Below are 144179 nucleotides of genomic sequence, written 5' to 3' on the forward strand. Positions count from 1 at the left end.
TCCTGAAGAAGACCATGTGGTGATCAATCTGAACAGACACACGACTCACATATCTCAAGCAGGTAACCACACTCTTTCTGAACCAACACACTATTCAGTAATAATTGTAATATATTGTGTTTTCTTCATTGGAGAGCATTACTTTCAACCCTCCAACCAACCCTCATACTTGAATGCTAATTTAGTTCCTTCTGATTTTTAAGAGTCAAAATCAGGTCAAGTTGTCACATTCTTCAACACAGACATCTTATCATTTTCATTTATAAAAGTCTTCTACTAAAGTTGTCTTGAAAAATAATTCTTTCACAAAGCAGCATAAAGCCACAACGTTGAGAAAGAGCATTGATTTTGGAGGGGCTGAGCAAGAGATAGTCTGAGTGCAAGTTTGTGTGTGAATGATGCTATTTTTGCTGCTCTTTTCCTCCGGGTTGGACACCTGCCTGAGGCCTATGTGCTGCGTTCAACAGCACAATATATGTATGTCACGAGCTATAACTGCTGTGTGTGGGCACGCCAACCCGAAGTAGATAGGTTTATATAAAAAAAGCCGGTTTTATGATACGTATAGTATCCGTTACCCACATTTTTGCTGCTTTCACTTGTGTTGTTATTTACTTTCCCATGGATGCGAGGAAGAGAAACAGATGTGGGCATCTTCACAGAAGTAGACGACAGCCTCCTCCCACTGCACGCTCCAGGCCTGTTTTTCTGCCTGGCCAGATGCTCAACTTACACACACACAAACACACACACACACACACACACACACATATATACACACACACATCTGAACACTAGACGTGCTCCTCTGCTCCCTTGAAACAAACCACTGGAGGTCATGGTCAACTGTTGCTCAGAGAAAAAAACAAAACAAAGAAAGAATACAAACAAACAAAAAAACAACACACACATTAACATAAGCACTAACACTCCCCCATATTTCACCACGTAATTATAATGTCCATCTATCCAACCATCTATCCCAGATTTGGAGCAGACAGCAGGTGGTTTAAAAATCCTAAGCCAGAAAACAGTCACGCGTCACACTTCCGGGAAGGCTCAAGCACGCCATGCTGATGTCCACAATGACAACTGTGGCTTACTGAATGGGTGAGAAGTAATGCTACAATTGAGGTTAAACACAGATGGAGGAAAGAAAAGAGTTACACAGAGAAGGACAGCAGAAGAAGAAAGAACAGAGTGAGATCGGGTGGATGACGACATATCAGAAGGAGAGATGAAAGAGAAACCGGTAAAGGATTGAGACTGTAAAAACGCAAAGTGACCTAATGACCTTAGTTTGGTACTGCTGGCAACATGATTAGATGTGTGTGTGTGTGTGTGTGTGTGTGTGTGTGTGTAACAGAGACAGACAGGAGAGGAGTAGAATGATCTAGACAGTATTTCAATAAAGCTTTTCGCATGGCTTGACATGTGGACATCCTGTATAGTGACGTGCTGATGATGCCAAAGTGGAGTTGTGGCCAGTTGACGTGGCCTTAATCTCATCTCTTCCCAGCCCCCCCACACACACACACACACCCCACCCCCAGGGTCTATTTATCATTTCAGTGCGTTAGCTGTAATGTAAACCACAGCCTCAGAGCACACACAAGAATACAACCACTTGGCAAAATGTGCTTGTTGATAATATTTGCAGAAGACTTCCAGCTCTGTGTATTCAGTGCTGATGGAAGTTCAATCTGGTGCAAAGTAATCCATTAGCGCTGTTTAATAAGTTTACGGTACAGATCAGTCCCCCTCCATTAAAAAAAAAAGTATGTCAGAAGTGACATGGTAATAATAATTGTGCATGGCGTCTTAAAAAATAGCTTTGAGCAGGTAGTCATATTCTCAGACCAGGAGCTTATCCATCCTGAGAGGAGGAATGAGTGCGGGGCCATGCATTTTCTGGCACAGGTGGGAACACAAAATACATGGTAAGGATAATAACACGCTGTTAGAATCTCACATTTTAAACCCCTAGAAATAATCTTAATGAGTTTACAGGCTTGTTCTACTTCCTGAAGTTAAGGTACAGTTCAGCATGAAGGTTTTATTTATGGCAAGTAAGTGGCAGCATACATTAACCCCGCTGTGAGATTTAGGAGTATAAAGAAAGCATTGACATCATATTTGGGAGCAAATGGTGGGATTTCAGCAAAGACATCTGTCAGTCTGTCAGGGTTTAGTTTGAGAAGTACGTCTCCTCACAGCAAGCTGTTTCTGGGATCAAGTCTTTTCTTTTTAAAGAAAAACAGCTCCGGTTCCCTCCCACAGAAGTCAGACTAGAATATTACAAAGTTGTCAATCACTTTAAACATTGATGAAGGGAAAAGGCTTGACTAAAAGCATAAAAAAAACATGCAAATAAGATTTAATGCCAACCATCTGCCGCGCATGATAACTTTTGCACCACTGGGGCATCATGGTATTTCAGTTCTTTGTCCATTTGGACTACAGTTCAAAGAGGCAGTGTGTGTGTGTGTGTGTGTGTGAATACAAATACACAACCTTCCAGTTACAGCATGAGCCAACCTCCATAACCTTCAAGCTACTGCCTCCCCATATGACTTTTAACTGCCGTATCTTAATCTCACTCTCCCCTGGGAGTGCTAATGAGCGCTACACCTGCTAACATCTGGAGCCTGACACTTCTCAATGCTTATCACTGCTAAGTCCCTATATTCCATTCTTCAGGACCAGAGCATTAATACAGCATATACTATATCCTCCACCTCTCAATTACCGCCACCGCACAAAGCCCATTCGCTGCACAGTCCCCGTCTCCTCGTTAAAAGGAAGAAAAGCCCGTAAAAAACCTGCCTCCCTGAAGGGCAGTGGAGGTGAGCAGCCTGCTGTTACAGGTTTTCTGTTCTCAGGCAGAGCCGTTAAGACCAAGCTGGGGTTCCAGTAATACAGTACCACATCAGTAAAGAATGGGAAATGATATTCATGGATCTGTTGTTGAATATCATATCAATTCATTTCTCTCATGTCATCCGCGTCCTTGTCTACATTACGTTGCAATTTTCAAGAAAGTGAAAACGCAGCACCATATCATTCATGATAGGCAAACTGGAACTTCAGGACATTAACATATTAATGGGCTGGAAAGGCCTTGAGGCCACAGTCTTTGTCACCATTGCTGTCGTCTACCAGCCTAACAATGCTTGTGTTTATGGACGTGTAGAATATACAGTACAAGAGAGAAATCATTGCTCTTGTTTCCATTTATGAAGTATCTTTGTAACATCTCAAGGGATAGTTCAGTATCCTTCAGCAATGATGGGAAACACATTGCTTATGAATAAAGGCTATAATAAAATCATATAAAAAAATAAAATAAACTTCCCATAAATAAAAGTGTGGTACTTCCATGCGTAAAGGTTCCATTTAGTTGACAGATATGATGGTACTTGCTCAATACTGCAATGGGCTGGAAGTCTTTCAAAGGCCACGTTTCTATATCGTACTCTATCCAACTGATATGGCAACAAATGGGGCATGTGGTCAATATTATGTTGAGCTCAGGCTGTGGCAATGGATGTATTCATGATCATCTCAAGCTCTCAGTGGCCACGCATGAACATTTGTAAACCATGAAAACAAGAAAATGCAGGAATAAGTTGGGTATAAGTTCATTAAACATGACTATCAGAGAGTGTCATGTTAGAAGAGGGCAAGCCCAAAATGTCTCTGGTCTCAAAACTGCCCATTTGCATGTGCTTGAAGGAGGAGTGTGTGAATATGTGGCAAAGGAAATATGTGCTTTTTATTGCTCTATTTTTGGCACCGAACATTTATTTCACAAATTGCAAGTAATAGTGTGAAATTCTGTCAGAACGTCATGTGTCGGCCAGTAGTAAATTTGAAATGCCTATATTTCAATACAATGACTTACACGACTTGATTCTCTGCACAAGAAAGCATACTTTTTTTTCTTTAGACAAATCTTACCACAATAAACAAATCCAGCACAAATCACAGCCAGAACTAAGCTTTCCTCTGTAATAGTAATAGGTCTTCATAGGGCGATGACAAATAAACTGTCTATGAGGAGTCTCAGTTTGGTATTTTGCTTTAATTGAGGTCTGCCTCTTTAATTAGCACACAAGATAATATGGTTTGCTGGAAAACGAAAATGCAAGCGCAGGGTGAGAAGAGGGTAAGAGATGTGTGGGAGAAAATTAAAGAGCAGAATGTGTCTGGAGGGATAAACTATAATTGGGCAAGTAAACACAAACAAAACAACTGTTAAATGTTAGCATCATGCGTGAATCATCACATTGCTGTTGTGTGTAGTTTACCTGTGTGCCGGGCTTGGCCAAAGGGTGTGTGTGTTATGTCATTAATGAGGGGCGCTTGTGCCGGGTTTGAATGTCAATGCTTCATGTCCCCCAGAGGAGAGGATGTGTTGCGAGTGCGATGTAATAAAAACTTTTGGTGAGAATTTCATGCTTTATTGCAGAGAATAGAAGCAGAGAGAGAAAATGACGTGCAAAACAGCGGTTCACAACTAGAGCAGTGGTCGGAAAACTGGGTCAGGACCGTCACAAACTGTTGGCCTGAACTTGGTAAACTGTGGAAATGACACGTTCACACCAGGCCTGTTTGCAGCAGTACATTCAAACTGAGAAGCAGTTTGTTTGCCAAGATGAGAACAAGTGAAAAGATTAAATAATGCACATGCAGGTGTGCAATCAGTGTGTCTATTATCGTTGCATATCCTCAGTCACAAAACTAAAAGAGACAAATTAGTTCAGGCAGGCCATAATGAGTGTTTCATGACATGACAACCTAACATTAGAGTGATTAGAGCTTTTTCTCTTAGAATAATCTTTTACATTAAATAGGTTCAATATTTGTACCCCGGATCCTTTCAATTGGCTCGGTGAGCTGTCATTGTTGAGGGGGAAAAAAAGGAAAAAGCCCGCTCATCTGCTCATGACCAGCACATAACTTATCTTCCCCCCCCCCCCCCCCCAACGATCCCTATCAAAATGAGCAGCTTATATCTGTCTGAGGTTCACTCTATTAATCTTGTCAAATGGATTCAGAGAGCAAAAGATACTGCAGACAGACACGAGGCGGAGCACAGAGGACCAGATGGCCTCGCAGTTTGGAGGGGAAAATACAGAGCAGTGAGTCGATATGAAGAGAAGAAAGACGGGGGCAAGAATGCATCGCAGCGAGTAAAGAATGGGGAATGAGAAAGGGAGAAGTATTTTCAAGAGTGAGATGTCACGAAGAGAGAGACTCACAGAAGGGGAGGCAGCCAGTGAAAATGACAGGATAAGGCTTCAGCTGTCACTGGCTCTCAGATGTTAAGTTGTAGTGCTTTCCTCGAAATCTTGCTGCCATTACATGCTGCAAAAACTCAGGTCCCTGTTGAATTATGTATGTTGGTTAGATAAGGCGGGCGCCAAGACAACAGCAGCAACACATGTGGGGGAAAAACAAAAACACAGAAAGAACTGTGGTTACCCACCACTGTCATTTTGGATGAAGTGCATCTAAAGCAGTTTTCAGTACAGTTCTGAGGTTATCGTTCAGGTCAATGCATACAGTATGAGAACACACTCCGAGCTTGAATTTTGAATGTGGAATTAGAACTTCTGTCTTCCACGACTGCACTGCTCAATAGTGCTAAAAATATCAGGAAGAGCGGTCATATTGTGTGAATATCCATAAATGTCAGCGCCTGTGGCAGATAAGGCCGAGCTTATAAATAAATTACTCGAGTGGAAAAAAATGACCTTCACACAAGAACTTCATCAGGGCCCTTGAAATTATTTCCACACAAAATGAGGCAAAGAATAACAATGTGCTTATGTAATTTGCAGGATTTGATGATGCACCAGGAAAGCACAGGCATGAAAACAGTAATATACTCGACAACATGCAGTTCAATGATTCATCTCTATTCTCCATAAGATTCAATTATATTTGCATTAATGAAAAATGGTGATATACACAGTACAGTTTTCGTATAATAGGTCTTGGCATCCTATTGGAAATTTGATCAGGCCTTCTCTCAATTAGCTTTCTGCTACAGTAAATTGTAAAATATACTTTCTCTCTTCAAATATTATCTGAAATGAGATCACGAAAATAAAGCATCTGTCTCTGTCACATTAATTAGGTTACATCATACTGGATATTGAAGACCAGCTATTGGTCGTGAGGTTATTAAAATAGAACCCACATGTTAATAATAGGCACATTAACCCAGATATTAATTTTGTCTGAGAAACACTTTCAACCAAGTCAGACATTTCTAATAACGGGAAAGACGGAGGAGCAGAATTCAATTTTCTCTGTTCATCGCAGAAAATAGTCCTTTGCGCTGTTAAATTCCTATTTCTGTTCCAATCCCTTCATAGACAAAGCCATAGATGGATGTGTGTGTGTGTGTGTGTGTGTGTGTGTGTGTGTGTGTGTGTGTGTGTGTGCGAGATGTACAGTAGACACTCTAGCGGTTTTATGGGTTAACACTTGCTCACACAGACATTCAGCTGTGCCCGGTGAAAGACGGGGTAATCAGGGATAGTCACCAAACAGTATTCACTCCAGTTGTCCACAATTTAAAAAAAGATAGAGAGACGCTTCTAATGTTGGAAATATGCAAAGTGACAACAGAGTGACAGGCTTAAGGTATTACTGTATGTGCTTTTCAGTATTTATATCATCATAGTTTATGTTTGATCACATGGCATGCAGGAAAGGAGGGGAGAGACAGAGAGGAGTCAAGGCATGCCACACATGCTGCATTATTTTTAATATGTTCATTAATCAGTCCAGTTAGAAATCTAACCATAATGCTATTTATCAAACACAATTTACAACTTCTTAATTGCTTCGTGCAGAAGAGGGTGTGTACGTAAGACTGATACAGTGCATTGATCTTTCTGATTAAAAATACATGAATATGTTTTTTTTTTAAACTGAAAAAGCTTGATGAAGGGATCATTTGGCTTCAAAAGCCAGAAAAGATTCAAAGCACTTCTTCAGACAGTTTTCTTTTCAACCATCAGTCCGGACTTATTGATTTTGAAGGAGTAAATCCAAGTGAAACGCCCTCAAACTCTATGATGAGTAAAGAGTAGTTAGAGGGGAACTTAGAACTATATTTCAGTTAATTATGTTGCTTCTGTTTACTTGAATGATGTTTAGCTATGGAAAAAAAGTGGCATATCTATTAGTGAGATAAGGTCAGTAATGGTTGTAGTGGGCTCTATAAAGAGAGACTTTAGAGGGGTGTCACCTGTAAGACAGGAGATGTGAAGAAATTAAAAAAATATTTGCTTACTGTATGCAAAAATTCAATACAATTCAATATTATTTATCAGCTCAATCCATTGGTGTTATTGAGTGTTATCAATGAGTTGCAAATACAATGCCGTCAGGCAGTCAAGCCACTGTTACTTGAGGTACTTACAATGTCTCTGGAATATTTTTGGCATTGCACACAAAATCAATTTGCATCCCATGTCTTGACTCAAATACCACAATTGAAAAAAACGGCATTTTGGGACTGGCCCACCCAATAAAACAGATGTGGTTTAAGTAAATGGTAATGAATGGAAAATGAACTTGTAGTGTAACGCCTTTCTAGTCTTCCGAGCACTCAAAGCGCTTTAACACGACATGTCATTCACCCATTCACATCCACTAATACTGATGGGCAGGGGCCATGCAAGGTGCCACCTGCCCATCAGGACTAAATAAGCATTCATACCCACTCACACACCGATGGCACAGCCTTGGGGTTAACATGGTAGACATGGACTAGAGGAGCCGGGGGATCGAACCACCGATGAGTAGCGATGACATTTTGACACAAAGAGCTGTAACACTACAGTTTACGACAGAGGGACAGAAATGAAAAGGCAGGCGCTTTAAAAGCTTTGGGACGGATTTGGATCCAATAAGCCATGTGAGGATTAAACCATGTTAATGCAATGCCTAAACAAACTGGACACAGTGCACACACACAAACACACAGGGAGAGGGTGGCATGTGCGCAGAATGACAGGAATAAGTGTAGTATGGTAATGTGGTAACACAACACTGTTGTTGCAGCATTTACACAATACCATGTCAGCTTATTTGTAGGTACTTTAAGTCCTGCATTCAGTCTGGAATTGAGTCAGATCAGTCACAGTAAAAGTATCAGTGTCCTTCAAAGGGGATGGTACCTTTGACCCCAACGTTACAAACTGAACTGATACACCTGTTTGTAAAAGCACCAGTCATACATTAGGTTTACTTTCCCCAGTGGAGGTCTCACAAATGAAGCAAGAGAACAAGCCATACAAAAGCCTCCCATCTAATCGAATGACTCACTGTCCCAGGATACGGCCCAATAATCATGAGAACTAACGAAGCATTTTACATCTAATACACATGTCTTGCAGTAGTATCAGCACTTTTGTTCTTTTGGCCACAGTAGATTTAGCATTCTAGAAACACGTTTTAAAAAGCTCCTTGCATGAGGAGCTGCGCTCCAACTTCATTAAAGCCAATCCAATGCTTTAATGCTAATGAACGGAACAAAGTGTTCTCATGAGAGAGTACACTCCCCTGCAGAACTGTAGCCTCGGTGCTGGCCTGCGGTGCACAGCTGTAAGACAAGAGGAGTAATCTATTAGAAAAGCTTACAGTAAGTTGAAGTATTCCTGGCCATACAGTAGAGGGTAAAGACTATTTGGTGTTGAACCCTGTACTGGATAAACAAACAATCAATGTTATCAGTATGTGCGTGATTTCTTTTGTAACTGTATGTAAGAAGTGATAGTAGTCACTTGACGGATTTAAAGCCTGCAATTCGGCATTTTGTCCGATGCTATCTTTTTTTTTTGCAACCAGAGGTGACACGAGAGAAGACATTTTCAGGCGACCAAAACGTTTTAATTAAATTTCATGAACTGAAAACACATTGTGAAGGGGTTAAAGTTAGAGAGGGAAACACGGACAACTCCCAGACAGGCAATGCCTTGTGAGTGACCTGTCAATCACAATGAAGCTACGCCCTAAAGCATACCCTGCTTTATTGTCTGTTTTAGTTGCCGTCTGGTCAGTGTACATAATGCTACATGAAAAACATCTATTATTTGTCCCTGTGTTAGCGGTTCCTATGGAGGCTTATTTAAATAATATAATAGTGCTGGAATGATCAATTAATGTATCAGCGTTAGTTGGAAGGACATCAAGGTTATCAAGAATCATTTTTATATTTGATTAATCATTGAACAGTCATTTATCAACCATTTTATATTATTGAGTGTCTTGATATATAAAAGAAAACCTTAATAACATCAACACTTCATCGTGGATAAAATGCAACACTGTGCATTTTGGGAGCGATCAGACCAGGTCAACATGTCTCTCTAAAATGTAGTGATTAATACTTTTCAAGCTTTTCAGAAATGATCCTGCTATAATGCCATATTTTCAGAACCATAAATGCTCCCTGTAGCCAGTACTACCATGTGAAGCTATTTCTCTAAAGGAGAAAAGGAAAAAGATAAATATGCAAGCTGACAGCAAACTCACCTCGGTTTAAAAGCACAAATATTTGATGCACTTGTATAGAAGCTTCGTTACAAACACAAACACTCATTCGTCTCTGCCCCGTCGGTCTTACATACTGATGATGCTTTACATAAACAAGGCTCGATAAATACATGCACTTTGTCTAAGACAGACAGAAACTGCATAACTGTACGACAATAATCATTTGAATTTCAAATGATATGTTTTATGCATGTGCGCTGCTACACTTCACATTAAACACTGAATTCAAATGTCGTCATTGGAACTCAAGCTCGTTGTTCACTTTCACCATCTAAACTCAGAAAATACACTTTGTTTATAATATCTCATTAACACTAAATGGAGTGTGATGAATGGTGGCGCTTCTTTGCGTGTACAAAAAAATGCATTTACATACAAACAATATTAACAGCAGTTAATAATGCTGTCTGGAACATCTGGGTGATCAGCTAAGTGAAATGCTGGTTCAAATCCTTTGAGAGTATTAAAGGGTTTGCTCTGAGTGTCCTTATGTGTCAATGAAAGATGGTTGTGTTATGTAAATTACTGCAGCAAAATGCATTTGGAAACTAAGTAGAAGCAGCTTTGACTGAAGTGGAATATAACAGACGTGTCTTGGTTCTGATAATGCATATTGTTTGTGTTGTTTTTCCATTATGAAGAGACGACTGATAACGCTTTGGATTAGGCTTAAAATGTGTGAAGGGATCATTTTACAGTTATTTCAAAAAGCTGCGATTGGTTGGAATTTCTACTTATGCTCACTGTTACAACATGAGTACCCATTAACCCTTGCTACCCAGTAAATGGATGTATGCTCTCAGATTCTTGTCCATGTGCAATTCCTCCCTACAGTGTCGTTTCATTTGGTAATATTGATCCAATCAATATTTGCAGGGGTCAGCATTTATTCAAAAGAAATCTTAAAGGGTGTTTTTCGTTTTGTATCCATGATGGTAAAAAAAAAGTGAAGGTTTTAAACTTTTCACCTTTTGATGTTTTCAGTGTGCCCTGATGAATGGGTCTCTGTTTTGTACGAACGCCGAGCAGCTCAGTGGAGCAAAAATCACTAATGCAACAGCTGCAGAAAGGATATCGATTTGTTTCTTTGAGTACGAAAATGAAGGAGGTGCTATCAATGTCACAGGAAATTTAACAACAAGGTACACAGCGGCAGCTCCTCCCAGCACTCGCGCTTGTTCTCTTCATACGCCTTCTCAAAAAATACACTCATATTTAATTTGACTGTTGCCTTAATAAACTTCACTTTGAAGTGCAACAACCATCATAGTCTCTAAAGTACAATGAAAGAAGATAAAGCATCCTATGGTTAACTGTATATTAGTAAGCCGCTGTTCCTTTGCAATGCTCCCCCGCTCCTCAAGGTTTGCTCTTACAGACAGTATCGCAGAAGAGATTTGTGCTTGGAATGGAATTAATCCAGTGTGAAATCAAGAGTCCAGTTGTACCTCAGGGAAGCCCAGGGAGGACACTCATGATGCTGAGGCTATGTTCCATCAGTGCTCACTGCTCTGCAGGCAACACCGTGCATGCGTCTGCATGAGAAAACATGCCCTTTTTTTTTTTATCCATGCAACAACACAACATTGGTAAAGTTACTGTACTCCTGTTACATTCAAACTATTTAACATCAGACACACTGACATTTCTATTCAGATCAGTTTTTAGCCTCAGCAAACAAAAGCCCCCAGAGTTTCATTAGTCTGCACAAAGGACAAGTTCTTCCTCCCACCGCTTTATTTTTTTTCTTTCTGTTTGACAGCATTCAGTCAAAATGCCCCGAGGATTAATCGTGGTTCAATCTAGACAAGGTCAAGGCGTGTTGTTTTTCTGCAGCCTATTAATTAATTCTCCTGGCGGTTCAGCCATTTCAATATATTCAGCAACAACATCAAGCGTGGCCCCTGTTTCATTAGCACTGGCTCTCTAGTCCCAGTCACAACCGGGCTGAAGACGCTAACGTGGGCATTAAATGAAGACAGAATGTCTATCGCTGTCCTGAGGGTTGGAGAAAAAAAAAAAAAACAGGTACAAATGTACTGTACCTTGTTGGAGGGGCTGAAGAGTCTCGTGTTGAGGTCAGAGCAGAGCCGGCTCAGAGAAGAAGAAATCCTGTAACACAAAGACAGTTCATCAGCTTCAATAATATCACTTAATGTGTCTCACAGTGTAAATATAAAGGCTGCAAAAGCTGTATCGGTGGATTTTGACTGGCCAGCATAGTTTTGATTTGTGAATATGTACTTATTATAGTGCTTCGTTAAAGTCTTTCATTGGCCTCAAAACTGCTTACTCTTTTGTCTTGACAACTTTTTCATTTATTTGGAAAATCAATTAGCTTTTGGAGATAGGCAAACTAGCACATCTTGAGAGATAAAGCATTTCAATTAAAAACCACCGATTAGATTAGGAAAATGCCTCCTAAGGCAGTAAAACTCCAGGAACCCATATCATGAATCAGCAGGAACATTTTCCACTTACAGAATATTATTTTGGGATATTGCTCACTAACAGTATAAAGGCACAGCTTTACAACACACAGTAAAAACAGGTAGCCCTCTGAGCTTTTGCTTCGTCTTAATAAATGTTTCATACCCAGAGGTGATATTCAGCGATTAGAGTGCAGCACAAACAAACCTTCACTAAGAGAAGCTAATCCCTCCGACAACAAATGCTTAAACAAATTCAATGTGGTGAAGAGTTGTTGTTTTTCTGTGACAACCATACAGTGATTTATGAGAGCATTTTAGGGGCAAACATACCACAGACAGCACGTATCCGACCCTTGTTTTAGGACGCCGTCGCAGTCTGTCATTAAATATTATTATGCTACATCCATTGCAGTCTGGTGTGACGCAAAACAGCAGACTATTTCTAGTGACTGCGTCTGTGCGACACACGCAGAAATATCAAACGTATTATTTCCTGAGGAGGACTGCTGTGGTTCAGTGGTAAAGGACTTCCATTTATTAGCTATTTCTATTTCTAGTCTCTTTTCTGATCTGATCACATTTGGATGCATTTGGTGATCAGTCTGATTCACAGCTGCTGAAAACCGAAGGAGAAGAGGACTAGAGAAAAAGTGATGCTTTATCAATATTGCAGAACTAAGTTACAATGTAAGGGGACTAATCGTGATGTTCAGATGTGAGCATTTGCATCACAATGGAATACAAACAAGTTAAACTGAACTTAAGTTGCACTGTATATCTTGACACAACACGGTGGTTCAAGTTAAACTTAACTTTGAGTTAAAGTAATGAACAACTTATAATTAACAACGTTAAAGTAAGTCAGAGAGTAGAAGAACCATAAATATCAAGGCAGTCAGGTAACTTACTTTTCTCTATCTATGCAGGATGAGTCTTTAATATTGATTAGCGTTATCCAGGAAATGATGAATACCTGCCATTACCTTCCATTAAAATACCTACAAAACCACGTTTTCTGTCATTGTTGGGCCCAACACTGGCGTATAGGTGACAACCAGCGCAATACATTTGTGATAAAACAACATAAACATCTATTTTGATTTCATGGGTACTTTAAATAAGAAAATAATAAAGGAAGAAATATTGCAGCACTGTGAAGGCTTTTTTTATGTAAGTGACAGAAAGGTTTAAATAAGTGGTTGTGGCCCAGTCGCCTGTTGTTTTTCTTTTATTCTTCAACATGGTGAGCATTCGTGTTGATATCTGGATGGTTATTGGATGTGTGCCACAGAACCGAGACCGATCAGTGACCCTAAATGGCCTCAACCCGACCTCTGCTTGATTAGAGAAGCTGGGGCTCCCAAGGGTTTTCAAAGCTCTGATGCAGGCTACATGTCTGATCTCATACACTCGGAGCATCGTTCTGGGCTTTGCCCCTGGGTTCATCTTTCATTAGCCAGAGGTCAGCTGTGTGGTCAGCTGTGTGGTCCATGTGTACACGCTGCAGTAAGTCCACTAATTGCATACAGGTGAATGGGCTCACGTACTCACATTATAACTGCATGTCTTTGTGAAGATCTGCACAGTGTGTGCGCGTGTGTGCAATTCAGATATCAGTGCTATTACAACGCCCTCCTTTTATATGAGAAGGGCTCCTTGGAATGAAATGAAACGACCTATGCTGCGACACAGTGACGCCTGAAGCATAATTGGCAGCCTGCAGCCATAATTGAATTCATCTGTGGTATTCATGAGAGTGAAGCAGTAATGAGGCCTATTTTCCCAGAGTGTTGTTACAAACAGCAAAAACAAGACCAAGATGAACATCTTCGGGGGTAAAGACTTTTTCAGCACCAGTTTCTAACACAATCCACAGCAGAGACTTGCATTGAAAAGTACTGTGTGCCGTTTTGGACCACTAGAGGCGCTGTGGAACAACGTTGCTGAGCAGATCACCGTAATGTTTGTATCTTGTTCTACCAGCATGCACACGAAGATGACATGATAACTATTTCAACTGACTGCAAAGGGCGGTAACAGCTAGTGGCTGCGATGCACCTCAATGCAACAAAGTTACAAATAAAAGTGAGGAACAGGACAGCAAGGCAAGAATGGGTCGCTCCAACTATTTGTAAATCCATTACTGATTTTGTGTCTAAAGTCCTTTCTAAGTTATTTGTAACTATTAGCTTGTTTCAGACAAGTTATTTACCAAATTATATTTCACCCTGAGGGAATGAGTTAGCAGTGATATGCAAATCGGTTGCCAGAAAACATCCGGTACAGAGGTAATATAGTCGCAAGCTAACGCTAGCTTTGTCATTTATCAATTGACAGTTACTCTGTGTAAATATTAGGTAAGAACTTATTTCTCCATTTTCTCCACTTCGTAAACAGTTATGGTACAAATAGTTCAAGTTTGAACTTAATAAGATTTAAGACATTGTATATGTTTTAAAAGAGAGGAAAGGCTTTCAACGTGTTTGTTAGGCCTTGAGGATATCTTTTAATGGGAAACTGAATTTAGTTGTTTGTTTGCTCCACATGGCACCTTTAACTCTGCAGCAATTTGTTGCAATATGATTCTGTGTAAGTAGCACTGCGTACACTCGATAACTATGTCAATACCGTATCGATCCTCGACAGTGCACATAGCTTTGGTAGTTTTCTGAATTTTGGTTCCTTGCCAACCTCTCGTGCTGTTAGGGTCATCTGAGCAGACCTTTTTTTTTTTCTTCTACTGACTGAGCAGCAATTAGTGACTAGCGTAGATCCTCACAGCAGAGTTTGACCGCGGGCCTGTTTTGCCCATGTGCGAGCTAAACCTTTCATTGTGGCTCATGCTGTTACGGCTTCTCAGGGCATGACTTGCTCAAACAGTAACAGTAGTGCTGACCGGGAGGCCTGAATGCAGCAGGGGCTCTGTGAACCAACTTTAGCCTGGTGCATTAGCCTATAGCTCTCCTGTGACACACTTTCTGCTGTGAGGCAGCCACTCTGAGCCGGATCTAACCGTTTCACTGCAGGCCCCACAGCCTCACCGCTGCTTATCAGCCGCTCGTCTCTGTCATCTCCCATTCATCTCTCCTTTCTCTATTGGTTAACCTGCCGACGTCTTTGTTTTGCAACTCTGCCTAATTGCTTTCTCATAAACCCTGTACACCCATCTCTTTTCATCTGTCTGATTTTCATCCTTTTTGCCAACATTCACATTAAATCACTCACAAACAGGCATCAAACGCTGACTTACCAAGCTGCTTTGTAAATCAACAAAAAACACTCTTCTCTCCTTAATCCTGTTTTTTTTCTTTTTCACACTCTTATAACAAAAGGCATAAAGCAAACTGTGACTACTCCGCTGAGAAATCGATGAGAAGAAGTCTATTTTCAGATAAACAAACATGACATCATATTCCTCTTTCTCCCTCTCTCCTCCTCTCTTACAGTATTAGCATCTCATACACAAGCGTGCACACTTCTGTATCAAATACCTGCAAGTTGTCATCCTTTTCTATTTCCCAGCAGGGCCCTTTAGATACAGATTCAGGCAGTGCATCAAGGGAGTACTGCCTCCATAATCCACCTTGGATTTGGAGGATTCAGCCACTGTCCCTCCCCTGTCAGTGGCAGGAGTATGGCCTCAGCGGGGGTGCTCAAAGGTAACCAATCGCCAAGAGCCAGCATGGTGGTTCATGGCGAGGTGAAGCCTCCGATAAAACCACGCGGGCATCAGATGTGATACACGAGGACAGTCACCTTCCAAAGTGTTTTGGAGAGCACTGTGGGTGAAGCTCGAGGGTGAACTCTTTGTGTCAGAGTGTGATTAAATTAGAGGATGGTTGAGAGGGCAGCGCCAAGGACTTGGTCGATATTTCATATCGCCCCATGGATATTTGATCAGCTTCTCTACTTACAGAAGTAGTGACAGCTACTGAGCAACCTCAAATTATGTTCACACGCGCACACATGCGAGACACTTTAAAATAATTGCAGTAATACAGGATCCTGTACATTCGCACTGGATGATTAAAACAACAACAAAACAACAACACTCAGTTTGCTCTGGAGGACACAAACTACAGGTCAGAGGTCAGTCAGTGTTTCCTCATCCTTTAAGAGCCCATAGTCATCCCCATTGTGCTCAGATATCTCACTAGTCATTGTTACAGTGTAACTGGAGCTGACTCCAGGGGGAATACTAGACTCACTTAAGTTTAGCTTTGCTCTGTGAGAACTACTTTCTTGCTCTACTTCATGCTCCATTTCTTGTCCCCTATAAGTTATCTCTGGCACACTTTACTTCTTTAACTTGTCCAGCATGGATGACAAATGTTCACGAAGACAGTAATGTGCAAAAAGTTATGCTAAGTCATCTGCGCGAGTCATCCAAACTGATCAGATCACATGGACACAAAACCCGCTACAGGAACAGTATCCACCACTAAGAATAAACATTATAACATTTAACATAGACTTATTATTTGTGCCTCTCTTTTGCATTCCATACACTGTAAAAACTGCTTCACTTCCTTAAAACACACATAGACCCTTCTGCCACTTTTTTAGTTTTTCCAAAAGTGAGATATAATGTATTCAGGGAGGGCAGTTAGTGACAGTGTGGGCTCCATTGTAGCTCTGACACCTTATTAGAGTAGCAGCAGGGGGCGGGGCTTAGCAAATGGTCAGTTGCACCAGTACATCTCTAACTCTCTCTCTCTCTCTCTGATTGCCCCCCAGAGAATCTCCTTGCTTTGGTTACGACCCCGACTGACTACCATTGTGGCAACAGCTGTAGTCGTAGCAACAGTTGGCACGTGCAGCTCTTTCACACTGAGACAAAAGGACGAGTGGCTGAAGAGGAAGAGAGGGCAAGAGACTCTCTGTCATCAGCAGTCACGCATCTGTGTCTGCCGAACCTCCTCTCAATCCATCCATCTTTTTATCCATCCATTTTTTATTGTCCATCCGTCTCTTGCCCACTTTCCCTCCTGTATTCTCATCAGTCCCTGTGTGCAATTGCCTCGTTTTCAATAGATAATTAACTGCTTAATGTTCTCCTCAAGTGAATGGATTTTCAGAATCATCAATGCACAGATCGTTACCTGACAATTATTTCCCTCTTTCTCTTCTCTCCAGTTCATCATGCATACTGATACGGCGACATTAACAATCCTGGAAAATCCAGCGGCCATCCATCCAAAAATAAAGCAGAAGAATTATGTTTTCACCAACTCCCGCCTTCTAACAACCCATTTTTCACTCACCCATCCTGGTGCTCCCCCCTCTATTCATTATTTCATAATGCACACTATCATTACCTCCTCATATCCATTCACCCCTCTCAGTGTTTCTACATCTCCATCCCTCACACTATCTCTCTCTCTCTCTCCCATATCATACCCAGTCTGTCTCACCTATCAGTCTCCATCTCTAACCTTCTCCCCCCCTCTTCTGTCTCTCCATCAGCACCTCCCCCATGGGCTCTGAACGGCCCGTGTATCCCCAAGAGCGAGAGTGCTGAGAGAGTGTGAAATATTGATGGCCCCAGGCGAAGGCCACCTCCAGCACACTCTGCGGGGGGTACAGGCAAGGGCCGCGGTCAGAGCGAGTGAACTTCAGCAATGATACAGGTATACTCCAGCAGATGGAGGCGAGGTGAAGTAAGGCAAATGAGGAGAAATGATGGAGTGTGTGTGTGTGTGTAAAAACCCTGTTAACCCAGCTGCCAGCTGGCTTCTTCACATGCATTCAGTGATTTGCTTCCAGTTGATCTGTGTGTGGATGGAGGGAGTGGACCCCTGGACTGGACTCTTTCCATACAGCGTTCACTCAAACATGTTTCCCCAAGATGAGCCTCAACACGAGCAAGAGGTTTGCTTTGAGCTCCTTGTTCATGCACCCCTCCCCCCCTTTTTCCTGCTTCTTTCTGCATCTGTTGTTTTTCACCATCTTCGTCCACCTCTCTTGACATCGCTCTCCCCTAAAGCCAAACCCTTCATGTTCTGCGTATTAGTCACCCTCCTTCTCTTTGACTTAAATGTATCTTCTCAATTTCCTATTTTCCTTTTTCTCATTCCTCCCTGGGGGACTATATCCCTATCTGGTGAAGGTGACCTTGCCAAAAAGACCCATAGCAATTGCCATGGAGACAGCATCCAGCAAGGTGAGGCTTATGTGGAGTGAGGGGAAAGGGGGGGTAAAACGAAAGAGAGTAAAGGGAAAGCAATGGTGAGAAAAGGCTTCACTATAGAGCTTATTTTCTGCAGCCCATGATTCACGGTCCCATCACTCTGGTTTAGATTACTATAATACTGCCTCCCTTTATATTTCTCCCTCTCTTTCTCTCCCTCTCGGTCTCTTCCTTAAACCGAGAGCAAACATGAATAGCTGCCCTGTTAAATAAATAATTAAATTAAATCAGATGTGAAGCAATGTGTCACGCCTTTCTTTTTCCCAACCGCTTTCTGTTTCAGAAGATCTGTGAGTCTAATTTGCGACGCGAAATACGCCTCCTCTTATTCTATGGGAAGTGCTGACTAGGTCAAAGTAGAAATCTGATCTCCGTACAATGTGAAATTAGGCTTTTCTCGAACACAGGCAGCATATAAATAATGTCTAAACACATCTGCAGTGTCATAAAGTGCCTTCATGTAGCTGAATGTGCTAAAAACAAAGATTAAACTGGAAACAAGTTAATACATCCTCTTTCATCTTTATGTGGTTAAGTCAGAACCTCCCTTTGAACCTGTTTTATAGGGAAGAAAAAGGTGGATTTTAACCTCCGTAAGCACAGGGAGACGCTGTTGCAGACTCAAAAAATTATGAAGTGAGAAAAGCTGAAAGGGCAGATGCTGCTGCAGCTCAGATGTGTCCAGTTTATTTTGAGAGATAACTTTTGCTACTCGCACATCTACAGTCAGTTAGTTCAATATTCTTTTGATTACATTTGCCATTATTTCAAAATGGTTATCGGTTCTCCATTTGAGGAATGGCACACTATATGGCAAATACACCCGGTTACTGCATGGTTTCATTGAGGCAGCCAAGAAACTTGGTAGAAGTTATAGAAAGAGCTTTATCATGTTTACACTTTCAAACCAGAACCATGTCACGTAGCGGTTTACATCCATGTCTGTCCAAAATGCCATCACGTCATCATTTTAACCTATTAGACATTTGTGTGAGATTGTCATAATTAGCATGTCAATTCTTGAGTTAAATGTGTTTTGTGTGACCTCTGACCATCAAATTCTTATCAGCTCATCCTTGAATCCAGGTAGACGTTTGGCCGAATTTGATGAAATTCCCTGCAGGCGTCCCTGATATATCGCATTAACAAGAATGGGCTGGACGGTACGAATGGATGGACAACATGAAAATATAATGCTGCCTGTCCTCCAGGGTTGAAGGCTAAGTCCTTAACTGCCCATTTATCAGCCTATCGACATTAATTTCTTTCTACTCTCTGCATTGGCACTGAATGTTGACACCGGATGTAAATTGTGTAATTCACGTCATCATATTGTCATTATTCCAGCAGAACGCTGGGCTGGTGATTCATTGCCTTCTTGTCTTCATCTGCAAATGAAACATCCAGTAATTGGAAGCTATGTGGATTAGCAGAAAAAGAAAACATGGTTTCTTCACTAGCAAATTTGTTGTCTCTCAGTTGTTGTGTAGAGGAGATGCAATCAGGCCTGCAATGCGTCACTCAGACAGCCGTAGGCAGAGACATTCACAGCTGCCTGTCAAAATTAGGGCATTGATTCTAAAAGTGTGTAACATTTCAGCATAACAACTTCAGTTGTTATTCGTCACATTTTTCTTCTGAATTCAAGAGGACCGCATCGGGTGGTTTGATCTGAGTCAAGGCTCTCAGTGCAGTGAGCCTCAGCGTTTGTGTCGGCTTTATCGCATACTGACGCGCATACATCTGGCTCTTGTGCGAACCACTGCAGTGTATAATTTACCATGGATGGGACCCCACTAACTGTCCAACACAAGATTGGATGTGAAACCTAAGCACCAACTTTCTGCATTTTAGTGGTTGTTGGGAAGCATAAACAACTTCAACTCTCTGCGGTAACACTAGCCTGCACACATCATGTCGAAACATTCAGGCTGGTAATAGTAAAAAATAGATGAAGAAAAAAAACAAAAAACTAGAACAGATGTAAAAGCACCCCCACCCTCCAAAAATTGGATAAATAAATAAAAGCCCTGTTGGATTAATGTTGAATACATTATTAAAGTCATCCTGTGGCTGCCTCTTTCATTCATTCCCTCAGGTACAGAAAAACTTCACGTATACAAACCGCTGTGTTTCAGTTCAAAACTTGCGACCGAGAAAAGAGTGTTTGCTTTAGATTCATGGTGGATTACAGATTTTCAAACAAACCAAAATCACACCATGCACATTTTCCTCTTTCTACCAGCTGTTTGACAGAGGTGTTTATCTTTTATACATCAAATTGTATTTACAGTTATTACTACTGTTCTATGTTTTTTTGGCCACTGTAGGGTGAGAAGAACAAGCTGTAAATACATCACTGACATGTTATGACCTTGTAAAGTTCATATGGCAAATGTATTAGCAAACAGTTAGACATTCAGCAGAAACGAAGCAACATTAGCATTTTCTTTGGAATTGTGTTTGTGTCCACCTGACGAATGCAACATTTAACATCCAACCTTCTCTACCCTTGTAGTTCAATTTTAGTCTCCACCAAGTCCTGAGGGAAAAGTCTGTCTCTTTAGCAGCTAACGCAGAGTTTCCACTACGCGATTGATTTTCCACTCGTCAACACTTTTCGGAGATCAGCGAGAAACGCTTCAGATCAGAGGCAAATTGGCGCCAACTTCTGTGAGCGACGAACCCTATTTTTGAATTTTCAAAGAAGGAGCATGAGAGACGCAGCGATGCGGCACAGAGGCCTCAGACAGTTTAAATATTTGGAACTGTCTGAAAATAGTTTTGACCGGCAATGACAGCAGCCGCCAACGACCTAAAGACAATTAAGAGTGCGAGATATATCTTGAAATATCAGGGGGAGGAGTCATTATTTCTTATCTACCTCCAGCTCTCTCTGCAAAACAGACAATCCTTGCTTCCCGCATCTCCCTGACTCTCTGCTCCTTATTCTTTTATTTGTCTTCCTGTTGTTTTTCTTGCTGCAATTCAGCCAACGAACAACTTGGGATAGCTCGCTTCTTGTGGACATCCATTTTTGGAAAGATCTCCCGTCTTACGTCTTTTCCCATATCACTTCTCTTAACGAGTGAAAGTCGTTTAATGTGTAGGTGCCCATCGATGCTCCACTATGTTTACCAGCTGGTCGCTAACTATGCCTGTAATTCAGTGCTGTGAAAGCCGAGTACGGTGGGTTTATCAGGTTGTTTACTGAAAACAGCCGCCTACTGCGACTGGAGGCAAGACTGAACCAAAACAGTAAAGTTTCAGGCCGTATGACCAAAGCAGCCTCTTCACATTCACACACAGTAATTGGAGTCAAAGTCAATCTAAACATATTGGTTAGTGCAGCTTTAAATGATAAAACCTGTAATTGAGAATATCAATATGTGCATAGAGGATTACAGAGACAATGATTCCACAATAATTAATTTGCACTGCAAAATAAAACTTGTCTTTTCATCTTTGGCAGCTTGACAGACAGCGGGTGGCTTTGTATGCCACGAATAACCTATTGAGGCGAGTTTGTGTGCATGCACGTGTGTGCACACTGAAAGTGTGTGAGGGCTTACTTGTCTCTGTGTGAGACACATGTACATGCTCAAAAATGTCTTTGCCTGTGCCAATACTGAATGAGAGAGTGGCTGAGACAGATAGTGCTCTCTAGCAGCTAACTGTGGAGGACTAGATGGATGGGAGCAACTCTGTATCTCTGACCCATCTTTGATGAAGAGCATTAGAGGGCACTCGACAGAGGGGGGCGCAGAGAGAGGAAACAGCGGTAAAGAAGAGGTAAGAGGGGAAAAGGGAGCAATATAAGTGGAGATAGTTTGCGAGGTAGAAAGACACAGAGTAGTAAAGTTTGGACAAAATAGACGTGGCAGTTTGAAGCAGTTGTTGCCTCTTGGCCAGAAGAAGTGTCCTCTTCACTGAATTCGAAGTGAGCTAAAATCAATCACAATACCAGACGGATGAGATTTATATGCTAACAATGTAGCACAGATAATCGATACGTACAGCTGCATTCACACTCGCACACACAAGAGCCCTTGAGAGCACGGTAAGCTATGAAATCTCCCCACGATCCAGTTATTAGAGTAAAATCTTATAACTTAGAACAGCAAGGAGTGATTATTGGGATTGTGCTGTGTTGTTGACCCCCTGAACACTGTGTGTGCTGTAAGGATTTGTTCACAGTGAAGGTGGTTTGAACAGCACAAAATATGGCTAAAAACAAATACTCATCAGTAGAGATAAGTAAGACTCATTCAAACAAATGTAATTAGAGACATAATGACTTGCATACACATGAAGCAGCCCAAAAACTACTGTGTTTGAAAAAACTGCCGATAGCAAGCTGCTCTTTTTGTATGTACAACTGAAGCATACTGTAAATGCATATCAGACTACGACACAGTATTGTTGGACGTACATAACATACAGACCATTCATAATAGAAATAGTGATGAAAATGAAAACTAACAAAAAAAACACATACAGTATTTGTGTTGTACACACAGATTCATGCACATACACAGATGCCGAACCTCGATTTGAGTTGTTTTGACGTAAGGCTCATGGCTATTTTGCCAGGTTTGTTGTGGAGGTGTTAGCTATGCAAACACAGAACAAACTAAATTTGTACAAAAAGCACAAAGCTGGGCCTGGGGCGGACACAACTATAATTACATGGACTTAGCTCCACGGACTCTTACTGTTATGGGATACTGAACTCTCTGTTTACCTGCAAAATGCTTTCAGCGCACAAATATACCTCGGCCTCCTGTCACTTTGTAATTTTTCAGTGACATCCACTTATGCCACTGATGTCACTGCCTCATTTCTCAGCCACCTTCAACAATTATCCATAAACACACATCATACGTCACCAAATCCAGTCAGAACTGAATGACCGACATGAAGTTGACCCACACAGGCTAACGTGGCAGCCCTGCTGCAGCAGTAGCAGAGTGTTTTCATGAGCTGAATAAGCCTCAGTGTGACCGCTCACTGACTGACCTCTGTGCTCAGATAGGTTTCTGGTCAGCTTGAATACCGTTTTGGCGAGCAACTGCCACAGCTGGTGTGCTGCATTAGCACACTTGTGAGAAGACAAAGGAGGATGAATAAGGTCAGGCTTATCAGACAAATGGATTTTTGGAATTTCCGGAGTATGCTTTAAAGCATCCAAAACAAAACTACCGTTGCTATTTTTAGCAGCTTCAGCATTTGCATGTGTTTGACATTTCATATGTTCCAGACATCATAGAAGCAGCTACACAATAGAGTGATGTTTATCCAGCAAATGATAGAGCCCCCTCAGACTACAATAACAGTGCAACAATCTCACGTTTATCTGCCACACTCAGACCTGCAGCAAAGCACTTTGCACATTCATGGTTACTGTGGCTGAGGTGCTTTTATCACTGACACAAACCGTCAACACTCGAAAAGCCTCTGGCCTTGGAAAGGCCAGAGCATGAAAAGATCTGATATTCTGGGATTGCTGCACATGCATCGGGGTATACCATGTGAATAAAACAGCTTCTTTCTTTTAAAATAAAAAATAAAAAAATCTGGTAAGAAATGACGCCCTCACTCACCATTATCTAATTTATGCAAATGCTAAAACAATGTTTATTTGTCATCAAGAAGTGTGTGTGCGTAAACTAATGTAGCCATTATCCTGTTAAGTCTTTACAGAATATCAGTACCTGGTCGTGAACCTTTCTGAAACACATCTCCAGTACAGGTTTCTACATCAAGTCCGTATCACTGCTGCAACTGAAGTGAGCTATTATCTCCCAGCATGGGCAACCCCTGAAGGATTAACCGCCAATCCTTCTTAAATCTGCCCTCGTCGTAAAAACTGTAACACAAACTCTTGCAGGGATACTGTTGGTGCAGCGCAAACATTTATAATAACACCAAGAGGCACTGTCAGGACCGTCACCACCAACTATCAACGGCCTATCTGCACCAGCTAACTCTACCCTTGGGTTCAAATGTCAGACTGTCACAGCAATTTGCTAATCCCGTTGCAGATGTCCCGCTGAGAACCTGAGTGCTTCCTCTTCTGTTGTTATGTGGAGTTTGCTTAAAGTCTGTTTACTTTTCTCCTGAAGAAATAATTTTTCCTTTAATCATTTTTAAATTAGAACAAACTGATCCGCAGTAATAGATCAACTAGACAAGACAAAAAGGGACTAAAATGTATGTACGTCTGAGTCCAAAATCTGGCAGTGCTCTTCCTTTTTTGTTGTTGCATATTCAGCATGAATGTCCCCAGGTATGGCAGTGCATGCCAGTTAAGATTGTTAATGTGAATATGGTCTATAGAAAGTGTTGATTCATAATTCTCACGATACCTACGTTTCCTGAAGGCAACATGGAAGGTTCTCTCAGCCTTTTTTTTATGCTGTCACTCATGATTACACGCCCCTCTCAATTGATGCCACGACCCCCACGCCAGATCGAGGCCATAAGTCTGAAACTGAAAAAAAAAAGATTTGAAACCGAAATTTGTTTTTTGGAAACTGTAAAAAAAAAAAAGAGATCTCAATCTGAAAATATCAAATCTGCAACTGACAACTATAAGACCTCGAATATCAAAATATATACGGAAGTGAAAAATGAAAATAAATATTTTACTCAAAACAATTCCAGAAATGAATCAAAGTTATTTTTTTTTGCATATTTAGCATGAATGTCCCCAGGTATGGCAGTGTATGCCAGTTAAGATTGTTCATGCAAGCTATAGTGCATGATTATCCTGCAGAAGAAACACTGAGTCACATCAGCGTTATCAGTTTATTTATTCTCTTAAGCAACGTCATTGCCGCGATAATCCTCCTATTGCCATTTTCAAATGTTAGAGCAGCAGAGCTGAAATAACTCGAAGAAGAATAATTTTTATACTCTGTTTGGAGTCAGTTTTTGGAAGGAGAATTGACACGAATCAAGCCTGTGTAAGAATCAGCAGTGTGTTCTTAAAACACATCAGTGTGCTTTGGTCTTGCTGTGAGTCGACACAATGACAGAATCCAGTCTTGTTAAACCATACAACTCCCACATGTTCAACGCATTGCCGACGGCAGAGTAGAGCTAGTGTAGAAACGAAATCTGATGGTTCATTGTGTCGTCAGGACATGGTCCAGGTCATTATATAGGTCAAAAACAAGGACAGTGGCAGCTGCAGGAGGGGAGGGAGAAAGAGGGGTGAGGGGGCAGAGAAAGGGAGAGGATAGGGAGAAAAGGGAGAAAAGCAGAGGGAGAGTGCAGAGAGAGCAAAGGAGGAATGAAGCAAATAGCATTAAAAGAGACAGAAGCTGACCTCGGAGTACCCTGGCAATAGCTTGTTCAGAAAAGAGCATGGATTTGATCAAATCAAAGCTTTCCACTTCAAAATAATCCACATTTGATAGCTTCCTATCAGCCAAATTGGGACTGGCAGGTCAAAAGCTTAACAGGCAGACACATAAACTCCATGCATCCAGGCAAGGACATACGTAAACATGCAAGTGTGCATCTCTTGCTCTGTCCTCTCCCTCTCAGCCAGAAACACACACACACACACACACACACACTAGACTGTAGACTCTGCCTGTCCATCATCAGAAGGGTACCAGCTCACCCTTATGTTCTCACATTTCCTTCCATTTTCGCTCTGTCAGGGCTGCAAATTAACCGGAGTACAGTTTCCTCCTCAAGTCAATTTTACAGAGATAGCGTCGAAATAGCCCGGCTATATTTGGCCTCTGAGTGTGTGCACATATGTGTGAATGCAGCGACCATGTGTGACAATTTCCACAGTCAAGACAACAGAGACAGCCATCCACTACACACCACAGCTCTGTTTGGACAAAACGGGACATGGCAGTTTGAAGCAGTTGTTGCCTCTTGGCCAGAAGAAGTGTCCTCTTCGAAGTGAGCTAAAATCAATCAGAATACCAGACGGATGAGATTTATATGCTAACAATGTAGCACAGATAATTGATACATACAGCTGCACACACAAGAGCCCTTGAGAGCACGGTAAGCTATGAAATCTCCCCACGATCCAGTTATCAGAGTAAAATCTTTACAACTTGCAATTCAATTTCTAATGAGTCTAATTAAAACTTAGAACAGCAAGGAGAGAATATTGGGATTGTGCTGTGTTGTTGACCCCCTGAACACTGTGTGTGCTGTAAGGAGTTGTTCACAGTGAAGGTGGTTTGAACGGCACAAAATAAGGGTAAAAACAAATACTCATCAGTAGAGATAAGTAAGACTCATTCAAACAAATGTAATACACATGAAACAATGAATAATATAGTCAAAAAACGACTGTGTTTGAAAAAACTGCCGATAGCAAGCTGCTGTAAATGCATAGCAGACTACGACACAGTATTGTTGGACGTACATAACATACAGACCATTCACAATAGAAATAGTGATGAAAAGCTCTGTCTCTATTCTCTTCTGTGGAGGACTTCATTACTTCTCCTCATCCATTATTGTCTTCTTCCTCTTTAAGCATTATTTATATTTCCACCTCTCCTCATCGGAGCACCAGTCCTATTTCCACTGACAGCAGTACGAGCAATTGGGTCATCAGCTGGCCTATTTAAAGCATGAGGAACTCAAGGCCTAGATTTGCTCTGTCACTTAAAAGGAAAATGTATATATTTTCAACCTTATCTCGACATATCCGAGTTATGTATATAGTGTGAAAAAGACCTGCAGTTGGTACCGATGTTTTCTGCGTCTCTGGGGCGCAGCTGTAAAATCTGTGGGAAAGAAATACAGAGTTCTGCTCTCAGCTTTTGTAGGTGTGGGCCGCAATGTCGCTCGAAATATTCATGTAATCATTGCTTGTCTTACATTTCCAACAGCAAAAATGACATGATGGATGAGGATTTCTTTTACAGTGTAGATTTTTCAGTGTTTGGCTGATTCTGATAGAGAGGCCGCTGGAAGGCTGCAGCGGGGAAGATATGGCCGACAGGTACGGAGCCAAATCCAGGCCGATAGCTTCAATCATTTGAAAAAAAACCTGAAAGGTCAAGTTTTGGTCTTGAACTGTGAAAAATACAAGTGTCAGAAAAGTCTTTTGGGGTTAAATATAACTTTGATTCAGTTCTGGAATTGTTTTGAATCCAATTTTATTTTTCCACTTTCATATATATTTTAATATTTCGTGGCATCAACTGAGAGGGGTGTGGCATCAATCATGTGAGAGCATAACAAAGAAGGCTGAGGACCTTCCTTAATCACCTTTCTTGGTCAATATAGCGCACACATGGGAATTTATTTCTTCCGTGGACTACATTTACCATCAGCACTAATTGGAAACCCTTATAAAAGCTGGCGAATTTTCCCTTTTTACAACATTGGAGACTGCCACAAATCGCACAAAGGCGACATGTATGAAAAGCTGTAGACACAAAAGCATCAACATAAACCTCATTTGAGGAGGTGTGTCAGAAGGCGTACTTTCTGTTGTGCTTCTGAAGAGGTCGAGTGAGGTTTTGCATCAAATATGCATGGTCTCATGTGGCCGGCTAACAGTCCCGGACGTGCAGAGTGTCCTGCCTTTGTGGAGGTCAACCATCTCTTACAGTATCTGTGTATTTGACACACACACAGTGGGTGTCCAGATGGCTCGGCAGTCTAAGTCGCATGTATTTACTTGCGATGTCAGGAAGTGTGAATGCTGCTTATGACCTTGGTCACATGACGTGACCTGCGAGATGTTAAATAAATCAGTGAATTGACTAAGGCGCTAAGCCTAGCAGACTAGGAGAGCTGATTATCGTTCGTGTCATTGCTCTAAAAACAACTGGAGTGACCTAATGTTTCTACACATTATCATTTCAAGCTTCTGCATGAGGATGCATTGATTCTCTTAAACCAGCTTAACAGATCCCGACAGTCTTTACTGAGTTACTAATTAAAACACCTTCCAGTATACTTTATTAAGTTGTCATATGGCCATCCATCAGGCTAATGATACCATTAAAATTAGGTTAAAAGTCCACTGCACCACATTGTCACTCCATGGCTCAGTTAATTGAAACACTCACTTTGGGTATTCAGTGATGAACTTATTGGTCATTACCCTGCTGTTGGGCACTTTACCATAATGCCCCACTTGTTGCAGTGAAGTAATATTCTGTTCCTACAACATACAATTAAATTATTTACAATATTACAACCTTTTATACTGCAACCGATATCTTAGGGTATTGCAGCTTCTGTAGATAAAGACTGCAGGTAAGGACTATGAGAATCAGTGCAGGGCAATTCACTTCAGGATAAGTACTTGTCACCAAATGAGGAGGAAGACATATGTCTGTCAGTATAAAACAGCCTTAAGGCAACAATGACCATCCTATTATAGGCAGTACTCTCTTGTTATCTCTTGGCATTCATAAAGATTACAATCCTGAAAGCCATTTGTCTGTTTTTATTTCATTGTATAAACAAATGCTCATGTTCACGATTTCATTATAAGCTCCCCTGTAATGGCATTAACTGACATGGGTCAGATTGAAGCTGGCTGTATGCAGCTGGTATGCCTGCAAAGCCCACACATGCAGTGAGCAGAGATATAATCAGGCCATGGGCACTTCATATAGACGTTACTTGATTCATGTGAGACAGTAACAAAGAATACACTGACGTGACATTAATATTATTGCAAATGTCTCGCAGTCATATGCAGAAAGAATGAATACATTTTCATCAACGTGATTCATTAAATGGGCCTCAGCGATCAATGGAGCGAGTTTAAAATTAGTTATCAGGGTGCATTGTCACAAAAGATAAAGCACGCATCATGCAGCACTTAAAAGGTTAATGCTATGCTCAGTCATGATACTTACTCCTCCCACATATAAAAATGAACTGAATGTAGTTTTAATGCAGCATAAATTCTACCTTCATGAAGGTGATAACGTTAAGTTATTGTTAAGCTTTTAAGCTTAGCATTCTAGAGAAGTGTTTTGGAGGATGTAGTTTGTGTTGTTGTTGAATTGTGTTGCATTATACAGAGAAAGGTGTTACTATTATTTTGTCCACCTCATTTACACCAATGAGGGAAGGATACACTATTTAGAATTCAGGTACTGTGATATATTCAAATAACACTTTCTATGCACAACAGCGTCAGTTGTCAATATAAACTCTACTAAAGTTGTCCTTAATCTAAAGGGAGCCGACCAGGTAAAGGGCATGACTTTTTAAACCTTCGTCAGTTCGACTTGTAAGAGTTGAGGTCAAGTGCTCGTTGCTGTGGAGATGCTACATGAATAATTCCCTCTCCCGACAGAGTGCAGAATGCAGCAGGCCAGTTTTCAACCAGCACATAGCTCTAACTCTGGCATCAGTTCACTAGCTATACATTTTTAGAATTCACAGTAAGGTTTGGCTGGTCTGTCTCTGTGACGACATTTATCCTCCAGTTATATGTCTGGCCTCTTACACTGTCACTGCTGAGAGCCTCAGTCCAACTCTGGTCATGGTCTGCTGCCTGCTTCCACATATAAATAGCATTATCTCATTAACATCAGTTTCTGCAAGTTGTGTTTTAATGCAGTGTATAAATGAATGTGTCATTTTCCACTCTGCGTTGTGTTTACAGTATTTAATACATTATTACAGTTTGCTTCTACAGCCTCCACAGAACAAACCACATTTGAGCAGTTTCATTTTTCTAATATAACAATCAACAGTCTATATATTGTGTTATTATCACAACAAAAAAAGACAAAGATGGTTTGTGTCAAATAAATGGTTGATCGTTTCGACACAGAAATCTGACCACATTGTACTGTAATATCCATCCTTCTTGCTCACATGTCATTGGTGCTGTAAAAAGCTGGTGTAATGTGATAAGTGCTCTAGCGCCAAGAGGGCTTATTCTACCCTTCGCAACTTCTCAAATGCACTGACAAGTCGTCAATGACTCAGCCTGACGAGAATGAGCGAGGGAGGTTAGCATGAATTAGCTCTCCAGTGCTAAGCTACTGTGACGCTGCATTAAAAAGGATATAATTAGCAGCACTCTCCTCAGATTAGCCAAGGACGCTTCAAGCCATTCAATCAAGACTCACTCATGGTTTGACTGGCATAGATAACCTTTTTAATCTTCTGTGACTGGATAAATACTGAGTGATGCAAGGCTATGATTACAAACTAAGAGTTTATGTTAAGGTTACTAAGAAGGTACTTTCACGGCTGTAGTATTTTCTAGATCTCTTTTTACTAAAACAAGTGTTGGTATTTCCTTATACTCCGATTTTATGTTTGAAGACATTTTAAGGCCACATCAGAAAGCTTAAAGTGAAAGTGTGTCCTTTAAAAACAGAGATGAATGATGTGTTGAAGGCTGGTTAGTTGGAAGAGAATACATCATTCGTTCATCATAGCGTTGTCTGTGTATATGTTGGCCAATAAGTAACAAGATTTCAGTATTGATTTTAGTATTTCAGGTTATCATTTACAAGTTTTGTCTATATAACAAGATTACGAGTCTGCAGGGACACTAGCAGCTCTGTGAGGCTGTACTCCAGTGCAGTGCTTTGAGATAAATGTTTATGTCAGCATAGCATGCTCACAATGATAACATTCGATATATCAAGCAGGTACCGTATAATGTAAAATGTGTTTTGTGAGGTCATAGTGCCCTTTGAACACCACTAATCAGTTCATTCTTCAGTCCGAGTGGACGGTTGTGCAGAATTTGAAGATATTCCCTCCGAATTTTCCTGAGATATCGCGTTCACGAGAATGGACGTAAGTACGTACGTACGAAAGGACGGACAACCCAGCGCGGGGGCATAATGATGTATTTTGGTTATGTCATTTTTCATCCTGCACATCGGCATACACAACGAGATATGGACAGTAAGTACACATACACTCAATGTATGTATATGTATACAGTATGTAAACACTGCTACACAGTTGAAGCTTATGATGAGCCTTGTTTCCCTAACTGTCGGGCATCTGGCGGATTAAATTGGCATCAGATTTTAATCTCATGTAATGGTACTTTGGTGGGTGAGTATATAAAAGTCACTTCAAAGAGAAGAAAAGCCAGCAAAGCCTTGATTGACCGTGACAGAGAACAATACGTGAGAGTATGAGAACTTGACATCAGTTGTGGGGGGAGAGACAAGCTTTCTTTGTAGTTACAGATCAAAGGAATATCTATCGATTCATTAATACACCACATTGAGTATGTTTGTGTCTCCTGAGCTTTAGGACTCATCATTGCTTATTTGTGTGTCTGGAGCTGGGATCTGAACCTGGCATTTCCCTCTGTCTGTCTATTTATCTCCACAATCCTCACTTTCCTCCAATACAGTTTTTCCGTCTCACTCTGTGATATCCTTTATGAGTCACCTACAGGTCTGCACTGCGGAGGACTCCAGTAATTACTCCACAACAACTCATATCGAAAGCCATGGCAGGGTTATTTATATTTCAAACGCAGGCCATAGCAACGTGCTTCACAAATCCAAGGAAGAATTCAAAAATCACAACAGACTTAGAGAACATAGATGGATAAATTAGAATCAAAATAATACATAAAGAATAAAATAATAAAGTCGTGAACATAAAAGCTGTAAGACTGGGTTTAAAAGTAATTATAGACTGGGAAAGTTTCCCTTTTGGTCCAAATATATCGTTTAAACTAAGTGTAGCAATCATAGAAACCACACTATAGCAGCATCATATATGCAGTGTGCACAAAGTCTCACATACAAATAGATAAACACTAAACAAATCATTATTAAACTGACCATCTCCACATGCACTTCGGTTCCAATCAGAGATAAGACAATTAAACACTCTCAAGTGCTGCACAGACTAATCAAGGCCCGAATGAAGACCCAGGTCTGAACAAAACTAACACAGGCATGTGTCTGTCTATTAGTTGGGTCTTGAAACAGCAAACAGCAGAGTGCAATCAAGATCAGCATCATATCGAGCAATTAGTGAGGGAAACCAAGCTCTCTCTGTCTTTGTTTGCAGCTTGGTTCCTTCAGTCTTTCCAGTGTCATTAATTTGAGCCCCACTGTGTTATTTATCCTGTGGTGCATGCCGTATCAGTTAATATACATTTTGTGAGAGAAAATCATCCCACTGTAACAATGCAATTATGCATCATGGCCTACACCGGCACGCACTGTAAAGTAATCATTTGTGACATTTTTTATATACACTTCTCTTTTGTGATGCTGAAAATGTTACACACAATAGCTAATGAAATATCTTTGCAGTTGTTGGGCAGTGAAAGCCACCTTTGATGCCGACAACTCAAACTTCATCAACAAATAGAAACAGATGTGTCCAGTGGAAGAGAGAAATCTGTCATCTATTACCTTGAACAAATGACTGGACTCAGACAGGATAAAGTAGCTGGCAGGTTCTGCTTTTGCCTAAGAGCCGCTGTGTCTTATTATTATATTGGACCAGTGCTTAATTAAGTTGCAGCTTCTCACGTGCACTGAAACATTTGGTCTGGACTGTGGTTCTTAGTCATGCAGTCTAATTTGGAGTGAGTATATGTTTGTGGCTTGTAGCAGTCATAAATATGTATGCATATATTTAACACACAATATCATTATTTCTGGCGACACATTTCCACACATGGCGAGCGTGTGTGTGTGTTTAAAATGTCAAAAGACACATTATGAGAATGCTTAAAATATTAAATGCTTACTGTGTTTGTAAGATAAGATAAGATAATCCTTTATTAGTCCCGCAGTGGAGAAATTCACAGGATCACAGCAGCAAAGTGGACAGTGCACACAAGATAGAGAGTAAAAATAAAAAATGATTGTGTAAGAATGTGAGGGAAATTATACTCTTACATGTGCACTATGATGAATTTTACTAATTGTATTAACAGCACAGATCAACGTTATGCTGTGCTTTCCATTACATGTCATTTCTTTAACTTCCTGAGAAATCTTTATTGGTGACTTAAACTGTATTTTGCACCTGAAAAGAGACTACAGGTACCATTTGTTCCGAGGGATTCTCTTAATATACAGATAGAAATATTAAAATTGACAAACCTTGGCAACAGGCCACTAATGGGTTACTGTGAGTGTGAGGAGAATGAGAACGGTAACCATAAAAATGTACCCACTCTACGGTTACCACCGTTTCTCTATCAAAGAAGAGATCCAGTTCAACCTGAGTCATTGATCTGAGTAGCCTGTATGTTAAACTGTTGTTACATTAGGATTTTGGAGCTAACTATTGTCATAAACTGTAAACAAGTGAAACAAAATGTCAAAAGCTGACTATGTGAATTTTATCAGACAAGTTCTCCACCTGCACTGCTCAGGCAAGGCAGATGCCATTATTATGCAGTATAAACAGACAGTATAGAATCTATTCATCTCAATACTGTGAGTGAGAGAGAGAGAGAGAGAGAGAGAGAGAGAGAGAGAGAGAGAGAGAGAGAGAGAGAGAGATGTGATTACTGAGGCATTGTGAGTAGATTTAACAAGTAAATTGAACACATAGGTGGGCCTCCTCTCTGCTTGTTCTTGTGTCCTCTGATATCATTTTTTCCACTCGGCTCTCTAGTGGGGGGGGGGGGGGCCTTGCATCTAAATGAAGCCCTGTCCAGCTGGGAAGTGGTCTCCCTACTAATGAACAATTCCCTCGCACTGTTTGGAAACTGATAGGAGAGGAGGGGGGGGGGGGGGGGGGGGGGGCAGCGGTGGCAAGCGTTATCAGGGAAGAGTGTGTGATACGTGTACACTGCGTTCCAAATCGCATACTTTTCTCTTTTCTTACTCCGTACGTACTGTTGCATCATGCAGTATGCATTCAGTTTGGACATACTACTTTGTCCTAACACTGCACCTTAAACTTTGACCCTCTTGCTCATATAGCCACTGCTCAGAGGATTGTTGGCCAGAAAGGCCAGAAAAGCATGCATTTTGGGAAATACACTTATTTGCTTTATTGTCAAAAGTAAGATGTGAAGACCCATACCTATATCTGTGTACTAAATATGAAGCTACAGCCAGGAGATGAATGAAGACTGGAAGCACTGGAGTATGAAAGCATATAGAGGGTTATGTGCTGGACTGTTTCTTGGCCCTGGAGTCTCTTGCTATCTCGTTACTTATGCTGTAAGAAACATTAAGAGATGGCAGTAGTACATAAACACAAACAGAGCTTCTGGCAGCTGAAGTAAATGGGCCCAGATGAACAAACGTCTTGCACATTCTGTGCAGACTCACACATCTGATCTGAAACCAGAAACCGACCCGGATTCACTCACTCCAAAGAAAACCAGTAAGACTGTCAGATTTTTTGAAAAACTGCAATCAACCACGGCACCTAACGGTCATCAAGAAAGACTGACCATACAAACGGACATCATAATCTGAATTACAGATGTTAAACTTAAAACTGTGGCTTGTATCTACATCCAACTCTCCATATTCTCTGCTGTGGGCCTGACAGGGACCTTTTCTCTCTGCCGGGTTCCCAGGTCGACGCTCCCGCCGTTATGATTGAGCGGCTGACAGCTTGACCTCCTCACCAAGACGCATCTTTTGACTGCGGCCATTTTCTCACCATTGTGTTTAGCAATGGGCCTGTGCCTGCTAGAAATGGGGGGGGGGGGGGAGAGCTAGTTGCTGAGGCTATCATTCATAGGAGGGAAGAGGAAAGGATTAAGGAAAAAAGAAAGAGGAAAAAGAAAAGAAAAAAGAAGAAAGGATTAAGGCCACTGAGAAAGAGCAGGAGAGAGAGAGGGGTCTGCATCTTAATGCAGGCCTGAGTGTGGAACAGCCTTGTTATGAGGTGGCTCAGCGGAGAGGGAGGGAGATGCAGCGGCTGGGTGGGTTGGTGGGTGGCTGCTGGTAGGAGGAGGGGGGCAGGATTAGTGGGAGGAAAAAAAAGGCAGATGCAGAAAAAAATTTGGATAAGAAGGGTAGAAGAAAGGAAAAAAGAATGCATGCACAGTACAAACAAAGAACATCATGTACAGTATAAAAAAAGAGCATCTCTTTTTAATACTACCAGTGCGGTACACACTACATTGATGCTATTTTAATACAATAATTGCCACATTTAACTGACCTTGGCATCAAGAAAGAATTATTTTGTGATAACATTTAATAATCTCATGCCATCTCTTCTCACTCTATAGTTTAAAAGAATGCCTTTACTGTCACTAGATTTCAAACGCATACTGCAGGTTTCTCCATGTTGATTTGCATGAACAAACTTCCTTCTGTGTTGTTTTTATGCCTGACATCCTTCAAAACATATATTCAAAGCTCAAGAGTTGAATCAAATGATTCACGCTACGTTTAAACAACATAAAGCTGCGGAAGTGTCAGACTTTCGCCAACCTCCCGGCCGATGGAGGCGAAGGCAGTACAAACTAAAAAAGTGATCAATATGCCTGAAAAGAGTCTCTGTGGCTGATGGAACTAGGAAATAATTTCACTCTGACAGAGAAAAACATTTCTTACACTTCCTGACGATCACTTTACCGACAAAGGCAAAATAATTGCAGCTGCACACAGGAATTTATTCCAATGCGCTGACGTAACAAAAACATGTTGCATTCTTCTGGGTATTTGTTGATCGCTGTGAGCTGTCTGATGGATGGCATTTGTTAACACAGATAGAGTAATCACCTGACACACACATCTTAATCCTTCTTCTATTTGCTGAGTCTGGATGTGTGGTTCCACTGAGTCATTACAGTGCCAAGAAGAGGGAGGTTAGCACATGACCATGCAACATTTCCTTAAGCAATTCAAACTATAAATTAGTCCATCAAACATGCACACACGCACGCACACACACACAGACGCACACACACACGCGCTTTCAATTGTAGCTGGCATTGAAATGAAAACCGGAGAATCATTTTAATTTCTCCCAGGTATACATTTGTTGACCTTAGGTGGGTGTTTTGCATAATGTTATATGGTCATTAACAGATTTTTTTAAAAAGTGCATAATTATCCTTGGGGGTTTTACAGTTTAAGCCTTGCAGAATAAAAACATGTGGAGAGCCACAGTGTGAAGAATCTCCTTCGCGGACGCTTATTTGAATGCAAGACGTGCGTTTCAAATATGCAGCAGATAAATATTTGACAAATCAGTATGCAAACTTGGCACAAATCATCTTTTACCATGTCTGACCAAGATCCTCACATGGTTTTCAACTGACATGTTCATGAAATGATTAGCATTACATTTAGAACCAAACATTAGCTTTCCTTAATCTTTAAGTTAAAGATTCCTTTAACTTTAAGTGTTGGAAAAACAATGCCAATGAATTAACAATAAAATTAATAATCCTTCTGTTTGACAAGTGGGTTGTATTTCCTCCCTAAATCCTTGACTTGTAGGTGCACAAAACTGATTATTTTTGAAGCGTTAACAATCATCACAACATAGTAGCACGTCATGCTGTGTGCAGAAATACAAAAGCTCCCTCTTTGCCAGTCTGAACCTGTGCCAACCCTTAGTATCCCGGAGCAGCACAGCTAGCACGGCTATTAGCTGCGAGGTGGGTGAAAAGAGGGTTTGGCACCTATTTGGACGCCTGCCACCTCGGGGGAAGTGAGACGTAAGGCTTAATTAGAATTAATGGTCTTGGGTTTTTTGACTCGTAGACTAGGATTTAATTGATGTCAAAAGTGTCTTACTTCATGTCAGCTATAGCCACACTCCACTGCTTGTATTTGAAGCTGGAAAGGTGGAGGTTGGAGGGGTGCACCACCTCTTGCCAAGTCTTTACTTTGAAGTAAAGATAGAATCAGCCGGTTTGTGCTTATGACATCTGAAATGTGACTGTCTGACAGGTAAGAGCAAGGGAGAGAAAAATAAGTAAAACGAGGAGAAAGAACTGCAGCAGTGACACTGACTTGCTCATTTTTCAAAAATTACACACTGTTTTGTGACTGTTAGTGTTACATTGAGTAATCAGCAGATGGGCGCAAATTGTGCAACGACTTAATTTGAATGACAAACATTTCTTTCATTCAGTTCTATTATCTTTGATGACAATCACTGCAGTTTCCTAAACAAATTACTGAAAGGGACTTTTCTTTTTAGCATAATCCGGTTCAGGTATAACATTCTTGATGATTTTCTTGCATCTCAATAGCTTACAATAAGGAAAATTTGCTTGTTGTCAAATATCCCACAGGATAGGATTTCTTTTTTACAAACGGCAAATAATCCTTTGCCAACAAGGAGCAAAAAAGGAGGTTTATTTTACACTTTCACTGCGTGAATTATTCAGTTTTGCCATTGCTAGAGAAACCTAACAACTGTTATCGAAGGTAAATGGACAAATGTGATGTCTATATTTTGCTCTCATATCCAATAGTTTATAAAGCAGTAACTTGCTCACTGACTATAACCCGATCAGGCCTCTCAGGTCAGCAGGCAGAGGTCTGCTGGTTGTACCTAGAGTTGGATCCAGATCCAGTGAGGGTTCGTCCAGTTACTGTGGTCTGGACTTGAGGTTTATCACAACTACGTCCACATTCAAAAGCAGACTCAAAACTGTCCTATTCTCCCATGCTTACGGTTAATTAATCTGTGTGTGAGTGTGTGTGTGTGTGTGTATGTGTGTGTGTGTGTGTGTGTGCACTCGTATGGTCGCACTTGTTTCTTATGCAGTTGGTTACATGCAGCTATATGATGTGCAGCGGTTTCCATTTACCTATGTTGTTATGTTTATGACTACATTTCAATATTTTCTCTTTAAATGTAAAACACTTTGTATATGAATATATGAATAAAATTGCCATTGTCATCAAAAACAGCAGCAGGCTCTTCCTCTAAAACAACCTATAACAATATTGTAAATAGATGCAAAGCTGTGATCTATTTCTAAAAAGCAGTAGAAAAAAGTAGAAAAAGGACAGAGAGATATGAAAGATTTGGTTTCTTCTGCAGACACAGTTTCCAACTGTGGAGAATGACAACATCTTCTCTTTCTAGTTAGGTCGTTTAAATATAGATTTCTGCTACTTTATCCGTTTCTGCGGCTTCAGTCTGCTGATACATGATCACAGACTTCCTTTTATGTTTTCACCCTTGAACTTCAGCACCTGTGACATCAACTTCTTTTCTTTAACCTTTTTCTATAAGACGCCAACATTATAACTCACAGTTGCTGCAGCAGCATTAAAGCATCCAATTAAATATTAATTATGACTGAGCCCACACACTCCAAAAACTCCCAACACCATGGCACACTCTCTGCAGAAACACAAGAGGGAGAAGATTTGTTTCCCGTTTCCCCATATTGCCTTCATCCCTTCATTGATGCAATATGGTGTAATCTAGCCCCCCTGACTGAGCAGTGGAATACACACCTCCGACTCTGCAGATATTTAATACAGGACTGCTCTATACATTATGAATGTCCCTCTGCAATATACCATCCTTCTAAAACAAAGCCACCGCACAGAGAAAACAGAGATGGCCTGCCATTGGAAAATCGCCGGGGTTTGGACATTATGTTCTGAGCCTTTTTCCTTTGGTCCTTAATATATGTCACTTAAAACGCATGCGTATTCATAACATACATCAAGGCGGGTCCATCATTTTTTTTGTTTTTTTTAGGTTTTTATATAATTCTGGAGCTTCCCAGCAGTGTTCCAATTCTGAACATTTAAATCGTTTTCCAGTTCCCTGTCAAAAATGGCTGTTTAATGGCAAACTAAAGCAGTAAAAATACAGTAAATATAGCGTACACTTGAACTGATAGTGATGTTTTTCAGGTCGGGCCTTTTTTAGTTTTTTTAAAATACGTTATTCTGCTGCTCCCGTCCACAGCCACTTTAGCTTGCCGTCATACGGCGCTTTCCGACGGGGAACTGAAACCACTATATTTCTCTCTTCAAAGCCTCAAGACTCCATTGACAACAGTAACAGTACCTTGCAGAACAGAAGGCTACATACACAATTAAAATAAACACAAACAATCACAGTGTGAAACAAGATGATGCAGATGAGAGATCAGTGCAAAGATCACAGATTCTATCAAATAATATCCAACATGGCTGTGGGCTGGTGCGCTTCTTTTTTGTGTGCGCACATGTGCGTGTGTGACAGAGGCAGGCAGAGAGGGCAGAGTGCCGCTGTGAGTGACGAGATGCGATGAGACACAGTTTGAGTGAGTGCATACCAGCAGGACGGAGAGAGAGGTAGAGTGTGTGAAAGTGGATGAGAGAGTGAGAGAGCCAAAGAGGGAAGATAGACCTGAATGGCTATGAGTTAGCATTGCCTGCTAGTTGTTGTTTTTTGCAGCCGAAGCAAATTGAGGTCACGAACGCAGCAGTATCAGGTCACACAAAAAGCTGTGCAAAAAGGGTAGCTAGACCTAAATCCATTGTTAATTTGACGGAATGAAAGACACTGCAACCTACTTAAGGATCCAGACATGTTGTAGTACATCAAGTGATTACAACTTGTCTCATGTCATCTAGCCACACTGGATTTAATTTCATTAAACTGTTGGGAAAAATACTATTGATTTATCTTCATTAGTATCCCGGGCTGAGCACAGCTGGATCTGGATCAGCTAATGGTAATGCGTCATTTAAAATGCCAAACAGAGACAGACGGATTCTTCTTATTATTCATACTAGTCCATTTATGTTCATCACAGCCTCTTGTTTATGGGAACCTCTTCTCTATCCTCAATATGTTTGAGCTGGCCCTGCTCATACATGCTGTGGGTGACGTGAGTGACTGCTGAGTGGACAGAGCTGGTTGGGTGATTCATTTGAGTTTGTGGATTAACTGACCTTGTAAGTACGGGACTGGTAGTCTGAGCTAAATCATCATCTCTGCAAATGGCCTGAATGTAAGGGTGCTCCAGTGTCCACATGGCAGATATTTCTCTCTTTTTTTTGTCACTTGCAAGACACACAAATAAATCATTATTTGCAGAAAACTAATCTTCCACTTAATACAATGCTTTTCATCCCCCTTCCATAAAACACATGGCGGTTCTGTTTGTCACGATTCTCAGTGCAACAAAAAAAGGTAAAGGAAAACCTACTTGATTCATTCCTCTCAAGAGTGTCTGTGCTGGAGTGTTTTCAACCGGCAGAATGATGCCTCTTGATGTTCAACAGTGAACAGAGGAGACATAACAAGTCCTTTGGGCCACTTGCCATTGTGGTGGAGAGCGAGCTCTGATTCCTCAAATCTTGGGAGGACAGGATGTCTTTTATTTGATCAACAAATACTACTTATGAGAATACACTAATGAGCTCAAGGCACCATATCGCTTCTGTTTACCTGTTATTTTGACACAGAAGCTCTCAAACTCATATTTGACTACTTTCTCCTCCTAAATGCTGTCTTTCATTTACACACAGGGGCAGGGACCCAACCCCGTAGTGTGTGGTAAACATCGTATTATTAACCCAATCTGACAAGTCACAATGTAATTTGGCCAATAACACCCAAGACTCCAAAACCGCCATTACGCATGCATTTACCTGTCACGAATAATATTGCTGATAAACTGTGGAGGAGGAGCTGCATCATTTCAGACACACATCACAACATCACACAGACAGATCGCCCACTGTTGCTATGTTTAACCACATACACACCGGCAAAACCCGACGTCCTGTCACAGTGCCTGTGACATTTTTTTAAATGAAATAGCCCCACAGCCTGCGTGTCTTTTAACCCCGCAAAGGCGCAGCGTAAATACTGACTCCAAAACAGCTTTTGAAATCAGCATGAGTCACCTTCCCACCCACTTTGAACGAAATCTTCACTCATACTTAACACACATATACGCACAGTGGGCGATACGTTGCCTGCTAGACGCAAACATCCACCAGCAATTCCACAGTTTTGCTCTCCGTGGAGCCGATTTACCTTCGAGTGAGAGCGCCTCTTGACAATTGGAGAAGACGACTTGGTGGATTTATCCGTGATTCGTCCGTAACTTCCCGAGCAGGACATCTGTTTCCGAAGAAGCGCAGATAGCAAAGAAGAGGAGGAGGAGGAAGAAGAAACACTAGCAAGCGTCACTGTGATGAACAGCCACGGTGCCGTTTTCCCGTTGATACCCGGTATTTTCACTTGAAGGCTTATTTGCCCGGTTAGTTTGTGTGTCACCGGCGGGAAGAAGAGCTGCGGTCCACGGCTGTCTCCATTACCAAGCTTTATATTCACCTGAACGTGTAGAGACGACAGACAGCTCAAAAGCCAGACTGAGATAGAGAGAGAGGGAGAGAGGAGGACTGCTTCCGAGCGAGCCGATAGATACTGAGACACTGCTGCATCCAACCAACAAACTCCAGAGAGAGAGAGAGAGAGAGAGACCGAGAGAGAGAGAGAGAGAGAGAGACCGAGAGAGAGAGAGAGAGAGAGAGAGATGACAAATCACAAGTGAAAGGCGTCAGTGTATTTAGGTTACCAATCATTCATTTGTAGTTATTTGTATCAACTTGTATGAAGACGATTTCAATTAAATTACTTCACCAATGTTATTTTTTGCGTTTTTATTTGTACTGAACCATTTTGCAAACCACATTTTGTTTTAGAAATGTGTATCAGGCAGTTTGATATAAAAACCTATTGGCAAACTCTTGAAACTTGCTCGAGTTGTGTAGACCATGACTGTGAGCATCAAGTCCACATTAACAGGGTTACTCGATTGCACTTCAATAAAATTGGGGGATTCATAAGAGACAGATAGAACAATTAAAAATTGATGCAGCAGAGGCCAAACTCCTAAAAAAAACTAAATTCAGCATTTCCCATAATGCAACTCAATAGCAGTATCTCGTCGGACCCTCCCTGCTGGGTCAATTACCTTTCAGACCCCACACTCTTTTTTTCCCCTTCCAAGCTCAAGCTGTGAAAACCCTGGTGACATCATCAGGGTTATTTTCTCAAACATGTTAACACTCATCCAGAGCCACAGAGGACATTTTACATATTTTCCCGCAAGCTGAGTAGTACTCCTAATGACAAATAAACTGACCTTTATGTGTAAAATCAGTGGAACGCCCCTTTAATTGTGGTCCAAGTTGCATTATCATTATGAATGTCAACATAGAATGCATTGGTAATGATCACTTGTGCAGCCTTGACAGCTTCTTTGTGATAGATTACACATCAGCAGCGTGTTTCAAGAGTCTGCTAAGTATCGGGCAGAATGCTTAGGAGTGTAGGGGAAAGTCATGAAGATATGTAAAACTGCACAACATGCATTCAAAAATGTTCAGGAAAAATGCTACATGTTTCATAGCTGAGCGGGTAAAACATAACAATCTTAAACTAAATGATCATCTCTAAAAGAGAGAAGAGTATCCAGTACATTTCAGCTCACTTTTAACACCATGGGTGCATTGCTTCAGTAGCCTTAAGCTGGTTTCCTGTAAAGCCAATAAGGCATATATGGAGTGAAGTGAACTGACAGAGGGGGGAAACAGATGCATTTGGTCCAATTTTCTTTTTCTACAAGATCTGTTGATTTTTGTCTCACATTAAAGGAAACAGGCAACCATACTGAATACAAAACAGCACATCTGCCCATCTGTTCTTATCAGACTGATCTTTCTTTGCAGGGAATGTAATTCATTTGGTCACCCTCTGCTTTAGCGCTGTATGGAGTCTTTTTTTCATGCCAATAAAGCCCAGACTGAGGTGAACTGAAAGCGAGTAAAAGACGGGGAGATAAGGAATGGATTCAGGACCATGGACAGCTCACTGGGTGTCCTAACTAGGCCAAACACGATGCTCTTGTTCTTGCTGCCACCTCTTTTATCATGTCAATCTAAATTCAGTTTGGAACAGGCTAAAGATGAACTGAACACTATTACATCCACAAACTCCTGGGACAGAACACACAGGAAACACTGTCTACTGACTGAAAAAGACAGGAAGGCATATGAAGTGTGGTGAGACATCAAACAAGGCTCAGTCTAGCTAATGCAGCAGGAGGACTACAGGTTTATTGCTTTATTATAGGTCTTCTTCCGCCTGTCACAGTTGATCGCTCTCGTCCCTGTGAGGTGAAGGCCAGGGAGAAAATACAAGTATTTCTTAAAAGGTCGACATTTACCTTGATGTTCTACAAAGCTGGGCGCACACAGAAGCTCTTTCTCTCCATGCACAATCCCTGGAAGTGAGAATAACCCCGTTTATAATTCTCATTAGCAATTGCCAAAAACATTTTTGTGACAGTTTTTGTATCTTTTGGCCGGTTCTAAGTCAGATGTAATAACCCTAACTTAGCTCAGCAGTGAAATAATCATTATAGTGGGTCGAAAGGCTGCTAGTGCAAGTAATGCAATGTGGATATATTCCAGCGCTTCCTCTCTCTCTTTCTCTCTCAATCAATTTCTGCAAACTACATTAATCCCTTTTCTCCAAAGCAGGGCGAGTGCATGTTTATTGATCCCTCTTCCATCAGATTTCCCTTCAAGTACTTTGAGGCTTTTCAAACTGGTCTGGTGACGAAGTGACTCCGCTCAGCTACTGTTCACTGTTCTGCACGCTGAGAGTAAAGTGCAAGAAATGACCAGCTTTGTGACACAGCATTCACATTCGTTTTTTTTTTTGGCTTCTCTGCTGTCTTACACAAATGCAGAGGAGCAGCTGAAAGGCACTAAAGAAGATAGTCTCATGGTAAAAAAAAAAAAGCCCTCAAGATCCAGACTTGAACCCACAAAGTATGGCGGGAACCTCGGCATGCATTCTGATCATGTCTGCCGCGACATGAACCCTGCAGATAAGCCCAGCTCATGTGCATTTGAATCAAAGCAGCTCTCTCCTGCTCTCCCCCTCTCTACGCATGTCTTTCAGCAGCATCTGTGCGGTGTGAGGAGGGAATATGAGGGGAGGATTACTTGCTTAATTAGTAGGGGAGCTGAGTTTTGTGAGGGTGTTATGTGCACAACACACACGAGAGACAGGCAATGTAATCACATGTAATCAAACACCTTAATAGGCATCTATTTGAGCTTTCACACAGCATTTGCTTTACAAGATAGTGGCGTCTATTACACCACATAACCCAATATATTAAAAAAAACACTCATTTACATTTCCGCTCATTTAGCTTAATTGCCACAGCAGCCCGGAATGTATTTATATTCCACGTTGGTGCGAGAAGTAAATATGTGTTAGTTTGCGATTCATGAATGTATTGAAATCAAGGGCGAAGAATGACTGTGGCAGAGCAGTAAGTCATGTGATGGTTCAGCTGATAAACAGATGGTCTCGCTCTCTCTCTCTCTCTCACACACACACACACACACACACACACACACACACACACACACACACACACTCACATAATCAAAGCCGTTTAATGCCCTTGCCTCCTCTTTGGAGAAGAACATAAAGTTTCACACAATCAGGAAACAATCAGGAGATTGCCGGTTAAACCTGCATGTCAGAATTAGTAGTGACATTTCGCAGAAAGGAAAGGACCTTTCACTCTGTTCCATGAACACTGGTATGGCCTGGACTAATTACGGAAATAGTCCTGTTTATGTGTGATGTCTGCACCTGCTCATCAACATCCCTGACAACATTGATTAATTGCATGCTGTGTAAAATAAGGCTTGGCAGCTCATTAACCAAAGAAACAAAAGTTGAAGGGCCATGTTACAGCTCCAAACTGAATTTCTTATTAGTTATTTTGTCTATTTCTGTGTGGTGTGTATCAGCAATGTCTAAAATCACGTAATGTTTCTTTTCTTGAATAGAGCAAATCACAGGCACCAGCTATCAACTATGGCAAATGGCACCTAAAATGGTTCTTAAAAATAATAAACTGACAAAACTAGATATGAATAAATAAATCCCTTCAACACAACACATGTAACACTTTCTTCAAATTTGTCATTTTGTCTTTCTGTTAGCTGAAGACAGACAACACAAATTCAACATACCTTTAGACCTTTGAGCTACACCTGATTTGAATTCACTGCTGCAGCCAGTTAATAATACATTGTTTTCTCTGGAATACAATCACTTTGACGAAACAAAAGCTTGCATATCGAGCAGCTCTCAATGGGAATGCTGGGAACACAAACAACGGCACAAGCCTCCATTTCTAATTTTGCCCTATACCTGCCAGCACTCTGATAATGTTATGACCAACCGCTTTCCATCCCTGCCAAACACCTGTCCTCCTGTCAGATCGCTCATTTAATGCAGACACTGCTGAATGCCTAATATAAGTCAACAGAAAGAGAGCAGAGCCAATTTACAATTCAAACACACACACACACAATGATGCACCTGTCTCTACCTGTCTCTGCTAAATGTTACCATCTGAATCGTCTGTCAGCTGGTGTCAGTTGCAAGGCTTTTCTGCTCAGTGGGTAATTGGATTTAAAATGTAGGAGCTTCCATGCAACGTGGAGAGGACATGGCCAGGTAATCGACACGCTCAGGCCAACTTAGCTGGTGAGAATGAAACCACCTTTGATTTGTTTGTAATATGAAGGAAGACGACAATGGTAATTCAATAAAGGTTATGGAATGCAACATATTTATTATACGTGCAAGTACAATTCCCTCATCATCTCACAAACAAAAGTCTTTAAGAAAAATACTCCTGTTAGAGTATTTCTCAATGGATATGATAAGCACTCACTGCCTATAATGAGCACATTACACAATTTCACAGCATGTGTAAGGTACAAATCACACTGCGAGATTTCAACCAAGTGGGATTTCAGTGCTATATATTGCCCTGCCAACACCTCTCAATCGTGATACAAACGCGTTCTAAAAATGTAATTTACTAATTATCCCCTCGAGTGCTGCACTTGTAAAATATAGTAAACAAGTCTGTATTGGTTGAAGGATCCACATTCAATAGTGAGAGGCAGGAAATACCCAGGATTGTGTGCTGTGTGTTCTCCTCGTGTGAGTGTCGTATCACTCAATAAAGACTAAAACGACCAAGTCTAATGTTGGAATAAGTAAGTCATTTTGTTGCTCCTGTTGCATGTTTACGTCACCTAAAATAACCTCCACTACTTATATAGCAAACTGTCTATTTAGAACTAATTGCCTCAGTATCTTCTGACTCCCATATAAAAGCTCTATAGATGAAAAACAGAAATATGTCATTAGTTTTGCACTTATTGGTCACAAACCAAGTTATTTGACGAACTAGCATTGTCCTGATGATGGCGCTAGAAGAAATGTAAAGGGATCACCAAAGAGATTACAGTTCATCCTGAGCGGGACATGAATGTCTGCACCAAATTTCATGGCACTCTATCAACCAAAGTGTTGGACCAACTGAACCACCGACACACACAACGGCCGTAAGACGGATATAGCCGTCCACGGAACCACGCTTCTAGCGTGGCTAAAACACATCCTTCTAATCTAGTAACACAAGTCTGTTCTTGGCACACTGAAAAAAGAGACTGCTGCATGCAGTGTTCCTGCACACAAAACAAGGATAAGTGAAACCAGCATGGTGAGCATTGAAAATAAATCTCTTTGCCAACATTCGGTTGATGAGTGCTGTGGCTTTGAAGCTATTTAACCTTCAGTGCCAACAATTACAGTTCAACCTGCACTGTTTAAATCTACTGTTCAGATTCAGCCAGTCACATGTTGGACAACTTTAACAGCAAACACATGAAATACAGTCATTTATTAAACATTAGTTATAGACTTGCCGTTTTCCAAAGCCCAATGGCTGAGCTTTGGATGCTCAGGAAGTCAGAGCATGTGTGTACCTTGATTCTGGTCTTAGCCAGGCTTCCTTCCATGACCCTGGTCCTTTTGGTGAATGCCGACTAAATGAGACTTGAAGCCAGTGACGGGGACACAGGGGAGTTTATGAGACACTGAGAAGTCGACGGCTGATGATACCTAGTGGAGGTTACTGCCTCAGACAAAACCATGCCGTGGCTTTTAGCAATCAGAACCGCATTATAGTGCAGGAATTTTATCTTGGTGCAATCAGGCTAAAGTGCTCCGGGAATCATTACCCTCTTTAAAATAACCTTTGCAGGATTTACTCTAAACATAAAGGTGATGATACAGTATATCATTATTATGAATTGTGATTTGTATTCTTTATCCAATACCAATTTAGAATTAAATGAATTACTCTCTCTGCCTCTATAGAGCATCACATTCCCTTTTTGGATCAAGACAAATGGAAACAGACAGCAGATCAGTTGATAAATATTTTTTTATAACACCAAGCACCGAACCACTTTCATTTCAGCCGACATATAAATGAAAATTCCACACCATCTTTAATGTAGACCATTTTACCTGTGCTGAGATGTCTCTTCTAACTCCCTGTTCTATTTGTTTTACAGCAACGTATTGCACAATTCATCTTCCGGCAGTATCTCTACATCAGTAACTCACCTGCCACCACAATCGGCACATTTCCTATTCCAATTAAAATGAAACCAAAGAGGCGGCGCTCTTACAGAGACCATGCTGTAATCCAATTCTGAAACCCCAAAATATTTCTCATATTGTAACCCTTTTTTACTGTCACCTACTGCTCAGACACACCAACTAGCCTATACATACACCATCAAGTGGGTTGTACCCAATCTGCTGCCTTTCTGACCTTTGCTTCAGTCAGGCTGTAACAAGACGGCTCCGACACAAAAACACAGATAATTGATCTGTGTTAGACTCCTAGAGGTCACACCAATTATTTCCTCCGAGCAAAGGGAGACCAACTCCATGAGACAAGGAGGAGTGAACCTGCTGCATTGTTTTGTTTTAACATTTCTTTCTCCCAGTATTCTCTGTTCTCTCATTCAGACTGGAAATGTCACCGGAATAAATGTCAGAAAAATGCGCCGCCTCTCACTCAGCCCAAACCAAAGCGCTTTATTTCTCTTTACAGTTCTCAAGCTTGTGTCTCTCTTTCAATTCTCATCAGCGGACGAACCACGTCAAAATCTGTCTGGTCACATGATCTGTGACTCAAGTCCAAACAGACACTGAAACACACGCACACGCACATGCAATGGCATAAATGTATAGTCTATACACACATTACAGGCGAACAAAGGTTCAGAAACTCACAGTGCCACATGTATACACATGCACATGCTCACAGTGTGGGAAAGAAAGGGCTGGATAGAGGTTAACCAGCACATGTAAAGCTCATATTTTGATGGAGAAAAGCTGCCGAGTTATGTTATTTTATGTTGTTATTGAGTTTTGACCTTAATTTCCTACTCTTTTCTTTCTGTCCTCGACTTCTTCCTCTCCCACATTCATCCCTCATACTGTACATCCTCAACTCCTTCACACACACACACACACACACACACACACAAATAATAACACTCACACCACTCAGTTCTCGGTTTATAAAAGCTTTTAGATGTGCCGTTATATGCATTAGTGAGTATCCTTCTATCCTTCTATCCTGAGGAAAATCCTCTACTGGAAATGAAACAACAGGAGGGGGCTGCGTTTGTGAAGGTGTGTGGTTTATGGTACCGGTGAGACAATGAAATACAATCCATTAAGTCCAGTCGCGCTGACAGATTAATGTGTTTAAAGGCTCATAAAACATCAAAACACCACAAAACAGTTTAGAATACTCCGAGACAGGATTTTACAATTCTGGAAAGCTATCATGGCAGCAAGTATTATCAATTCCAAGGTAAACTGTAAAAATACCACAATCACGTCACAATACGGTCCACCAGGAATATGCACTAGCATGCCCTGGCGCCCTGCTTGATTGGCCCTAGCGCCCTGCCACTAGAAGTAGCCCTGTGGCAGAAGTTGAACCTCTGGAAGGCCACTCTCTACAAGTGGATTTTGGCCTACAGTGGCCACGAGAACTGTAAGTAGTCAGCATGGCCTTCTTGTTACGTCTCCGACAAGTTTCTGATGCTGCTATATCACAAAGTAATAGAACGTAAAAAATGATACTGGGGGGTATACAATCAAAGCTCGATATGGACTGAGCTGTTTTTTTCTGCTGACAGTAAGAAATATCGGTGTTGATGTATGCATTGAAAGGTCATGGCCGTAACAGAGGTGTAGGTGGTCAGGATAAGAGTCCGGAGTGAACGATTTGTTACTCACTTTGCATCACATGCTCTTGGCGGACTATCCACGACACCGTCTCCTGTTTTTAGTGTGTATCCATTTGAAAATCGGAATCCTCTAATACACTCGACAACATTCATGCTTTTAAACACATGCACCAAATCCTGGCCATGCTCCATCCTGGGCTAACCCTTCCATTACGTCTATTTAAAAACCAGAGCCTTGAGCCAGTGGCCAATGAAACGCAGCCACAGATGGTTCCTTAATGCTAGCGTGGACATTTAGAGATGGGGGGAAAAGAATGAAATCAGCCAAATGGGAGCAGAAGCAGCTTTGCGGAAAAAGGTAGAGGCTGGGGGATTAACATGACTGCTAAAGTGCAATGCTAACTGTTCAGCCAGAATGCTTTTTTTGACCGTTATAAAGAACAGAGACAAGAAATGTTTCTCCTTTCACACTGTAGGATTAGCTGTGGTCTAAGGGAAGATCACTGAAAGGATCCTTGATCAGATGTGAAGAATCCTATCCAGCATGGAGGCCATTAAATAATTGTTGCAATGGCACATGTCAAATTAAGATCATATGTGAAGAGCATTAGTATCTATTGTCAAAGTGGGTTTTAAGTCATGTGTTTATGCTTTCTTTGATAAATATTCTGGTCAAATAGGGACAGACCTTTTCCTGAAGATCTGGCAAAAAAATGGAAATGCTTTTCCGTAGATTAAAAAAACTATCAAACTTTCAGGAAACCAAACTATTAAGAAAGCCTTCAATCTAAATTGGTATTAACCATGCAAAAATAATAGAGAATATATAATACTATTCTGTCCAAAATGCAGAAAATCCACTAAAATGTGGTTTTCCAGTCATGATGCCAGTTTATTCTTTGAATAGGCTATTTTGTATTATAAATTCACAAGCTACTATGAATCCCTTCTGCACTAGTGCATTAATACATTATTCACACCCACAAAGCCTTGGAAACACTCTGTGCAGTCATGCAAAGTGTTTCTATACCTTTGTAGAAATACTACATTAAACACTAGAGAAGCTGTTGAATGTTAAGTGTACAGGGAAGCTACAGAACGTGTAGGTGAAGATGACATGAATTATCTATTTCTCTTCACAGCCTCTTTGCACTCTTTGTGTGTATGTATACCACATCTACATTTCAGCTCTGAACCACTCCCATTAAATATACCACACAATACATATTTATTGTACTAGGCCTTTGCAGTCAATAATGTCAACACTCATAATTTGATTGTTAACGATATAGTTAAACTGCATAAATGACAAATTGAAGGATCGAATGAATGAGGACAGCAGGACATCATAACCGGTGTTGAATTTCGACATGACATGTTGATTATCACGTCACTGACATGACCTTGTCTGTGTGTTAATAAGCTTGGACATATGTTCAGCGATGCGTAATGACCCACACACATAATCTTGGACTGTAGAACTTTGAAGGATATTGACTTCCAGTCTATCCCTGCCGGCTGTAGCTCAGGTGGCCGTTAACTGTATATTTGGTGGCTCAATCCCAATCTCCTCCTGTACACATGTTGAAGTAGCCTTGAGCAAGACGCTGAAAACTGTGTAAAAGTTTAAAAAAATGTAAGTTGCATTCAAAAACAGCCTCTGCCAAATGCTGTAAATGTAACGCAATTATCTTCTAAACCATCACTGGGACATCCCTAACCTTAAACCTAAGTACATGTTTAACCTTTTAAAGAGTTGTGTCATATAGAGGGTTGTTTTTGTTGAGAAAGAATAGCAAATTTAACGTAACATATGGGAGAACTACAGTTCCTGTGCTATGCATGTGACTCAAAATGAAAATAAAAAATAAAAAAACAAGAACTTTATCTTTACCAAACTTCATAATCTCCAGAAGTATCATGTAATTGCAATAATAATTGCAGTACATGAGGTGGTATCATTAGTGATATTGTGTTGTTTATTACAGCCTGTGTCTCCTGACTGAAGTTTTGAACATACTGGAAATAAAACATGTTGGATTTGCTTCAGAGATGTTTGCTTTTTATGTCTGTGCCAAGGGAGTCCGTTAATGTTAATGCTGAGCAGAATCTGAGAGACTGTGATAAGTGTGTGTGTGTATTCTGTATGTGTGTGCATGAGCATTTATGTATGCTTGTGTAGCTGCCTGTGTCTTTATCTTTCCATCTCTCCCCAGGCATCCTTTCCCCTGTTCTTAAAAGATGTTGAAAACGGCTGTATCCCTAAGGGATTCCCAACTGTGCATCGAATGCAAATGAGCCAAATCCACTTAAAGTGAGATAACAGCATTAACAGTAAAAATCAAAACTCTAAAGACGAAATTGCTTCTGTTGCTTTATGCTCGAACAGCTGTTACATCTAAAAGTCTCAAACTTATATATAAAAAAAAAAATGTGCATACTGCCTTGCAATGTTATCAGTTGTATCGTCTCCGGTTGTGCTACAACCTGAAAACAATGCGCATTTTACTGTTATGATATTTTAAAATATGATAATATTTTTTATTTCTCCTGCGCACAAATTCAATTTGAGTCTCTTTTTCCTCACCTCAGACATACTGTAGAGTGTATCCCATTTCATGAACCGCTGTTTTACATGACAAATGTAAATGTGTTATTGTGAAAGAAATATTATAACGTAACATTATACCTGCAAACTCACAAGAGGTGACAAAGGTGACAAGCCCGAAACCCTGTCGGGTGTCAATCAATATTATTATTATTATCAGTATCAGTTTTTTACCTGACCTCTGATAGAAACACACAGCTCACACCCGAGACATTAACGACAACCCGCTCTCCGTCTTCTCTGTGGCCTTCACTGCCATGTTAACCCTAAGTGACATATATGGACAGTCTGCTCAGTACAGAGTGATAACTCATGACTCTTACTCGATATGAGGTGCATAATGAGGGTTTTACCCTGTCACCTAGAATCGACAAGAGGACAGGAGATTTACTGGCGTCTGAGAGTATCTTGAAACACTCGTCTGTGTTTGATTAATTGTATGTCTGTGTGTGTGTGTGTGTGTGTGTGTGTGTGTGTGTGTGTGTGTGTGAGACTTTCTTCTTCTTCTAATGCCAGTTTGGCGAGTGTCGCTGTCCGTGAACATCATTTCACAAAATTATATTGCGATCATCTCTGGTGAGGCTGATTAAGTGGCCCAGATATTGATAAATTTAGCCCCTCGCTAACCAGGGACTCAATTATTCATGTCATTCTCTCCGTCTTCTCTTGTCATTAGGTCATCCTCAGTTCTTCATTTTAAAATGACAAATGGTAATTGTACATCCAAATGAAAGTGAAATTACAAACCCCATCATATATCTGTGATCTTGTGATTTTGATCAGAGAAACATTACACTCATCTTTTCTTACAAAATATTTTTTTTGCCTAGTTTAAAAATACCCAAATGACACTAATCATGTCACTTTCTGTGCTTGTGTTATAAATGGCTTTGCTACAGCAGCAGTAGCTACTTGAGCCTGCTCAAAAATGTCACAATTTTGTCTTTACATTCTTTCATTTGAAGGAATTTTACTGGCCTGAACAGGTAAACCAAAAACAGGAAATAGAAAAAATGATTTAATGTGTTTGTGCGGTATATACTGTATGTGCATGTGTATGTCTGCATGTTCCTGTATTTTAATTATCTTCTGAGCATGTTGCTGCATGCGTTTTAATGTCAAGAACGTTGAGTTTACTTGTAAGGAAACGTGCCATATTCATACTATTGCCTTGCCTTGCCTTTCACCTGCCCTGTCTTTTTTTGTCTGCTTCTCTGACTTCTGGAAGAAAGATTGTCTGGAGAAAGATTAAATAAAAGATGAAAAAGGGAGCAGACATCTCAGGGCATCGTTCATCCCTCCACACAGCCTCACAGCTGGCAGTCTCTGTAGGTAGATGAGATCATTCAATGCTTTGCTGTCTCTGCTGCGGAGGAATACTGATCAAACACACACACACACACACACACACACACACACACACACACACACACACACACACACACACACACACACACACACACTCACACACAGATGTGGCAAACAGTACATTAACACATTCACTCGTTGGATTCCTCATAAAACTTGTGCATGTGTAAATGTCATGGACAGCAGTTAACACTGCATCTGCTGAGAAGGATTCCTAAAAAGTTACATCCAGGCTGCCACATATGAAACTTGGCAGTTATGTTGTGATCTTTGGTGGGCGTCGACTGTGCTGCTTCTCTGCGATACAGAGCAACTACAGAACCGTGCTCTGCTCATGCAACGACATCTTCTTTTAGATGAGTGCAAATGCGAATCAAGTACATTCAAATTTTATTCAGACACACAGCAAGACGAGCTGAATACCCCCACCTCGAGCCCACACACACACACACACACACACTAGCAGTCACATTTCTCTGTTGAACAACTTTCGGAGCTCTACAGGAACACGCCCACGCTTCTACAGTATCTGCAGACTTCACAATCAAATTGATGTCTGAACACCCCCATACCCTCTCTCCTTCGCTTTTCCCTCTCTCACTTACTCACTCACACAATCTTCAACAACCTCCCCATCACAGGTGTTTCCACCCACCCAGACCTTGTGATCCACTAGAGGCTGCTATTGCTCATGTATTGAGCTTCTTTGCAGTGTCCCACATTCCACAGGAATATATAGAATCACCCTCCTGGTGATTTACTCAGCACCTGCTTTTTCTCTTAGCCTGTGCAGTTTTAATGGCCTTCCTTTGCAATTACATGACTTTGATAGTCCCTGGAAAAAAAAAACATTCAACTTTTCAGCACTTTCTTAAAAAAGCAACGCAGCAGATCAGAAGGGACAAAAATAAAACTGGCTTCCATTTGAAACTTCCTGTTATTGTTTGGATAACAGTTGTGAAGTGGTACAAATATAGACCTCCAGGGTTGCATCAGAGCGTGTGTGGGAAGACAGAGTCTTGTTGTGTAAGAGTGTGAATGTGTGTGTTCGTATTTGTTCGCATGTTAGAAGCTTAGGATCAACTGTTTAAATAATCACTGAGAGTACTTATGTGCAGGTGAGTATTGAAGTCTGTTCAGTTCATAGCAAAAGGCAAATCAGCTTTTGAATTTTGAATATCATGTCCGAATGTAATATCAGCAAGAACAGTTCGTCTTGGAATATAAAATTAGATACGATATTTATTGATTTGATCCTAAAATGATGAACTAAGATCATCCCCAGCGCACTGGCTGCTGCATAGGGCAGCAAGCTTGGAGAGTGATCAATAATGAATTACTTAACACATGAGCAACACTTGTTAATGAGGGTTTGTCATTTTTTTTCTCATGATAGTTAAGTTTAGATACATTTCAGTGGATGGCTCTTTTGTGTAGGTTTTCCTTTTCCAAGTTGAGATTCCAAGGTTTAAGGGTGTCGTACGTTGTGCAGATAATAAGGCCCCTTGAATCTGTGATATGTGATTTTGGAGTAAAATGGACTTAACTTGACTTAAAGAGATGCTCCATGACTGGATGCACTGTTTTTGCATGAGTAAGCCATTTTGGAGCATTTAGCTGAGCATATAGTTGTGTTGCTCTAGGGAGAGACTCTGTGATATTTACATTTAGACCTTCATGAACTCTGATTATCTGAAATGTCCGAAGCAGAAATTAACAAATGAATTGTTTGTGGAAGTGCTTCACTATACTCAACGATTAATCCAATGCTCTCTTCATACAAATATGTCTGCTTCTGAAATTAATTACTGGTAAATTGTTGACAGCGTCAGCAAGCATGCTATTACTGATAAGTTTGTTTTCATCTGAAATGGTGTGCGTGTTCAGCATCTGAAGAGCTGACTGTACTGATTGATGACTCAGCTCTCCATACGCACCAGATATTATCCTCAACAGGGGCACAATGCACAGCAGGACTGCCTCCATTGATTGGGCCCGTGGCGAGGCTTTTAAAACCATCTAAGACGGAGGTAAAGTGGAACTCCATGCAAACACAAATAGCTCTCATGAGACGCATGCTCAAAGGTTAAGCTGATGGTTTGCAGACACGTTTCAACATCCTGAGACTAGTTTTTTTAAGCCATGAACAACAATGTATCGCTATAATGCAGGGAATTGTAACGTAATAGAAAACCTAATATAATCAGTATGTTTCTACTGTACTGAACGATAATTCTTAATTCGGTTTCCTCTGTAAGGTAAGGCCCGGGATTCATTTTTCATTCATACAACACATAAAAGCATTTCTGCCTCAAACAACATGCCTGTTCGATTGTATGCCCCCGTGTTGACAGGAGGAAATGAGTCATGTTTGCCAAAAATACACATCTTTGAAGCCAGAGTTAACCTAAGGACAAGTAGTGTTCCTGTGAAAGAGTGTAGACCTGCCATGACAAATTCCTTGTATGTTACATACATTGGCAATAAACGGTTCTGATTCTGATTCTGATTCTGAGACTTGTGTGGTACTGAGCGCACACCGCATATCCCATCAATTTGATCTCAAAGGCAACACAAATAAATGCTGAATATTTAGCTTTGGTCTCGGACATGCAGCTCCTTCGGCAGATCAAAACCAAACTCATTAGGTTTTCTGTTTGCAAGCAAGTGCTTTCATCAGTAGTTATGCTGGAATTATCTGAACGCCTGGAGCGAGCTCTTCCATATCTGGGAGCAAAAGGTAACAAATGTAAATTTATCTGTGAAAACAGGCAACTGCTTGCCACTTTACGCTGTAAACCTAATCATCAAACCGGAAGAAAACCAATTGTTGATGAACACATAATAGCTAACTAATATATGTATCTGTGTATGGGGAGCTTTTTGCTATTATAATGATAATTCTCACTCCCATTACAACATCAAGTATTTTGCTATGACAAACAATACAAATATAAATATCGTGTCAAAAGTTGCCTCACTATCACAAGCAAGCAAGCTCTAATTATCTCATTCTGATGACACTATGCCATCTAGTTGTAACTAGAAGACATCCTGTTGCAGTATTACAAGACTTTTTTTTCTCACTGTGGCAGCTCTGTGTTTCTGTACTCATCCACTAAAAACACATCAGGTCTGCGGATTGTCTGTGAACCACTGTCAATAATCAAAGAGTTAAAGAGTGAAGGATTAGATCAGACTTAAACTGGCTCACATCTCTGCATGAACAACACAGCAGGGAGCTGGTGATAACATCTTCTCTATAGGAGGAGGCGTAGTCATGCTGAGACATGGAAGTGCATGCAGTTCACTGTGTGGGCAGTATAGTGTACGCAGTAGTCTATAGCTTAACACATGAAGCAGCAGTCAGTTCGTCCGCAATTTATCTTTGTCATCTACCTACCTACCTACCTACCTACCCATCCATCCATCCACCTACCTACCTATATCTACTTGTGCATATATGCAAGCAAATAAATAAAGAGGGAAAAGGAAAGAAAGCAAACATGTTAGATTAGATCAGAAGGTAAAGTCATGTTATGTGTCGTCATGTATCAAATGATTAATCAGAACTCCGTATTTGACGAGTATTTGGCCCTTTCAAGCTTTGAAACGGATAATATTTGATTTATTTAAGTTAAAGAAGGACATTGTAGTGATGTGAAGGATAACATGTCTGGGTTTTCTCTAGTCGAACCAATTCTTCCGAAGTCTTTGGGGAAACAAAATACTGCTATGAATGGACAAGTCTTAATATAGCAGTGTTATCAGCACTGTACAAAAATGAGATGAACGATGCATGTGGAGACAAAGAACATCACATCTTTGTTTTAATAAATACACTAAAATATAACCCGTTACTTTGCTGTGACGTTTCAGGAACGTGGTTATTAAAGCACGTGAGCGTATAGGGGTAAAAAGTAAGCTTGCGATTATGATTAATGTCGCAGAACACATACTATAATCTACGCGATGATGCTGCAAGCCTGAACAACTCCTGGGGCCGCTTGACCCAAATTCAGAGCTCCATTTTGTGTGACGGGTGGAAGGCAGGCACACTGGGCGCAGCGAGAACAGTGTCGGGCTTTGCATGAGATAGTACACAGCTATATTTATTCAGAAGAGGTTACCTCCAGCAACCTCTGTCATCAGCTGATCTCTTATGAAGGCCAGTGTGTTCTCTGTGGAGTCTCCAACAAGGGCACCGTTACTTTGTTCAGTGTTAAAGGTTTATATGTGAATCTTTTTCTTTATCTTATCATTCCAGAGGAAAGGAGACTTTTTATAGTCTGAATGATAATGTTTTCAATTGTGGATTAAAACTAGTTTTTGGGAGCTTAAACTTCCCTCTCGTGTATTCAATCAACAAACTCGACAAACAGAACAAAAGCCCATCAAATGGATTTTGAAAACTTGCTGAAGCATGACTGCAGGTTCTCGCCAAAGCAGGCCTGTGTGTAGCCTCCGCCCCCAAAAAACTCCAGCCCTCCTCCTTTCTTTTCCTCCACCCTTCCTCCAAGGCTACACCTGTTGTGATATGGTATGTTGTCACAGCTTGCCCTCCACTGTTAGGCCCTAAAGATGAGCTGATTTCAAACAGTCCAGAGATGATCCTCCTTTGGTGTTTGGATTGGACATAAAAAGGTATGCTAACTCTTTCATTTATCCATTTTGTTTCTTTTTTTTTTGATATTGTGTGACTCAAATATTATAATGAAGCTCTAAGGATGTTGCTTGAGTAGTTTCCTCAATAGTTAAGATCCGAGAAGTATATTTTGGCCTCCAGGTGTGTAGGGGAACAATGCGGGAGATTATGAAACACTCTGCCTCCGGGCTTGTCTGTGCAGATAAAGCTTACGCTTTCTGTGCTTTTGGTTTGGAGGGGAGTGTTAATATTTGATACACATCTCCGTAGTGAGGTGTTGTTAAAGGCACAATAAATCTTCATGAATCAGTTTGCAATCAGGAAACATTTCCCATGAGCATGAACCCTTTATGGCAATTCAAATTTCAATTTAATGCAACTTAATACTTCTACACTATAATATATACAGTGTCTATTGTCTATACATGTTGTACTTGTACTTATTGCTGTTAACCAAATATTCTCAACTGGTTTGAACATCAAAATATCATGATTTAGTAATCTTGTCGTTTTGACTCTTATTGGAGTTTAAGTTTGTCGTTAGTGGCAGTGAGGGTTGGCTAATTGGGACACGACTTCTAATTGAAAAGCTGTTGCCAAACTGCCACTAAAACAATGCAGCATCGTTTTGCAGTGGGGAGGCCAATTACAGCAAGATTTCTGGCTCTCGTTGAAGCATGTTCTGTGATAGAAATGTATTTAATGCTCTTTCCAAGGCTTTGCTTTGAAGCTTGTCTCAGCTCAGTTGTCTGTGTGCGGGTTTCAGATATTTTCGTATCCTGTGGGGGAATCTCAGCAAGCAAGTTTTCTTTTTTCATTTCTTTTTTTTCTGCAAGTGCAGAACAAGTTCCATATCCTCAAAGAAAAGAAAAACAGTCAATTTATTAAACATGTTATTTAAAGCTTCAAAACATTTGCCAGAAACGTTGGGGTAGAAAGACGATACAGGTTATTGTTCTAGAGGCGTAGCAGTGAGATAGGATGTTTAGACAAAAGGCAGCTGGACAAAGTAGGTTGGTGTATTTTTCAAGGTGGTAACAGCCATTCATTTGATCCTGGAGGTCACATTTCCTACCTGTGTGCCTGTCAACCTACACAAAGACGGTAGTTTCACTGACTTTCCTGTTCGGGAATCTGTCTTCCATCAAGGAGTCCCACCTGTTGGCCACAGACATTGATGTGTGTGAGTGTGTGTGTGTGTTTTTTTTCTGGACTTGGTGGGATATACTGAGTCATGGAGACTGAAGGTCACAACCTCTTAACAGTGTCCATGTGGCCTGTCTCGGGTTCAGCTGCCTCAGTCGCACATAAAGATGCCTGGGTCTTAATTTGAGTGCTTTGGTAATGAGCTGAGCTGTCATAGGCTATTACAACTTGAGCAACATGACCCATCTATTGGGTATTCATAAACTGTTAACCGGGTTGCTTCTGTAATTAAGCTTTCACTCCTTTGTGCTCCTTAATTATTATGTTTTCGAACTGAACAAAGATACTTACTTTTCTTTTTTATCTCTGTGCACAGAAGTGAAATTGCCCCGGCTCTAGACTTTTGAATCAGCATCAGACAAGAAGCGAAATGCTTTTGAAACCAAACTCCTTTCAACAAAGTAATCCAGATATATTCATATCAAATTCAAATTTTAACCGCAATACAACAAAAATCATAAAAATAAAAATCTTTTTTTCTGGGTCTGGGTTGAATACAACCCACTGCATTGTGCATTTTGCTTATTTTTGAGGCAGTGGCTATATTAATCCTGGCTTTTCTATTATTAGTTTTTTTTTTCAACTGATGCACCGTGACATTTCCCACATAAAAGCTTTTACTGTTTCCTCGAACAGAAAGCATTACAATCCCGGGCAAACACAGGAACAGACAGACATCTGTGGGTCAATAAACCCATCAAAAAACGAGAACACACACGCACACACACCCATAGTTGTTTGAAACTTGTGTGTTTATGTTTCAGACTTGTAGAAATCCAAAAAGATGTATGAAAATTGTTAAATAACAGTGTGTGACACAACATCAGTGACATAACATGCTTGGTTAATTAAAATAAGTGATCTTCTTGGTTGCTGCTCTTCTTGACATTTTGAGAATCAATCTTTCAATCTTTATGTGAAGAGGTTAGATCTAAGCAGCATAATGTGATTGATGACTGCAGAATCTTCACGCTACTTAGCATGAGTAGCGTGCATCTTGTGTGACCTGTTAAGAGCACATCCTGTGTGTGTTTGTGTGCACGTAGGTAAACATGTCTTCAAAGACTAGGCTGTTTGCTAATGTCCCTTTCAGGCCGATTGCTTGAACAGCTGCACACTTGAGTATACACACACACACACACACACACACACACTCAAACTTACATTGTAGCTTTTTGTGCACAATGCTTCAGAAAGACCTTATGTTGGACAACTTGTACTTCTCTTTGCAACAAACCAGAAGTGTCTTTACACGGATAAACAATATGACACACTGAGTTCCACTTTTGTCCATCACATGACCTCCACAGAAGTTGGGAGCAAATACAGATTTAAAGCCAGACACCATCTTATAAAACCAGGGGAATAAGCTGTGAAAAGTATGCTTGTGTGTGTGTGTGTGTGTGTGTGTGTGTGTGTGTGTGTGTGTGTGTGTGTGAACCCTGCATCCCACAGCTCTGCGAGCCAGATGTTTCCTTGTCTTGGGATAATAATACCTTAGAAGGAGGCAGGTGAGGAGAGGGTCATAATGCTCGTATGTCCACATGCCATCTGGATAAATTTATCCTGCCAGTGGAAATGACTGCCTTCACCTGGCATTAGGGAGGAAACACATATCATGAGTGCTTGCTTGGTCCACGCTTGTTTCAGTGGATCATCTTGTCCTTTTTAGGAAAGGCTGCTCCTGCACTTGAACTGTGTGTTTAAGTCTTTCTCATTTCAGATGCTTTTCGAAGTCAAGAGATGATATGTAGATGCCAAACAGAGCGCTGAGAGAAGCCTTTGGTCTCTCTGTGGTCTTGTTGAGAGGCAGATACTTCTCAAATTACAGTCACAACACAATTGTGACAGTTGATGAAACATGACACCTAGTGGTCTAACATTTACACTGCAAGTTAACCGAAGGAAGTCCATACAAGGCTTCGCTGATGTGTTTATGTGAATTGTACTGTATATGCCCAGTATGTTGGTGTGTATTTTTACTATATTCTATATTGAAAAAACTATTAATTTAATCAATGTAACTATTAATGTCACAATCAGCTATACTGCAAAGGAAGGATGAAATGAAATATACATTTAGAAAGATAAAATACTAAAACGTCATCCTGTTCTCCTAAAAAGGTCTACTACCCTACCTTCAGCCTAAAGAAACATGTGAAGTCCATTCCCATTGGCTTTCAGTCCCTGATTTGTATCAGAGAAACAGTAAATCTTGCTTCTGCTGTGCATTGGGTTGGTCTTGTGTCTCTCGACCCACCGCTGTATGGTGTGTTTATGGTTAGCCAAAACATCTGCTGCAACCACAACCACAACCCAAAGTAAGAGGAGAAGCAAGCAGGCACAGCTGGGACTTAGAGAAACCAAAAACAGCTGCAGTCAATGGAGTCAAGTGGACACGCCTCAACGAAATAGGAATAGTATCAAATAAGACAAGGGGAGGGAAAAACCAAAAGAATGTGATTGTCTAACCCAGGGAAATAAATGATTTGGGGTGGTTTTGTAGTAAAAAAATAAAGCAGAAATGACAAGAAAGAGACGTAAAGACAGGGGAACAAGGTGCACAAGGTGCACAAATGCACAAGAGTTTTTCATGCTCAGTGTCTCAGTTGAGGATTATCCACCTTGTCCAGTTCAAGGTCCAGTTTCCAAGTAATAAATCTGACTGATAAGCTCCACTCAGAAGCAGCCACCTCCCAACAGCTACGTCTGCAAGGCGTACTGTAAAAAATGCAAGGGGGAGGAGAAGAGGGTGAGAAGAGCAGGGACAAAATACCTAAAAGGAGTGAGTCCAGCTGGGATAAGAATTAAGCAGAGTTAGAGAAAAATAAGGGGTGAGTGGCAGGAGGAATTAATGCAAGAAGACAAGACATGTTAAGGGGAAAACAGAGACGGAAAGGAAATAGCTGACACAAAAGAGTGCTGAGAGATCCGCGTCAGGGAAGGTAAAGCAGTTAGAGGCAGTCAGAGAGTAATAATCCCAGGAGACACTAAGGAGACAGATGATGAGACAGATACTGGGAAACAGAGGGTGTAGAGAGAACCAAACATTACAACCAGTACTTTATGTTCGCTCTTGACTGGTCCTGTGTGAGAAGGATAGGAGAAGCATGAAGAGATATCCTCCAAGCTGCTCTTTTGTCTCTTTCTCTTTCTCTCTCACACACACACACGCACACGCACACACACACACACACCTGTTGTCCTCCGTTTCACCTGAAACAACATTGTCTGTGTGTGCAGCAGTCCATCTCTGACTCAGCGGCGTGTTTGAGGCTCCCTGTTTCCCATGGCCCGGCAGCAGGAGTTGTTTTCATATACCACTATCCCAAAACACCATTGTGTCGACAGCTTTGCTTACACAAGCAAGTAGAGTTGAGAGTTAGCCGCTAAATACTGTCTTGATGTGTCCTAATGACTACTTCAGTCCAGCGATGACTTCCTTAAAAAGCTTTACTCCACCAGTGAGTCTTTACGTTTTTTAAAATAATATTTAGCCATGCCAGCACAATTGTAAATAGCAGGGTTACGGAGTCTGTTGGACACATAGGTTCCGCATGAAATATATCGAATGGATTGCCAGGAATTTGGTGCATACATCCATGTTGTCTTATGAATCTCAATGAGTGATACTCTGACTTCGTCTAGTGCCACCAATATTTTAAAATGTCCCCTCATCTATGAACCCATGACAATGTCTCTAAAAATACCTCAGCCTCGGTTGTCCTTTTAGATTAATGCTAACCTAAACTGTAGCATGTTACCCAAACATGGTAACAGTTATAACTTGCTAACATGCTAACTGTATGCAAAAAAAGGCCAATTTTAGCATGTTTAAAAATTATATTTATATATTTACTGTGCCATGCTAACTCGGCCATAGCAACATGCTGTTAACATGTAGGCTAAACATACTAATGAAAGGCATATTAGCATGATATTTAAGCATTTAGCTCGTTGACAAACCACTTCACATCCATAACAGAAGTAGTAGATAATTCAGTCCCTTTAAATGATGACAAAGCTAACTTGGTAACCATCTTGCAAATATTCCCAACCACAGGAGGTTTTCCAGTTCTTTCCATTCTGCCTGTATTGTGCGAATGCAGCAATAGACAAAGATGAATTTTAGTATATATGATAATTAAGAGCTGGGCATGACAAGATGAGTCTCAAATGTCCTAAAACGGCATTTCATGGCTTTCCTTTTGCTCAGCTGAAGTTGAACATTTTTATAGCTCAGTCAATTTTTCACCCATCTACTGAAGGGTTAGGGTTCTTGTGTGTAATGTGCATTACATCCTCACGGGGTCGCTAGCGTGGCTCCAGACTGTCGGTCTTGTTTTATGTTGAGTAACTTGTTAGGAGCCAAAGTCTCAAGCTTCACACATTCTTGTGCCTCAGCTTGCAGCCGTTTCTTTTTTCTCCGACTTGTCTGCTGTTGTGAATTTAGCACCTGCTTTCTACACTGGACCAGCACCCATCAGTCTCCAGCTGAGCTTAGAGCCTCTCAGTGGAAAACACATCAGGACAGAAAGGGACCAACCTAAACATGTGGAACTGCTCAGTGGGTGTACCATAAGAGTTTCACGTATGATAATAATCAAAACAGCATTTAAATCCTTTCCCTTTTGTTAAGCAAAAGCTTGATAGATAGAAATGTCTTTGATTTTTACAAAACTGTCTGTAGAAACAATTACATTGAAAAAAAGTCATTTTACAGTCCTGTTGTACTATATTGTAAACTGACGTGACATCACTAAAACACAAACACTTCACATACAATTACCCACTTGAATGTCCACTCAAAGCCTACAGAAAGAATATGGAACAAATATGCTTTGTTCTTTCCAGCTATGGCAAAGATGTTTCTAGTTTGGGAAGTCTTTAATGTATCATTCCTCTCTTACAGAGCATGCACGGTCCTTTATTCCCAGCATTTGATGTGCTATAAGCTCTCACACAGAGATAGATTCAGGCTTTATCCTAGATTGCAGCTGAGTGGGATTCATTTGCAAAGAGCATTGTTTTCCCAAAAGGGATTGAAGTTCATATTGAGGATTTGCTACAAACAGGATTCTGTGGTAAACATCAGGACAGTGATCAAGAGAGGATTATAATGCATCTCTCTATACTAAACATACATATTGAAGCATGTTTGCAAGATGGTTTGCTCACATTGTGCCATAATTTTGTATATTACATTATACTTTTCTACAATTAATGAGAAAAAAGATTTTCTGAGTTGTATCAACATTTAAGTCTTTTGTCTTTTTGTATGTTTAAGAAAGATATCTTTGAAAAATGAGACTAGCTACACTGACAAAAGAATGTATTTCCATCCCAGAGAGACCTGTCTCTTTATAAAATCTCAGTAGGAACAAAGCAGTTAAAGTGGGACAGATGGAAAGCAATTTAAAGTGTTGCAAGCACCTCCGTCCTGTCATTCATTAGCACTAAATATAGAGCGTGATATGCAGAGCTCGATGGATTAACAATTACAAGGGAAATGAACATTTGGGAACATTTAATGTCACGATGCATCACTCGTCGGCACCTGAATGAACAATGAAAGACGAGCACACGCACATGCACACACATGTACAGAGCCCCACTCTGGAATGTCCTTGAATGCACATCTTTCCTCCACAAGACCCTTATTTTCTCTTTAGCACGACACAGAAGTGACATGCTACTCAAAACACGCCTTAAATCCTTAAAGACCCAGAAATACCTCACACAAAAAAGCATCTGTGCTGTAGACAGATATTGACTCAGAGGAAGTCGGACTTCTATCCCTTCTGTCTGTTGAAAGAACAACCAAATGTCTAAATCACAAGCCCAGGCCCCTAATCTTGATAGACCGGGGATGGGCAGGAAATGATGTCACAGTCACAGAGGAAGATCTCCAGACGCTGATAAGGTCGCTGTCCCTGGGAACGAGAAACAAGAGAGAGACGGCCCCCTTTGTCTTCTCTTTCTTCCTTTCATCTTGTCCCATTAGGACATGAGTGATTACAGCCGAAAGCTATTCAGGCATTCGTCACTGAGGCAGTGCACTTCATAATAATGTCACTCAGACATGCTGGAAGTGTTTGGGACTGATCCAAGAGCAGGATATGAATTGTCAAAGCTGAGATTGCTCTTCTCCCCTTTGCGTTAAATCAAAACAACCTGTGCCACATAAAGCTAATGAATATAGACCTGGAGAGCAAATGGAGTCAGGTAATTGATCCAAGAAGTGATGCGGGGGTAGACTGCCAAGGGGAGAGTTTGTGTTTTCCCATTCCTTAATGGCGATATTAGTGTGTACGTACACTCACTATGAGTCATGCTTTATAAACCGTTAAGACCGTGGGCTGCTGTGTCTAAGCCTACATGGGAGGTTATGTGGGCGAGTGCTGGTTTGAAGTAAATCACTGAAGGGGTCCTGCTCACTCGCCTCAGGGGTCTCCCACCCACTAGAAAGGAATTAGACTTGGAGGGAGGAAGGGAGGACAGAGGGCTCAGGGTCTCATCCTGCTGCGTTTGCGTGCGTGTGCGTGTGTGTGTGTGTGTGTGTATGTGTGAGTGTGTGAATTCCTGTGTTTATGCCTGTACTTAAGAAATTGCAGTACATGTGCACGTTTATACGGTTGCTTAATGAACCCGTGCGGGTGTGTGCTCCAAACTTCCGGACTTGAGCGGTATCTCCGGAGCTCTCTATCTCTGTGTACATTTCTGCGTCTAGTTTTGTCTGGTTCTCTCTGTGCGTACCTCTGTGTGTTTATGTCTGCCTTTTTAAGAGCGTCCTATCAAAACTCCCCATCCACTGACTCACAGAGAACACAGCAGCCCCTCCGCTGTCTTTTCTGCCGGCTTAGATGGACAGCCCATCTGGTTTTCATGAGGCAGGGATCAAAAGTGAGCGTCAGCCCGCTTTCATCCTCTCCGCCCTTAGCTTCACCGTCACGTTTCTGCTGGGGAGACAGTCTGGACAAGTCTGGACCTTGACAATGAGTGAAACCAAAACAAAAGCAGATTTTTTTTTTTTACAAATCAACTGGAGTCAGAGGTAGAGCCCTGCCGATACATAGGCAGACCCTTTTCAAAGATATCTTGTATTGCTGAATTTGTGGGTGAATAAGTAACAATACATTTGCCAAAGATATGCTTGATGTCGCATCACAATGACATCAAGTCCACTTCAAATGTAAGGGATCCTTATCAATATATTATGTGTCTTTAAGCTCATTGTTTCAGTCAACATTCTTTCGAGACGAAGCTAGCACGCAGTTTTTGCAAAAAAACAAACAGATAAACTAACTCTACGCTACTTGCCCATGCAGCACCAAACAGCAAACAGACAAAGTTTGGAGCTCACAGCTAAACCGTCTAGCATTTAATAACTATAGAACCTGATATTTGTCTTGAGAGTTGGTGGAGACCAAATACAGAGCTGAAGGAGAGTAAATGTTGCACTTATATTCAGCAGGTGGCCAGAGAAACAGCTGTAAAACAGTGGGATGTCAATAAGCAACTTTTAATAATATCTCAACGTTGAGTTTACAATTTGTTTCCGTGGTAAAAATCTGAATAAAAAAAAGTAATTACTATATTGGCATCGGACCAAAAAATCTTGTATCGGTCTAGTCACAAAAATCACTTTTAAGTGGAGTGATCATTGTTGAATTAGTATAAGCAAGCAAATTTGGGAATCATCCTACAAGTACCCTCTGTTGCTTGACTCCTTTTTTTATACAGGTATAATAAAATCAATGGAAAGACCCAAGTTGTCGAGAAAGCACGAACGAGGGCAAGAAGGGATGATTGAGATGGAGAGAATGAAACAAAGAGGAGAAACAGGGAAAGGTGTACCACATTTTCAAAAAACGTCACCTCCATATTTCTGTGGAATAGGGTGAGAGAGAGAAATTAGCATGGGCTTTCTTTCTGTGAAAGAAAAACATGTGAGGATTGCTCCAGAGACGGCAGCTTCTGCAACTTCACCTGCTGAATAATAAGGAACATTTGATTAAAATAAATACTTTCTGCCTTTTCTCCTCGTGATGAAAACATGCATGGACTCTCGTGTAATTTCTGGAATTTGAACGAATAAACAGAGGTTGAGGCCAACAATGAGCTGCTTGTCTAAACCATCTCACTCACACTCATTCTCAGACAGAAATAAACGATCGCCTGTCAATCTTTTTTTCCTCAAGGAATGTCTCAGTGATGAACCTCGCTTCTTGCAACAGGTCTTTGGTTTCATACCCAATACATCTTCCACATCCAGATGTAAAATGCAGACCAGAGGGTGTAACCCCTACATTCCTCAGAACGAATGTGGAAGTGTAGCAGCGCTCTTCACATGCCTGCTGTTTAGCTCGGACCTCTGCAGGGAAGCACCCTCCGCCGTCTCTCCCTTTGATACGAGTCAAAGTCTGGGCAGTCTGCCGGAAGACAATTGCTGAGGAGAGGAAATGAGAAAGCCTGGAGCTGACGGTGGAAGTCTGGGAGGGACAGGAGAGAGGAGAAAGACTGACTTAGCCTTTTAAAAGCCTCACAGTGATTCAAATAGAAAGAAAGGGGGCCACAAACAAGGGGCTGGATTTCAGCAGCTCTGATCTCTGATGCCGGGGCAAAGGAGTGTGTGTGTGTGCGGCCGTGTGTTTGCATTCATGACACAGTAGGATGAGGGAATGTTTACATTCCTTACATTACATACAGTATCACACACACTCAGTGAGTGTCTATATGGCAACTGGCATGCTTTTGTGGATCCATTTGTGGCATATTGTGACTGTGGGTGTGCTAGAGTATGTGATAAAGCCTGGGGTGAGAGAGAGAGCGAAGAAACTCTGAAAAGCCTCGAGGGGGATTTCCTCTGAAAGGGAAAGCTTTTCTCCTCCCCCTCTCAGAAAATCTCTTACTCCCTCCTTCTCTCTCTCTCTCTCTCCCCCTCTCTTTCTCTCTCTCACCTCTAAACTCTCAAAGTAGCCAGAGAAGCGAAGCAAGAGGATCAACAGGCAGCCTGACAATTTGCTGCTCTCTGTGCTACACACTCAGGCTTGTGGAGAGTCTATGAAGAATGGAAATTACTTTGGTTACTTTTCGATCAAGACAACTCACTGTCATGTGGATGTACTTCAGTCGACTTCTCTTGTTGATGCTCTAAACATGCACAGGTCTCACAGCACAGAGCCCAGGGAGGCTGTCTCGAGAGGATTATAAGGACCAAAAATGAAAACAACTTTTTTCCTTATAGAGGAGAAACGTCTGCAAAGATGGTAAAGTAACATCACAACAACACAAGATTTAGTCCTGGTCGTACTTCTTGTCGGTTGTTACTTTCTGCTTTAAAAGTTAAAGTGCTCCACTGACCCAGTAACAGAGCGTGAGCCTCTGGTTTGGACAAGGGACTTTGTTTCTTTCTCTTGCCAGTCATGTGTGTCTGAAACTTTGGAAGCCTGATGTGTTATAACTAATATATTATATATGCCTTAAGCAGTTGTTTTTTTTGCACAGTATTGATGCACATTCTTTGTTCTCTTTTTATGAAACCGTATCTTTGTGACACAAAAGCTAATGTAACTGCACTCTTCAAACCTTTTTGTTATCCTGAGCACAGTTGGTGGGACTGTTTCACTTCAACAGCCCACGGCATCTCAAGCTCTCTAAGAGTGTGCACACTGGCAAAGAGAGAGTGACAGAGAGAGAAGCACATTGTCTCTTGTTTTGCATCTTTCAGTCCTTTGATTCGGACTTAATTGATTCGGATGGGACACATTCTTCAGTGAGTGGGGAGTGTTTTGGAGTATAAAATATTTGACTGCTTTGCATGGGCCCATAATGCATTTCTCCAATTCAGCGTTGGGCACTTTAATAAATTCAAACCACAGGGCTGTTTACGGTCACAACAGAAACTAATTAATGACAAAGAGTGAGCCACAAGACGGAAACATGTTTGATGATGGGTTTGTTGGATAAATGCAGATAAAGATTTAGGGTTCGATAAAGATCACAATGTTGCATATTTTGCTTCTCCTATCAGCTTTCTATTCATTCAGTGTAATTTCTATCTTTATATGGAAAGCAGTCAGACCCCTAACATCTGTCGAAGTATGCCAGATAAATGATAGCTTTCAAGACTTGGCTGCTCATTGTGGCCACCACTGTACTTTGTCCCCCCTTCACATGCACTGCGGCACTTGTTTGACCAGCTTTTACAGCCCCCTCTGTTTGTTTTACTTATTGCATGACTGATGTTGTCTTCCGTGACCACCCTCCAATTTACAGTCATGAGCTTAGCGGAGTCTAAATTATTAGATTACCGCACCCGTGCGTGACCAGGAGCTTCAATCTTGGGTAAACACTCAGCAGTGATACATAACCCAGAGCCCTGGCTTGTTGGTGTGAGTTGTATTTACCTTTACAGGAGTGACTGTGTGACAAGGATAGCCAAGAGTCATTCATTCACCAGCAAGGTCAAGCACTTTCTTCTTAAGGCCTTACCGCAGCATGCGTTTCATTCATTGTACAGTAAACATGTATTTGCAGTAAAAGTGTCAGTTGCAGAATTCAAAGTATATTCAAAGTTAATGCAAATCATGAAAGCCTGTAGTTGCTCCTGGGTTTTGGATGTTCTCTCGTCGCACCAAAACATGTTTAGTTTGAGCTCAGCTGGGTTTTTATGTGATTCACTCAAAATGGTATATCTCTCATTAGCAAAGGTTAATTAAGAACAAGTCAACGATGCCGGATTTAGCCTTCACAAGACAAAACACGTATATTAGATTGTTTTTCTGAATTCATAACAAGGAGATGATCTTTTTAAACCTGCATTAATTGGTTTTGCCTACACATCCAGCAGACGCAGAGTAATATTAGCATTCATCTGGTGCTTGTGTCCATCTGATGAATATAAGTCCCGTATTCACTGTTCTTGTTCTTCACTAACCCCTTGGATAAAGAATATTTAAAGTCTCCACTGTGTTCACAAGCTTGTTGATAACTTTGCCTGTCTGCAGTTTGGTATTTGGTTGAGCTTTTTGCTAATAAACTACATGCTAGCTGCATCTAGTAATGCTAATGTCATTTTGTGAGCGTGAAACCAAAACAACGAGCTGCAAGATGCAAAAACGCTCAGTAGAGTCGAGGAAAACGGCAGTCGGGGGATAATTCTCTGAGTTTGTGATAACAAACAACCATCTTTCACACACATGTATTCATTTGACCCATTGTTTACAGAACGATATTTCTTACAGCAGCTTTAAGTCTCTTGATTACCGACATGGAACAGTCTCAGACTCTCACAGATCAACACATGCCTGCTTCACATCATTAGTCAGATATACTCATCCGCATTTTTTCAACCCCTTAGCTTAGAGTATACATGCATATACCTTGATTAACTGTTAGAAACACTGTGGACATGCTGTGGTATGGTATCCAGATTTTCATACGTACTGGCCTAGCTTTAAAGGATCACAGATGCTCTCTGTCTCTCGCAACAGCCATCGGTAGCTCCATCCCCTGCCTGTAACAAGTATCTTTACAATACTATCTTCTGTGCCCTCTGCTTCACTCATTGTGATTTTGCCAAATTTCAACAGAGGCAGACAGGGAAATTCAAAAAAATAAACCGATGTGATTTATAGAGAAAATATGTATAATTGCAGACATCTGTCCCGTGGAGCTGTTTGAGCCGAACTATTTAAATCTTGCTTCAATCAACGTGTCGAGTTTCTGAGAGTTGTAACGGAGCTCTGAACCATATTTTTCAGTGTGTTTATTATCTCTGTATCACAAAAGTGGGTCAATCTCAAGAGAGGCTGTGCAGTCTGTTTTCAAAACGGAGCTGCTGGCGAGTGTTTGGGGAAAAATGTCGGTGCAGCTATCGGCTGGCTATGAGTCAATTTTCAGCATGCATTGTCTCTAGAAACAGTCACTGCTGCGATGTTATTTCCTCCCCAGACTGTGTTTGAAAGTCACTGTTGTTGTTGCTCCTCTGGTTGCACTTTTAGGAAGATGGAAGATAGAAGATAACAGTTGTGTTGTAGCTGGTTCAGTGATCATGATACATCAGTCTCAAGTTTTTGCTTGCTTAAATTCAAAACCGGCTCAACGACTTCAAACTGGCAAATCTGAGGTGACTCGCTGTACGACGAGGCAACATTTACTGAAGGATAAGACCTTGAGTTTGTTTCCCATGTAGACTGCTGTGCTCGGTTGTTTGCAAAGCTCAAGGACGAAGAGCAACAGATGTCAGTGTTTAGTACACTCCTTATAAAGACACTCACATGCTGACCAACTAACAAATCCCTTGTGTTAGGGTTTAATGGATTTTACAAGGCCGTCCTTTACTTGTATTATTAACCCTTTCTAATTTCTTGGCTATTTTAACATTTTGAGATGAACAATGTGAACTATTACGGTGTGTTGCAGTCTCTGGATTGTATTTTTGCCAGAATGCAAGCGTTGGGAAATATGTTTTGTTATGCTTTATGGGAGCGGTTCATTATGAATCAGTCATGGACATTCCAGAAAAAAAAAAGAAAAAAAGTGCAACATGTGAAATTTTCAGGTACATGTAAGTTTTTGTTTTTAAATGTACATGGGGAACTTTTTATCTTTTGGGGAAGACTTCCAAGGTTTTACACACACAGCTGCACTTCTTTGCCAATCACTTCATCAGACATTGGGCAACATTTTTTCAAACCATACACCTGTCTGATCCTGTGGTAGTTTTTAAAAGTATGCTGACCTGGCATGACAGAAAGGATTTAATCTCTCTTTTTGTTGTTAAGTGTGCCCAAAACAGATGCAGACATTGTTTCAGAGCACTGATCTTTAAATGTGGCTGTGAGTCAGTTCTCGATTCCAAAAGAGATGACAGCAGTGATTTATATCGGATTAAGACACACTTGGTTATCAGCAGTGTAGGTCTGACAGTGTTTGAGCATCATTTACAGTGTCAGGGTGGATTAATGAGTCACTTGTGAAATCAAATCTCAGCTCATCCGGTTGATGTCATGTGATGAGAAAAAACAGGTCAAACCAGAAACCAGACACACTATCATGCGGCCTCTTCACTTTACAAAGTTCTTCAAAACTACGAAATAAATAAATAATAGGAACTATGCCATATTAAAGGTCTGCTAGGGAACACACACAGACACCATGTTTACTCCTGGCAGCTCTAAGAAATGATGTAGAGGTTTTGTCTTGAACAGGCTTTTTTTTTTTTACTGGTTCCAAGGATTTAAGATGGCTTAGCTGAATGGATTTCCCCTCTGCTGAGTTTAACAAGAGTGGATCACACACAAAGACAGCACTGTCTCACCGCTAAATAGGAGATACCAAATGTTTAAGGAGGAGAAAGATAGGGAATCACTGAGAGATACTGGTTATATGTTTTGATTAGCATATGAGTGATTGCTCCAAGACTCAGCATCTTCCCACTTTTAGGTTTTTGAGCATGAAACTAGCTGCTAACCCATCGGCCCTTTGTGCCCACGCTGTGATTGGCTGAGTTTATGGCTGGCATTATGGCTGAGTTGGTGGTGTGTCATCCGAGACTCTTGGACATATCTGCATGTCCGTTCATGCAGAATTCTGCTTATGTTTTGGGTTTAGCCCCGAGGTTCAGAGACAGTCAATTTCGTATGAGGATTTAAACACAACTGTGATGACCAGTCAAGACAGAGCTTGTTTCATCAGGAGCCGAGTCCATTTAGTTGAAGGTAATCTTCTTTAAAATCACATTCTGGTCATCTTACCTACTCTAATCTGTTGAGCCTTTGTGGCAGATGACACAGATACACATTGTGCATTACACACATTGACAGCTTGTTTACACTGTGGCTCAAACCTCGGTCCTGACTTTCTTTGGCCAAAGCCCAAGGCAATATGGAGGAAACCTGTAATTATGTGCTTAATACTCAACACTGCAAAAACTCCCAGGGGGCCCAAAGGGTGGATAAGACAAAGAGAGAAGCCTGTTGTCCAGACTAGCACGCCAATTTAGGTCAAACAATGATCTTTGTTGGAGACTGAAGCTCTTAAGAGTTAAATCAAAGGCTGCTCTGGACAATAATGGGCAGAGAGGGAATCCCCTTGTGCTGAATGTGTAGAGGAGGCGGCGGTGGAATGTGGTCGTCAGCTGGACATCGATCAAACCCCACTGTCTCTGCAGGCCAAGATAAAAGTTCGGGATTTAAGTTTGATTGAACGTTGCTCGCTGGCTGATTGTGGGAGTAAAAATACTTCGCAAAATGAAGTAGCAACTCTGTTTCTGTCAGCATAAGGAAACCAGAGCTAGACACTGTGCACTGATATACAGTGAAGAATTGTGTTATCATAAGGATGTAGGGAACTGTTTGTGTCTGGGTGCTCACTCAGGACTGAACAAATCGCTGTTAACCAGGGTTTTTTTGTAATGGGAGGAGCTGTTAAAAACACAAAAGGAATGGTTGGGGTGCAGATAACACAGCAGAGATTATACATTACTATGGGTGCGTTCAGCCAAAATGAGACTGCATGGAAAGACCAGGAAACTGCAGCATACATCTCAGAACCTCAGGTGTATGCCTGGCATTTGTAGAGGGTACACCTTGACATCACTCTTTCTTGTGGCACGACTACTTGGGAGGTCACAAACACACATCTTGAGAAAGGAAAGGTCACGTGAGTCAATAATGATCCGTACAACACAAAGAATGAGAGAAAACTACATCATGAGGACTAGAGAAGATAAAGTAACTGAGTTTTCAATGTGTATTTTTAACGTAATAGCAGCAGATGTCACGGTGTCACACGTATTCTGTATCGCCCAGAGAGGTTGTGAATAAAAAGTTGATAAAGTTCCTGATATGTTCTTTTTCTGATCCGAAATTGCTTGCTCACTGAATTGTGCAAGTATGTGGCCAACTGTTTTAACCAGTTTAGTTTTCCACTATTATATATTATATTATGCATTAATCAATTAATGCATTCAAATACCAAAAGGACAGCTCCTACTTTGCTTTGTCTCAGAAGAATTCCTGCTGAATCTTTCACAGTTCGGGCCTGTTTGGCATGTTGTCTGTTTGGCAAATGTAATGAGATACAGAAGAACTCACAACACCGGCAGCTTACCCTCCCTACCCCCTCGGTTCATTTGACTGGCTTGCTAGCCGGATTGAACTGGGTCCAAGCTGAGCAATGCTTTGTAAGAACTCAAGAGGATCTCACTCATATATATCGCTAGCCAAACCACCCACAGAGAGAGAGAGAGCCTCTTTTTGTTTTAAGAAGATGTTTATCCAGGCATAAGTGTTTGTCATTTCAGAGTGTTAACAAAAAGAGGTTTCATCTCAAATGATTTTGAAATAATGTTGTGATAATAAGTCACTCGTATTTTCGTTTAGGGTTGGATTTCAGTGACGGATGGATTAAAGGCCCGGCTACAGAAGTGTGAACACGCTCTCATAATTTTTTGGAATGCTCGATGAAATGTTAAAAGTCTATATCAGCCAAACTCCATTTATTCAAATAAAACGTACACAAAGGGAAATTAAACGTCCGAGCCCTGTCGTCCTGTCGGTTGGTCCCGGTTGACGTTCCCAGAGCCGTGTTGTATGAGATATGACCTCTGGTTTATCTTTAGCTTTGAGAAAAATAGTAGAACCCAAAGTTGAATGGCTGCAGTCAGACTAAAACAGCTGTGATGCATTACCCTTCAAGAGCCAGCCTCGAAGGTATTCTGTTCTCCATTTCCTAATCTATTGTGACAGATGTGCACGATCAGAAAAAAAAGGAAGCATTCTTCTCCACTGAGGACATGAAATGTCTCCAAGAGATACAAGGACTTAGCATACTGTAAGTGGTCAAATATTGACATTGATTTACACCGAACAGCCCACATTTAATGCTGTACACTTCATTTGAAGGAACACCACCTCGTATCTAAACGCACAATACCAAGGATTTAGCGAACAGGGAACGCAACACTAAGTTGAGTCACACAAAGTTGAATGATTTACTGAATTATTCGGTGAAACATGAAACAACTTTATGAGCTCTGTTCTCTGATGTGTCAAGACTGTCTAAGGTGCTCACATAAGCATCCACTAGCCAAGCAGTCAGCACAGTCCCAGTGCTAACCAGTGTGAGGTCTTTGAAGCTGCTGCACTTGTGTTTACCCTGGGCTGGTCTCTGGTCTCGGTCCGGCCATCAAGCTAAATGAGGAGGGGGGCTGAAAACGGAGTCCTTTGTGGGGCTGGGAGATTGACACAGCAGGGTACTGAGAACTGATTGTATGAATAGCACGCCTGCTGTGGTTAGCGGCTTAGATCTGTCCTGATCCAGAGTGAGCGTCAAGTCCTTATTTTCAACTCTTTTCATTACATTCAAAAGTACAGTATTCACAGTGCTCAGCATTGCATTAAATGCTTGGCTGTTTTACTAATCTATGTTGACAGCCCTCACGTCTCAAAACATCACCACATCAAATTCATGCGGCCGGGTCGGTTAGATGGCTTCTTTTCATCTGAAAGGTTTCTGTGTGTCCAATGCAGACATTTGTACATGCAGTGAACACAAACACCAAGTGTGCTTCTTGGTGCCATAAATTCACGCTGTTGCTTCTTTATGTGCATTTTTGACAGGACTGTGCATTTCTTAGGCCTGCTGGTCTTCTGCAAACACACCAGTTTAAATGAAGCAAATCCTGGCCAGCCATGAAACAAGTTGCATAGACTCATGCAGCACAGACTTAATCATCTCCAGATAAGTTGAGAACCTTTTATTAGGCTCAACCAAAATACCCCTCTGTGAGGGTGATGATAATTTACCGTCATAACATTTTTTCTTTTTTTTTTTTCTTCCTAACTTTGAAGCCCAAAACTCCTTGAGGGATTCCAAACAACCACACCCAGGGTTAAAAGGCCAAGAAAAAATATTTGTCCTGTCATTTAGCATTTGCAGAGCATTCGGTCTTGGCATGTCTTTGCCACGTCGACCTTCTTCAATTATAGCAGTGTTAGAATAGACATCTACTTTTGAAATTCTCAGTCCATATTTCACACCAAGGGTATTAATTTTCATACGCATTTGACCCAAACTGGCAGAGTACATGACATGAAAAAGGCTATTGTATTAAGATTGAAACAACATTTAATAGTATTTAATAACTGCAATGCCAGGAGTTCTGTTTGAGGGCAACTTTTTTTTAATCATTATGAGACGAGACAGTCTGTAACGGGTGATTTATTGGGCCCGAATTAAATGTTTTATGATTCATGTGCTTTGGTTGACAGGTCAATACAATTCTCATTTGAGAAGAATGTGCAGATAACACCACTCCTTTATTCATGCACTGGCATTGACATCCTGCTAATCCTTCATTATATGCCTTCATTATATGCACTGCATATTGTTGTTTAATGTTTTTTATTCATTTATATATTTTTTAATCTCTGCAATCCTAGTTTTAGAGTTTGCAGTTGCTGTGGCTTTTAGATGCAAAATAATAACACAAATTAAAATGATTTCTTCCTCAGAAAGGAACACTTTGTAAAACTGTATCATCAACTAATGTCCTTTTCTTTGATGTATAGTCTTTTTTAGTGTTTTGTTGAGGCTAGTATTTTTTTCCACAGTTTTTATACAGAATAATGTTATTACACAGACCTCACGTCACTGACCGGCACCTCTTCTTGTCCTCCAGAACCCAGCATCTCTCGACTCGTCCATCCAGGGTGCGCTCTCGGCCCTCTTCCCACCTTTCGATGCCACAGCACCCGTCGTACTCAGCCAGCTGTTTCGCACCATTGAGGAACGTTACCACGGCGATGCGTTACACTGTCTGCTGGACTTCCTCATCCCCTCCAAACACTTACTGGAGAGTGTCCAACAGGCAGCATGTGTGAGTATTACACATGAACTCGTGGATACATCTGAACTCGCGCTGTTTTTCCTCTTCGCTAATATGTTGCAATAATAAAACACACAGACATTAATCATGATATATGTAGATTAGGTGTGATTTACTCTTTCGACAGATCACTCTTTTATGTCCATCGCAAATAAACGTGCATGTTCGCTTGCAAATCCCAGTAAGAAAACGCTACAGAACTTCCATTACAATCATCGCGCTTTTAAGTTTTCTTCAGCATCAAAGTAATCCAGTGATAATTGTCTGTACATCTAAGGGTGACTACGCTTATAGATTATTCGGCATACCTTTAATGGTGACAATTTGCCAAATGTAATCAATTATAGGCTAAAAAAAACAGAAAGGGGGCTCAAGCAGTAGCTCACAGCGCATCTCACTAACTCCGTGCTGACGCCATAACTTCCTGTTTACTTTTCACACGATCCAAAATTGTGTCGTTCCAAAACAAGCATTATTATCCCCCAAATAGGACTTAGACAAAGAATAGTGAGAGTGACTTGCAATACATTAACGTTAACTTTTTTTCATATCAATATATATTTTTTTGAATTGCTAAATTTGACATTGTTCTTATACTGAAGCAGTGACACTCGCCTCTATCCATTCATATACAGTTTGGGGTGGTGGGTTAGCTGTGTGCATTCCATACATAATGTTTATATGAAACCATGGTACTTTTATAAGATATACAGTTTAGCTTGTGTAGATTGTTTGTGCAGTATAATGCAAGTGAGATAACTCAGCTCTTCATGTGCTGTTTTAAATGTCCCTGAAATCATACATGTTTCAAATTATACTGGTAATAAATCTAATTTAACAGTATCTTCAGATAAACGTTTACAGATTACTGAGAATTAGAAACAAATGCATCAATGAAACATTGAGAAAGTAGAGCAAATGTAACCAAAATGACACTGAAAACTTTCTTTTTTTTCTAGGCTGGATACTCTGATGTGGTTTTCCGCTGTGAGGGCTGGCCTCTGTGTCTCCATGACAAAACCGTCATCCAGTTAGCACCCGTGAACCCTTTGCTGCTGCGTCCCGGAGACTTCTATCTACAGGTGGAGCCTTTCGGGGACCAAGCGGCTCGCGTTGTCCTCAAAAGTCTTCTGGAGGAGGGTTGTCGAGAAGTGGAGGAGACACCCGTCCCTGAGACTTCCTACCCTTGCATCTTCACTGAGGAATGGCTGCAGGACATCAATGAAGGGCGCCAAGGGACACCTCTGTCACGCTGCTTGCTTTGCACAGATCAAGGAGTAATCAAGTTGCCCTGGGCTAAAATTGCCATCCCAGAGTTTTTAAACAAGCCCAAGATCATGCCTACTTATCGGGAAGCTCCTCCCGAGCCAAAACAGATCTCAGTCCCCTCCCGTTTTAACTCCTCCACCCTGCCGATGGAAGCCATTTTAGGTCCTGCAAAAGACAGGATGCCAGCATCTTTGAGATCTGTGGACTACTCCTCTAAACTTGTCAAAATGGATCATGAAAGACGAACCTCCAAATCATGCTCCAGACCTTTAATGAAACCTGTTGGTTGGGTTTCTCCTAATACCTGGGACAGTCGTAACTATCGGGAGATTGAGGGTGATTATGTAGAGCTGGTGGATATTGCCGCAGGCAAGGAGTTTGTGGATAAACAGAGAAGCAGCCATCTGCATCCACCTAATTCAGTTTTGTTCAAACCTGTCAGACCACCGCCACCGGTACCACTTGGGAATAGTGTTCCCTGTGGACGCACCCTTCAGTTTGCAGAGGAGCCTTGTACACCATGCAGCCAGATGGTGCATGATTCCGCTGATCAAGACTTGAAGTGTAGGTACAGAGACTCGTACGTGGCAGCACTGAGAAACCCAGTCCCTTTTGAGAGGGGCAGTGTAGACCACCTGACTGCCCTGGAGGAGGTCGCCCTTTGTGAGGACGGAGAGTCAAGAGCCAAGGGTGCATTTGAAGCTCAAAAAGACAAACTTGGAAACTTTTGTAACCACTGTAATAAACCTGTGATAAGAAACGAGCTCTGCCAATACAGACACTGCTGTGAACCGACACCGGAAAGCTTCGTATCTCACCTCAAAGACCTTCCTACGAGTTCTGAGTCAGAAAATCTCATGAAGGAATCACCGATGATTTTGAAATCAACGCCTGGTTTGAGCCAGAGTCACAAGGTTCAGATGAAACTTATTTCCCACCAATCAGGACAAAATGCTGGTGTGCATCCAGGATCAGATGGCGACATTAAACCACCACAGAAGGTGGAGGTTGTGGAACCATCAGGGAAACACAAAGTCAAAGTTAGGTCTCTGTCCACTGTGTCAGAGACTTCTAAAGGGAGTCCACTTCTCTATAAAGTCAACAACAGGAGCCACAGTGATATCTGCCCTGAAACAATCACCAGCATAATGCAGTGTAAGAAAGCTGATCTGTTGGATCAGGTGACTTTAAAGCTGGAAAGACTGAAGTCCCTTAAAAAAGGTAAGCGAGTAAGGCTGAACGTTCAGACTACTTTCATTCTCTTTTCTCTCCTCTTTTTTATTTTAATCTCCACGCACAAAGTTTGTACTTTGTTATTACTGCACATAAAGCCGTCTGTTATGATCTGTTGCTCAGTGCTTGAAGGGCCACTGAACATTCACACCAAACAGACTGATTGAAACTCGACCGTGACCTCGCGTGCTTGAGGGAATGCGCTCCACCGAGATCATAAAGGCTCTTCACAAAGAAGGTTCACAGGGTCAAAGATCGGGCTAGAGTACGGTCTTCTCCCACTGCTGTCTGGGTGCTTCGGCTACATTCACGTTATTCCCCATTACAGAGGGAGTGAACGGAAATAGCATGCTGCACCCCAATGAAAGGGAGAGCCTGAACCCAAAAAGAAAGAGCAGAGCATTCCTCTAATGCAGAGAGACAGCATGACATGCAAGAAGGAGGTTTCTGTGTCCCCTGCACCCGCTGGCATGCACCCTCATGCCATCACAGGGGCATGTTGAGATCTTGACTGGAGACATGCTTGTCATAGACTATTAAATCAGCAAAGAGAGAGAACACAGGCGAGGCTTTGTTGGCCCTAAGGAGAAGCCAATTAGGATGTCTGAAATCAAAGCCAGACTTAGTAGCCAGGCCACTGCAGTGTTTTGTTACTGAGACCATGTCCAATGTTTAAAGGCGGTCTGTACACAGCTGTGCAGCTGGGTCCATGCTGAAGGAGGACTGTTTAGATTTATGAATGAAGCACAGAATAATTACTGTTAGTATAAAAGGGAAAAGGTTGCTGGACAGAATAGAAAGTTGACAAAAGTTGATAGTTTATACACTAAGAAATATTATCTGAGTGTGATGGATTAAATAAAATAAAAAATAAAAATTATGAGAAACAAAATACACACACTTGTTCTTGCAATATACTTTGTACTTTTGTATAATTTTATTTCTTTTTCTATGCTTTCTTTGTGTGAATATAATTATGTTTTTGTGTACTGTCATGCAGACTCCCAGTCAACTAGGAGTGAAACTCCCTCCACCGCAGATGGAGCAGACTCTAAACTCCATAACTCAAAGATAGAAAAGCCATATCCTGCACAAGTTCAACTTCTATCTGCAAGTTCTGACGCTCCACAGCCTCCACAAACCGAGGAATCAGGTTACAGAGGCATTGGTGGGATGCTTGAACTGGGCATTATTTGTTTGCCAGGTAATAACGTCGTCTGTATGATTTCTGTGTCTCAAAAAGTCACTCTCAAAATCATGTTCTTCTCTACTCTCACAGCATTTGCCATTCAAATATTTACTTACAGTCACTCTTTGCACCTTTTTGAAAAAACAAATGATACATCCCTAACCTTTTGTTCTGCCCTACCCTTAGGCAGCAGGGACAGGACAGGCAGGGCAGTCGTTGAGGTCCATGGTGGCAGAAAGGAGTGGACATCCTCTCTCGTGTCAGTCCAGAGTGTCTGTGAACTACTGCTCTACTTACACTCCATACCAAGGTACTGAAAACAATGACTATTAGATATCTCTGTCCCAAAAAAGACTGATCATTTGTAATTGAGAGGGCCAGTATTGGTTGGTCAGCTCCTCAGTTGCTCAGCAGAGAAAATCTGTAGTTGTTAGCTTATTGGGAATCTCCAATGTATGATGGCGTGTAACAAAAGGTCTGACCACAAGAGGGCAACAGATACCATATGAATATCTCAAGTGTCCATTGCAGGCTTTGAATAATATGATGCATGCTCTTACATCCAGACTCTCCCTTATGGGTCAACCCTTTGTATAGCGGCTGTTTTACCACGAAGAAAACACTATATTTTAGGCAGTATCTCTGAATATTTCTGAGTTATATGTAGTACTGTAAGATTAGCTGGCATGTAACATTGACCTGTGCTGACCCTCTGCCAAAGCAGTGTCAATACTCCCACTGAAAGGTTTACTAGTGATCACTTTAAAGGTGCTTTTTGTTTACACCGGGTTCAACGGAGTCTTTGCAGTTCAAAAAGCCATTCTACTAGATAGCTTGGCCTTCCTCTGTCCCCACTAGAGAGACACACCACATCAGTCTCTGGCCAGGCTGGCTGCCAACTGTCTGGTATGCAGCGGCTTGCTAGAATTAGCAGCCATGTCTTCTGTTGGCTCACACAGCTGTAACCCAAGAAGAGGCCATTAAGATGGGTGGGTTGAGGTGTCAACGTGTGGAATAGTATGCGTGAAGAAGAGTGTGTGTGTGTGTGTGTGTGTGTGAGTGTGTGTCAGAGAGAGATAAAAAGATAAATAGAGATTTGAGAAGTGGAATAAGTAAATAAGCCTAAAAGCCTCTTATCAAATAGAGACCACCGTGATGAGGTCATAATGTTTGAATGTGCCCTAACATGATCCAATGTTTTTGTAGGAAAGAAGTTCGAGAGCTGGGAATGACTTTGGTCATCAATGCCAGGAAGAAGTCTCCTTCACTTCACCTATACAAAGCTCTGCTGATGGCCCAGGTTAAAACAACAAACCTGCATGCTCAAGATCTCACTCACCCACTAAACCCCTCACACATCTAGTCATCAGATGCTGGCAGATCTCAAATTCCTTGATTCGCTGATTAGGAAACTGATGGATTTGTCATTGTGTGTTTGAATATACATTCCACAAATACTGAGTAACACAAGTTAATTTCAAGTTTGTGCAAGTTTCTGATTTGTTAGCAGTAAAGAAATGCACCGGGAGGCCCAATCTCTGTTTTTATCAAAGACGCAGTAACACAAACTGTAGGCCTATTGCACAAATTCTTGTCAATTGTGAAAGGTCAGTGATAGAGTGCAGTTGTTTTTTTACTGTGATGATCAGCCATCTCATATCTAAATGATCAGAGGAACTATTGCATCTTATTTATTAAAGTGCAGGACATTTTTAACGTACTGACTATCTGCTACAGGAGCAAGCTCTCCATGCTGTCCACAGTATCGTGACGCTGGTGGATAAAGACACTTGTCCTCGACCTGAAAAACAGCCGGGGTTACAGGTCAGGAATGAAATCAGTTTCCATGTTTTTCTTTGCTCCCTTGATTTGCGCTCGAGATGAGTGGTACTTGTCCTTCCTGCCTAACCTTGTCTTTGTGTTTGTCCATAAGATGGACATGGTGACTTCTATGAAAGCCCTAAACAAGACAGTTGAAGCTTCCCAGCTGACCTCTGACCTGGGAGGCACCTTTACTTACAGTCACACCGACTGGCTGCAGTTCCATCAGGTACCGAATATTCACTCACGTCCCACAGTGACTTTGATAAACAGTGGAGTTTCCCGTAGATTCAGAGGAGACTGCTGCTCAACCACTGTACACCCACTGGGGATGTCTCATTATCCACACACCCACACCAAACATTGTTTATCTCTGTTGTTGTTTAATGCCACATTTAACTTTGAGTGGAGGGAGGAGGAGGTCACGCATACAAAGTGCAGATCCGTATCTAAATGATACATTTGATTATTCATTATGACCGTTAAGAAGATATGTTATGCTGGTCATGCAACACTGATCAGTAAAGTTTATTATATGACAATAACGGTCATACGAAATATACAGCAGAATGTAATAGGAATATGTAGGCATCATTTGACTGCAAATGATATGAGGATGTCAAATCGAATCAAAACTTTATTACAGACTCGGAGTCTGTATGTATTTTCTCTAACTTTTTTGCACATTAGGGCATTAAACTGCAGGTCAGAGGGAAGCAGCAGTTTGTTATGTACAGCAGCTGTTCCAGTCTCAGCATGCTGAGTGGTGCTCTCTGTAGGCAGCAGATGGCAGAAATGTAGTGTTTCTTCAACTGAAAGCTCTTGGGTTCATCACGATGTATCATTGTTGAACTCCCACTAAGTCTTTAACTTTAATTCATTTCAGAGACTGGTTTCCTTCTTGGTTGAGCTGCGAGGGGCAGACAGCTTGTTGCAGAAGGCCATCAAGAAAGTGGATGGCAGCAAGAAGACAGACTCCGCCGAGGTAGAATATACATGTTCACGGTGTGACGTTATATGATTGGTGCGCCGCACATTCTGAAGCAGGGCAGACGTGTTGACTTTGCTTTTGCCGTGGCTGCTGCAGGATGTGCAGCAATGCATTCAGGAACAGAAGGCCGCAATGAAAGAGGTGCTGGAAGACACTCGACTGGTTACTCTGCAAAGAGAAGGAGGGGCCATTCTGGCCAGAATGAGGAGAGAGGAGTTCAGATTTCCACAGTCTGAGGACTACAGGTATCAGATAATATCTAAATCTACCTATGTTCTCCTTCTTGTCCCAATCCAATACATCACAGCAACATTGCTCAGCGTTTAAATACCATTTCACCTGCATTTTCTTGCATCTACACTGATTAATTGTATTATCTTAAACTAAACACTTATTTAGTAGTATTTAACTTTCCTAACCACCACCTCTAATTAGGTGTTAGTTGGGTGGATTTATGCTGGGTATTACGTGCTGTCACATGACTATGTAATATGTACTAACTAAGAGTATTAGCCTAAGGTATTCAACTCTAACAAGTACAACCGACAGATGGGAAAGGGAGCTGTCCATCAAATGCAGTTTGTACACGCCTACACTGTTGGCATCATAAGTGAAAACACCTGTGTGAGTGGACTATGGGTGTGCAGTACAGGGGCTTTACGAGTTTTCAAACATAATTTATGCTCATTATTATTGAATAAACTACCAAACTGTTTAAAAAGTAGTTTGAATTTGGTCTACTTGACCAGCTTCAACATTTAATAGAAATTGACTCTTTAATACTAATAGTATAATAAACACTGCCTGAGGCCAATCTGCATAGCGAGCATTTTTTTCCATTGAAAAAATAGTTTTAATATTGATTTATTAATCTATGTTTTTATGCCTAAATATTTACAGATTATTATAATATACACACACTATTTATATTGGTCTTTTTTGTAATTAGCAGTATTGCACCACAATGTATCCAAACAACAAGCAAGTGGACATGTGTAGGTATGTGTACTAAAATCATAATGTCACGTATCGCCGACTTAACAATGGTGCATTTACACCCATAAGGAAGTTCTAATGCTACCTTACAATGCAATTCATGTGGTTTATGATTTGCCTGGGTGACTTTGTTATCTCGTCCTTGCAGAGATGCTCTGGAGTCAGTGACAAGTCTGTACAACCAGGTGGAGGAGAAGCTCCACATTCTGGTGATGAGATCAAATGAGTCACTGCAGCACCTCGAGTTCCTCTTCAGGCTCAGAGAGATGGAGGGCAAAGTTAGCACGGTAATTTTCAACAGGAAGATAGAAGTCTGTCTGCTTTCGAACACTTTTATTATTTTGTCTGTATCTCAAAAGTAAGACCCTTGTATGACACTCGGTTCTAAATTACGCTTTGCAGGCTGGGATGTGGTTTAATGCAGAAGGCGAACAGAGACTGAAGGACTCTTACACAACAGACGATACCCTTGTGTGCACTGAAAAGGCCTTGCAGCACTTTGATGTGTTTCTCGCTCAGACTAAGGTATAACAATGAAGTCATATAACAAAATAAGACAAGCTACCTTATTTGGCTGTATGTGTGTCTCTTTAGTTTTCTTTGATTGTGAGTTGAAACATATTTAAGATTACTACACTGTTAACAGTGAATAGTAGATTAGAGACTTGCGTAGGAGGGGGAAGGAAATAATAAGTTCCACATGACATCTTATCATTTGTTCCAGGACAAACAACAGTGCGCCTTGAACCTAGTGATGGAGGCAAAGGCAGTTGTTGGCACAAGCGATCCCAGTCCTGCAACAGATGTTTTTCGTACTCTGGTCAGCACCTTCAAATCCAATATGGATGACTTTATGTTGCGGGCAGAACAAAGGCACAAAGAACTGGACACACTGATGTATGTGCACCTCTTCTGTGAACAGGTTTGTGTTTTGTCAATGCTCCGGAAATTTCACCAATCTGACATTTCTAATTTAACTCTGTCTCTTTCTTTACTTGCCCTTTGTCAACTGATTTCTAACTGATTTGTGTTGACCTTTAAATTTAAAATTCCTTTCTCTTTCTTTCTCTCTAGGCATCTGCCCTGGCCAAGGAATGCAGTCATTTTTTGGAGCAGGTAGAGCAGGGGTGTTACCCAGCTCAGACCCTGAGAACACTGCAGATGTATGAAGAAAGATTAGGTGGCGAATTCTCCACCCCACACTTCCAGGCTCTGAAAGCTAAGGCCTGTGCCGTGGGATCAGGGGCCTCGGGGGTGATGAGAGTGTGGAATGCAGCCTGGGTCCAGTGCCAAGAAGTTGGGCAGCGTCTGAAGGAGATGCAAAAGAAAGAGAAAGGAGTAGATAAGATCCAGCAGATCACAGCTGCAAACCCTCAAGGGGAAGATGGAGGAATGGAGGAGGAGGAGAAAAGGAGTGAGGTGGGGGAGGATGCATGCTCCCTGACCCAGCAGCCGACCTCTCAGAAAGAGACAGTCAACATCTCAGAAAGTGAGGGAGAAAGCACCACTGCGGAATGCTTTAACCATTATTTAAAACCTGACTTGAAAGGAGAATCTCAAGTGCAGGAATTATCTGAAGCAGCAGTTAAAACTGAAAAAATTGCAAATTGTTTTCCACAAAACATTGACTGTTTTCCAGAAACTAAGCAGAGGCCAAGAGATCACCACAGTGAGGCAGATCTGAGGAGCACACACTCAGTTGAAGGGGGCGCCGATTTTCCATTGCACCAACCTTTGGGTCGGTCCCTGAGCGAGGGCTCTTGTGTATGCTCTCGTTTGACTATCATCTCTGGCTTTTCACCTTTGAATGTAAGACACAAACACTGTCAGAGCAAAACACAGCCACTGGAACAAAATCTGCAGCCCGTCCAAAATCTGCCCATTTCCCATAACGAGAGTTTACGGTCAGGAAACCTGAGCTGCGAGTCAAAAAGAGGCAGCAATGAAGAGGAGGGTGGAGGATGCACAGTCTCCACCCAGGGCCCTAACGATTTAAGGACCCCCGAGACATTACTCACACCAACAGAAAACAATGGCAGCAATGTTCTGTAAGTAATACCTCTCTTCTTTAGCTGTAATCTAAAGCTCAGTGAGATGGTGTCCAGGACATTACAGGAAATGACATAGGTTATTTTCATGAATGGCATAATTGTTCTCCAGTTAAACAACACTGTCATACCTTCTACTAACTAATGTAAAACTGAGTATGATCCCAAACTCATCTAGGTTAAGGTATGTGCTTTAAATAAATTTCACATTTTCATTTCCTATGTGTGGAACAGGAAACTGCGGATGATCATGGAGGAGCTGCTGTCCACAGAGAGGGAGTACGTGAAGGCTCTGGGGTACGTTCGAGAGCACTACTTCTCTGAGCTGGAGAGGCCCGACGTTCCTCAGGACCTGAGGGGCCAGAGGGGGAGCGTCTTTGGCAACTTAGAAAAACTCCATGACTTCCACCATCATCATTTCCTGAATGAGTTGGAGAGCTGCGTGAATGAACCTGTCAGAGCGGGACGCTGTTTCCTACGACATGTGGGTGCCACGAGTATTAATGACACAAAAGTATTAACTTTGACGGTCTGTAGGGTGCACCTGTAGGGTAATTGTTGTTTCCAGGTTTGGGCAGATGTGAGTCTGCATAATGTCAAGGAGTAGTTTCCTGTTTTGAACCAAAATATTTAGTTTAGTTTAGTTTTTATTTGTTCGAGAGGGACAATGTACATTGATGAACACTTTAAATTAAAATGTAAATGCACCCAATTACAGCCACAAGGCTGATTTCCATTGTCTGTCCCCCTACCAGAATGTACAGGCTGAGTGTCCTAAAGGAAAAGGTCATGCCAAAATGCAATAGTAATAAACTAAAATCAATTACAGTCTGTAGCTGACAATACACAATAGTTCGATAATAAAAAGTTAACAATGGATAAAAAAGGAATCGCATATGTATATAAAAGAAACTAGAAAAAATATCACAGTGTAAGGAAGACATTTCATATTCATCGTATTGCACCCAGATATATTGCACATAAGGGCATTAATTAATTTGCACATTTAAGGTTTCATTCATTCATATATGGATGATTAAGCAACATACGCCCTTCCAGATGAGTCCCAGCAGTAGACTAAAGTGTGTTTAGCTTCCATGGAATCAACTGCTTTCGTGTGGTGATACCATTGAACACAATCATTGAAAATAAGGAGTACATAGCTCACACAGCTGTGAACTGCTATGGTACACTGCTTAGTCTGCATTTTAGTGACTAATGGTCTTTATTTCTTCCTTTTATTTCAGAGAGAGAGCTTTGCTTTGTATGCCCTTTACAGCAAGAACAAACCGCAGTCTGATAGTCTTCTCATCAATCATGGACAGGCTTTCTTCAAGGTGAGAACCGCTGCCAGTGTCCTGTTGCTCTTCCTTCTCTTATTTTCTCGTCTCAAAGCCACATAATATATTTTCTGAAACAAGAGGGAGAATGGTGTATTTTAGCAAGATCACAGTGTCTGCGAGCAACTTGGCTGTATGTAGGAAGAGCAGTGCTTTCAACTAACCCTAACATTAGCATGCTAACATGCTCACAGTGACACCCTAGGGCCTAGTACGGCTAATAAAAAGAAAAGACTGAATATAAATGTGCAGCACATCTCTAAACATTATTTTAGTCTTGATGGATGTCTTCCCATCCACTTAATGTTAGCGTGTTCTCCAACTCAAGCTTTGACGTTATCCTGAAAGCTTTAGCCGTCTTCTCCTCACACTCCAGCAAAAGCAGCTGAAGCTGGGCGATAAGATGGACCTGTGGTCGTACCTGCTGAAGCCCGTGCAGCGGATCAGTAAGTACAGTCTGCTGCTGCAGGACATGATGAGGGAGTGTGGCCCCGGACAAACCAGAGAGATGGCCGAGGTTAAGGCTGCCCTGGAGGTCATCCACTTCCAGCTCCACCACGGCAACAACCTGCTGGCCATGGACGCCATCCACCACTGTGACGTAAGACAGTTTGTTTCTTGGTAATGTCAAGCAAGATTATTACAACGTTGGATTTCCATGTCTTATATACAGTACATGCATATACAGGTATACTGTGCAGACGTAGTGTGTACTATACTGTGATAAGAATGACTTATCACTCTCTCATTCGGCGTTGAGCAACACCATTGGAAACTCTACTGTAATGTGGAAAAGCACAGTAGAGAAACAGGTACAGGCAGGACTACAGCCATTAAGAATGATGCAAGAGGAGGAGTGATGAAACCATTCATCATTGTGATTTTGATTTGTGCAATGCCGTAGGTCAATCATGAGTAATCTGGGACGGAAGGAATGAGATGGATGATAAGAGTGCAGGGAAAGGATAAAAGTTTTATCGTCCTTTCCATGGAATTTAAAGGGAGGCGTTGTGTGGGGGATGATGGTCTGGAGCTCTGTTAGTTGGGGAGCAGAGAGAGGGAATGGAGTTGGATTCATTCATTTTTGTTGGTTAACTTATGAACTTTATGATCTCTGTCAGAAATAATAGGAAAGTTCATACCGTTTTGTATTGATGGTTCACTGTAATTATGTGAGTCAATTATTCTAAATCTGCCATTATACTCAGTTTGTTTGACTAAATCTTCATGAGCAGAATTTAGAAGCTAAGGCTGCTTGAATATTATATCGCTAAACCGAACAGTTACAATAAGTACTTTCTTTTTTTCTGGTTCATTATTGCTGACGACAGTACATGACCCCCAGAATCTCTTTCTGCAGGTAAATCTGAAGGAGCAGGGGCAGCTGATACGCCAGGATGAGTTCTTGGTTACATTCAGGAAGAAAAAATGTTTACGCCACATATTCCTCTTCCAAGAGCTCATTCTCTTTAGCAAAACCAGGAAGACGGACGTAGGAAATGAGACATATATCTACAAACAGTCATTCAAGGTACACATATGGCTTCACACTCAAATTCACATGTAAAATGTGTTCAAGAAATACCAGTAAAATAAGCAATAATTATGCAATAACAGAACAAGAAGGCGTCAGTGTCGCTCCCACTTCCTCTTTCACACGAATCTTACACGAATCGTATACGTACACATGCTGAAAATGATGACTACTTTCATCAATCACTCATTAAGTGACTTATCGTTTACACATACAATTTGGTTTCCATTATCAGTCACAATTTGGGAAGAATTTCCAAATCTTTCAGCCACATTCAGCCACTTTAATATAATTACATTAATTGTAATTACATGTAATTACATTAAAGTAGCACTGTTGCTTTGGCCCCATTTGTGAAAATTCTCTGTACTCCAGATGGTGGGTCTGCTTAAGAGATCCATTCTTTGCCCATCACTTACACAACATTCATTTTATTGTGTCCTTTCCTTTCCCTTCTAAAACACTGCACAACACGCCAAAAGTCCAATTACAATAGTATTGAAGTCTTGCCAAACTGATTACCGTATTTTAAACAACTGTCTTAGATAATCGGTTTGTCTTTCTTTAAATTTAGACGTCAGATGTGGGCATGACCCAAAACAGCGGTGACAGCGGGCTGTGTTTTGAGATCTGGTTCAGGAAGAGGAAAACCCAGGACACGTACACACTTCAAGCAGTCAGCCGGGAGGTGAAGGATGCCTGGACCAAGGACCTGGAGCGGATCCTGTGGGAGCAGGCAATACACAACAGAGGTACCAACAAATGCACAAAAATGCATAACCACAATGGCATGTGTCAAGTTAAATAGTGGCAAATTAATACAGCAGAGCCTGGTTTGTTCATGATATAATAACATTGGTACTGCCAATGTGTAAAGATATTAATATATTTGGCTCAATATTGGTAATAATGGGATGAACAGCAACAGTCCTCACTTTTGGATTACTGTCTGTAATGAAAAAGAAAAAAACAGCAGACATGATGCAGTATAGAGACAACAATCTTTTGTATGAAAATGTCATTTCTTAAATATGAAATGTTTTTCAACTATGATTTCACATGTTTTTTAAGAGGTCCGTATGCAGGAGAGAGTGTTCATGGGTATTGGAAACAAGCCCTTCATGGACATCAAGCCCAGTGATGCAGCTATCAATGACAGAGCCGTCAACTATGTACTGATGGGAAGAGGTGAGCAAACACTGCCAGTAAAACGTGTTTAGTTGATTATTACATTAACTTTTGTCAGAAAACATTGTGACATCTTTCTAGCTTGTCATGCTCCCTCTCAAAAACATGATTTTCTCCTGGTCTGTGCAGAAAACAGGGTGCTGTCCTCTATAGGACAAAGTGATTCACAGGAAAGGCTTCCCGGGGATCGTCCAAAATCTGTTGGTTCAGGATGCAGTTCGTCTTCCTCCTCTTCCTCTGGAAGAGGTTCCCTGTCCCCTGTGGGATACATGTGTAGGCCAAAGCGGAGGGGGGTTGGTGGGGGCCTTGGAGGATACGTATCAACTCCTGGAGCTCTGGAAGAGGACGACCTGGACCACGAGAGTGGGAGTCACAACTTATTGTGTGAGTTGAGTGTGTAAAACTATCATATATCACCTAAATGTGGCTCAAGATTTATTGCAAATGGACTCGGAGATTAGATGCAATGGTACACCCAGGAACCTCCCATTGCTCTGACAGTGCGTTATTAATGGCCCCTGAACAGCTTCACTGAGGCTGCTGGGTATTTTTTTTTCGAGTCTTTTTTTCAGTTTTATTCCACTCCAACAGGGTCAGAGGTCAGAGGTCTGGGTCAGTTATTTTTAAATGCGTCCAAGGACATGTCAGAAAGGACTTTGATTGCTAACACAGTGTTTGAACCGTGGCTTTCCATTTAATACATTTTAGCTTGGAATCACCCATCCATTCATTCTTCCATTGATCATGTGTATAATCAAGTCCTCCTTTTGTTCCAGTGGACAGCTCAGAGTCGTCCGGAGAGAGCGTGAGTGGCTTCAGCAGTTCCAGTCACAGCTACCGCTCTGCTATTGGAGGAGAGGTGGAGGACACCTCCTTGGTCTCTGCCTCCATGATCACTGTTAAGGAGGCAGCGGTTGCTCCCGGGACTGAAGCCTCTGCAGTCTTCCACAAACCAAATGCTCTGGCAGGATCCCCAGAAAAACAACAACCACCAGTTGCCCCCAAGCCAAAGACCACACCACAACACCAGGCCAAGGATCTGCTCTGTGACAAGGTGCAGTACAAAGCTCATAACCAGGGATTTGTTAATTGTTCATGTGGTTAAAAACATTAAATGCAAAATAACTAATTCAACCTCAAAGTAAATCACTCACTCAAAAAACTATCTCTGCCCTCCTTAAAACTCCTTACACTGAAAATTCTATTTCTTTCTGCATGCTCGGTCAGTTTTATTATGCCATTGATTAATCTGTTGTTATTAATATTAAATTAATAATGTTTTTATGAATGTCACAGGTCCAGAACACTAGTGTTGGAAAATCCACTGAGGTTTGAGCTGTGATACGCTACAAGGTGACTGTAGCGCAATTATACAGTACCCATCTTTCTTAAACTTGGATATAATACGACTATACTTTTTGAAAACTTAAGTGTTACATGTATATTAATTATAAACTGTTCTGCTGTGGAAAGGAAAAGTTATGTTTCTCTTTTTTTCTACAGATTTGGAGGCAACCCAAGAAAAGCCGTCTGTTGGTGTCAGCGTTGAAGATGAAACTATTCAAACAGACATCCTTTTACACCAGCTGTTACTGTAATCCATTACCACTCTGTAAATACATGTTGTTGTTTTATAATCTCACCGCTAAAACAATAGGTCAGAAAAATGTCTGTGGCTTTGCATAGTGCACTGTAAATCAGTCTAGTTTCATAGCTCATGCAAAGGTTCATAGAGTTGCTGCGGTCTTTGAGTCGATGCTTACATGCTATTTATAACATAAATAAACTAAACGTTACAGTAGTCAATGAATCTGGCTAAATAATCCTGGTGAAATGCTCAGACTTTTATAAGCAGGCACCATCCTGATCCCAGAGCAATTTGATAAAATATTGTGGAGATCTGTAAAGAATTGTGTCACAAAGGCATTAAATGCCATAATGCCATCTTGTATGTCCCACAGTTACATAATCACAACATATGTATGTGTCTTACTTATTTCCTTGAAAATAAAACGCATTCACTCTGTCCTTTCTTTTGAATAACAATTTTGTATAAAGTAATATTTTACTGGAATCGAGATATGTAACACTTGTATTGCTTTTTATTCGAAATACAGAACATTTGCAGTGATGATGAATGTTTTGGCCCTTTATCTGTGTTTTTATTCGCACCACAACTATTTATTTTTGCAATAACACATTTCTAATGTCAAATATTAATTTACATTTGCTATATAGCTCCATTACTAGCACAATTGTCAGATGAGGCATTGATATACCTGAGCATGTAATATATAATATGGATGTAATATATGCTGGAATACGTAATTCTAATGGAATTCCTTGATTAAATGAAAGTAAATGAGCCATCAGAACATCATATCATCCACGTTTTCCGAGAGTATTTCACATATATAATAACAAAAACACAAATTGTCTCCATAAAATGTAGGAAATCACAATAGTAACTTTTAAAAAAATGCAATGAAGAAAATTAAATACTATAGCCACAAAGCCACAATTGTCTGCATCACAGACATTACCAAGCTACTCACAATAGTATTTAAAAAGGAAATCATAAAATCACAAAATTGCTCTTAAAAGGTACCTTCCTTTACATCCAAGTCCATCATTTCTGCAATATGGAAAAAGTCACGCTTCCATTTAACCATTTTTATGGAACGTTCTTTGAAAGTACAGGTTTCAAAGAGCCCGCCAGTCTGGAAGTGAGTCCAGGTGATAAATGCCACAGTCTCTTGGAAGTAGCCAAGCCTGCCTTGGCGAGGGCATTCAGCCATTTCCACTCTGTGGGTTTGGACAGAGTTCAGGCTTTGGTTTCACTTCTGTTAATCCCTGAATTCCCTTTCCTGATGTAATGCCCAACTCCAGAGCCAGGACTCATGTTTGCGGTTAATACCAGTCTGCCCAGAACGCTTCAAACCACAGGGACGGTTTGACATTGTTACAATTATAATTCATTATTCACTTTACTTTTGATGCATAATTGTTACTTAAAATATTATAGTGGAAAAAGGGAAGTTGATATTGAGCAGGACAAGTGCTGTCGTTTTTTCTTCTTTCTTCATGTGCACAAGAAGGCACAACACAACTTTAGCAGTGACTTTAGAAGCTGTTTATACAGTGTCCTTTTGTGCACTTGGGTCTGTATATATACCTCCCTCGCCCCCTCATCATGTAGCCTATACCAGTGCACATTTTCTTTGTGGTGCATCAACTGGGATTGACAGCTGAAAAGACCTCCAGTACCTGTAACCGCTTCTTAAAAGTAAATGCTGGTATAATTCTATATTTCATTTCATTGTCAAAAAATATAACAGCAGGGGGCTGTAGTTTACAGCAACAGGAGCAAATAGTTTAAAGATATTTACCACAATGGACTAATAAGTGCTCGTGAATATTCATGACCGCATTTATGACTGTGTGGGTTTTAATAAGCTTCCATGTTCATGTGATGGAACATGTCAACCGCTCATTTATGCGTTTTGATTATAGTTTTTGGACAACATTGGATGTCTGTGGCGCTCATGAATAAACTATCCAGACTTTGGATACACAGATGCTCATTAGTAGGATCAATAAGCCTACTTTATCTTTTCATGTGTTTGGTTGATGACAAAAATATAGTATATAAAAATACAGAATATCGCCAGACTCACCTTTTAATTATTGGACAATCCAGTGAAACTATAACATAACAGTGGACGACTGGTTCAAATTAACCAATATGACCTAGTTAGCTCCATGCATCCTCTCATCATTAAAAATCATTACAGAAATGACAGTGAACTTTGTGCCTTTGCACTATTATTCTGTGTCAAAAAGTTCAGAGAAAGTACTATTTCTTTGCTAACCATGCAATTGCACAACATCTCCGTACTGCAGTAACGTAACCGTCTGCAATGAATCAGCGGAGGATTGACGGAGGCTGCAACGACTCGCGTGCGTGTGAGTAGACACGCACGAAGGGGTGCGTTCTGTGTTGCGAAGCGTCGCGTCACGCCCACTATCAGACCTACAAATAAGACCCACAAATAAAACCGAGATAACGGCGAGAAGTGGCACACTATTCCCCTCCGAGATTCACTGACAGCACAGAACACAGCAGCAGTCATGGCTCAAGGTAAGGTGGATCCTGACTACTTGTATCTTTAGCAGACAAACTTACGGTCACATTTGGCAAAAGTATTTGCCATCTTAAAATAAGTTGGGTGGTAGTTTATTACTAGATAGTTAAAAATACATGGGCTACATGTTGATTCGTTTTGACATAATCCACATTTATCCCAAAAGTCAGTACCCCAAGGACTTTGCTATTTCCTAATATGGGAATAGTTTGTTTGAATGCAACTTCAAGTCTCTTGCAGTGTATTTTGATGCTCAGTGTTCAGTTTTTAGTAATACTGAGGCGTTAATGACAAGGAAGGGCACATTTTCACTAAGTCTTGTCTGTGAGCATGCTGTAGACATGATGTCTGAGAATAACAAATGGGAAACATGTAAAGTTATCACAGCCTGCACATATTATCAACCTGTGTAAGCTGGTTTCAAAGCTGCAGGATAACTCTGATAAGCAGCCGTTTATCAGAGATCTAAAAGCCAATGCATCTGAAAAATGTTTCACTCTCCTGTTTGAGCAGATGATTGTTGTTGCCCTGCTGGGACCCTTATAATAGCGCCTCAAAGCAGCTGCAGCCGCAGCCAGTCAACTGCTGCTCTCTTTACAGGCACACACACACACACCACCCGACAAATACTTTACCGTTAAAAGCTTGTAAAGACATTCAAAGGTCCCCAAACAAGAAAGTAGTCAAACCTCCAGGTGGCTCAGAATCACCTCCAAAGATTGTAAATATGTCTTTGACCTGTGTGTGTGTAGGCAAAATGTGTAGCATGCCAAAAATATCTGAGGAGGTCTGTTGAACATTACATGGCAGAAAAGGCATGCAATTTTCACTTTGAGGGTGCGTATTTAACAGAAAAAAACCCACTGAACTGGAACAGGCTAGTCTGAAGTCATAAAAGAAATGCTTTTGCCATTTGCAATATTTGATCTTCATGGTCGCAGGATGTGAAGAAGATGTCTGTTGGAGCGTCGATGTGCTACACACAAAAAAAAAATATGAGCAAAACACCGTTGCAGAATTTGGTTGTAGAATAAACAGCATAGTGATAAATCACCTGTTGTCACCTGTTTTCCATCTGTTGGAAGTTTACAAAGCATTTAGTGGAAATGTATTAATAAAGCATTTAGTTGAAATTTAAAGTGTCTGTGATGGAGCTCTGAATTCAGCATGGGTGTTACCTACAAGACTGAGACATCCATTCATTTCTGATGGGAGCATGTTTATTTTTACAAAATTCAAATAGTGTTTACTGTACCAGTGACTAGTTGACACCAGCTAGATGTTGGTTTAATTTCCTTAAAAGGCTCATGCTGGCCTCAGTGCTGCTTACTGAGACAGTCCCTCTGTGTGTGGGTCATAGTTGGTAAAGTGGGACCGAGGCGTGGGCGTGTACAACACTGAGGAATCTTTTGCCCATGCTTTAGAGCATTGTGCTGCTACAAGTTGTGTAACCCAACAGAATAAACTGCAAGCTGCAATAAAATGCATTCAGTTTGGCGGTACATCACGCATGTACACCATCTGCTACCACAACTGCTTTACCTTGAATGCCACATGCTGTTGCAATGTGGTTTGGGAACAAATCAAAAGTAAGTTTCTTTTACACCAATTACGAAGCCGCAAAAAGCCTCCAAAATCACTACAGAAAGCATGACCTCAGTTTACTTATTGCACCATTAGTGAGTTGTTTCTCAAGGTTTTGTGTCTCAGACTTTCATGTGTTATTATTCTTTGTAATAGATTTCACATTCTGTAAGCTGAGGATCTGTTTTATTGGACTCTCTTGCCATGAGGTGCAAGAACAATAAAACTCTTCTCTCTTCAAAAGGAAAAAGTGACGACGAATTTATTTGACCCAAGAGAGATACAGTATTTATTTCCTCAGATGGTTCCTCAATCTGATCATCTGTGTTCAAATACAATGCTGATATTTCTTTGAATTGTGTGCAGATCAAATGTAAGCTAAAGGACTTGAGAATATACAGCCGCAAAGCCCTCATGATCCACTGACTACAATCTCCAGCTGTACTAGAATACATGCAGCGTTGGCATTTGCCCCAATTAGTTATACTAACACGTCTTCAATTATGACCTGAACCAAGGTGGAGATCAGTAAAACATCAGAGCCATGAGAAATACGGAGGAATGATGGATTTCCTGATGTAAAACAGCAGGAAGTCTTTGTTTACCCAAGTCTAGTCTAGCTTTGACACTAGAACCTGTTTTCAGGGCTTTTCTTAACACCAAGGAATAATATATGGGGAGAGGTTAACCTCCTGACATGTCATGGAGCAGGAGGTAGACCCGTACTTTTCCTACCAACAGGAAATCAAAGGGTGGCCTTATATTAGTCACAAGGCGCCCTGGAGAGAAGGAGTGGCTGTGTGTTTGCACATTTCACAAGGAGTGGCTCTCTGTTTGTGTTTACCTCTTGTTAAAACCATACAGAAAGCCCAATTATCTTACCTTAAATGGCTGCGAGTGTCCTGCCCTTTCCGCCTAATTTGCAATGACTTTGAGGAAATAATTGTAAACCTTTACAAACATTAAATCAACCGAGAAGATAAAATGATTTAAAAACATCAGTTTGTAGCTTGGAAAGCAGTATAATATATAAAAGCACGTACCTGGCCACGTGACGAAATCCATCCACCATTTTCTGGTTAATTCACCCCAAGTCTGCTATAAAAGAGTTATTTGTAATTGTTGGGCCTTGTGAATTCTATTAAATATCCCTCATCCTACACACAGCTATGTTTTACAATTTGCACTTCATCAAGACTATGTTGTGGCATTTAAATTGCTCCATAAACATATACACTATCCTACTATTAAATCAAATCCAAGAATAGTGCTTAAAGAGTGCTAAAAATAAATGTATATGCACTTTTCTATTGAATATAAAGAGACACCCTTTAGATGCTATGTAGGATTTCATACATGTTGTAAAAAACTAAAATAATTCTTTAACAAAATCAAAGACCGTTTTGTCTAGAAGTTTTGTAAGTGTTTGTTATGTGTTGGTAAAAGGATAGTAAGTTATTAATACTCAGTAATGATTGTTCTACGTCTATGTTGTACATTTCAGAGATGTGTAATAAACACCTCGTTAATAGGGCTGTGTGTTCAGTTCTTAATGTGCCTTTTCAATGGTCTCTCTTCTTTCAAGCTCTGGACATTGAACGCTGGAACCTGGAGTGTGAGTTCAACAACATGGACCACAGCACTGATCTCAACGGTGCGGATCGTCTGATCGTGAGGAGAGGCCAACTGTTCACAATCAGCCTGTACCTTCGCTCCGGAACCTACCAACCGGGAGTCAGCTCTCTTGACTGCATTGCGGAGACAGGTAGAGCCATATATTTTAGAACTAATTTTCTTAGTTATTTTGGATGTTATGTAGGTTTCTGTTAATGTATCTTGTCAGTCATTTGCACTGCATCAGGACATTTGGAAATGTGCAGTAAATGACCAAAGCTTTCCTCCTATTTAGGAGGTTACATTTGAACCCACTGTGTGTTTCTGCTGACATTATTTCCTTTGCTACCTATTGTGAGTTCAGAGATTAGAGGGGAAGGGAGCGGTAATGTTGGTGGAAAGGAAAAGGAAGTTATTTCCTCTTGTTAGGTTTTCACTGGTGTAGATCAGGAGCACATTTTCAGTAGCTGTAAGATGTTTTTCTGGTTTTCCCATTGTTATCCTCACCTCCTCCCTTATTATTCTGCGGGTGTTAGTGAATTTCGCTGTTATTGTTGGGAGCCCCAGATACTGTATGATCGTGAATTTGCTGTCAACCCTATAAACACTGAAAACCATCTGCCTCTTCTCCTCAGTTCATATTTGGATAATCTTCCCATGCAGAGTATGATAAGACAGCTGTTACTTGCCATGAAATCCAAAACAGGAAGTTCTGCTTGCCAACAGGAATGCACGTGTATAATCATAGATAACATTATCAGCCTTTGAAAGACAAATATGTTTTAATAGTTGGAAGTCGGACCCTTAATCCCACCCAATGAGAAGGAAGCAGCCTTCTTTTGGTGTAGTTGGCTGTACCGGGTGGAAGATGTGAAGGAATTGACTATTTGGATTTTAAGGAACACAGATGATTTTAAGTTTACGTAATTTACCAGAGTTCAATTCTGAATTGAGGTCACACAGAAAGACTTGAGTCCCAAACAACTGTGGTCTTAATTAAATGCCATTACACAGTTATGCTGCCCATGCATGAGACCAGATTCCAGAGATGTTTGAACTGAATTGAAGCAGGGTTAGGAAAACAGTATAAATGTACCCTGCAAGTTTCCATTCCCCAGACACAAATGTTTCACCAAGACCCCTAGGCTTTTTCCCACATCTAATCTCAGGACTTTTACCATATTCTCTTTTACATGTAGGTCCTCAACCCTCTGAGCAGTATGGCACCAGGGCCTCTTTTGGTCTGTCTGCCAGCATTGACACTTCCTGCTGGAGCGCCGCTGTCATTAGTCCCCCCGGGGACATGGTGGCCTTGTCCGTCTGCTCTCCCCCTGATGCACCTATCGGCCGCTACACACTGACCCTGGGGGGATCAGGGCGGATCGAGTTTATCCTGCTCTTTAACCCTTGGTGCACAGGTGGGTAAACAGACCATGAGTCAAGCTGTCATGTAGTGGATCTAGTGTAGTGAGTGAACATAGGCTACAGAGTGCTTTGATGATCATGTTTCATTCCAGAGTGGGCTTTTGACAGCAGCTATTTAGGAACAGTGCTGCAGAGATTAGCCTATATACATGAATGGTAGTAGTTTAATGGAATAATAATAAAAGAAAATAAGAGAGCGATACTGATCTTCTCATATAACTCTTGGCACGATAGCGAATAAGTGTATTTTCCAAAATGACAAACTATTCTTTTAAGTTAAGTGGAAGTTTAAAATTCTATGAAAACAAACTCCATCAACTGCAGGGTGAGAAGAAAATATGTGTTTATTTTTTTTCCCAAGAAATGAAAGCTGATACTTTACCAGTCATGTTCTACTTAGGAGGAGAGGTATTAGGACATTGATTTTATCGCAATTTCTCTTGGCAACAGGAGATGCAGTATATATGGACAATGAGCGGAGTTTGGCAGAGTATGTCTTGTCTCAGGATGGAATCATCTATCGAGGCAGCTACAAACATCCCATACCAACTCCCTGGAACTTTGGCCAGGTACCAACACCAACACTGTCAGCCTCACTTCATCTCACACCCACAGTGTGGTGAAGGAGTATGAAACACTCTTATTCTGATAACAGCAAAAAGATCCACTTATCAAGTGAATCATGACGAGCTGTTATCATTTCCAGCCTGTTCTTTGACATCTGATATACAGTTTGATTAGTTTGGCATTAGCAGTGCAACTACTATTGAGCTTTACAGCATGGCAGAGTTACACATCTAATTCACCGTGTGTTTGCACCTGTCTTTCTTGTTTAGAAGAGGACATGTCTAACCTTGAATCTCTCTTTTGATTATGTTCCACCTCTATACTTGTATCAGTGACAAAACCTAATCAGCAGTATTTGTGTACAGTTTGAAAGTGGAATTCTGGACATCTGTCTGAGGATTTTGGATATGAATCCTAAATGTCTGAAGAATCCTGGCAAGGACTGCTCAGGGAGGAGAAATCCCATTTATGTTTCCAGAGTGCTTAGTGCCATGGCAAGTTATATTCATTTTCTCTTTACTGTTTTTATTTGCATGAATAGGTTCATGTGTGTGCAATACCGATGATGTAATTTCAAACTAATAAAAGCTTGGATTTCAAATGAAAAATAAACCGTTTACACTCCTTTCCTTTGCCTGGTAGGTGAATTGTAATGATGACAAAGGGGTGTTGCTGGGAAAATGGACAGATGGCTACGAAGGAGGTGTCAGCCCCATGTTCTGGAGGGGCAGTATGGAGATTCTGCGTAATTGGGACACACAAGCCTGTCAGCCTGTTCGCTACGGACAGTGCTGGGTGTTTGCTGCAGTGGCCTGTTCAAGTAAGATAGGAAGCAGTGGAGCTTGGTGGCCTATCACTGGAAAACAGACACAACATAACACCATATATGTAAACACAGTTATGACATTTTGCTCATCCTCTTTGTATCGCAAAACTCATGTAAGTTGTTTTTATACCGTTAGTTTTCAGAGCCCTTGGCATCCCCTGCCGAGTCGTCACCAACTACCTGTCAGCCCACGACAACAACAGCGACCTGGTGATTGAACAATACATCAACGAAAATGGAGAACTCACTCAGTCCAAAGAAATGATCTGGTAGGAACACTTTTTATGTACAGTGTCTAATACCACAGTAGGAGACAGGGCTGTGTACTATCAATGTACTTTAAAATAGTTTTAACAATATATACTCTGAAGATAAAAGGTGTGTTAAGATACATTAAGAGGACAGATATGTGTGTACAATTAGGAGATTGTCAGGACTACTGGGAATTATTTGACAGTGAGAGTAAGAAATTTGAGAGTTTATTATCTTGCCCTACCTCAAATATGGCAATGTGATCACATATTAAATGAAATATTTCTCATGAAATAAATAGAACAGTATTCAATCAGATGTACTTCCCAATACTGTAGTTTGGAAGATCCACTGATTTAAATATTGACCTGATAGTAGAAATTTACACAGTAGAGAAAAATCAGTTTTGGTAATGACTTCAGAACAAGTCCAGTGATGAGATGTCTTTATTGAAAAAACAGAAAGTGCATCAAGTGTATGAATCCAACTGATGGTGTGTATCTGTAGGAACTATCACTGCTGGGTGGAGAGCTGGATGACCCGGCCTGACTTCAAATCTGATTTTAATGGCTGGCAGGCCAGTGACCCTACACCTCAGGAAAAAAGCGAAGGTAACAAACATGCTCCATCAATGAACCCATGAGGCGTTTGTCTGATCAAGGCATATCCTCACAGAGGTTTTTTTCCGCCATTTTCCCTTAGGAGTGTACTGCTGCGGCCCTATCCCTGTCAGGGCCATCAAGCAGGGCGAGCTCACGTCTAAGTATGACGCCGCGTTTGTCTTTGCTGAGGTCAACGCTGATGTCATCACCATCATGAAGAAAAAAGACGGCAGCACATCGAAAGTTACTAACACTACAATGGTGGGCCAGAAGATCAGCACAAAGAGTGTCGGCAGTGACGCCAGAGAGGACATCACTCATTTGTACAAGCACCCCGAAGGTAGAGAGCACTGCTGGATACCCGGCACATGTAGATAATCCTAACTAAACATCACAAGAGCTGGTCCTATCAATATTAAATATTATTAATAAAACTATATGCAAACCTCCTCCTCTACCATCAGGTCACATCAATGTCACTTGCTGTGCAAATTCTTACACTCCCTGTCAGTATTTGTGTTAACCTAATGCAGTTTTTTAAGGAGGTCAGGTTTAAGCTCCTTTACTTATACAGGCAATTTGTCATGTTAAATATAGAGAAATTACATATTTTGGATGGCAAATTCTTTAGAAGCTACAGTTATTTACTGTGGGGATTTTGTTGCTTCTGTATTTCCAGGCTCTGATGAAGAGCGGGAGGCTTTCAAGAAGGCTAACCACCAAAACAAGCTGCTCCAGCAGCAGCAAAATCAAGGCCTACACCTCACTATCAAGGTGACATCAGACATGAGGAAGGGCTGCGACTTTGATGTATTCGCTGTGGTTACGAACAACACTCAAAGCGAGAAGAAGTGCCGCCTGGTGTTTGGATCCTGCGCCGTGTCCTACAATGGCTTTCTGGGAGACAATTGTGGTTTTAAAGATCTGCTCAATGTTGAACTCTCACCAGGAGCAGGTGAGCCAAGTCGCAGTGTGGCGTTTACATGTGAATGCTTTATGCAGAGAGTATTTAATATGTTGTATGTGTTCTTCTAGAGAGGCGAGTTCCACTCAGGCTGAACTACTCTAAGTATGGTGGCCCACTCACTGAGGACAACTTAATCCGTCTGGCAGCTCTGTTGATAGACTACTCCACTAGAGATGCAACACTGGCAGTGAGAAACATTGTCCTGGATGATCCTGAAATCAAAGTCAGAGTGAGTACTATGAAGTAAAACCTAGGGCATTTGTATATTTAACTAATGATGCCAAAACATTTACATAATGTTCAATTAAATGCAATTTCAAAGTCAAAACAAGCCCTGAAAATGCAAAGAAAAGTGAAAAACGGCCAGCTACTCACTAATACCATGATAAGGGTCAAGACTGAGGTTGATCTTAAAAGCTTAGTATCAGCCATACCAGGGTTACGTTGGTACACGATTACAGTATTGAAACACCAACACCTATTCCCACAGTACATATGAACAAAGCTTGACCCAAGCAAAACTGTAACATACTTACTGTGATACCTTCAAATTAACTAACACCTGGATGTGACGGCGCTCTGCAGATCCTGGGTGAACCGAAGGAGAATCGAAAGCTGGCTGCAGAGATCACCCTCAAAAACCCTCTGCCGGAGCCGCTGGAGAACTGCTGCTTCAGCATCGAGGGGGCCAACCTCACTGCAGGAGACGTCATCTCTGAGAGGTTGTATAAATACTAGAGACAACTCACACAGATCACCAACTGACCGACCATAAATCAAAAAAAACACTGTTACACAATTTAGCAAATCATTTGAACAGTTTCTCTCCAAGACAAGGAAGCAGGAAACATTCAAAATATAAGTGAAAGGATTTAGAGCAACAAGTTAGCTCACCAAACAAACTTCATTCTGCCTTTTTACCCAATGACAACACATGGGCCTATCTCGGTCTTCTAAAAATCACCACATTTGTGTAATGGAAGTGTTTGACTTCCACAGATATGTGTTATTGTGTTTGAAGATTAGTAGCTCCGGTCTTAGTGCAGCATCCATATGTTTGGCTGGATGTGCCCCTGTAGTCAGGACAGGAGGCCTCTGGGAAAGAAAAAAATACAGTACAGAGGTTTACTGAATACATTGAAATACCAGTGAGATGGCTTGTTGTTGCTCAACAATAATCTCTCTATAATTTAATTTGTATACTGTGATCATATTCAGTGACCAAAGTAAGGAGAAGCCAATCAATTACTTTAATCCTGACTACATTTATTTTGCATGATGTGTCTGCACGATGTGTTTTCATGGTCAATGCTATTGTTCAGCCAATGTGTGTAAAAAAAGAAAAGAAAATAGTGAAACTGTTATTAAAGAAGACTTATTTTTTATAACCTTCAATCCTCTGCTGAGTTTAAACACTGAAGTATCGTCTCTATAAATAGGCAAAAACTGTCCCGAGTCCTATGTCAGTGCTAATTGATAATGTAAATATTTATGCAATCAGAAGACTGTAATAAATCCCTCCGAGCGTGTGACACAAACTTAATATTTAAATATTTACCTTACAGGCTTGGCTTCTCGGTGGGACCTGGGGAAGATGCCAAAGTGAAGATTTACTTCACCCCCACCCACTCTGGGATGAGAAAGCTGGTGGTCGACTTCGACAGCAACAAGTTGTGTCACGTCAAGGGCTACAGAAATGTCATCGTTGGAAAGTAAAGCCTTTCAACCGTTACAGTCAAATAGACGGCAGTGCTGTTACTCTTAAGTCAGAGTTGTTAACCGTTTAGCCATCTAAAGAGAAGCGAAGGCTTTTGTTTAATACATAAAATGCTTTTCTATTCAAATACTTTAGAATCTCACTGTATATCCTGATTGCTTCATGTATATCTATATTTACTCAGAACCATAGATATGTTAATGTTAACGCTTTGTACTTATTAAGGCTAATCAAATCTGTGCATGCACAACTTTTAACAGAATGTGTGCTGTGATCTGAAGTGATGGTTAGCATTTTAGGTACTAGTACTATTTTTCTACTTTTCAAGTGCCACGATTAAAAGAGTTGTTACACATGTTTTGTGATAATGTTTCAACCAGTCAGACTTTTCACACAATCTTCGACCTTGTTGGACAAAATGTGTTCGACTGAGAGCACAAATGCAACGTGTACATCTTTTATTTGCTATTAATGCAACAATCTACCTTTTGCACATTCTGCCAACAGCAGAGGCGATGAGGCATCCGGCGTGGTGTTTGTCAAGTTGTTTCAATCATCAATATATTATTTACTGAAGAGATCAATTTAGACAGCTGTAGCCAAACAACTATGATCAAAAGAGCTGGTCTTAGTTTACATGTGGGTGACATACTGCATTAAATTCAAACTGTTAACTTCTCTCCTTGTACCTGGGACACACATCATTTGAAAAGCCTGTGGATGTCTTTAGGTAATGAGTCTTGATCGTGGCAAACTGGAGCGCTACTCTGTACAGTTGGTACTGCTGGTTCTTGTGGCCTAAAACAAATCAACTTTTTGTAAAATATATATTTCTACCATCAATACGGGTGCGTCTGCATGCACGTGTGGGATTCATCTTCCTAAAGTTAGAGGAAGTGCTGCTCTCTTCTGGCCACAAACAGTAGTTGCAAGTATTAAAAACGAGGCTGGAGAGCTTCTGTATCAGGCAAACCCATTAGTTTGTGCCGCCAGTAGTAATAAAATACAACACTGAATACCAGAATAACGAAAAAAGACCGGAGTCATTTCAAATGGATGTATTGAACAGAACAGATACCAAACAGCAGCACTTAGAACAAACACATTTAAGAGGAGAATGTGAGTCAGGTGACAAAAAGATATACTGTGGTTGAGAAAATGATGACAAAAGTTTGGAGTGATTAACGTACTAGTTGTGTTTCTTGAGTCATTTGGTTAAGATGCACAGAGTAAACTTGATAACAGCAAAAGTCTACAGTGCCAAACATGAATTCACAGAAGATTTTATATTATCTTGATGTGATGAAGGCATACATTTTTATTGTGACAAACATTGTAGTGTTATAGTGTTAAAACACATATTACATAAATAAAATGCAATTTGAAAAGTTCTCAGGTGAATGAAAAAAACTTAATTTATTCTTAATTCCTTAGAAAGCATTAAAATACTGCAGCTTTTTGCACATGTTTTGGTAAAAGACAGTAAAACTGGCACATTGCAAAGGAAATGGTTTATTTAGTATTCATGATTTCAGTGATAATTCTGACTCTCCACTGCCTGTACTTTAACTTTGTGAGGAGAAGTTTTGGCCATTGAAAGAGTCCTGCTCAGACAAAAAAATAACAAAACAAAAGTTATCTGTGAATACAGCCTAACTGTCACATTAACATCAACCTAATACAAGAAGAAGAAAGCACAGAGACAACAAAACAAAGCAAAACAAAAAGAAAACAATCATATGTGCCCTTCATTGGCATTCAACAGCATTGGCATCCAAACAGCAATATTAGAGATAGACAAACACACCGTGAAACACAAAGCCTTCCAGTTACGTCCTACACCTCGACTCTGTGGCGACGTGTATGTTGATGACAGTCCCTCTTTAGAGATAAGTCATGGACATGCAGACAGACGGGCACGACTGCCGACTCTAAAGCACGCAGCTCTCATTACAGTCAGTGGTGCTGCTAGCTGATCTCCTCTTCAGTTCCCTGCCCTCTGTCTGGTGGCGGGCGTGAGGGTGGCTCCCCTGTGACCGCTGCCCTGGCTCCTGCAGCTTGAAGTCATCCGGCCCCTGACTCCTCTCGGGCTCCACCTGGAGGTAGGCGCGAACGCGGTGTTGCTGCGCCACGGCGCCGCTGAAGTCAATGACGCGACACTCGTACGTGCCCTCGTCTGACGGCTTGACGCTGGAGAGACGGAGCTTGTGGGAGATGTTGCTACCGGCTACTTTTACCACCTGATGGGGACAAAACATTATGTATTCTTCTTATTTGAAGCCGTATGGTAAACATACAGTAACATGTCTATATCATTCTAAACTCCTTAATTATGGATATGGGTAAAATGGATAACAGAAATATATCTAGCAAAAGCTTGGATGTCTTTCATCTTCATTATAATGAAAGAAAATAGTTTTCTTTGATATCGTCTTCCTCGTTTGTGCTCGTTGACAGTTGGCGCAGAATCAAACTCACACTAATTTTGGTGGCGTCTTTGGAAGTTTCCTCCAGGGCTGCAACCTGCACAGAAACATGGATGATGCATTTGCAACAGATGCACTTTTCTAAAAGCATCTCACAAAAGCAAAAGATTGCAGCGGACAAACATGTCTGATGTTTTCAGCGTGTTTTTTCCTCCTTGTAGTTACCATTTTCTCTCTGGTGGTTGAGCTTGATGTATGTGGGTACGCATGCTCATATGTGCATGTTTAAATGTGTGTGTGTGTGTGTATGAGCACACACTCTACAACCCTAAGCACGTAAGCCTCTGAGCAGGAGAGTGTGTGTGAAATGCGTATGCAGAGGCACAGAGGTATTCTTTTGGGCATAGGTATGAATTATGCATGGAGCAGACAGATATTTTGAAAATCTATTTCTTTCTCAGTGCCAATTATAGTGTCTAGAGGCACAACAGGGGAGCCTGAGTTCCCCCATGATGGGAGAGAGTCAACCTGTTCCCCCAGTGCTGGCAAATGCTAATCAGCAATTATCCCTTCGCTTCCGTGCCAGAGGGTTTCTGCCGTGGCTAACGTTGCATTTCCCCCTGCCTGATATATAGCGAGCTTTAGGTTCAGTCCGAGCAGTTCTGTCCAAATAAATTGAATTGCAAAAACTGAAATAGTGATAATGGACTTTGTGACTCTACTGAACAGATATAAAAAGAAATGTTTAACCTTGGGTCGCTGAGTAAAATAAAAGCCCTCATGTATGAGAAAATAGCTGTCATGTTTTCTGCTTTCAAGCACTAACCATATGCATCTCAAAGATAAAGGGACATGTTGTTTTGTAAGATAAGAACTGAAGTTGATTCTTTCAAACCATAGGCAACACACAAATAAATGGTTGACTATTCGCATACGAAACATTCGACAATTACTTGCAGAAGGCCCGGGAGATGGGAGACGAGGAAGCTGTTTTTTAGGATAATTGTTGGGCTTGTTGAATTTCTTGCTCTTCTTCCTCTACTTAGTGTATATGTATATCTACACACTACCTGAAATGATATACAGACAATGTTATTGATGTTTTTCTTGTGATTTGTACGTGTATCACTGGATGTCTTGCCATCTTTATGATGTATAATATACAGTACAGTGGTGTCTTGTAAGCACCTTATGCACTCAGTCATCTTACCGTAGTCTACGCTAATACATTTAGTGCCAACCTGTTTTCTGTCTGTTGTAGGCCCACAGCCCTATCTGGTTAGCCTATGTACCCCTTCATCAGCATCATCCATAATATGTTCTTCTCACGAATGGATCATAAATGGCATGTTATTTATCATAATTCACGATCTAAAATATTGTTACCTCTTTTTTTTCATACAATTGAATCGTCCGCATTCAGGGGGCTCAAATTTGCTAAAGATCCCATCACACCAGTTTGCAATCCTATTTGGATGTTTATCACAAATATATGGATTTGCTTTTAAAATAGAAACTCTTTTTACCGACAGCGGCACACGTATTCTCCCGAGAATCACTGCACACATCAAACAAAAACGCTTTCTTTGGCGTCTTACATTATCAGCGATCTGAGCAGGCTTCTTATGCCAGTCTCTGATGTACCACCACTGGATCTCCAGCGAGTAGGCGGGAGAGCCCGCCCCACGGAAGGAACACGCCATCTCTACATCCTCACCGCTCTGCGTCGTGATGTCATGTGGCACCTCTGTAAAGAGAGCTGCAAGAGTATAAAAAAAAAGGACAAAAGTTGAGGGGAAATGATGGGCTTAAGACATCCCTGAAATGACAGAAGGACAAATCCTCAAGATTTCTATTTCTCAGGGAGCTCAGTGACAACATTTCACTGGCGAAGGTACTGCATCACACTTCAGGGAAGAAACTGTGACACACGGGTACAAGGTGTTGGTAGCCAAGTAAATATAGCAACGAGAAATTCAGAGAGAAGGTATCGACTCAACAAACCAGTGCCAACTGTGAGATGAAAGCGTTGCTTAATCTACAGCGTAAGTATCTACAGTGTTCTGCATGTTTCACTCTCTTAGTCTTTCGGCAGAAACTGTAGTTGCAAGCTCAAGTGTCAAGACTGTGATGATGTGCTATTAATACATCTTAATAATGTAATCCTTCTTTCCATGGTTCAGCAGCCCGAGCTGAGCTGAGCATTGTACCGATGTAGTCATTTGGATGTGTCATAACACTTCAATTCCACGCACACATAGTGTAATACCACCTACACAGAGAACATCATTCTCTCTTTGGCTTCCTGTAATAGTCAATAATTAAAAGTACCGGTAAGTCTACATTTTCCATCATATATCATCTGACTCAGAATGCAGTATGTGTGTGGGAGGACACTTTGTGATCCTTCTTGTCTATGGATGAAGAAGCAAAATGGAGACTGACCTAAATGCAACTCTTTAAAGACATTAAGCTTTATTAAAACACATTCATAGTTAACCCCACTAACGCGAAAACAAAGAGAAAGAATGAATCAAAGCATGAACCAGCAGGTTAATGGATGAAACTACAACTAAATTAAAAGGGACGGCTGGGAGGGATCTTCTTTCGAAACCTTTTATACCCCACATAAGTTCCACATCACCACACATGTTCTGTGTTTGACATGTTCAACATTTAATTGACCACAAGAGCAGGATTTTAGGTGCTCAGATCAAATTGATATGAGTGAAAACTATACATTTACATTCGTAATACCATATATAAGGCTGGCATAGAAACATAAAACCCAAAGATATTGAAAACAGAAATTAAGTCTGAAGTTCTACACACAAATTCAATACAAACGCCACGCTAAGGTTATATAAAATGAAATATAAACTCAGCATAGTGGGTTAAATGAAGTACAGGCAATATTCATACAGTATCGACCCTTCTAATTATAATATAGTTAATATACTGCATAGTGAAAGTATGATGTGCACACACCATCCGAGGAGCTGTGCATTGATTTAACATGAATTTACAGTATCACACCCACCTCATTTACACTCCCTACTCATGTGTCGCTGACATCCTCTCTCTCAGTCTCACTGATTGCATTGATTTTAAATGAGACTATTTAAGAAATATTACAGGAATAAATCATTTTTATAAAGAAGACAGGAGTAGCTATTATGTAGCTAGTGTATTCTTTTTTGTTTTTCTGTCTTTATTGGTCTATTTTGTAAGTAGCTATTGTTACTTTAGTTTTCTTTCCTCATCTTTTAAATACATTTTTTTTGTGTTTTAAGGCATTTTTAAGAAATGCACAATGTTACATCTGCATCAGGTGTGCTTGGATAGTATTATCATTATCTACTCACTCTGGAGATTTTAAATGTGTCACTTAACTCTTTAGTGAAACAGTGAAAAGTTTCATGCATGAAGTGTGACGGGACAATAATCTCTCCTCTGTTCGGATTCACCCTCTGAGCTACAGAACAGTGCTGTTTCAGGGAGACACACGGACCGAGCATGTCTAGACCAGGTTAGCGAAGAGAGAAGTCCAACGCCGTATCTGTAATTGTCGTGCCCTTGATGCACCACTGCTTGCGGCCAGGCAGTGGCCTCATTTGTCAAAAGGAGACATACTGGAGGGATGGAGCCATCCTGGGGCCAAGAAGGGTGGAGGAAGAGGAAAGAGAGGAAAAGGACAAGGGCAGAGGTGAATCGAGGCGAGAGTGTCGAGAAGAAAGAGCTGAGAACGATGGACGGAAAAGTGAGGAGAAGTGATAGGAAATGCAGGGAGAAGAGCTGTAAAGCAGACACATCGGATCCACACACACAGTGATATGAAGGAAATAGGAGCGTTAGAAATAACTGTTTGTAAAGGAATGACAGCTTGATGATAACTCGTTCTTTTACTTTTCTCTCCAGCTCTCCTCTATTATGCAAATTCTCCTGAGATTGAAAAATAACAGGTGAGATAAGGATACATCTCAGTCAAACTCAGTGCACCTCTCCAGCCCCGTTCCATCTCCATCTTACAGCACGAGTCCTTATTGAGACGCTGACAGACACGAGGGCAGAGAACATACTCTCTCGCTGGTTTCTGAAGCTCATGTCAGGAGGAGGCAGCTGAACAGAGAGCGCACGATACAATACTACAAGCGGGTCCAGAGAAGTGTGCCGTACAACAGCCTGAAGCTATGGTCTGTAACAATACAAAAGATGATGCTGCGATCAAAGTGAAAACTATATTACCCCCCCAAAAAAAAACATTCATTCTTGTAATGGGAAAAATATGTTATAGTATCATGGAAAGTTTGAAAAGATGTACCACTGAATGCACCAACAAACTTCTTGCCAACATTTCTTGTCTAATTCTTCTACTGGAGTGTGAAATAAAAACTGAAACAAATAGAAACTCGGCATTTTACAGATTTGACAGACAGTTTTCTTTTTAAATTTTCACCACATACAAAGACAAGTGGAAACAGGAAAACATTTACCTGCTTCAATATCTTGTTATCTATCTTGTTTTTCTCAGTACGATTTTTAATGTCTGGAGCTGGTCTGTGAAAAGCGTCTTGTGATTCTGCCGCACAGTGGGAAATACTTTTCTGGGACAATCTCCTGTAGCGCTATAACTGTTCCTTCGATGCCATCGTAGACTGTAATCACAGCCGGCGTAATGATTCACTTTCATCTGACGATGCACGTGTTTCCTGATGGAAGGAACATCTTTGAGGATAACAAAGCAACCCGATCTGAACTGAACATGTCCAAGAGGTTCAGAAATAGCATCTGAGGAAAAGTTCTGCTGATTATAAGAAAGTTAAAGGATGCAGAAATGAAACTGTAACGTGACCCTTTAAAATAAGGAAGGAGCTCACAGTCGCAGTTATTTTAGAAACACTGTGTGTTAAAATTCTTAAGCAGACAATTATTTCTTGAATTGAATTATTTTTTTAGTAAGGCTGAATCAATACTTGGTGACTTTATGTTTGAAAAAGCACTTTGTTAGAGTGTTTGAAGAGGTGCTGTATGTTTTTATTCAGATATATTCTTTTCTATTATTTCTTTCATTTTTTTTCTTCCTCTATACATCTTATTATTCAGGACTGTCACTCTGTCTCTTGGATGCCCGATGAAGAGCAGGGTATGACATCACCATGCCTTGTAATAATGTGTTTTGAACATATGGTGCCAGAGCTGAAGCCTGGAATGGCAGAGAACCTCACTGTGCATAAAGAATATGAGAAAAACAACAGAGGGTGGCATTTCAATCATCTTGAGTTTTCTTAGATTTCGATGCAGGCGCTGGCACTTTTTTTTTTTTGGTCCTGAAGATACAGTATCAACAGCTAGCGGCAGAGCACAGACAGCAGCATCTGTCACTTTGAACAGGCTGCGTTCCTACAAACACAAGGCTCTTTGTGGGACACACAGTAAAAGACACAAAAACAAGTGAGCGAAAAAGAATGATGGAAAGAAATCAGAAAAATAATTCTTATCTTATCTTATTTGTCAATTCTTAATCTTAATTGACCAAAGTTAATGGATTATATTATTCTCTTTTTACCTGCCTTAGCAAGACTTCCCTAAATCGCCTACAAGTGGTTGAAAACTTAACAATCAACTCAATTCGATTGAGATTTCAGATTGATTGTAAAATGATTCTCCTGAAATCAACCCTTAATACCCTTTTTTAATGTAAGAAACAATACCTGTCTACAACTTCCAACCAGAGTAGAGTATGAAGGAGAACTGGTGAAGAATTAATGACGCTAGCTGAGTCGCCAAAGTCATTTGAAACCACAGTGTATGAAGTCAAAGTCAAGTCAAGGAGATAGCTGCACGGGGAGTCCTAAAATACACTCGGGAGTCCAAAGCAGTCGGACAGGCTTATAGCAGCAAGGTAATTCCTGCACTTTCCCATTTCCCCCGCCAACCAATAAGACCCCAATTTTGCAAACGCAAGATTTTTCTCAATTTTCCACCTCTTTCTTTCTCGTTTAAATCCTTTCTTAGCTCTCTCTCTCTCTCTCTCTCTCTCTCCAGCTCAATAACATCTCCCACAAATCTCCCCCTCTTGTTGTGGACACTGCTACTACTCTCTCTCCCTTTTCTATTGCCCTTTCATTCTTACATTCTACCTATTAGAGGTTCCTTCTACCACTCAATCCTATTCTGTACTCTCACCTTCCTTCCTCCTTTAATTCAGTTCCCCTCCACACTGTTTCCTCCTCTCTACGGCCCTCTCGCTGAGTGGGCAATCTGTGTCTGCTGGCTCTCTGGTGTGTGGTATAAAGAGATGCTTCCAACTCTCAGAGTATAGCTCACTACATCTCCTGGAGCCTTGCCCACTGGCTCTGGCAGGTGTTCAGCATCCTGGGAGACTTACCCTGTGTGTGTGTGTCTCTCACAGTGTAGTGGTGCCCTGTGGCTTGTAGTCAGCGTACAGTGTATGTGTGTAGATGGAGCTGTGCGGATTTGAAATGCATGTCACATATAATGGTGCTACTGTGTGTTTCTGTTGCATGTTTTATGCAACCCATTACGCATAGCGTGTCCCTCTACATGAAAGAAAGGAATGGATGTGAGGCAGAAAAGAGCCTTTCCAATTATCCTTTTGCAACATCTCTCTCTCTCTCACACACACACACACACACACACACACACACACACACACACACACACACACACACACACACACAACCTTCTATTTCTGTGAGGAAAATCATTGACAAAATGCATTCCCTAGCCCATAAACCTAATCCTTATTCTAAGCTGAACCTTAAAACCAAGTCTGAGCCCACAAACAGGCAATTGAAGGTCTGTCATGAAGAGAGGACTGGTCAAAATGTCCTCACTCTTTAAATGGGTCCCCACAAAGCTGTAAAGGCACACACACTCACACACACACACACACGATATCAGAGCAATTCCAGGGATCAAAGGTATGAACTCCTTTACCAGATGGAGAAGAGAGAATCAAACATTATCTGAGCATTTGGTGATTTTCCTGATTTAAATTATTGATTGCAAATCGAATATTTGGGGATTTGGGAGTGTTGATGGGACAGAATAAGATATTGCACCTCTGAGCTAAATGTGACATGTGGTTGTGAACTGTGACAAGTTGCACTAAAATGTGAGAATGAACATATTTTTAGCTGAACCTGAAATTTCACCTGTCATATTTTTTCCCCCACCAAAGCGTGCTTTAAGGCTCTCACAACATCTCTCTGCCCTTCTATCCCATATTACCACAATATGGCAACTGAATGAGAAAAGGCGCTGGTGTATATACTGCAGGGCTGATGAGTGGAAATGCAAACAGTTGGGAGGGAAGGCGAGGGGGAGGTCAGGTACCTGCAGGGCTGATGATGAAAGAAGTAACATGTGTGTAGAGGGGTGGGGCATGTCAGGTGATAAGTAAAGGAGGAAACGTGCCAGTGCAGCTGGTGGATGGATGCAAAATGGAAACTAAGGGGCCTGAGGAATAGGGAATGTGGCAGGAGAGGAGGGACAGAGACTGTGATAAAAACAGAGATTCATTTTGTGACAGTTGTGACAGATACGCTCATAGAGTTCTATAAATACATCCCTAATCATTAGCACCACTAAATCATGCTGTGCCCAAACTAATGCCTCCCTTGTCCTTCCTCCTCCTCCTCCTCCTCTCGGCATTATCGATCTGACAGTTGTCAAATTGCCTTTTGGTTTGCTGTGCAGACGCCCTCTTCAACCTGCCTGTGAAACACGACTTGTTGACAAACAGACTGTCTCCCGGTGAGTGCTGTGGCGACGTCAGGCCCTGACAAGCCTGCTCTGTTTCCTGCCTTTAATCACATTAGCGTCACCAGAAATCAATCACATAACCTTGGTAGAATGCTAAATCAACAGAAAAGCTGACGCCAATGGATACATTTTCAGGGGCCCCGGACTGGCAGAGACAAGTGTGAGATCGTGCACGTCTGACGTGAATATTGACTTCCAGGGAAATCTCAAGCACACTGGGTTGTCTCATTTATAATGCCATAGGGGACCCCTGTTTGAAGATGCAAGTACAATACATGCATTTTTAACTTCACTTCTATATTGCTCAGAAAGCAATATAGAAGTGAGGCCACGAGAACACAGACGCGCCTGCACGCTATCCACCAAAGACTCATTAAAAAAGGAAAAGGAGAGAAAATAATGAAAGAAAAGCAATGTGGTGGAGGACATAAATATATGAACAAATGCATGTACACTGCTGCAGCCCCAAAGAGACCACTCTTAAATATTTCTCACTTCAGGTCCAAGGCAAAATGAGAAGGATAAATCCAGCCTGAGAGCCAGTGTGAGCTCTCTCTCTCTCTCTCTCTCTCTCTCTCTCTCTCTCTCTCTCTCTCTCTCTCTCTCTCTCTCTCTCTCTCTCTCTCTCTCTCCCTTCCTTCCTGCTTCGGAGTGAGCTTGAGCTGTTTGAGGATGACTAAATTACAGCGGGCTAATTAGCATGGACGAGAAGCAAGTGTGACACCGTATCTCTGCAGGTGCTTGTTTGTGAGCCGGAGACAGAAGCTCGCAGTCTGAGACTGCACCAACCCTGCAATTTTTTTGTTTTTCTTTGCCAAATCATTTAAGGACAAGGCTTATGTTATTCAATAGTGTTTACTTATTTTGAACATATCACATGAAAAGGCCAAAACCAACATTGTGTTTCTCCGTCTCTCATCACTTTCAAGTCCAATCATTGCTACTGAAATCTTAACTGACCAATCACAACTATATGCAGAAGTTCCATTCTTTAAAACAAGCTAAATAATTTCCAAAATCAGCTAGTCACTGTCATTTTTAGGTAATTTTAGTTATTGCATTTTTTGTGGAGTTAGTGTGCTATTTGAGTACATACAGCACTGCTAGAGCTATCACTTTTTCAAAATTCTAACGACCATTGAACCTGGTGAAACAAAACATACATTTGATTTGTAATCATCTGTTCAAATTCCAAATCCTCCTTGAACTCCAGCGGAGGACGGTCCTTAATTGCACCATCCATCAGTTTGTTGACATAAAACTCAACTGCTGCCATACAGTAACTTTAGTTTGTCGGCATTAATTCCACGAGGCAAAATGTACTCAACAGGACAGGAAATAGGCCTGTGCAGGGTTGTAGAGCTAACGACAGCATTGCACTAGTTAAAAATGATAGTGTTTTATCAAATGCTCCTCTAACAAAGAATGAGCATTGTGGTAAATAAATTGTGTGTAGCTGTATCACCATGCATGAAATCAGGATATGTGGGAATGTCGGCACATACTGTACCAAACAGTTACGTAAAAGTTTTAGGACATCGGAATAGGACAAAAAGAGACATTTGGTAGCTGGAAGAATTGTAGAAAATCATTCTCTCGGTTAAGTGCAAACATTTTTCACCTTAAAAAAAGTTACCGCCTTACGGGGACAGCAAGTAAAATCAGGGTCGTTAACTCAATGCTTCCATTTGAGTCACATCCGTAGGGCACCGAAGAGCAGACATGATTAATTGAGAAGAAATCAGCCACAGTAAATACCAAGACATAAAGATCCAGCTTAACATCACCAAGGTGAATGTAAATAGCCTGGAAACAGAATCCCTCTGGGAAGAGGTATTTCACTAACTTGATGAATGGCTTTAATAATCAGGGGAGCCCCAAGGGAACGGTGGAAGAAGAAGCTCCTGTAATAAAGAGAACTGCTGCAGAAATTCATCTTGATCTTAAAAAGCTTTAATCCTGCATGCAGATAATCAGCTAGAGGAAGAAGTTATGTTTGGGTAGGGGATATGGGAAAAGCCTTGAAGGGTTACAGCACTTTGTGCTGGTTTAGAAGCTGTAGTTTTAGTTTTTCTACCACTCATAGTCAAAGATGAGTCAAACGTTATACCTGCAGTTGTGAATACTGCTATCACCCTGTCTCACTGTGCAAAGACATTTCTGTACAGCCGTTAGAAGTAGCCTGCAGTAGTTGTATAGGCTGGAGTGACAACTGATAACCAAATGTGGGGAAAAAAACCATAATAACACAGAGAAACAAAAATAAGCAGCCTGGGAATTTGCGTAAAAGTCAATAATGCTGTTTACAATCAGCGGCGGTGCTAACAGACAGGAGTCTCCTTGGGGAAATAATGGCTTGCCGCGAGACCTTCAGGCTTCATTCAAGGTTGAAGGTAAAACAATGAAATAAGAACGGAGCCGGTAATCAAGCCAGCAGCTGTCTGCCTGTTGCCGCCGTTACTCCAGAGTGAATTCTTTATAGCCCATGGGACGCAAGACTCGGAGGCTATTTCTGACAACATTATGTTCCGCTTGAGTATGTTGCCCTTGTTAACCTTTAAGCGATGGTGTGTGTATATGTTTTCACGCGACGTGACAGTTGAGTACAGCGGTGACCATGCTGCTTTACAGCACTCTGCTATAGGAATGATGTGTTAAATGAAGCGAAATTAAAGTTGAAGCAGTTTCACCGTGGTTGAAGTAATGTAATGAAATTAAATCTTAACTTTCAATTAAAAGTGAGTCTTAGTGAGCGTATACAACCAGGACCTCGTCACAAACTTCCTGTAGAGTATATTCTCCATCCTCTCAATTTAAAAAAAACTGTCACGATCAGGCTTTGCCCTGTGTGTTCTGTGTCTTTGTTTCTTTCTGTAGCTCCTCACTCACCTAATCAGTTCATTCAGTGCACCTGCCAGTCACACTCACCTCATCAGCTCATTAGTCTCACCTGTTCACTCTGCCTAGTTCACTATTTAAACCCCTGTCTTTCACTCACTCACTGCCAGATCATTGTGTTTGTTTCCCGTCCAACCCGCCCGTTTTGCTCGTCCTGTTCCCGGTTTTCCAGTCTGCCTGTTCTGCCTTTTCCTGCCGGATTTTCCCCCCTTGTCTTTTGTCTTGTCCCTGGATTCCCTGTTTTTGGTTCATTAAAAACCTTTTTTTCTCTACACCTGACTGTCTGCGTCTGAGTCCTCATCATGCCCCGTGACAAAAACCTAATTTACTATCGCTGCACATTTCACTGAGCAGAGCTGAGCAGCGTCCACACAAAACTAAATCTCTCAGGCTCACTGCTGACTTCTCTCTGGTGGTTCAGAACAGATTTAAAGAGCTGATCCTGCTGTTATTTAGATACGTGCAATTAGCACAGGTGCACCTGATGCTATTTGCTTGGCAGCGCAGTTAGGGGTGCATTTCTCCCTTTGCAGATGTTTTGATAAATACACAATTTATTGCACAGGTTTAATGATTTCAAATAAGTAGCCCAGAGAAATTATTTTAACCGCGGGTCATGACAAATATGATTACATCACACCAGGGTTTACTGCGTCACCAGAGGACGCAGCGGCCCCTTCAAGTTGCAACATGTTAAAATGTACTCATGCCTCCTCGAGGTGAGCATTGTTTCAACCATACTGTCACTCTCCTGCTGTCTCCTACACCGAGCCTCCGCCAGCGGCCTCCGCTGTGACAGCACGACTGTACAATCTGTTGCCCTCCACGCACAGTCGGAGCTCCATTAAATTGAAAGCCAATGCAAACTGCCGGGGCTGGCCATCCTCATTAGGAGGACACCAAGCAGAGGGCTGGCAGAGAATCCCACAGACACTTTGGAAGCCTAATGAATTGGTACACGCCCCCACACTGTGAAAGTAGTACGCTCACGATGGATAACAGGATCAACGCTGCCATACAGCACTAACACTGTCTAAACACTTTGTGTTGAACGGCGTCTACATGAACAACAACTCACACAAACACCGCTCGCTCCTCCATCTTCACTGGTGAGACTCGACCCTGGGAGCGTATGGCAGGTGAGTCGCTGACACTTTGACACAATGTGGCCCACAATGCGGTGAAGGCAGTGATCCACGTGACCTGGTCGCTTGACTTCCCACAAAACATGTCATTTTGCTTTGCAGGTGATTTAATCTACACTTCAGCTATAGTGGAAACTGGAGTGCTTGGAGCTGACGGGGCCCCAGCTCGTGATGCACTTTATCTGGAACAAATAAGTCGGGGCTGAATCTAACAAGCACTCTCCAGAACAGTACATCCAGTCTCTCTGCTCTGCATGACGGCTCAGCTCCTCTCTGCTTGGGCAATTTATCAAAGAGCCCAATTGAAAGAAACAACAACAACAACAAAAACAATCTCCTGAGGATTACTTAACCACAAAAAACGGTCTCTTGTGCTGCTGGACCTACTGTGAAACAGGAAGGCGTTTCTTTTTATTTCTGTATATCAACTTATGAACACAAGAGTTTTCACCCTTGTTAAAAGAGTCAAAAACCCTGAGGCATTTACGTCTTTACGGCCAGTCTCAGACACGGAGTGGGAAAGAGAACACAACGACTATAGCCAACTTTAGTTAACACCTCGGGGAGAAATGCTACTAATTGATTTTCCAACCTGTCCAACACAGTCAATCCATTTGGAACCGACTGCATTCATCCATGACGATCGAGCTAAAGCTAACTCGCTAAGCAGAGAGGGCTCAAGGGACAACTGTTAAGACACTGTGATGAAGTGGTTATCACACAATTTAATCAGACAACAGTAAATCTATGTCTGGAGATGCTGGAGAAAGGTAGGACTGCTAGTAGGAAGAAAAAAAAAATGCCAATGATGCTTAAAAGAGCTGACAGTGAGAAAAGTAACAGAAAACAATAGTACTGGCTGAAAATGAAACACTTAGGAGCAGTAATAAAGTTGTTTTAGCAGCTGACTGGATGCTATATCTTACCAAATAAAAACATATTTAAGGAAGTGTGGAATGGGTCCGGCAAAAATATATACTTAAAACAAGTGGTTTCAAGAAAGTCCATAAAACACAATTAGACACTAATTAGAAATGTGAGGTCGGCATTACTGTTGTGTAATTGGGTCTGAATCCTCCTGTTAATACCAGTGTACACACAATCATTTCATCCAGATAGTTCTACTGCTCATGATTGTTTTAGCTGGTCCCCCTTTTCTTAATTAAAAGAGAACACTACCTCACAGCAGGTGAATGAGCGGTGAACAACACTGACTGGTCAAAATAACGAAAGGCATTTGATTCGATAGATCAGCCACCAATATAGATCATCACAAACAAATCAGAGTCACATGAAGTAACACGTAGTATGCGGTCATGCACCAACCCCTGAGGAGTACTGAACAATAATAAACTCACCCCATGATTTTTGTTAGAACAAGAGGCACCGAACACACCGAATATTAAACATGGTAAAGGCGCTACAGTGCAGTAACGGGGCATCCCAAGCCTCCCCACCTCCATAAAAAGCAGATCCCCTCTCTCCTTTGGGTGCCTTCAGGAGCTGTAATTTGTCTGAAGAACACTGAAGGCACATACACCTTGGCTTCTTTGTTTTGCTTTCTATGGTTCACCTTGGCTCGCACCTTTGTGTCCATCAGCCAAAACCTTCAGCCAAACCTGGGCTTAATGTTTGTTATCATAAATGAATCTGATTAATCTGATCACTGTGTTAAATTGGACACGTAGTCACACTGACTGAACTGTTGCTCTGGTTTGAGCAGAATGTCTGCGCCAGGGAGGTTGAGGGTTCAAATCTCTGATGTGGCTGAGTTGAGTGTTAATTATTAAATTCTTAAAGATGCATAAATGAAACTTGTTCAGCGGCCATGCACAAAATACGAATTTTACTGGACATTTTCCAGGACGAGTGCCAAGCCAGGATGGCAGTGTAGCGAACACACAGCTTATTCTACCTCACAACCTCCTCAGGTGAAACCATCCATCCTGATCCCACTATACCAGTCACGATCCATGTAAAAAACACCACTTTAATATGTGTTGGGAATGCATAGTTTGTTTATTTTATAGTGACATTATTATACTATCACACTTGTTTATTGTGCGCTGACATTTAGGCCATTGCAATTGCCGGAATGGAACCTGTGATGTTGCGGTTATGTGGAATGAGTTGTACTAACTATTATCACAGATATACAGCAATTATTTTTCATAAAGGATTTTCTGCAGAAACGATTAAACACAACATAACCTTGAAGGCATTTTGGTCAGCAGTTAGTTTTAACTGATGCTGAAACAGCCTCATGGACAAAGGATTGTGTAAAGCCCGATATGCTGTATAGGCCTACCTGATTTTGTCCAACAAAATAGGTTGTGTTGAAACTAATTCCTAATCAATTAGGGGTTGAATGTGGCTTGTGCCCAGCTCTTTATAAGTTAGTAATCACTTAAATTTAAAAAATGATTCCGCAACTTGCACTAGGTTATATTCCACTTTCACGTGGACACATAAAAGATGATAAAAGTGGGATCTTCATAAGTTGTATTTACCCCCAACCATTACCTTATCAAGATAATCACATACAACAGCAAGTCTGCAATAATAATAACAACAGGAATAACAACCAATGTTCTCTGAACCCCACCCGGTCAATCCTCTTCAATAATTAATATTGTGGAGTTATTCTTCCTGTCAACCACCAACAAACATCATAAAACAACTTACCATTTCCAGAGATGCGATTATCCACCTCGCCTTGTCCGACGTTGAGAGCCGCGTTAAGTTGAATATAAAGTCCCACGTATTGTAAAATCCTTATCATCACTCCAAAGGCTCCCATTGCTTCAGCTGGTGTTTCAAGCGGTTGTATGAAAATTGTCACATTAGCTGAGGAGCATCGATAAAATATCCCCGCCGGACTGCGGTCAAATTAGCAGACACTCGGATCTCCGTGGTCAACCCAGCAGACACTTGAATTTTAGTGCGCCTATATGCTGAAATTCACGGTAAACGCATTCAAGCGGCACAGATCGGGAGCGAGCGAAGGACTTTGCAAAGTTAGCGGAAAGGTTAACGTGAGACAACATCCGGTTATCAAGATCAAAATAAGATGTCAACTAAGCGGGAAACATTATCGTCAGACAACAGCCGGTTTCCAAACTAGAATGTCAACTCAGCGTATATATATATATATATATATATATACGTATATATATATATATATATATATATATATATATATATATATATATACAAATTGCATTTGTGGAAATAAGATTAAATTAATTATATTAACATTAAGTATAAAACATCTTCCCTGCATCTGGTGAGTTAAAGGGAAAATACAACTAAATTGTGTCTTTATTCTTTGATTTGAGGATTGCTGGAAAGATAATGAAATTAATAATATCTGACTTACTGATATGTATGTGTTCAGGACATTTCTGACCACATCCAAACAAAAATAAAACATGATATTTTATGAAGTACAAACTGTGAACTGAAATTGCACCTTCAAATAGCTAATTTCTGAAATGTTTAAGGTGCTAGGAAAATATTTTTGTCAATATTTCCATACAATGACATGTATATGTGTTCAGGACATCTTCGACTCCACACAGACTGAAAATCTGACATTTTTACTGTATCAATTCAGAGATATTTCAAAGCAAAAGTCATAAATTTGGACTGAGAAAATATATAATAAGTGAATATTTGACATTATTATTACATTATTATCTTATTATGGAAACCGGATGTTTTCTCACGTTAATCCCTCCGCTAACTTTGCAAAGTCCTTCGCTCGCTCCCGATCTGTTCCGTTTGAATGTGTATACCGTAAACCTCAGCATAGAGGTGCACTAAAATGCAAGTGTCTGCTGAGTTGACCACGGAGATCTGAGTGTCTGCTGAGTTCACTGCGGTCCCGCCGGCGCAGAACAGCCGTCACAGACATAAAGCTTGGAGCTGAAGGGGAGAGACGCTGCTGCTGCTCCACTCGGCTCTGCGGGAGGAGACGATGCGGCCAGCGGAGTCAATTAGGCGGAGGGATCTCACAGAGTTGTTACAGTCTTTCCACCTTTTAAAAAAACAAATGTTACACAGCTGTTTACTCAGAGCTGGCCTGCAGTTTAACTGCCTACTTTTTATTTTTATTTAAGGACATTTTAAGAAGTACTCTTACTTTACAATTGACTAACACTATTACTAAAAATCTTCATATTCAGATCTTGTTTTTACTCTGGGGTGTGTGTGGGTGTGTGTGCATGAAGTTAGCGTCGCACTGGTTCCCTCTACAATAATTCACAGGAATTTTTACATTGGATTTTGGAATATTGCAGCTAATCGCAACAAATGAACACACTTTTATGATTTCTGAAGCGTGAATGCAAATGGAAGGATTACAACCTAACATATGAATGAAGTACTCCATGGTCACAAAAGCATGATATATACAACCAAGCTGCAAAGGTGGCCTAGATGATGTGATGACATTTTGTAGTCTTGTTAAGACACTTGTTAACCATTGTCTTTTTAAAGATAAAGCTTCAAAATTCCCCAAAGGGGTATCTAGACCACAGTCCACCACTTGTGTCAACCACAGACCTTATTTCAGGAACCAGCGGAGACAAGTCACTGCCCCCGGCCAAGAAACAGTTCAGGCCATAAACAACAATAATACACAGATTTGTCATCCTACTTTTGTAAAATGTGTAAATCAATGAGCTTCAGAGGTGCAGACCCAGGCTAGCTGGGTCCCTGTTTCAAGTCTTTATGCTAAGCTAACTTGTTGCTTTTGCCAGCTATTACCGCATAGAAGCATGAGAGTGGTAACGTTATCCACCCTCCCACCTAACTCTCAGCCCAAAAAACAAATAAGCGTATATCCCAAAATGACAAGCTCTTCCTTTAAATAAGTCAATTATAGTAAAGTACCAAATAGAAGTATCAAAAATTACAGTTTAATGCAGAAACAGCTGCTGTATGAGAGAAAATCTACAATGGCAGTGCCAATAAACTTCTCTCCCAGCATAATTATCCTACAGGATTGTTAAGCCTGATGTGAGCGTTAGGGGGACTCCCATAGACAGTTGTCACAGCAGACATTTTGACTTGTCAAAGCAAGAAAAGCACTAGGGGAGTTAAAAACATTAATGGCTGCTTTCCAATTAGGTGAGCCGGTTCCAGGGATTTGGTATTGTGCATGACCACTCACTGACATCGTTTATGGAAACATTAGCTCTATTGTTTCCACACTTTTCCTGCCTTGAAAAGGGTATTCTGGCATGCACAATCGGTAACCTCCATATGGTCATCAAGATGGAGAAGAATACTTACCTTTTAATAGTCATTTATGTGTAGGCTTACAGAAGAATTTACAACAGGTGTGGTACAACTTAGACCTGGGATTGATGCCACAGTTGTCAACATCCAATCCTCATCATAATCAATATTTCTGAATGTGTAAATATTTTCAAGTTCACCGTCACATGATACAGAGGTGGGTAGATATGGGTCTGTGTTGAGCTGTCCAGGGCTGACAGTGCAAACACGGTCCAGGCTCAGTGAAAAGACAAGTGGCCTTTAGTCAGGATTCTTTCTTTCCCAGTTTGACAGCCAGAGGATTCACACAATAGCTGAAGGACAACGCTCTTACATTAGAGACATGGAGACAATGAGAATATTCTCTGCCATCTCCTTGTCTCTGTGGTATTCTGTAGAAACACATAGGCCTATATTTTGCAGAAATAACATCTCCGCAGCTAGACATTTCATGCAATTCTCCTACTTTTATACAAATGCTGCCGATTCATTACTATCTTACTTATATGTAATATATATAAGTGTGTTCTAATAAGTTGCAAAACTAAGATCTGGACGGACTTTGCATCTCATGCAAAAAGACAATTCTGCTGTTTTCTTCAGACAATGTAAAATACAAGGTGAGAATAGTGCGATACTCTATGTCTCTCGGTGTATTAAGAGAGGTATAATCCTCTCACATGCACTATGGTGCCTGCATAGGCATTTGTTTTTGCTCGAGTGTGTAATTAATTATTATCAAAGGGAAGAGAGGCATTTATCCTGCTGACTTTGATCCATCTGTGCAAGAGCCCGACATGTGGAGCTCACAGCATGAATTATGAGGATTTATTTATTAAAGTTTGAACACATTTAAACAGTTTTAGTTATATTAGGAATCACGTGGGGCCATCAAATCCATTTGTTTGCTCCGACTTTAATGAGGTATTTAATTCCGAGGCACCTGCTGTCTTCTGTCAGAGTTAACAATACTGGAAAATGATTTGTTTGGGCTTTAGACATTTGGGACATCCAGCGCTAAAAGCCTGCTCCCTCGACATATGAGCGCGGACAGATAGCACCATTTGAAGAGCTTGGAAATCAATTCGCAGCTACAAAAGAAAACCAGTTAACCTTCGAGGTCTTTGAGAAACGCTACAATTTTCACTGTGTGCCTGGTCCAAGAGAGGCTGTTTATTTTTCCTCTTGAACGGTGCTGCTGTCGGCTCCCTTCCTGTGGGTGTCAACCAGGCTCTCAAGCCCGACTGAGGGTAAAATTGAAGCTGATGTATGCAGACGTGAGCCCCTAAGACGGACACAACACCTGCCTGGCTGCTCTGAGCTCAGCACCTTCCCAGCACTAACTGTCTCAGACAGCTCCAGCCAGAGATGAGGTATATGAATGTGTGTGTGTTGGAGATGATGGTTATACAGCACAGGACCCGTTAAATGTAAAATGAAAGGAGCGAACTGGGAGTGGGTCTCAACCAGGGAGTAGATTTCAAAGCTGACAGCTTCCACGGAAGCTTCATGACATCCATTATTTATTGCGGTCGCTTTGACACATTCAGCTGCTTCTTTTACCTGCTGCTTTTAGATAGCGGAACAGAGGAGTAGGCTCCTCTCTCTCTGAGCAAATTGATGCAATCAGCAGATAATGTAGTGCACAATAGTTGCTCTCAATATGCCACTACATGAAATATTATTTATATTTCATATATATATTTTATGGATGTTTATTATGTTTATTGGAAAATGAAAAACAATTTTTTATTTGTCACGTGGCAGAACATTTCATGGGGCCCTGTGGCTGATTGTCATTGTCACTACATTCTCCACAAGCACATCAAGAAAATCATACAAATAGCTAATGATGCAAATATCAGCAGCATATGAGTAATAATTGCAACACTTCATATGACTTGACTTGGACTTACAGGCTGTATTATGTCGGCTCATTCCTTGTGTTTAGATGTCGGGTAAGTTTATATCAGGTGACCTATTGATACCGCCAAAAGCAAAACCACAACATGAATTTGATTAATTGCAACTTGCACATTGTTTGGCAACTATTGCTATCTGGCTGAGTTAGCAAACTATTCCAATATATAAAACATATGGTTCCACGCCACTGACGACTGTTAAATTCCAGCTGCCTAGCTATGCTCATGAGAAATAGCAACAGCAAGGAGGTGACAAGTGTGACGGAGCTTGACACTGCTGTACAAGGTTAATTAGTCCATGTAGAGAAATAACATGTGAGAATTTCATTGAACAATGTGAAAAATTGTTAACGGCTAATAGCACCCGCTACAGCAGCGTCAACCAAATGAAATTGACGTCGGTGGGACGGATACAATACTGTCCGTTGATGAAATTCACCCCGGAGCATTAACACTTAGCTTCCTGTGAACTCTTATACATCTATTGCTATTTCAAAAAGGTTGAGAAAATGGAAGTATAGTGCGGCAAATTGCCTCTCAGCACTTTCTTTCCCCAACGCTCTGTTTATCACATCCAATAACAGTATATCTTTTGACTCTGGAGTGCACCGAGATCTCAGGATGTTCAGCACTTTATGAATATTAAACCAAGCTCCGAGCTTTGGAAATCATATAACCACAGCTTTAATGCACAAGGTGACGGCTTAAAATATGCTCGCAGGCTCAATCATTTCTGTTTTTTTTGGGGTGTTTTGAATCTTTTACACGATCTGTAGGGATTTCACTCCAAAGCCCTAGGTGTCTCACCCAATCTCACTTTCTATGCAATGGCCGAGCTTTTTAGCATGTAGGTGGTGCAGGTATCACCTCGGAAAGGCTATTTTGTGAGTCAAATGGTGGGAAATGTTGCCATACTCTCGAGAAGACATGCAGGGCTTACACTCTGAAAAGTGACCCTCAAGGTTCAAATAGAGGAGAGCGCTGTCTTGATCAGTGTGAGGACACTTCTCATAAGGAAGTAATTGTTGTCCATTGAAAGTATATGTCAAAGCTTCACACAGGGAAAAAGACGTGCCTTTTCATTTTGATGACATTTAAATAAAGCATTCTTGTTCAAATCCCTCGTGCAGCTTTTTATTCATCAATAATAACATTGAAAAATATACATACAATGATTTAAAAAATGAAATGCAACACAGAGATCGCTGTGTGGTTGAAAAATGATCCCTCATTTACAGCTGCCGAACTAGCAGACTGGAAACTTTCAAACCCATCTTTTGCAGCGTCAACTGACGCAATGCCATTTACCTTCCCAAGACCCTTCATGAACATTTCACCATGACACTTGTTCTCAACAGGAGGAAAGTATTTTCACACACCACAGGATTCATCACTTTCCAGTCACGCAGATCGTTGGCCAGCCTCCCTCCTCTGTCTCTACCTGTCATCTCACTGACCGTTCAGGAAAAATTACATGATGGCAAAAACCTTGCCACCATTTCCTGGTTCACTGGATACGGCTTTGCGCTCCAGTAAATCTTTCTTGTTCATTTTGGGTACAATTTTAGCTGACTGCCGCTGAGGAACGAAGATGTCAACTAGCATCTCGGCAGGAGCAGGTGCGGCACATTAACCACCTTTCCGTTTATCGCCTTCCTCCTGAGGCTAATGTGGCTTGACAGAAACATGCAATGAATAAAGATACATCATGGTGTGGCATGATGACTGAATTATGCGTCACATGTAGATGCTATGGTGCTGAATGTTGAGAGGAAAATTCTGATTTGTAAACTAGAATTTTTGTCATATACTTACAGAAAGTGTGGAGCAATGGAAGGAGCAGTCATTATTAACTTTTGAAAACTATTTTAAGTGATTACATATGTCAAACTTTTACACAATGTAAAGGTTACCTTCTACTTGATAAATGCTCTTTATAAGTGAATGACTCAGTCGTCAATAGCTTTGTGATCACTTACTATTAATTCCACCCCTCTGGACTCACAGTGCCTGCTATTCTATGGGGAGCTGGACAAGCAAGATCCATTCTTTCCATTAAACAGTGCAGTGTTAATACACCCTCATTAGTGCAAGCTGTTAGTATTGGAGGTGATGCAATCTTCTGTGCTCTCACTCCCAACAGCCCTTGGCATTTCAACACAGTGGGTCGCAAATTGCAGTCAACTGCTTTTTAATCTTCTTCCAACTGTACTGCGGTTTTCTCGAGTCCACTTTAGCTTTACAGGCAACTAAGTGACCAAGCTTTTGACTAGCCAGATATGTACAGTAGTCCCATGCATACAGTATGTGGAGCATTTAAACTTGAACATGCTTCTAGCCAATTAAACAAAACAAAAACACACTCAAAACTGCATCAATCATATTTATGCTCTAGAAAATGTCATAGATTGAAAAGCCCCTGTAGTTACAGAAGTTACTCTGGCTGCAATTTATTTGTTTGCAATAATAATCTGTCTTTCTCAAATGTAAGGTGTAACATTTAGCAGCACCCTGAAATGTGAGAATTGTAATGTTATTTTATCACACCGACATGTTGACCTGCTTTCCTCCATGCATTTGCTGTGTATGAGTTTGTAAAAACTCCCTCCACGTCTCAGTTTAAACAAAGGTTTAAATCATGTGAATGTATGCTCCTGATCATCCTTACATGTTTCCCCAACAGGCCTCACAGTCAGAATACTGAGACAAATCAGTCTACTGCGGCAACACCTTTTGTTGCCATCACACAATAGTAAGATGAGTGAATGTATCAAATCTCAAAATTCAAGATCCCTCCCTTCCTGTAGTATGTAATAAATAGCACATGGAGAAAGATAGAGCCAGCTAAAAGTGCATGACTTCATGTGTAAGGCGATGGGATTTCCAGAGTCTGTCGATTCCTGCAGTACGTCTGTTCTCTGATGAGATTCATCGGCATTCCCAAAGAGAGAGTGCATGATTCAGGGTGCATTATGCAGAGTTGCATTTGCTTGTGTGTGCAGCTACTTAATTCCATCACTATACCCTGTTGTCATGACAACACTATTATACATTGCCATTGCCTTCAAAAGGAAATGGGTGATTCAACACTGGGCGTTCACAGTTGCTCAAATGCATTGGGTACACAAGATTGACAGCATGTGAGGACAACGTCAGTTTATTCAGAGACTTGTAATTTTTGTCTCACGTGAAAATGTAACGAGAACATTCTCTTGTGTTTTTGGCAGCAGCATTGGTGTAATGTGTATGTGATGTATCTGTGTCAACTGCATACCTCAGATTTTACATCTAAAATAACATCTAATCAGAGCCGAAGAAAGAGAAAAGGACTTTGTTGGCCAAATCCTCAAGTACACACACACACACACACACACACACACACACACACACACACACACACACACACACACACACACACACACACATTTCAGTTCCAGTGGACTAGCTCAGCGTCAATCTTTTAACAGATGGGTTTTTTATTACACTTTCATGTGCAGCGGTGCCAAGCTCACCAAATAAACTGGCACGTGCTCCAAACAGCCCCTTCGTTGAATTCATGTGTCTTATGAACAACAAGAGCTCTGGTGTAAAGTGCCAAGTAGTACAAAAAAATCAGCTTAACAGCAGGGCTAACAAGTGATCGGTACGGTTCCAACTTTATAGTGGCGATAAAATGCATAACAAGCACGGAGGTTACAGACAGCCAAGCTGTGACTGAGAGATGATGTTTATGCATTTTCTTTAGAAACTTCAGTGTCTGAGCTGCTTGGACAACGCTACCCATTTTTGTTCTGTCTGATGAACCTGGAATTTTACATTTTATAATACTGATGGTAAAACTAAATTAATGTATGGTGTTAAGAGAACTATTTATATAGATGTCTTAGTAAGTAAAGTAAACTTTACCCAGAGGAACGTATGAGGCAGAAAGCATTTTCTGACCTGGACCCTGTTTACTCATTATCCGCCATCATGATTCTGGAGAAAATCTTGTGCTTTTTTTTTGCTTTCCCTTTCGAGCTATATCCACTGCTGTGTAATCCACAAGAGTAGTATCAACAGTGAAAGGTTGTGGTTCAAATGAAAATATACACGTACAGTTATATACAAATTCAATAAATTGAAACGTGTTTATGTTTATGTTTATGTTCCAGTTTAATTCGGCAGAGTGAGGCTGTTTTGAAATGTATTACCAGTATTAATTTATCTGATTTGTTTGCGCATTTCAAACATATAGGTCTCAATATACATAATAATGTCTTAATGTCTAATACTCTGGTGTAATGTACCAAGAAGGAACCAACTCTCAATAGAAAATGGCCCTTTGATGTGTTTGAAAACTGTCCCCGTGATAAATTATACTGTTATGTTCTAAGTACCAAGTAGTTATTATATCACGATACCATTGAGGATCCTAAATCTTGGACATAAAAATCTGAAAATGTGAATGTTTAATGTACATATGAATTTGGGGATTGACACATGCATAGTTAGCACCATCTGAAAAGCTACATATTTACAATTGTATAATATAAAAGCAGTTTAATGAGAAATACCAGTAGGATCATTTGTATGTAGTATTCAAATGATTATACAATAAACTGTTGTCATATTGATGATGCCATCAGCTTTATGTAACAGCTTTACAGGATGACAAGAACCAGTACATTTTGGACATGATATGCTACGTGGCTCAGCAATGTACTTCCCAGTTTTCCTGCCGGAGCAAAGTCCTTTTTGCTCCTGTTTTTCCTGTCTTCATGTACATAATGTATGCCCTTTTTATGCAAGAATCGTGCAACCCCTGAATTATGGATACATTCTCGCAGTATTTGCGTTGGAAATGTGCTATAGGTGGCCATAAAAATGCCAGCGCTGTGACAACACCATTAGTACAGCTGAGCGTTGAAAGGTGAAAAAAAGAGCCGATCATTTCAGAGGGCCTGCTGCTCTGCTGACATTCTGATTAGCCTCAGCTTCCAGGTATGTAATGACCTGCCAGCGCTACTAATCCATTGCACAGCAGGGGCAGGGCAAACCCTCCCCCTCCCTAGGACCATGTCTCTGTCAAGGTCAACAGGAAAGATACACAGGTCACTGGATAAATGGATAAATTACTTTTTAAGGCTGAAACTATTCTTTTTAGGTTTGATGATTATGTAGTGTGAATGCTGTAGCCATTGTCAATATGCAAATCTTTTAACTGTTGGCCAGGCAGAAAAATATGCTATTTACATTTAGGTCTCTTTGGTTTAATTCAATATTTCATTTCTTTATTGCCTTGAGTTAAAACACTATTTTTCACCTCTGTTATAACCTTAAAAAATCCTAACAATTTATAGTCTCCCAGAAAGAACTATGTAATGTGGTACTAGATATAGGGAAAGTAGAGACAAAGTTTAATTTGGTTAGATTTTCAGAAACATCTTGACAAAAATGCTCCAGTTAAACCCAAGAAAATATCTGTTATTGGAAGACCAATGCTTCAGGTAGCCTATGTTGAATTGTATTATTGCAAATTGAAGATTTGTATGTTACGTTGACATGCTGTATATTGCCTGTGGCTTGCACTGGCAATTCATTTGAAATGTAGTCATTTGAAGTGTGCCAATTTAATATTGATCCTACATACTGTAGACCAAAAAGTATGGACAAATATGTTTATTTGAATGAATCTTCCTAAGAAATGATTGAGAATATACAGACCCTTAAAATAATGTGGCACTTTCTTCTATATTGATGTTTAATGTGTAGTAAATGCTGAATAATCTACATTATTGGTTCCTAACGTGGGGGTTGAAAACATTGTGCAATGAATTGAAGGGGTTGTGAGAGGATTATTGGGGTAGGAGATAAGGAAAATTGAATGTGTGAATTTGGCTACACATTTGACACAAATGTCTTTACACTGTGTAGTTTTAGCTCAACAAGCCTTATTATTTAAATGAAACAGTCAAGGGGTAACCATTAAAAAAATGCCTTGTATTAAGGGCTCACAGGCATAAAAGGCTGGCCAATGTAGAAAATGATCACGTACATGCCAAAATAGCACCACACAAACATGGGCATGGGCCATTAAATGAGCGAATGATGCTATGAAATAAGGGACAAATCGGTTTGGGGAAAGGTCGGTCTGTTGAAAGTTGTAATAAAACATCACTTTAAGTGGTTTCCTCGAGGGAACACCAGAGAACTGAGGTGAAACTGAGGAGATGAACCAAAGGAATTAAGGAAAAGCGCTGTGGCAGATTTAGAGATGCTGCAGAATAGAGATTGATGAGGTGAGAAAGGTTGAGAGAAGAGAGCAGATGCAGAGACAATAGTAACAAATAGTGGAGAAGTGCAAACACTGACAAACACACGGAATAGTGAGGGAATTGATCAAACCGTGCGGCTCAACTGAGGAAAGTGTTCTTTTGATGGGTGTATAAGCTGCAGAATCACTAGTATATAGTGAGATGCTGAGAGAAAGACAATAGATCTAAAAATGAAAATATTACATGTATAAATATGAAGCCTTTTGTGAGAAAACAATGTTATGTTATTCCCTCTGTAGCTCAGTTTGTAGCTAGCATTTGTGACAAGACCCAGTTAACTTTGAGTAAAAATGTAATCATATAGCTATTATTTAGCTATATTTGATGTATATCTAGTCATTCAATGACCGTCTATACTTGGACTATGGTTTTACGTCTACTAAACTTTCACTGACAGCCCTAATATTGCTCAAATGCTAAGCAGGTTTGGAGTATGCAGTGTATTTTCAAAAGTGACAAACTTGAGCATACTGAAAAGGAAAGTCGGTATGAATATATACACTATTTTTCCACAGAGACGAATAATGCAAATGGTGGGGCTTCTCACAACTGAAAAGACCTTTCTCATTGTTTTGACTTGCCATAGCAAGAAAAGCACACGTGTAACTAAACCACAAGGTTCCCTTAAATAACTCCAAGATCTTCCTGTATTCGCTCTATTGTTGTGTGAGCACAAGGAACCATAACACAATACATACCCTATGAGGCAAAGCACAGATCCGCCCCGGGCCTGTGAACAGAGTATAACATTTCATAAATCCCAGTGGGCGACACCGCAGCGAGGTCGGCCAGCGTTGAGCTTCACCAGCCTTCAGCCACTGTGACACGTCACAGGCTTGCTCATAAAAGTGGAAAGGCTCTGCAAACAAGACTGCTGTGCCTCTCTGGCCTCACAATGATATTTTATAACTTTCGAAGTCAAACTTTGATTATGTATATCGTAAAAATGGAGTGATTATCGACAGTCCAGTCATGATAGAGAAAGGATAACTTCCTGTTATTATCTCTCACCACAACTGAGTTAATGCTCAACTCTCAACCCCTTTCTGAATATAATAGACACTTTGACAGCTGTATTCGTCGTCCAAGTAGCTGCATCATAATTTAAAACAGAAAACATGTCTCTGAAGCGCAGTGTAGTCATTTAGTTTAACCCTTGAAATAACAATTTATAATGTATTGTAGTTAGGTTGATCCCATTTTGACAACTTCAACAGCTAATATAGATAACTTACTTACTATGAACGTTTTTTTTCCTCTATTTTTATTCCAGACAATATACACACGGTTTAGAGAGCGATACACATAGTCTCCTGTGAAGACACATAACATCCGTTTGTGATCCCTTCACAAAATGGATTTGCACAGTTTTTCCGTGCTGCCATCAGAGGAACAACAGCTTGCAAAAGCGACTTAGCATAAAATAAATGGATAGATAAGCAGTGAATGAAATGGACACATAGTCATTACAATAGCAGCAGTGTCAACGTAGCGATAACGTACCAGAATTTGACAAGTGGGAGAAAAGGAATGAGTCAGACTGTAATTAAAATGGAGAATTTGTCTGTCGGTGACACAGAATACAATTCCGAGATATTTGAAAAAAAAAACCTAATCACCCGTTTGCTATGAGGAGCACATTCCTGGACAGTCGTGACCATGAACAACACGGATTAGGGGCTGAGGATCACGGTGTGATGCCTCAATTGGAATACAGTGTGTCTGTCAGCATACCAAACAGCTAATTCTGTGGCCGGGGCTCTTGTGAATTCTCTCACAGAAAGACTTCAATCACAGGTTGACCTGTAGTCACTGTAGCAGCTGCTGATGCCAGAGTGTGACTGTCAACAAATGATTGCAAGGACTGAAAGTTGAGCAATGTTGGACCTTTCGTCCCACCAACCTTTTGTTTGTTAATCATAAATGTATTTTGACAAGAAACAATATGTGTTAATAATTCTCATTAGAAAAATGCCTTTGTTTGTTTCTCTGTCTCTCAATAATCTAGAGTTGCTATCTGAATTGTAATCGGCCTCAGCTGGATTTTTATCAATATTTTTCTTGGTATTTCATTATTCATCCTCCTCTGAGCTTTATGCTGCAGTGTTTAACCCAATACATACTGCTGCTGATACTGCAAAGAGCGGTGCCAATCACTGGTGTCGTGAAATAACAATGGAAATCTGTGTACCATTAAGTCTGACAAAAGGAGACGGTTGTGTGGCAGATAATTATGTAATCAGCGTAGGTTGTGGCTGCGATGATTTGTTTTAAATTTACAAGCAGTAAAAACTGTATAACTCGTGGAAGTAGTGATAATCAGCAATTAGCTGGGGTTATTATTTCCTTTTTGGCAAAGTAGATGCACTTCAAGGTTGACACTAGAAGAATGTGGATTAGTCTCCTCGTGTGCTAAAAAGGTCAGTCTTTTGAATATCAGCCACAAATTTAATTCTGGATGCTCCATTAATTAAAACATTTTAGTTTACTTACTAATTCTTAATATATTACGACTTTCTTCTCATTAAATTACACTTCTTATCATACTAAAATATTACAACTCAGCGAATACATGTGGGATATGTTTTGAATATGCAGAAAGTTGAGCAAAAATCTTTCTGAAACACGTGATCTTTGAAAGTCCAGGGGTTAATGTTAACCTGAACCTGAATGAATGAATTGATGTGTCATTGAAGTGAATAGGTGCCACATGTGAATTGGAAGAGGTTACTTCCCCCAAACAAAAGAAACAAAAGAGGAAGGAAGAGTAAAGGATGTCTTCATGTGTGTTGACTCAGCAGAGATAATATTAAGGAAAATGACAAAAGTTGACCTCCAGGAGAATAAATATTGGAATACAGAATGCCTGAGTCTTCCTGAATTATGTTGCTTTATATTGTCATATTTTGAACATCTCCTGTTTACATAAATAAAGACACTTCTACCATAAATGGATGCTTGAAAATTCCCCAGAATGCAGGAAAGGAAGTGTTTGATGCTTAATCAAACACTAGAGAGTTGCAAAGACATTTCTCAAAGCTGCCGGAAATCTGCACAAGCTGATCTCAATCCTCTGAAATCCACGGCCGTAGGTGATAAAGTAGGGAGGCAGGTGAGAGGGGCGTTCTTGACATCATATCCAAAATATGAATAGTAAAGAAATGCAAAGGTCGACTCCAATGAATGGGCTGGGAATATTTGCGATTGATTGGCTTTTCTACATTGTAGCGACAAGATAAACAAATGTTGCGTGGACGACAACGGAAATGCACTCTGGCACGGTACAAATAGGTTGTACCTTTGAAAACACCCTTAAAGTATTCACTCATTCACAGCTTGGTTTGGCTTAAATGTGCTCACAAAAAAACAGGCCTATTTGTATGCAAGTGCAAATCCACAACATGAGCGTAAACCCAGCAGAGCTGAACATCTCTCACCCACACACCAGCAGTTCTCTGATCTGCTTATTTGAGATAAAAGAAGTCAGGCCAGCTCTCCGGGGCATTACGGAGCGCTAACACCTTCCACCTCTCAATTCCCCACCATGTAATTCCTGTTAGTGCACCTCAGAAAATACTGCAGGAGAGGGCCTAATGTGTTAAAGCAAACCCAAATCAACATAACTGCAGCAACCCTTTTTGAATAACGCAAACCTTGACTATAAAATGATAAGCATATCATACCTTTGGGGAAATTAAAGAAGACTTTGAAAAGGAAACTGGGGAGGAACCATAATCAAGATTTCCTTTAGCTTTAAAGGCGCTATACTAAATTAATGTATCACTACTAGAAACATATGGCTTGCATAAAGTTGTTTATCATGTCAATTATAAAGCACTGTCTCCCAACTGTCCTAGTTATTACATCTCTTATTGGATCCCTTCCACATGTTGAAATGCGGTTAAGATCACAATATTTTCATGTATTTTAAAATTTTGATCCATCTGCAAAATATGGTAGTGCTGCTGTATAATACCTCATTTCTAATTCTATATCTTTTTCTAATCCACTTCTTCTCGACACGATTCAGTAAGCTGCATATCTTCTTGTTAGTAATGGTATTACATTTAAACATGCAAAACAGAGAGGTCTTAAAACAATTTGCTGCAATAACTGATCAACATTTCAATTTGACATTTACATCAGCCTCAGCTCTACTTTGTGTTTGGTGCTCTTTAACTTTCGTTAGCACGCTAACATGCTAAACTTAGATGGTTATCATGGTAAATATTATACCTTCTTAACATCAGCATGTTAGTCTTATCATTGTGAGCATAATCGCTTGTCAACGTTTAGCTCATTTAGCTCAAAGCACAGCTGAGCCTATTGCTGCGTTCCGCTACGAGCTACACTGCAACAGGCGACAAGTAAGTAGAAGACGGATACATGAAGCTACTAAGTGACGCCGCGCTCAACACTTCAAATAAAATCCACAAATAAAAGATCAGCTGCTCAAGCAATTATATGTTTTTGTTTTGCCTTGCTTGGTTTTGTCTAAAAAATTCTGTTAGCTAGTTACCATTGCTATGAAACGATATGACTTCATCAACAAGCGTTTGAGCAGTTCAACGATGATTCGGCAATCATGTAGAGTACAGTTGTTTTGTTCGAAACAACCATTCCTCTTAAGGAATTTAATCTGTGTTTTCAGGTGAACTTGTGCCTGCTTTCAGCTGAAGAGGGAACAATGTCAAGGTGCATCATTCAAATTACACCTAATTGTCAGGCAGGTCAACTCCTCTGTGAAAATCCAATACCAAATCTCATTCAGCTGCATTCTTGTACATCTCCATTTCAATCAGCAAATTAAGTAGCCTCAATAAGATGTGATAATATCTCATACATTTTAACAAGTCCACTCAGGCTACCTCTCTCCTCAACTCAAACCATCACCTGTCCAGTCCCATCAAGCGGTGGACAGCCAGACACCGTGGGGTTAATCAGTGTCACTAATGGAGGCTGGGCTGCCTGGAGACATGGCCATTACCACCGGTAGAGGGGATCATGGGATTGTACAGTCAGGAGGAATTTAAATCAGGTATCCTTCATGCTTAATGGAAGCGGGAAAACCAAGAGAATGAAGTTACACACTATAGCTTTCACTGGAGTGTTTGATCTAAGCTTGTGTTGATTTAAAACATAATTTGATGTAATAATTACCATGTTTTAGATAGTGTAGATAAAGAAATGATCATGTGATGATGACAAAATTGTAATTGGGTATGAATCCACGGCTGTGTGGGTTTCTTCTGCGTGCGCGGCAGTAGTTGAAGAAGTATTCAGATCATTTACATCAGTAAAAGTCGACACTGTAAATTCAAAATCTCACTTAAATAAAAGTATTTGCACCAAAGTATACTTAATATACCAAAAGTAAAAGCTGCTCTAATGTTATGCTGAAGTCTTACATAGACTCAATACACAAAATACAAGTTTTCATGGATGCAAGCCAAGGCAATCAATAGGCTATATGCTACAGACTTTGCACACACATCCCCAAGGCTACTTCTTTAACAATAAGGCCACTTTAGAGGTCCAATAAAATATTGCTGTCGAGGCTTTCAGGGGGTCTCAAGTGTCAATCAATTTCAATTATTATTTCACACACTGACTTGAAATATGAGCCATTCAGATATATCAAATCACTGAGTTATAATTATTAATGCATTTATGCATGCATGACTTTAATGTTGCAGCTGGTAAAGATTAGGCAAATTCTAATTACTCTATATACTGCTGGGTAGCTTAAATAATAGATCATTATTTATTAGTTGATTTATATGTTTTTATTAGTAACCTAAATCTGCAAAGTAACTAGCAACAAAAATTATAGAAATAATGTTGTAGAGTACAAAGGACAGGCTCTGAACATTGGTGGAGTAGGAGTATAAAGTAGGATAACAATGGAAATACTCAAGCAAAGTACAAGTTCGTTACTTTCCACCACTGCTGCCCGGTTTCCTGAGAGATACTGGTTAGATAGATGATATGGAGAATCACTTTGGTCCCCAGTTAATTCTGATCAAATTGTTGATTCAGTAGAAAAGCTCCAGTCCGCTCATGATTACACTAATGCAGTTTGCATTCGTATTGAAGAACGGACCTGTCAGTATGGACACCAATCCTCCAGCAAATAAAATGTAGTCTCTTTCAGTGAAAGTGTTTTCATAAGACATACTGTATGCTTTGGGGCGCTGTGTGTTACGCATATTAATAAGCCCCTGAGGTGAGTCCCCGTGAGCCGTAACAAGCGTATAATATTGAGTGAGGTTTCTGGCCATTGAGATGCAAAGTGGCAGAGAGTGGAACCAGTAAAGCAGTGGTCTGCTGCGTGCAGCTGTTGTGCAGAGAGCCCAGTGCAGCACTAATCTAAATCAGTCAGGGCCAAATTACCTTTACCCTGACTTGCTAGCATAATCAGGTCAGACGGGGGACTGTGATTTGGTACAAGAAAAAAGCTTACTAGGATCCATCATCAAGTTCAATCCATACTTGGGGCAGACGTTCATTAAACAAGTAATATGATGTCACTGATATTCCTAATTTTGAGCCATCTCAAACCTGATCTGAGTCTATCTTCAAAACATGACTTTGGTTTGGCATGAAGGGATGTGAGTGAGTTTATAGTTCAATTAGAATTGATCCGACCTGTCAGATGTAAATGATCCCGCCTGTGACATTGGCATGAGGGCCAATTCAAATGAATTGACCCATGAAATAGACATGGTCTTCATCAGTCTGGCAAGAAAGATCATGTGGAGGGTGAGATGAGGAGATTGATCTACTGAAATGGTTGCTAACTGGCAATCAAATCAAACTTATAAGATCACCATCTTATATAATTGGGTCTATAAAAGTTTTATAAAAACCATGCCATGGAAGGCTTTGAATGTGATCAGGAGGATGTTGAACTGAATTCTGAAGCGTACAGGAAGCTAATGTCAGTGGGCCAGAATGGGGGTCTCTTCCTTTAGTTTTTGTCAAAGTCAATGAATGTATCCTACTTGTAAAAATTGTCGTTTGCCCCCAAAGCTTGATATCGTCATACAATTAGATTCAGGTAAGGGTTTATTCTGAAACATATCTGCGACTGTATGTTTTTATCTCTGCAGGGAAGCTTTTATGTGTTTTAAATTAAGGGATAAATTCATTGTTTTTGTTCTTCGTCAGTATTGTTCATAGTGAAAGATAGAATAATGATGATTTCAACTCAAGAGAAAAATGTTCACATGCAGAGTAGCATCACAGGGAAGATTTGATAAAAACAAATGTGAAGTAGCTGAGACGTACCTTCTACCTGCCAGTATTGCATTGGGTAGTCTGCAGTACACCCAGCTGCTATACCTTTCAGCTGAAGTTAATTTTGTTGCTGCACATCAATTTCTGTTTTCGATTTTCTAACACAACTTGTGACTAAAGTCAAGTGCACTCACACACACACACACACACACACACACACACCTACACAGAGAAAGTGTAATTACTTGTACACCTTTTATGAAGTGAGAGACCTCCGTGAAAGTTGGCCAGAGGCTGGTTAACTCGTGGTGGACTGGGACTGTCTGTATGACTGATGTTCTGTAGTTGGAGGAGAACAAATGATTTTCTATATTTGTAGCTGATCATAAAGCAGTCCCCTCATATATAGTACACAGCAGCTCACTGCAGCTTAGTGGATCTCAGCAGATTGTGTAACAGAACAGTGTGTTGACAGAGAGGCTGTTCATCTATATGACCTTTAAATCTGTCATGTTTTTTTTTATTGCATATCCTCCCTAATAGATGAGCCGCTAGCAATGAGCTTTTAAACCGCCTACGCTATGTGCTTGTTACAGAGAAAGGGTCAGTTTCACAGACAGCTTGAATACGATTAAATCATAAAAATGGTGCCTTATTCTTTGGACCACATTCAGTTAAAGCCCAGTGATGAACGAGGCAGCTGTGTAGCCGCCATCAGTAACTGACGTCATCAAAGATGATTCTATCTCTTCCTTGTGTCTTAAATCGTAGTAAGATGTGATGAAAGGATGCAAGAAAAGGAAATGGGGAGACATTTAGGGAATTGTAAACTGCTGCACCCCGATTCCATAATTCTAAGCAGGTTTTGAACATGTAGTGTGTTTACAGTGGGAAAGCGCCAACACAGCATGCATGCAGAGAAAATGAAGAAGCTGTAGTGTTTCACCAGCTCCAACCCATCAAAACCAAATACATTCGTTGGATATTTGGTGAAACATTTTTGCTATATTTGTAGATTTAATTGGTAGTGGTAGTTGTAAGACACAGTTACTGGAACAGACTGTGTGCAGTTCATATGTTGTATGGAATTGGGATATAGACCTCTGGGCTTTGTTGTACCACACCTGTCCACTAGATGGCCTCCGTAATTTTCTTTGTAGATCACCTGTGTGTATGATGTGCTGCTTTTTAGTCAAATTGCAGGAGTATGAAAGTTGATGGACTTGATTTAAGACTTTAAAATTGTGCCTATACTTAATCTTAAATAGTGGATCAGCATAGTCAAATTCAACGCTATGTGTTAATCTCCCCTCCCCTCCTCTCCCTTCTGTTTCCTCCTCACAGAGGTAATCATTTCTCCCAACAACATCGGCCTGTCGCTGCCTCTTTATGGTCCCCATCCACCGCTTGAACTTCCCTGCCTGTGACAAACTATCATTTTCCCCTCCAGCAGTTTTCAATTTAGATTGTTAAAACCAGCATGTTCTTTATAGACAGCAGGGAAGTAAATCTTAAAAGCTGCCGTGAGAGCATAGTGACAGTGTTTCCTGTAAAGCTTTTCGGTTTGACCCAAGGTTATGAGCCAGGCTGATCAGATAGAAGTCTACATCCCATTAGTCTTGCATATGGCTGTTTGTTAGTGGTGTTGGTTTGGTATGAAGTGATGACCAGGGGAGGTTTTCTCCCTCTGTCGCAATAATATAGCTCTACAGGAAAGAGGGCAAAATGAAAACCCAGAACGATTACCCATTCTTCCGCTATGGGATATCTATTACCTGATAAGGTCAGCGCTCATTTGTCTCCTTAAACATCCTGTCAGCTGTTGGCGAGCAGGCAAGCAGAGGAGGAAGTGGTGGGATGATCAGACACAGGGAAGAACCGGACAGGGCGCGATCACCAGGTTGCCTTAATGAACAGTGGGACTATTTTTATCAATTCATGTCAGGAGAAATCCTCCATCACCGCGACAGACTGGACTCACTTGGGGCTTGATTGTGAAACGTTTTCCACCAATACAGCTGGCAGGTGCTGTGAGCAGATTCTTCATGTTTTATTGTTCGGTACAGTTCTTGGTTCATTATACCTGGAAGGAGAATTCATTATTTGACTTTAGGCCAAGGCTGTGGAATTCAGTACCAAGACAATACAACTGCAAATTGTGTCTGGATTACTTGTTTTCCAGTTACTGTTAGATTTTAAAATAACCATTAAAATGAGCCTGTTTAGATCGGTTGGAAGTAAAAATCGCTGGGTATTTGATCTTTTCATAGATTTAAAACAATGCAGAATCAAATCTAAGATTACTGTCATGTTTATTCTCAAGCTGTTTCTCAAGCACGTGCCCCCCAAACAAATGTGTTAATGTGCTTTACAGAATACAACAATAAGGGATTTGATGTTTCAAGTCTCTGAGTTCAAAGGCCAAACTAAAGTAAGAACTCATTAAAAGTAAAAAGTGTAGAATGTCCTTTACTATTGTTTTCTTCCCTCTCAGATTCTCATGCATGGTCTGTTGCGCGAGGTGTCGATAAAGGTTTTTATGCAATAGATTGCAAAGTCAAAGACACCAATCAACATCAGCAAGACCATTGATTTGTCTGATAATGAGCCCAGATAGACACTTTCCACAGGGTCCCAAGGCATAACATATCAATACACTGCATTTAAAAACTTTTTAATGCAAACTTGTATCAGGGAAGTATTTGATGGTAGTCAAATCTGATCCTGATGACAATATACACTATTTAAAGGCTTAAATGTTATCGGCTCTTAAATGATAATGTACAGCCTATATACTGATTTTAAATTGTTGACGAGCTTTGCCCATTCTTAAATATATAAATTTGTATCCATTTGTTACATCTTTAATGAAAGCTTTGCTGATGGTGCTGAATGGGCTTTATTTTTAGCTAAAAAAAGCTGATAATCGAGACTAGTGATGCTTTGGAGGGTACATGCTGAGAGATAATGAACCTGGTGAATAAACAATAATAATCACAGACGTATGCCTCCATCAGAACCCCTACTTAAGTTCAGATGAAGGAGCTTAAAGCGTCAAGCTGGGTCACATTACAATTATGAAAAGAAAAAAACAAATGAATTGTTTTATACCACAATAAAGTTGTCGTCGGCTGCTGGGTACATGATACTTTGCAGCTTCATTAGTAAAAAGATAAGGTGTAAGAGTGCAGGCTAGAGCCAAATACAGCGTCAGCACTATAAAATGCATTTGGCTGGCAGCAATGAGACAGCTTTATCCCTCCCGAACATCTTTGCTTGAGTGCGATGCAGTTAAATTAATTTGTCTTGGTAGTAGGTCCTTGAGCCCACCGTTGCAGAGCAGTGTGCTGAGGTATTACACTGTAGGGTCTCTTTGAATGGTGCAGTGAGTAAGGGGTAAACGCAAGACTGTGGCACCACATGTCTAAGACATAACATAATGCTCAACAATCACTTGCACAAACTTTAAAGCTGCAGAGTTTTATGTGAAAATTCATATATAGCGGATATAATGTTTACCACCAATTTGTGATTTCATTGTAACACACATATTCACACATTCATTTTGACAGGCTGTTCTGTTACAAAAACAATCGCAGATTCACACATGTTTTTTGGTCAATCTTCACGTTGGCTTTCATTTAAAATCATAATCGGGGCTACACTCCAAACATTCGGGGCTTAAGCCTGATAAAAATGACCTGGCGAAGTCGATAATGATGGCGGCACTATAAGAAGTAAGACGTCTTGAAAGTGATTATAATTAATCCTGAAAGGAACATGCCTGCAACACATTTCATGGCATTCCATCAAATAGTTGTCAAAAAATGCAACTCAAGGCCACAAATGCCAGCCTGTGGTGGCACAAGATAAAAGGTCAGGAGATCGATAAAGGACATGAGAGTACATCATCTGGAAATCATGACTGTACAAAATGTTGTGCCCATCCATATACATGAGTCATGAGAGCCTACATGGACTGACCGACTGACATTGCCACCCCCGGAGCTGTGCCACTAAAAAGTAGCAAATGGAGACAGTGGCAGGACTTTTTGGCCTCTTTTCCTAATTTGAGTTCCTTCAGTACAAAGCATGAAGTTGCGCAGTGCAGCTTTTAGTCAATAGTCCTTGTTCTATCAGCTGCTGGACATGACATCTGATCTGGCCCACCTCTCTGATATCTGTACCACCACCCAACTGCAACAAGCACCTATACTCCCTTCAACTCTTCACTCAGTCCCATCAATCATTAGCACCCCGTCATTATGAAACATTTAGCAGTGTGGGGAAGTTGAAAGGGCACGGTAGGAGTGGAGACACAGGTGAGTGAAGGTCTTATCTAGACCCTCCAGCTGTGCCCCAGTTACCCATCACTGCCTGTGGTAACAGGAATTTAGTTCACAGAGTTTAAAATTAGCCGGGGCATCTATCATTTCCCACCGGCTGAATAGGTTGGTGTCGGAGCCCTGGCATAGGCAATCTGTCTCCTCACGTCGGTCTGTCCCGCCTCGGTGCACCATCACTCAAACACACGCCTTGTCACTGAGGACAGAGCCAGGGCCCGCGGAGCTGAGACATATTACTGTAGGACACATAAGCAAACACAGGGTGTTTGTTTAACGCATACTCTGTGTTAAACATCAGCAATGTGGCAAAGGAAGTATCACTCAGCATGCAACTAAACAGACTTGAAAGGACAAGGAGAGCTTTTGTTGGCAATTAAAAAAATATTACCAAAATAAAATCTGTTAATAACATTTGTATTGTTTAAAATAATGAAGGAAAATATGATTCCAATGAACTTCGACCTATGTGGGAAAGTCTCCTACAGAGGATCAGGTATTGCATTTAGAAAAAAGGATTTCCTTGAAATTTTC

General features: G+C 40.9%; 3 protein-coding genes across 3 annotated transcripts; 2 read left to right on the plus strand and 1 right to left on the minus strand.

Annotated features, from left to right (window-relative positions):
- Positions 1–15645: 15645 nt before the first annotated feature.
- On the plus strand, positions 15646–91920 carry quob (quattro b). Its single transcript, XM_076096402.1, has 25 exons — positions 15646–15670; positions 17478–17536; positions 76770–76967; positions 77936–79466; positions 80479–80682; positions 80854–80977; positions 81874–81967; positions 82405–82491; positions 82601–82717; positions 83375–83473; positions 83576–83724; positions 84624–84762; positions 84878–85000; positions 85200–85397; positions 85550–85964; positions 86385–86523; positions 86758–87007; positions 87771–87860; positions 88240–88464; positions 89224–89394; positions 89972–90149; positions 90469–90589; positions 90761–90969; positions 91362–91639; positions 91882–91920. The coding sequence occupies exons 1-25, from the start codon at positions 15646–15648 to the stop codon at positions 91918–91920; spliced, it is 5262 nt and encodes a 1753-aa protein (XP_075952517.1).
- A 2703-nt stretch (positions 91921–94623) lies between these two features.
- Positions 94624–104639, plus strand: tgm2b (transglutaminase 2b). The gene is made up of 13 exons (XM_076096071.1): positions 94624–94726; positions 97900–98079; positions 99128–99346; positions 99804–99922; positions 100286–100414; positions 100563–100740; positions 100883–101015; positions 101506–101609; positions 101701–101940; positions 102280–102555; positions 102636–102796; positions 103153–103289; positions 104133–104639. Exons 1-13 carry the CDS (start codon positions 94717–94719, stop codon positions 104281–104283), a joined length of 2037 nt encoding a protein of 678 aa, XP_075952186.1. The 5' UTR covers positions 94624–94716; the 3' UTR covers positions 104284–104639.
- Positions 104640–105638: 999 nt separating this feature from the next.
- On the minus strand, positions 105639–121341 carry vstm2lb (V-set and transmembrane domain containing 2 like b). The gene is made up of 4 exons (XM_076096072.1): positions 121227–121341; positions 108309–108469; positions 106763–106807; positions 105639–106524 (listed from the first exon to the last, which is right to left on the minus strand). Exons 1-4 carry the CDS (start codon positions 121339–121341, stop codon positions 106216–106218), a joined length of 630 nt encoding a protein of 209 aa, XP_075952187.1. The 3' UTR covers positions 105639–106215.
- Positions 121342–144179: the final 22838 nt, after the last annotated feature.

Source organism: Anarhichas minor, unplaced genomic scaffold, assembly GCF_050575085.1.
Source record: "Anarhichas minor isolate MPS153535 unplaced genomic scaffold, ASM5057508v1 ptg000021l, whole genome shotgun sequence".
Lineage (NCBI taxonomy): Eukaryota > Metazoa > Chordata > Actinopteri > Perciformes > Anarhichadidae > Anarhichas > Anarhichas minor.

Excerpts from the sequence above, each read along its gene's own strand:
- tgm2b (XM_076096071.1), top strand. Across the intron at positions 99,347-99,803 it reads CTTTAACCCTTGGTGCACAG|GAGATGCAGTATATATGGAC; the intron begins GTGGGTAAACAG and ends TCTTGGCAACAG. Across the intron at positions 103,290-104,132 it reads GGAGACGTCATCTCTGAGAG|GCTTGGCTTCTCGGTGGGAC; the intron begins GTTGTATAAATA and ends TTTACCTTACAG.
- vstm2lb (XM_076096072.1), bottom strand. The coding sequence starts at position 121,341 with ATGGGAGCCTTTGGAGTGATGATAAGGATTTTACAATACGTGGGACTT. Across the intron at positions 108,470-121,226 it reads TAATCGCATCTCTGGAAATG|CTCTCTTTACAGAGGTGCCA; the intron begins GTAAGTTGTTTT and ends ATACTCTTGCAG. Across the intron at positions 106,525-106,762 it reads AAGACGCCACCAAAATTAGT|GTGGTAAAAGTAGCCGGTAG; the intron begins GTGAGTTTGATT and ends TGTCCCCATCAG.
- quob (XM_076096402.1), top strand. The coding sequence starts at position 15,646 with ATGGCCTCAGCGGGGGTGCTCAAAG. Across the intron at positions 81,968-82,404 it reads AAGCTCTGCTGATGGCCCAG|GAGCAAGCTCTCCATGCTGT; the intron begins GTTAAAACAACA and ends TATCTGCTACAG. Across the intron at positions 89,395-89,971 it reads TCTACAAACAGTCATTCAAG|ACGTCAGATGTGGGCATGAC; the intron begins GTACACATATGG and ends CTTTAAATTTAG.